Below are 144,179 nucleotides of genomic sequence, written 5' to 3'. Positions count from 1 at the left end.
TAAAACTGCCATTGTAAACCTCTGCTGAAGAAACCAGCACTAGACCATAACGATTTAAAGAACTACCGCCCAGTTTCTAATCTTCCATTCATTTAAAAAATCTTAGAAAAGGTTTTTCTATCCCAGCTTGTATCTCATCTAAATTCAAACAGTCTTTTTAGCAATGTACAATTTGCATATCGCCTTTGCCACAGTACTGAAACTACTCTTCTAAAAGTAGTTAATGACATTCTCTCTGCGTTGGATAGCGGAAAGATTACAATCCTCACCCTCCTTGATTTTTCTGCAGCATTTGACACAATAGACCATGATATATTACTTCACCGTCTCCATCATGTATTTGGCATTCATGATACATCCTTACTGTGGTTCAAGTCCTACTTGGTCAACAGGACACAAATTATATCTGCAAATGGAATACACTCCAGCCCAGTTGATCTATGTTGTGGTGTTCTACAGGGGTCTGTTCTTGGACCTGTTCTCTTCATTCTGTACACTCAGTCTCTCTCCAGTGTCATAGATCATCATCCAGTGTCTCACCAATTGTACGCTGATGACACCCAAATATACAAATCTAGCCACCCAACTGAAGTTGATGCTACCATCCAAGGTGTAGAGAGGTGCATTTCTGATGTGAAATCATGGATGACTTGTAACAAGCTGCAGATGAATGATGATGAAACTGAGACCATTCTGATAACAACACAAAGACTTTCTCATTCACATCCTTTACCTCAAACAATAAATATCAGCAACGCCAACATTAAGTTCACACAATCAGTATGAAACCTAGATGTTACTCTGGACAGTACTCTCACATTGCACCAACATGTCATGAACATATGCAAGGCTGCATATCTTGAGCTGAGATGCATCAGCTCAATTCGCAAATATCTTTCAGTTGATGCCACTAAAACACGTGTGTTCATTAGTACTTTCAAGACTGGACTATTTTAACTTAATTCTGTCTGGTTCATCTCAATATCTACTCAAGAAACTTCAAAAAGTTCAAAACACAGCTGCTCGGATCATACTTAGAGTACCACGATCAGAGCACACCTCCCTGCTGCTCTGTACCCTACACTGGCTATCCATTCGATCCAGAATCAAACACAAAATTTGTTCTCTGTGCTACATTTCACTGTCGGACTCTAGTCCAACATACCTATCTGACCTCACCCATGTGTACACACCAGCAAGATACTTACGCTCGTCTTCTGACAATCGTATGCTCATTATTCCCACTATAAAAACAAAGCCATATGGACAACGTTCTTTTGCATACTAGGGCCCAGCAACGTGGAATGAATTGCCCACTGAAGTTAGACACAAAGACACAGTGATCACATTCAAGAGGGCTCTCAAAACTCACTTATTTCGACTGCAAGAACAAACTTAAAGACCTGATAATGTTTCCTACCTGAAATATTCTCAGCATGTTTTTTTAAAATGTTTTTCTAATTTCATGTTGTTTGTTTTTGTAATACTATTATTATGATTTTTTATCTTATAGGTATTGTCTAATGTTGTAAAGCGCTTAGAGCTTCTAAAGATTAGGCGCTATACAAAGTCCTCATTATTATTATTGTTATTATTATTATTATTATTATTATAAGTGTACCTGGTTGTTTGGTACATCATTTGCATAAAAGTGCACCAGGTTGTTGGTACATCGTTTGCATAGAAGTGCACTAGGTTGTTGGTACATCATTTTCATAGAAGTGCACGAGGTTGTTGGTACATCATTTATATAGAAGTGCACCAGGTTGCTGGTACATCATCTGCATAGAAGTGCACCAGGTTGTTGGTACATCATTTGCATAGAAGTAACAAACGCGTGGTCATTGGATATTTGACAAACCAGGAGTTAGTGAAGTTTCTTTACGGATATAAGGACATCAAGAACCAGCTGAGGATATATTGTTAAATGTTGATCAAAATCACGTAGCGCGTGCATACCATCGGTTGATGATATTTATGGGATGTGATCAAAACATAGACACGGGGTTGCAAATATCTCAATTAGATTTTACAACGTTGTACCCGATTTATTGCGTTTCGTTGGAGCATCTTGTTTTATCCAGACAATCTGTCGTTGATATTCACTTTCGAGCTCAAGTAATACAACCTTCTGTTGCTGTAGCTTGTCCACCAATTATTCATGGTGCTTACAGAGCAGTCGCGGTTATGTTCAGCGACAAATCGATGTTACTTGAAGGTGCTGGTGGACGAATGAGAGTCGTTGATACCCCGTAGAAAACATGTAATTAAATCTCACGATATTTATAATGTCATAGCATCATGTTAGTGTTAGTCTGACTCCTGGTCAGATTCAAAAACTTCAGTCAAGTTCAGCAAAGACACGTGGAATGAAAATATCACTAAAGCGAGATCAGATCACTGGTGGTCAAAATATATTATCACTGACTGAACGTCAACTCTAACATTTCATTAGCGCCAAACACTATAAAAAGGCGTTAAACTCAATCTTACCGCGGATGCGATGAAAGACTGAATTAAAACATAGCATCACGACATGTATTTGTTGCCTTTCAAGATTTTGCGCGAATAAATTCACAAACACGTTGTCATATGATATTTGACAAACTTGGAGTTAATGAAGTTTCCTTACGGATAAACGGGCATCAAGAACCAGCTGAGGATATATTGCTAAATTTTTATCACAATCATGTAGCTCGTGCATATCATCGTTTGATGACATTATGGGATGTGATCAAAACATAGCCACAAGGTTGCAAATATCACAATTTCAATTTTACTACGCTGTATCTGATTTATTACTTTTCGCTGGAGCATCTTGATTTATCTAGTCAATATGTCGCTGATATTCATTTTCTAGCTCAAGTAACACAACCTCCTGTTGCTGTAGTTGGTCCAGCAATTATTCATGGTACTTACAGAGCAATTGCAGTTATTCTTTCAGACAAAGCAATGTTACTTGAAGGTGCTGGTGGAAGAATGCGAGCTATTGACGCTCCAGTAGAAAACATGTAATTAAATCACTCATCATATTATAGAAATGTCGTATAGTCACGTTAGAGTCGATCTGACTTGCGGCCAGGTGAAAAAATTACAATCAAAACTTGCAAGTAAATGCGGAATAAAAATATCACTAAAAAAGATCAAATTTCTAGTGGTGGACCAAACAAATTATCATTAATCAAGACTCATCTTAAACATTTTAATAAGGATTTGGAATAAAAAAACCGGAGTTCAACTTCATCTTTCTCAGAGCTCTGTTAAAGATTCTTTTAAAACAGGCGGTATATTTACACGTCTCGCAGCAATACCAGCAATAATAGCCGCTGTAGCCGCAGCTGTATCAAAAGCAGATGCATTTGGTGCTGTTGGATATGCTGGTCATAAGTTAGCAGAAAAAGTAAAAGGAAAAAGGAATAAAAAATAGGCAGTGGTCTAAGATTACCCGGAACTCCTTATCGATACGGACGCGGTCTGAGACTTCCAGGAACAATTCGTTGATCTTTCCAATGTCTAACTTTGATTTACTTGATGCTGCTACGCTGTTAAATATCAAACATTTTAGAGGTGTTTTTATGCGCGATCAATTACCAGAACGACCAAACCGCCTTGAAACAGGTATAGACACCTGACACGTTCGACAATTTCGACAGATCATGGATTGTAGATGATGATGAAAACCACACAGCTGGATTTAATGACCATCGTGACAAAATCTAACAAAGTCACAGTTTAGAAGTGATTGATCACATGCATTTTGATAGGTGCTTGCACGGGACGTATCTGCTAAACGGAAACGTTGTACGCATGAGAGAGAAGCGAAATAGCACCGTTTTCCATATGTGAAGGCCACTGCAAAATAGAACAAAACTATCATATAAGAATCCAAACTCCACTTGCGCCATGTAGAAGTTCTACCTAAAGTGGGAAACGACATCAGTCAAAATATGAGCAGCTAGGTACCAACAAGAACCACTGCATTTGGTACGAGTATTATACAGTATATTATGCTGTTTTAATTTCACTCCATCAAGGCAGCGACGAGTGAAATTTCAACCTTTTAAAATCAGGCCAACTTCGTGTGAAACGTTGGTTTGTAACAGCTCTGACCAACACAGTGAACTTCATCTTGTTCGCATTATTTGACATTTCTTTGGAAATCAGCAGTTTGAGAGAAGGAGATTAATGACTTGGAAAATAAAGATGGAATACGAACAGTTAATGGAGATTATGGTTTTGAGCAAGAAAAACTGGAAGTTGAAAATCTACAGAAAAAAAAAAAAAAAACAACAACCCACAATTAAACAGTCATGATGTCGAGATGGCCCGAACAAGAACAATATTTAGTCTCCTGTTATTCAACTGACATGGCTGAACGAATTACAGGACTGACCCAAGAAAATTGATTTCAATCAGATATAAAACCAAACAAATTTATGATCGTGAGCAATCAAGAAGAAAAGTTGGAAGAATATCTGGTCGATGACTGAAGTTTCATCCCCGGAAAGAAACATTCGAGAAAGTGGTATAAAGACTTGCGTGACCAGTCCATCCCCCCCACTGACTTCTCTAGAGATCAGACGGCATCGACGGTTACTTACAACATAGTAAGGAGACGAATCGCAGTTCATCGGCTTACTTGACATACATTTTCAAGGACAATGTCAACTGAGAATTGATGACCGATTTCTCGTGATGTCAACAGTACGAAGACTGATATGCATCGAGCAATGACGCTTTCTATATTAATTACAGTGGGGCACGTTCATTTTTTTTTAAAGCTTTTGTTATGCAAATGATCCTTTGTGACGAAGTATTTTTTTGTCGAAACTTGTTCGTTACTTGGCTATATACATTTGACGTATTTAATCTAATGTTGTGCGAAATTCGTGGAATTAAATTTTAAAAACACAAGCCATAGAAGGTAATAATTCTAGTTAGGGAGACAACATATCTGCTGCGGGTGAGGATCGAACTCATAACCTTCAGATTGCTCTTTAGGATTGATAATGAGACTGACGCGCTACCTACAGAGCTACCGAGGCTGTACACTTTTTTTTTAAACAGACACCAAATTCATTCTCTCCAGAAAGCATGCGCCCCAGCATACGTCAAAAGAGCAATGATTTGTCGCGTGTTGTTCATAAAATAATTTGATACTGTACTCAAGTATCACGTGCATGTATCTTTTCTGTCTTTGCAGAAGAGAGAGAGAGAGAGAGAGAGAGATATTATGTAACATTTGTGTTCAATTTGTTTTCAAGTTGGAACTGTTTGAATCTGTAATGATAGTTTCTCATCACTTTGAGACACACCATCCTTCAAACTTCTTCGTTACATTGCTAGGCGGTTTGAAAATGTATCATCTATTGGCAAATGTGACTTCTATTAAAGCACGATAATGGTCGCTGGCAGACTAAGAAACTGATGAATGTACAATCGTTTTCAAAGTGGGTTATAAACCTATATTCCTTGCTCTATGCTAACAGTTTTTCAGGATATCGATGCCATGATACCGTTTGATGATTAAATTACTCCAAATCATAAGTCTTTGTCTTTGAGAATTTAGGTAGCGAGCACACATATTCAAACTGAAGTAACGAATAGATATGTTTTAACAAATATTATTTGCAAATGATATATCTGACACCAGACAGAGAATATATTTATTAATGTAAGAGCAGAAAGTTGGCGGGATCGAGACCGACAGATTTTTGTCCTAATATACGCATGGGAAGAAGATTATATTTATGTAACAAACGTGTAATTGTATTATATCCTTTGGTCCCCGTTTCATGTTTATGAATATAGACTTCCACAGATCAATACAGACTTCAATAGAACATTACCAAATGCAAAAGTGTCATATTCCCTGTAACTTATGCTCGACGGATATAACAATTTTTGCGTTTCTTTGTTGCAAGTTGTTTTTAAAATAGTCAAGTTTGATACTGTACTCAAGTATCACGTGCATGTACCTTTTCTGTCTTTACAGTAGAGAGAGAGAGAGAGTGTTTTTGTTTGATTTGGATTTTTAACGTAGCTTTAACAATTTTTCAATCATATCGGTACGTTTTCTGTAGTGTGGCAGTTTATAGTGATGCCTAGCACTGGAGCATCATGTCGCAGACACGTAGCATGATGTCCCACCCAGTCCCATTATCCTGAGACCAGGCCAACCAGTTCTATCACTAACTTCTTAATGCTGAGCACCTAGCGAGGCAGTTGTCAGTATCATTTTTGCAAGTCTCTGATAGGACTAGGCTGGGGATCAAACCCCCGACCTCCCGCATCCACAACGGACGCTCTAAACATTAGCCCACCGAAGCGGTGCAGAGTGTCCATTGTGCTTTCAAGTGGGATCTGTTTGAATAGGTAATGATAGTTTCCCATCAGTTTGAGACACACCATCCTTCAAACTTGGTCAGTAGTGAAAGGGGTTAGTTTAGCCTCAATGGGAATTAGCATTACAGACCCGCCCCCCCCCCCCGGGCAAGTTTAGCCTCAATGGAAATTTAACATTAACCACCCTGGGCAAGTTTAGCCTCAATGGAAATTTAACATGGGCAAAAAACCCTGGGCAAGTTTACCCTCTTTGGAATTTAACATTGGAAGAAAAAGACGTTTGGGCCTGTTGAGCCTCAAGGGGAAATGGAATAGGGTTGGGACCCTATTTTTTTAAAGAAAAAAATGGGTAGGCAATGGAAAGTCATTCTGTTTTCGAGACCTATGAGTGGCCCTGAAAAGAGCCTTTGGGTTTATGTTAATGTATCCATTAACATAAGGGTCACCGCATTGGTCTTCTTCTTGTCCTTAGGCTGCGCCTCACTGTAGGACCGTAAATCAGCACTTTTGAGGCATCCTTGTCTTTCTACGTAGATCATACGTATCCACAGACTGGTGTCTGTCCTGTGGACAACGGTCCACTTGGATCGGACCTACATTAGCATGTCCGTCCTAAACATCATTGAAGACACAAGGGTGGATGATTCAACTGTGGTCCACATCTTGAGGCGACGAGAACAGGTGAATCAATGCAGTGAACTGCGCTTATTTATAGGTAGAGGAAGGATTGAAACGGATTGAGTTCATTCACCAATCCGAACACGCGTTACAAAATTCAGTCAGCCCGCATCCAATCCGAAGAGAGCAGTCTGTGACGTCACGTGGTCTATATAGATTCGCTAGCGCTTGTGTGCAGTCAATCTATGCGACAGTGATTCAACATGACGGAAATTCAGAAAACGATCCATTGGGGTGCACCAGCAGTGGAGACCGCCCAAGGGAACCCGGACTTACTTTCAGAAGAGGTAAATTGGGATTTTGTGGATTTTCTTACCTCGCAAGAATTTGTTCCGGAACCTTCGTCACCTTCTTCATTACCGCAAGTGGAGAATTTTAGACAGAGACAGAAAGAAGAATTGGAGAAATTTATACAACGACAAAAGGAAGCGGAACAAGCTTTTCTCCTACAGCAACAGCAGCAAGAAGAAGAGGTAAGAAAAAAAAACAACAAGAAGAAGTAGCAGCAAAGAAACAAGAGGGTGAAAATCAAACGGTCACGGTACTGTTAGACATTTTAGCGGAGTTAAGAAGTCTGAAACAAATGTATCAGACTTCTTTATCACGACCGAAGAGAATACGACCTTCCCGAGCTAAACACGTCAACCCTGTGACTAAGCCTGTCGTACCACCCTTAGTGATTTCAACCAAATCATCATCATCATCATCAACATTACGCATTCCAGAAGTAGGCCTTGGCCGTGGCAAAGGCGTAAGGCAGTTAAAGTTGATTGCTTAAACTCACCCCTTCACCAAAAAAGTGCCCTTTTCAGTGCCACCCACGTCTCTTGAAGAGATACACTTTCAATTGCCAATAACTAAAAAAAATCCCCATTTTACCCTATAGTATGAGTGCGTGAGTGTAGCTTCTTATTTTAAAATCAAAACTCAAAGACACTTACCTTATATAATTAATGTATTCTTTTCTCAATAGTTACAATACAATTCACAATTCACAACAGAACACTTTAAAAAGTTCATTGACTTCTTCTGTCTCATTGTTTACTCTCTCTGTTTTTCAATTTCTTCACCGTCACAGTCTTTTCCTCCTCTTCCTCCTCACTTTCTTTCCTTCTTCTTTTCTTCTCCTGTTTCTTTTTCTTTGCCTCTTGTAAATAGAATTGTCTTCTTTCTTCCTCTTCTTCCTCTGAAGAATCCCTCTCTTCTTCTGACTCCTTTTGTTTCTTTTTTGGGCAATCTGGAGACCAATGTCCTTTTTCTTGACAATAATAACAGGTATCTTGACTTTTGTCTTTTCTAGCCCCTTTTTTTCTTTTTTGATGGTCTGGACACTCTGAAGACCAATGCCCTTTCTTATGACAGATATAGCAAGTATCTTGACTTTTATCTCGAAAGGAAGGAGAGTAGTCCGTCGGCTGGTCTGAAGAGAATTTTCTAATGACCCCTCGCAAAGCTCTGATGAAACGTTCGATTTGGCTAGTCTCTTCCATCGTTGTGCTCGGTTAGAGAGTGAAATGAATAGTGAAAGGACAAGACACACACCCTTTTATATACGCTGGTCTGCCATGACTATAAATTAGCCCATGGTGTTTAAACTTTAGTCATTTGACGTTTTTCACTCAAGATGAAACGATCCTATTCATTCGAGAAGAAAGAAGAAGAAAGTAAGAGGCAGAAACGTGATCTATCGCCTCGTACCAGGGCTGAAGTCTTGGCACAAATTCATGCCAGTGATTTTGAAGAGGACATGAGTGAACCAGAATCCGAACCCTCTAAACAAAGTTCGCCACCCTTATTCAACCCTGAAAAGTACTATTCCATTCGAGAGACGGAAAAGCGCTCCTCTAGAAAATTTAGAACCACGGCTTACAAATACACAGTGAAGTTTAAAGATTTCAAGTCCGAAGTACCGTTAGAGAAAGCAGAAGGGTTCATCACTGGGGTGTGGGATTCTTTGCTCACTGCACTCAAGCGACAATGTCAACCCAAAGAAGACGATCGCTTGAGACTTTCCATACAGCACGACGGTTTGAAATCCCCTGTTTGGATCGAGTTTAGCAGACCCGCAGAACTAACTGCTTCCAAAGTCATGGACAAGATTCAACACGTGCAACAATCCAATGACCAGTTTGACATCACCGATGGAAAAGCCACACTGGACTTACCCACGTCTCTCCTCCTCAAGGGACCGGACAACGCAATAAGGTGTTACTGGTGAACGACCTTCGCAGCACCAAAAAGAGTCTCGTCCAAATTCACAACCCTCAAGACCAGATGTGTTTAGCCCGAGCCATCGTGGTGGGACGAACCTATGCCAACAAGAACGACACGACAGAATGGAAAAGAGCCTGGAAAACTATTCGACAATCGGACCGAGCCAAACAACGAAACGAAGCAGAACTCATGTTACAACAAGCCGACTTGCCCAAAGACACACCCTGTGGCATTCCTGAGATGCAAAAATTGCAAGATGTCCTAGCTCCACGCTACACCTTGAAAGTGCACCCTCAAGAAGTGCGCGGACCTCTGTTGTTTCGAGGGAAAGACTTTAAGGACGGAAAATACATTCATGTCTATTATCACGATGAACATTTCGATACCATTACCAGTATCACTGCATTCCTGGGATACAGTTATTACTGTGAGGAATGTGACTATGCCTATAACAATCGAGAGCAACACAAACATTGTGGATGGAAATGCTCAGGATGTTTGGCCTCTCCACCCTGTCTGAGCGAAGGACAAGAAAGAGTACATTGTCCTGCTTGTCTGCGTACGTTTGTCAACCCTGCCTGTTACCAACAACATCTGAAGACGCAAGGTTCATAGCAGAAATGTGTTTGTCAACTCCTGAGATTGTGCCCCGCGTGTGGACAAGGTCTACGTACCAATAATGCCAAGGCACACGTATGTTCAGGAAAAAAAAATGTCACATTTGTCATCACATCGTGGACTTGGAACACCAATGCTACGTGCAAAAATACCAACCCCCACCAGAGAAAGAGGACGGTCACAAGAAGAAAGGCAATTTCATCTTTTTCGATTTCGAATGCATGCAAGAGACCGGCATTCACATTCCTAATTTCTGCGTGGCTCATCGAGCGTGCGAGAAGTGCATTCAAGAACCTATCTTCAGTCATTGCCCTCACTGCAGCAAGATTCCCGGAGGGCGTGAAAAAATCTTTCCAGGACCGAACACGTTAGCCGATTTTGCCCAATGGGTCTTAGACCCCATCGACAAGACGTGGAGCCAAGAGGACATCGAACGTTACGGAGATTGTCATCGTCATGCCACGGTGATGGCTCACAATTTCTCCGGATACGATGGACAGTTTCTTCTCAGATACTATACGGAACAAGGCACCGAGCGTCCTAAAGTCACTTTGAACGGAGCCAAAATCATTTTCATGCAAGTGGGACAAGTGCAGTTTAAAGATTCGATGAGCTATTTGGCCATGCCTTTGAGTCGAATGCCTAAAATGTTTGGAATGACAGAAATGGCTAAAGGGTACTTTCCACACTTTTTCAATACGGAAGCCAATCAACACGCCGTTCTGTCCCATTTACCTGAGGCTCACTATTACGACCCCGACAACATGCGTACCGAACAACGAGAAGCTTTCTACGCTTGGTACCAGGTTCACGCCTCGGACCCTTTCGACTTTCAGGAAGAAATGCTAAAGTATTGTCGTTCCGACGTGGACATTTTACGACGTTGCTGTGGAAAATTTCGAGAACTGTTCATGGAACACGGAGGAGTCGATCCTTTGAAAGAAGCTTGCACCATTGCCAAAGCGTGTTCCTTAGTGTATCGACAATGATTCATGCCTGAAAACACCGTGGCTGTCATCAGCCCTCAAACGACCAACTTTGTCAAACGTCAATACTCGGTCAAAGCCCTACGCTGGTTACATTACTTGTGCGACAAGGAAGACAAATGGATTCAGCATGCCCGCAACGGAGGGGGCAAAAAGACCATCGGAACGCATTCGGTCGATGGCTGGGACTTAGAAAACCCCAAGATCGTGTACGAGTTTAACGGTTGTTTATTTCACGGAAGTCCCGTCTGTTACCCTGATCGTAGCACTAAAAATCAGTTTTTACAACGAACCATGGAAGACTTGTTCCAGGCCACTTGTCAGCGACGCCTAAAGTTAGAAGAGGAAGGATACCAAGTTGTGGAAATGTGGGAACACGAGTACGATCACCGTTTGAAAACCGATCCCGAATTTAAACGCCTCGTGGACCCGCTGAACCCGAGGGATAGTTTGTACGGAGGAAGAACCAATGCCACCTGTTTGCTGTACCAAGCCGACGAAGAGAAAGGAGAAGAAATCAAATACTTGGACGTGTGCTCGCTGTATCCCTACGTGTGCAAATATTGTCGCTTTCCTGTAGGGCACCCGCAATTGTTAACGGAACACATCGACCTGAAAAACATTCGACAATACGAAGGCTTGATCAAGTGTAAAGTTTTGCCTCCCACGAACCTATACCATCCCGTCTTACCTCACCATTGTCAAGGCAAACTGATGTTTCCTTTGTGCCGTACTTGTGCCGAAACGTGCAACCAAGATCAGCCTTGTCAGCACACCCAGGAAGAATGGGCCTTGACGGGAACCTGGGTCAGCGTAGAATTGTTCAAAGCTATGGACATGGGATACCAACTGTTAGAAGTGTACGAAATTTGTCACCTTCCCAAGACACAACAATACCACAAGGGTGACTCCACGCAAAAAGGCATTTTCGCCGACTACGTGGATGCCTTTTTGAAACTGAAACAAGAAGCCAGCGGCTATCCTTCCTGGTGTCACACTTCCGAAGACCAAATAAAATTCAAAGAGAAATACTATGAACAAGAAGTCATCACTTTAGACCACATCGAGAAAAACGAAGGCAGGCGATCGTTTGCCAAAGTGATGTTAAATTGCTTGTGGGGTAAAATGGCACAACGTCCGTGACTACCCAAGACGGAATATTTGACCGAACCTTCCCGCTACTTCCAGATGATTCACGACAAAACCAAATACATGAAACACGTGGACGTCGTTCGCGAGGATTTGATCTTGGTCAATTACGAAGAAGATCTGGACTTTGTACAAGACGACCTTTTTGGAAATGTCATCATTGCGGCTTACGTGACAGCCCATGCTCGCTTAAAATTGTACGAAGCTTTAGAACTGTTAGGGGAACGCGTCCTGTACTTTGACACGGACAGCTGCATTTACATCCATCACCCGAGTCAACAGTACCCTGACATCGAAGGAGACCGTTTAAGGAACGCGTCCTGTACTTTGACACGGACAGCTGCATTTACATCCATCACCCGAGTCAACAGTACCCTGACATCGAAGGAGACCGTTTAGGAGCCTGGACAGACGAGCATCCCGACGACAAGATTCTAAGTTTCGTCAGTGGCGGTCCAAAAAATTACTGGAAAGGACTGACTCTGAATTATCGTACCAGTCGTGTGGTCAACTTTGGGGTATTGAAAGGAGCCTTGCAATCCGGAGAGGATGAACACTTTAAAATGACCACCTATCAACCGAACAAGATTGTACGTTTACCCACTCACCACATCGTCAGTCGACCCTTGGAAAAAGTCTATCAAATCGTGTACCAGAAGCGAGTGCGACTTCCCAATCATTTCACTTTGCCGTATGGACATGTTGGTATAAAACTTTGGTTGTAAGCGGATAGCCACCCACTAGAAGGATGACTTCGCCACAGCAAGAATCGAGTGAGAAACCCGATGAGAACTCCAAGTTCAAACCCTACCATTTTCCAGTCTTCTTACCTGACTATTGTGATTGTGCCCGTCGATTGGACACGTTTCAAGCATGGCCTACGGATAGGAAAGGATTACCTTCTTCGCATATTTTAGCTAGAACAGGATTTGTCTACTTGGGCCCTGAGTCAGGATTGGGATATGAAGTACAGTGTTTCGCTTGTGGCCTCAAGTTACGAATGGATCTATGTATCTATAAAGATTCAGCTATTCTGGAACATACTCAATGGTCTCCGCACTGCCTTTATCTTTCTATGGCCTTTCCACCCATGACATTACGGTACAATGATGACGGTACCTTAGAGACGGTACCTTCCAAAACAAGACATAAAAAACATAAAAAAGAACGATGTACAAGCTTGAGACTGCATTGCGACTAGTATAAAAAGGGGCTATGGTCAAGATCGATAGTTCATTGGGACTACCAAGACCGAGCGAACAGGATGAATACTTTCAGAGAAACACAAAACAAGTTTAGACAGGCACAGTTCAAGTGTGGGGCTTCGGAAGTGGAATGCGATTGTGAGCCTTGCGATGGGTACAATGCTGTACGTTGTGACCTTAGCGATGCCGTAAAGCATCATGGGAACTTTAGTGTCACTACCCCTATCATAGAAAGTGATGCTGTGCGTGTCAAACCTGAGGGATGCGAAGGCGATGCCGCTCGTCCTCTTGGACATTTTACTGGGTTTCGTTTTAAAGGGGGATGTTCACCTTCACGTTTACCCCCCTACGTATGTCATCCAGCTCTGAGCAAACTCCTGTCCATGTCACCCAACCCTCATCGAAACGAACCTGTGAAAGACGAATATTCGTTTCCTATGCGTTTGTCGGAATACTGCGACTTTGAAAATCGTCTTCAATCGTTCAAAGGAAAATGGCCTAAGCATCTGGGAGGCCCGACCCCCGAAGAATTAGCCAGAGCCGGATTTTTCTACTTGGGTGAAGGAGATAAAGTCAAGTGCTTCAGTTGCGGTGTGTCACTTCACCACTGGGAACCGCAAGATTCGGCCTACGTAGAACATGCTCGATGGTCACCGAATTGTCATTACTTACCCTTAGTGGGACCGAGACAATAAAGTAACTTACCATGTCGTTGACGAAGAAGAAACTAGTTTGGCTAGGAGTCAAATGTTGAACATCAACGAGACCAGTATTTAAACTTCATTTCAAAAACGATATTGAATCATTACCTAAAGAACTGCAAGAGAAGATTTACAAGGAAGTTTGGCAGGGACTTGCCAGAGTGAAATCTCAATGGGTGACTATAGAACTTTTGTGCCGAGAAATTCACAAGAGGAAAGTGAAAAAAGTCAACCACTGTGTTAGATTTCTTTGGGTCAAGTGTGCATTCGTCCTATTGTATTACTCTAGACCGTTTACATCAAAAGAGTTCAGTGACATTCTTGGACGTTACCCTGAATGGCAGTGGCCAGAAATTACTCACTATGTGGATTACTTTTGCTCTAGGAGAATATTGTGAATTGTACGGACTGACCTATTCATGGATACTTTACAAGAGAACATTCGTGCTTTGCCTGTGGAGTTGAGAGAACGCATTTACCGAGAGCTGGTCAAAATACAAGTCAAACGTAAAGAACAGTTGCATCCGTTACGTCACCAGATCTTTAACCACTGGTACCTGAATGGTATAAGAGAACTGATTCGTCAGAAATTGTTTCAGTGGTCAGACCTTGTTCAATACTTCCAAGCACCCTATGATCCACGTGTTGATCATTTTGGTTACTTCGAGATTCACCTAGTACAACACATTGAGAAAGACAAGGGAAAGGATTACCGACATATTTTACGTGGAATCTACTTAGCGGAAGAGGAAACTTCTAAACGAACTCTGACGTTTCGGTTACAGTATGCAACATTTAAATTCCCCACTGGAGAACGAAGATCTCTGGCTAGAAAGTACGTCTATTGTTTCCGAAACAAAGAGACTATAAAAACAGGCTGCCCATGCCACGACTTTTATCGCATGTAATCCAACAGATTCCGTGGAAGGAACTCAATGACCATATTCAAACCGTGGATCATTACCATCGATTATTACAAGAACTGTATCCATTCAATTTGGGTCGACAAGTGGTGTGTGTCTTAGTGACTTGTTTTCTGGGATTTCGTTTACCAGCCGATTCCTTGTGGACTCTTTACGAACAGTACTTACCACCTCAATGGCCTTAAATGTTCACGAGAGACTCCTTTTGCTCAAAGCCTTACGTTTTCATCTGGATACTTCTCGACCTCTACGGGAAAAAAAGATTCGTCAACTTTTAGCTACCCAAGACGTGTATGACGATGTGTGTGTAGCTTGTGACTTACACCCCCATTGGACAGATGTCCGTGCCTGGAAAGAATGGGATTTTGAGGCTTGGACCCAAGAAGTGGCCCAGCATGGACGAGAGTTGTTCAAGGAAAAAAGTTACATTTCAACCTGTGTTAGTGACGGTGCCAGAAGAACCCGTCACCCAGGACAGGACTGTCGTGGACAGGCCTGAAGACCCTTTCGGGAGGACACTTGTGTGACCTTACCCCCTATAGAACTGGTCAGAACTTTACCCAAAACATGTTGTACAGAGACTTGTTTCTATTCCACGTTAATGATTTTCATGTGCCTTTTATCCTTGTACTTAAGCCTTTGGCTTTTATGTATTTTTGTCTTTCGTATTCATGTTTAAAACATTCAATAAACGTGTTCTGAAAAAAAGTATATAAACTCTCGTCTTGTTTGTTTTCGTGTCACAAGTGACATTCCTGACACTATGGCTACTTCTGCTGTCTCTGCTCCCTCTTCCTCTACTGTCAAAGTCATCGACGAACACTTAGATCGTGCCAGTTGGGAGGCTTTGTATCTTCGCCATCCCTTTAACATGCTCATTGCTGCACCTAGCGGTTCAGGCAAAACCGAATTCGTCAAACGTTTGATCGAACATAAACATCATTTGATCGATCGGCCACCTCAGCGGATCGTGTGGTGTTACAAAGAGTGGCAATCGGCGTACAGCCTCTTGCGAGAAAGTCAAGGCGATTCCATCGTGTTTGTGGAAGGCATTCCTAAAGAAGACGACGGCATCGTCTCTGACTCCCGTCAAACCCATTTGGTCATTTTTGACGACATGTTAATAGAAGACGAAGAAGAAATTAAACTGTGGTTCACGCGCAAAGGGCATCACCGTAATGCCAGTGTCGTTTACATCACCCAAAATTTGTTTCAACAAAGTAAAGCCCATCGCACCATCAGTCTCAATGCGCATTACGTGGTCTTGTTTAAAAGCCCTCGAGATAAATCGCAAGTGCAAGTCTTAGCCAAACAGTTAGGAACGCCTTGGCTGACTCAGGCGTACGACGATGCCACTCAAACTCCACACGCCTATTTACTCGTCGATTTGAAACCTACGACCCCCGATGATTTGCGATTTCGTACCCACTTGTTTCACCACTGGGGCCAAGACGGAGGGCCTGTCCTGTACACGTCTCCGTCCTCGACTTAATTTCACTCCACAAAAAATCTATAAAAACCTCAGACCCTTTTCGTCTGTCTCACACACATTTTGAACATGACGTCCCTTCAGTCACATCTTCCCGTCAAATTGATTCGTGCCTTGTATAGCATCAGTCGAGAATAAAATCCACAAATACGAGCTCGTGTCTTAGAAGCTAGTCTCAAAGAAGTCTTACGATGGTTCACGGTGACGGCACGTCAATTACTCCAAGGGATCATTCAGATTCCTCATCAAACGAAACACTTTTTTGATCGAAACAAAGTCGCTTTGACCCAACTGGCCGATCCCCACATCGACACTCAAACCAAAAAACAAATCATTTTGAAACCTGGAGGGAGCGGTACTCTAGGAGGGGTCATCATTCGCTCTCTCTTAAGATGGGATCCTAATGCCCCCAAACTTCTCCACAAGAAAAAAGTCAAACGAAGCCCCAAGAAGAAGAAAAAGAAAAAGACCAGGTCCCCAAGGAGAACTTCTCCAGTGGCGGGACCCTCCTGTTACCAGACACCACCCCGGAAAAAGAAAAGAAGCCCACAGAAAAAGAAACAGAGAAAAAGTCCCCAGAAAAAGAAAAGTCCACAAAAAACTAATCGCAAGAGAGGCACTTCGGGCAGGACGCAACCTTTCACTCGCAAACCACGACCTACCACGGCGGTGACTGCGTCTCCGGCAGCCTCACGTTCATCCACTTCTCCGTTGATGACACCAAGAACTGAAGAGTACTTGGAGACGTTGATCACACCAAGAACATCTCCGTTGATGACCCCAAAAAGAACTTCCCCAGTGGCAGGACCCTCCAATTTAGGGGCAGTGGCTGCTGCTCACAAAGTACCTGCTCCCAAAATCAAAGTTCAAGAAAGATCGGGCATGTTACAAAGTTTACTGGATTTGTCCAAGCAATAACTGGCTCGATTTAGTCTGTTGCGTACCCCTGCACGACGTGTCATGCCTGTCCTGAAGTTTATACGACGTAAAGACAATCAGTGGCGACGCGTTCCAGTATAAAAAAGGCCTGTGACCAAGTCGGGGTATCAGTGTTTTTGGTGCTCCTGAAGACTCAAAGATGTCACCCTCCAGAAAACATCCCTCTTCTAAACAACCCCAAGGAAAGAAAAGAAAAGGACTGCCTCCTCGTTTAGTCAAACATGGGGACATGTTATCTGTCCTGTCCAAAGCTTCTCCACCTCTACGAAAAAAAACTCATTCAATCAGCCTCCAAAGAGGTCATCGATACCGTGTGCGAATGTTGTTTTAACGTCTTGAAAGGGACGATCCCTTTGTCCAAACACCAGAAACAATGCTTAGGCAAACATCGTCACGTTCTTCGCCAAATGGTTCAAAAGAAAATTCCCATTCGTCAAAAGAAGAAGATGTTGGTCCAACGTGGAGGCATTTTACCCCTCTTGTTAGGCCCCTTACTGAAAGGAGTCTTGGGAACCATGTTGGGAGGACTGGTGGGAGCAAGATAAAAAGGCCCTCGGAAGTCCCAAGATCTCAGAATCGACCCCTGACAACCCCATGGAAGGAAGAAAACTAGCTTTAGTGCCTTACAAACGATGGATGGAATACCATCGGTGGCAAGAACAACGTACCCCGCATTTACCTCCCAATCCCAATTTGAGCGAGATATCCCAGTTACAACACGAATTGCAATCCTTGATGGATCGCCAAGATTTGTCCGAAACAGAAAAATCGCAAAAGTACGGTCAACTCTTGCAACGACTGCAACTCTTTCACCAGAAAGCTTTAGACGAAACAGCTCTACCCACTCTGAAAGATTTTAAGACCTTGATGAAAAGTCCAGCACCATCATTACCACCACCACCACCACCACCACCACCACCACCACCACCATTGCCATCCCCACGGGTCACCAGAGATGCTACCCCACGAAGACCTGAGGAAGAAGAGATGCGAGAAGTGTTTCAAACACCGTCAGCAGCACCCATTTCAAATAAGATTGCAGCATCCTTGTTGACCCCGTCCCCCACACCCCAACGAGAAGAAATGAAAGCTTGGGTTAAAAAGATGATGTCCACTCCTCCTTCGACAGAAGTGAAAAAGAAAGAAGGGAAACCAGAAGTGAAAAAAGAAAAGAAGACCAAAGCCATTCCATTGCCACCTCCACCACCATTACCTTCGACTTCTACTCCCGTAGCCCATCGGACACGTAAATCCGTTTCTAAACCACCCTTTCGTCCCACCCAAAGTAGCATCACCGAAGAGTGGGTGAATTATTAACACACAAACAAACACAAAAAATGGAAAAAGTCTTAGCCAGCATTTACTACGATCCCTCGCATCCTGCAGGTTACGCAGGAGTTCAAAAATTGTATCGTGCTGCCAAAATTCGACTGAAAAGTCTCCGTTTACCTCAAGTGCAACGATGGTTACAAGAACAAGCTACCTACACTTTACACAAACCCATTCGACGCAAGTTTGCCAGAAGTCGCACCCGAGTGGAAGGCATCGATCATCAATGGCAAGCCGATTTAGCTGATGTCTCTCATTTGGCCAGCTACAATCGTGGCTACAAATATTTGTTTTGTGTCATCGACGTCTTTTCCAAATTTGCCTGGGTCGTGCCCTTGACTTCCAAATCCAGCAGCGAGTTAGTGCGAGCCCTGCAACGAGTGTTGAAACAAAGCGGTCGTCACCCTCTTCGATGGCAAACGGACAAAGGCACCGAATTTCTGAACCAAGCTTTCCAAAAAGAATTAAAGAAACGTGACATTCATTTTTTTACCACCGAGAATCCCGAAACCAAAGCCAGCATCGTGGAACGTTTTCAACGCACTTTGAAAGAACGCATGTGGAAATATTTTACGCATCACCACACTCTGAAGTACATCGACATCTTACCGCACCTGGTGCAAGCGTACAACCAATCTTACCATCGAAGCATCGGACGTGACCCGCAAGAAGTGACTCCCGAGAACGAAGTGTTGGTGTTTGAGCGCCTGTTTGGTACGTCCCCGACGAGGGCTGTCCCCAAGAAAAGTGGAGAGTTGACCGTAGGAGATTGGGTGCGCATTGGCAAAACCAAACGCACTTTCGACAAAGGTTACTTACCTAACTGGACTACCGAATTGTTTCGTGTCACTGGACGAGTACGTGGCCGTCATCCTGCCGTCTATAAATTGGAAGACATGAACGGAGAAGTGCTCAAAGGAACGTTTTATTTGCCCGAGTTACAACGTGTGACCAAAAAAGAAGACGACGTGTACGACATCGAAAGCATTCTCGAACGCAGAACCCGTAAAGTGGGCAAACGACGTGTCAAAGAAGTCAAAGTACGTTGGAAAGGATATCCACCCAGGTTTGATTCTTGGATCGACGCTTCGCAAGTCATCGACTATAAAATGAAGGGACCATCATGCCCTTTCACACAGACGCAGCTACGTCGACCACTCCTTCACCCAGTTCTTCTGTGCAAGATTTACAAAAACAATCCTTGTGGGTGTGGTGTGGAGAACGTGTGCCTAAAATGCAAATCGTCTTTTTCTGCCAAATCTTCGTGGTGTATTGTGTCATCGGGGCAGCCATCGCCAATTTGAGTTTGCAACAAGGAGACAAACAATTGTGGACCATTTTATTGAGCAGTTGCATCGGTTACCTGCTTCCCAATCCCTCCCTGAAATTCTCCTCGAACGGGAACCACGGGAACCTTGTGTCCAGTGCCAGTGCCAGTCACCACTCCAACAACAATAACAACCCCATTTTAGGCGGAGACACGCCTCTGACGTCCAGTAACCCCTCGGACAGCCACAGAACTCTGGAATTATGAGTCACCAAAACCAATGTTACTTAACCTTACCCAGTGACAGTTCCATGGAGGTGTTTCTCAAGAACACGTTGTGCTGTTACACGGCCAAATTACCTCAGACGATCCCATTAGATCACGAAGCCCATTGGGAAGTGGCTTTAGTAGAAATCATTCACCCGACCCAAGTCCTCAATGTCCTTCCCAATCAAAATCTTTTTGATGTAGAAGTTCATGACGATTCATCGCAACAGTACTTAGATACCTATGGCAAATATGACAAGAAAACCCCTGGCACAAAAAATCAAAAGTACACCACCTATCACTTGTTCATTCCTCCAGGCTGTTATTTTAGTGGTCAACATTTGGTGAGCACCATAGCCTCCAGATTTAATGTCGTGTTTCTGAAAGCTATGGAGAGTGTCATAAAAAGTGTCACCATGGAATACCACAAAGCAGCTCGTCGCTTCTTGTTGAAATTTGCCGGAAGTAAAATCCTGTCCATTTTATTTTGTCCTGAATTGTTTGACATGTTGGGCGGAGACATGGACATGAGAATGGCCATGATCAAGAAAAAGGAATTACCAATCATTTACGATAACGAGTCTTTTAGCAAGTTATTTCGTGCCCCAGTAGAACTGAACCAAGGACTGAATTTGATGTTTGTGTACTCCGATGTGGTGGAGTATAACGTGGTGGGACACACCTCTGTGCCGTTACTGCGTGTCATTCCTTTCAAAGTGGATTCTGCCACGAACGCTGACGAGGAAGGTGGAAACACTTACCACGTCCACCGCGAATTTGTACATCCTCACTATTTGCCTGTCAGCAAGTCGTATTTGGACACGGTCAAGATTGCTATAAAAGGAGATCTGGGACAAAATATTCCATTCACCAAAGGAAAAGTCACGGTGAAACTCCATTTTCGAAAACGGTTCTCTCACGACTCGTATGTCATGTATCCAGTGTACCGAGTGGTTGCTCGACAGCGAGGACACGGTTTAGGAGATATGTTAAAATCGGCCTTTCGTTCGGTGGCCCCGGTGTTGAAACCGATGGTGACACGCGGATTGCACGCCTTGAAAGATGCGGCACTGACACAAGGCAAAGAATTTCTCCAAAATGTCATCATCGACAAACAAAACCCTAAAAAAGCCGTCATGAGGGCAGGCAAAAATGCCTTGCTGCAAACGGGCAAAGACCTTTTGGGCCGACGCGAAACACCTATAAATGCCCTGCACGCTACCGAGTCAAGCATTCAGCAAGGACAAGGCAGAAAGAGACGACGAAGAAAACACCCTTTCACCAGACTTCACACGTCTAAAGCTAGAAAGACAAAGAAAAGAAGAACCGTTCGAGACTTAGACGTTTTCGATTATTGAGAAAGAGAAAAAATGATGCAACGAGAGTCTTGCGCCTGTTCCAAGTCGGAACTGGATCTGTTTGCCATGCCCCCCACCATGATGACGATGCAAGAATCCCAGTGGGTGGAATTTCATCCCGTCTCCTCTTTGACGGATTCCGCTCCCATCGAGTTTGAAATCAAAGGACAACCCGAAGATTAGATCGATCTGAATAGCAGTTACCTGCATTTGAAAGTGAAAGTGATCGAACCACCCAACGCTAACATAGACAATGATGATGTAGTAGCTCCCGTCAATAATTTCATGCATTCCTTGTTTAGCGAAGTGGACTTGTACGTGAATAACAAACTGGTCAGCAGCAGCATGGATACTTACCCTTACCGAGCGTACCTGGAAAATCTCTTGACGTACGGAAAAGAAGCCAAGAACACTCATCTGGATGCCTGCGTGGTATGGAAACCTTACAAAGCGACTAAGTTCAACAGCGTTACAGTTGCTGAGGATGCTCAAAATACAACGGGATTTGTAGAACGACGAACGAAAATTCATCTAAGTCGTAGTTTAGAACTGATGGATCGCTTGCATCTAGACATGTGGTTACAAGAAAAGTGTTTGCTGAACGGGGTGGATATCCGCTTGAGACTGATTCGCAGCAGTGCCGCTTTCCATTTGATGGCTGCTGATGGTTCCACTTACAAAACCGTCATCGAAGAAGCCAGACTCTACGTGCGTCGTGGGGTTGTGTTACCTAAAGTGGGAAACGACGTCAGTCAGACGTTGAGCAGAACGACCGCCATGTATCCGATACGAAGAGTCGAAGTGAAAACGTTCACCATTCCTGCTGGACAGCGATGCATGATCCAAGATCATCTATTCCAAGGACAGTTACCCAACCGTTTAATCCTTGGTATCGTCACGAATTCAGCCTTCAACGGACTCTACCAGGAAAATCCTTTTGAGTTTCATCATTACAATGTGTCCAAGATCGAAGTTAGTCGCGACGGCAAGACCTTGTGTACCCGACCTTTTGAGCCTAAGTTCGGTGACAGGAATTATTTGAGATCGTACTTGTCCCTGTACGAAGCTACCGGACAGTTAGGAACCAACACCAGTCACGGTATTACGTACGAGGATTATGTAGGAGGCTACGCTTTGTGGGCTTTCGATTTCACTCCAGACCAAGGCAGCGACGAGGGGCATTTCCACCCTATAAAATCCGGCCAGATTCGTGTGGAACTTCAGTTTACTAATCCTCTACCTAACACGGTGAACGTCCTCCTGTATGCAGAATTTGACAATACCATAGAAATCAACAGTTTGAGAGAAGTCATTCTAGATTATTAGAAGCTATGGAAGACTGTTATCCCTCTTTACCTAGTGTAGAAACTTTAGACATGGAATGTGAGGAGACTGTGGAAGAAGAAGAAGAATCCCAAGACAAAGACGAAGACGTTATCATGATGAAGTCGAGATGGCCAGAACAAGAAGCCCATTTAGTCTCCTGTTTTGCTACTTTCCTGACAGATGTCATGAAAGAATTGATCAAGGAAGAGTGCTATGGATGTCACAACGATCATCCCAGTCAAATTCAACACGACAAATGTCTGATGTTGAGTCAAGAAGAAAAATTGGACGAATATCTGGACAAAGCTTGGGGTGTCATCGAGATAGAATTCGTGTTGAACGAGTGGTATAAAGGCTTGGATAAACATTCTTCTCCTCCATTAACATCTCTGGAGCGCCGTCGCATCGAATCTCTCTTTGACCAGAATAAGAAGTCGGAACCAAACGCCTTTTACTTGTCAGACATTTTCAAGCAAAAAGTCAGGATCGAATTGATCACTTATCATTACCTGTGAAGAAAAAAAAACAACACACAAATGGATACCTGGGAGCTTTATTACCTTTTCAATCACAGTTCGTTCACGGCTTCTTGGAATCCTGTCGTCTGTGCTAAAGATGAACTCCCTCATCGCAAACCTCAAGACCATCTAGCTTATGTGATCAACACTGACGACAGTCATCTCCCAGGAACCCACTGGGTAGTCGTCTCCTTTCCTCAAGAAGGATGTGTGGAATATTTTGATTCGTACGGATTGCCCCCTTTGGAAGACGATATCATTGACTTTATGAGAAGAAATGCTCAGACCACCCGATTCAATAATGTGAAATTACAAGGCACAGATTCCTTGGTGTGTGGACAGTACTGTGTGTATTTTCTGCATCATCGCAGCCTGGGCTATTCCTTAGAACATTTAGTGACTCATTTTGATCCTCGTTCTTCTTCTAGAAACGATGTGAAAGTAGATCAATGGTTTTGTGACCATTATGCTTATCTTTTGTCTCAAGCTAGGAAACAAAGTGTCTATCAATGGCCTAATGACTTCCAACAATGGAAATCACAATTTCATTCACAACGTTGCCAACCCTGTCCAAAATAATGTGTAAATTGAAAAAAATGTTTGATGTTATATTGTTGGATTATTGTTAAAAATGTTAGAGTTGTTTGTTAGTGTTAAGTAATTTTGAATAAAAAATGTTGTGTTTTGAAAAAAATGCCTTTATCTTTTGTTTGGCTATAAGAATGTTGATTCATGCTCTTTGATTTCTTACTATCCCTCTCATGACACTCATTGAACGTTGCGGCTCGAAAACCGTAGAGGGATGTTTTCCTTCACGTCCGCGCTTTGACTTTAAGAACCGGGGTAGTTTCCAGTCTAACCATCCATTGTCGACTCATCCTCCTACGAAGATGTGCTCCAAACTAGCTAAGCTAAACGAAGCCTACGTGAATTTGCATAGGGTCAGACACAGTCTGATACCGAAGCCAGAAGAGATAGAGAATGTGAGAATGTTAAAAGTCACTGAAGACCTGATAGAAGAGCTCTTCAGAGAAGAAGTGAACAGGGAGAAAGAAGAATGGACAGAGAAGTACAGACTTCAGAGACAGCAGCAACAGCAACAACAACAACAGCATCAGCAGCAGCAGCAGCAACCTGAACCTGACAGAGGCTTTGTCGATTGTCGTATCGACACCAAAGAGTTATTCTTCTCTTTCCGAAGAAGCAGACCTATCGTCAGAAAGTCTATCCTCAGAGGACGTCGCATTCTTAGAAACTAAAAGATTGCCATAGCAAACAAAAAAACAAAAAACAAACAGCCATTTTCAGGGCTACCCAATACTCTAGAAGAGAAATAACAATCCATTCGTCAATATGTGTAGGTAGAGTAGTGTGAATATAAACACTGACTCTTTTGTGATGTGAGTGTATGTGTTTGTGTATAGGACTGTGTGTTTGTAAGTGCTCACGTACGTTGGTGTGGATAGTAGATTAAGATCATGTTTTTTTTGTTGTTTTTTTTGCTGTTTGAGGTGTGGGGAGAGTAGATTTGGGGATGGATTGGATTGCTTTGCGTATGTGAATAGTATATTATTTGTTTAATAAAAATGAAAACTTTTAGAATAGTGATGGGTAGTATAAAAAAGTGAGTGAGTGTTTCTTTTAGGTCCGCGCGTTGTTTGGTCATGATCTAGGTAAGATCAATTTTGTTCTAGGGGATGTTTTCCTTCACGTCCGCGCTTTTAGTATAAATTGAAACTCACTGGGCAGTCTAGCTACCCTGTTCATTCGTTGACAAGACAATGAATACCAGAATTGTGAAACTGCTAGAACTCCAGATGCACCTGGAATATGCCAGGCGCATACTAAATGAACTGGCCGCGGAGGCCATTGTCGAAGAGGCAAGGATGAAAGAGGAGGAGGAAAGAAGAAAAAAAGAAGAGGAGGAAAAGGAGAGAGGAAATTTCAGAATCCCAGAGACAGAAAATTGGGATTCTGAAGCCACTTATCCCGCCTCTGCACTCCCAAGAAGAAAGGTAAAAGGAGACTGGGGAAGAAGATGTGTGTGTGGTGCCAGGCCTGGAAGGTGCCATCATTAACCAGGTGTCACTGGAGTTCAAAAACAAACTACCCTTTTCAGGGCTACCCAAACCTTTAGAAAAGAAATAACAATCGATTTGCCAATGTGTGTATGGAGAGTAGTGTGAATATAAACACTGACTCTTTTTTTTATAGTGTTTGTGTTTGAGTTTGTAAGCGCTGATGTAGGTTGGTGTGGATAGTAAATTTGGGTTTCATTTTAATGCTTTGTGTGTGTAAATAGTAGATTAGGGGTTTGTTTATTGATGTTTCACGTATGTGGATAGTAGATCATATGAAATGAGAAAAGTAGGGGATGTTTTCCATCACGTCCGCGCGTTTTAAGTGATGATCTAGGTAATATCAATTTTGTTCTAGGGGGGTGTTTTCCATCACGTCCGCGCTTTTCGTATAAGAACCCACAGTATTCGTCGTTCAAACCATTCTACAGAGAAGATGGCTTCAAACCACCTCGATAAAATGCAAACATTGCAAGACGTCCTGGACAATTTGGGCATGATGGAACAAATGCTAGTGAGGCTAAACGAAGATCACTATTCTTATAGTCCCCATCGAGTGAAGATGGAGATTAACAACTTACGAAAAGTAAAGGATATGATAAGTGATGTGATGAAAGAAGTAAAGGAGGAGAAGGAGGATGAAGAGGAAAGGATAAAAATTAAAGCATGGAATGAAAAAATTGAAAAAGAAGAAGAAAATGAGAAGAGGAAGAAAGAAGAGGAGGAGAAGAAGAAGAAAGAAGAGATAAAAAGGAAGAAAAGAAAGAAAAGAAGAGAAAGAGTTGCGGACGGAAAATAAGAAGTTGGTGGAGAAATAGAAGAAATTAGAAGAAGAAGAAACCCAAAGGCCCTTTTCAGGGCCACTCATACGTCTGGAAAAGAGAATCACTTTCCATTGCCTACCCTTTTTTTTCTTTAAAAAAATAGGGTCCCAACCCTATTCCATTTCTCCCTGAGGTGCAACAGGCCCAAACGTCTTCTTCTTCCAATGTTAAATTCCATTGAGGCTAAACTTGCCCAGGTTTTTTTTGCCCATGTTAAATTTCCATTGAGGCTAAACCTGCCCAGGGTGGTTAATGTTAAATTTCCATTGAGGCTAAACTTGCCCAGGGAGGGTCTGTAATGCTAATTCCCATTGAGGCCAAACTAAGCCCTTTCACCACTTTGGTCGTTACATTTGATATATACCTTTGCGGTTTTCACTCTAATGTGAGTATAATTGGTGGAATTAAATAGAATAACCACAAAGGATAAAAGGTAATAATTCGAGCTAAGGAGACAAAATATCTGCCCCGGGTGAGGATCGAACTCACGACCTTCAGATTGCTCTCTACGATTGATTATGAGACTGACGCGCTACCTGCTGCGCTACCGAGGCTATATACCTTTTCCGTGAGAGATTATATCTTCAGGAGAAACTAAAATCATTCTCCAGAAAGCATGCGCACCAGAATATGTCAAAAGAGCAAATGATTTACCCCGAGGCGTAGATGTAGAACATGGTAGAAAACACTATAACTAGTCATAAAACGTGTTCTAAACATCCATGATGGTCAACTACATTAACTTATAGGTAAGTTCATCTTATCGGTATTCTTATGCCTCTATCAATTCTAAATGGATGGCAATAGTAGTTATTACAAGAAAACAGCCTCTCATTGTTGAGGCGTGGGTGATATTATTTAAATTTAGTGTTTACGATTGTATAAATTCATTATTGTCGCGAAGGTTATAATGTCATTGCGAGCGTAAGTTTCTACTTTATAAACATTAAGACTTATCAAACACGGTTCACTGTGAGTTTTCATTTTCAACTCGTAGGTGAGGAATTTAAACTACATAAAAATATATTTTAATTTACTAAATGTTCAAAGGCAGGAACTGTGACTGAACTAGCTGCGTTTCATTTTAGCGCTTTCCGGATGGAGACGTTAACTGTGTTGAAGGACTGCCATGCAAATGAGCATATTCCAAGAAAAGTTGAAAGAGAATCATCTATCATGTGGTCTGAACATAGGACAAGTAAGAAGTCTTTCTATAGAAAGGCGATTGTGAGATTGGCCCTTATGTGTATTGAATCAATGTTCATACTGGAGGATTGTCAACTCTGATTGAGGCTAGGCAACATTGATGCAATTTGCGAAACTGTGCAAGTGAAGGTCACCAATAATCAGTCGAATAATAAATCTGGCTCTCAAGGACAATACATGAGTATAACAAGAAATAACAGTTGACCCATGAACCGTCCTTGTGAGATGATGAATACATATTGATGCTTACATTCAATCAATGAAAACAATATCAAACAAATATTTTGGAGTTAAATATTATATAGGTCTCCCCAATCAATGTTCGAAAGATATCGTTAGAACATTGATCATATCATGTATTAAACCCTATCTATTCACGGATCGGTAACTGAAAGCGACAAATATGCATTATAATTTTCTCTGTAGAAAATAAACCACAAAATGCTTTCATTACATGATGGCATGGAGTTTGTTGAATTGTATGTGATTGGAAAGAGAAAACCATTCCTCGTGTAACATTAACTCATACAAATACCATTAATACTAGTACTACTACTACCACTAACACTACTACTGCTACTCCTACTACTACTACTAACACATGTATAATGTTCGGAACACTTTCTCTGGATTCCTGTTGAAGACAGAACTCCTTCTTTAGAAAGGACATATAGACGTCGTCAAATCAGCGTAATTTAGGTGAATCAGGTTCTTACTTTAATATTGTGATAGTGAATCCTATTCCGATTGATGAAACAATGGATCTTGCCCATGAGGAAATGTTTTCCAAAATATACTCGTTTGGAAATCTAGATATTGTTACGCGTTATTATGTTTATGACCTCGGGCCCTGATGGGCGCCCTCCAATTGGAAGTAGGTCAAACCTAATTGAGTGTGCTAACACCAATGGCTGATTTATCGTGACGTCACCAGTAGGAAGACTGATATGCACCGAGGTACGACGCTTTCTATATTGATTACAGTGCGGCACGTTCGTTTTTTAGCCTTTGCTATGCAAACGGTATTTTGTTGCGAATTATATTTATTGAAATTGTATTTGAATCGAATTAGTTAACGTATATTATAGTAGTTATTATTTCTTCCCCGGTTGTTTTCAAATGATGGCTACATTGTTGTATATATCTTTTAGGGTCGGGTGCATTGAGCTGCTTGACTTGACCCTAATATGTATGTATTAATGCAGTTGATAAGAATGATGATATTATAAATTGGAAAAATGTTGGTTTGGGTTATAACTTGCTTTCATCCACTCCGGGCCAAATACATTCCACATAGTCCTACTCGCAGATGAACCATTTCCATTGAATGACGACACGTTCCCTACTTAGGCGTATCCGAAAGGTTTCCTTTTGATGGGTAGCAGCACGTCGACGACACACAAATCCACCATATTTGCTGTGTGTGAGTGAACTGGCTTGGATGGGGTTCCTGATGGCCCTCAAAGATGACAGACAAAAGTTCGAAGCGTTGTTCAAACTATGTCAATGAACGTAGAGTTTTGCTAGGCGGTTTGAAAATGTATCATCTATCGGCAAATGTGTCTTCTATTAAAGCACGATAATGGTCGCTGGCAGACTAAGAAACTGATGAATGTACAATCGTTTTCAAAGTGGGTTATAAACCTATACTCCCTGTTCTATGCTTACAGTTTTTCAAGAGATCGATGTCATGATACAGTATGATGATTAAATTACTCCAGATCATAAGTCTTTGTCTTTGAGAATTTAGGTAGCGAGCACACATATTCAAACTGAAGTAACGAATAGATATGTTTTAACAAATATTATTTGCAAATGTTATATCTGACACCAGACAGTGAATATATTTATTAATGTAAGAGCAGAAAGTTGGCGGGATCGAGACCGACAGATTTTTGTCCTAATATACGCATGGGAAGAAGATTATATTTATGTAACAAACGTGTAATTGTATTATATCCTTTGGTCCCCGTTTCATGTTTATGAATACAGACTTCCACAGATCAATACAGACTTCAATTGACCATTACCAAATGCAAAAGTGTCATCTTCCCTGTAACTTATGCTCGACGGATAGAACAATATTTGCCTTTCTTTGTTGCAAGTTGTTTTTAAAATAGTCAAGTTTGATACTGTACTCAAGTATCACGTGCATGTACCTTTTCTGTCTTTACAGGAGAGAGAGAGAGAGAGAGTGAGAGAGAGAGAGAGAGAGAGAGTGTTTTTGTTTGATTTGGATTTTTAACGTAGCTTTAACAATTTTTCAATCATATAGGTACGTTGTCTGCAGTGTGGCAGTTTATAGTGATGCCTAGCACTGGGGCATCATGTCGCAGACACGTAGCATGATGTCCCACCCAGTCCCATTATCCTGAGACCAGGCCAACCAGTTCTATCACTAACTTCTTAATGCTGAGCACCTAGAGAGGCAGTTGTCAGTATCAATTTTGTAAGTCTCTGATAGGACTAGGCTGGGGATCAAACCCATGACCTCCCGCATCCACAACGGACGCCCTAAACATTAGGCCACTGGAACGGTGTAGAGTGTCCATTGTGCTTTCAAGTGGGATCTGTTTGAATAGGTAATGATAGTTTCCCATCAGTTTGAGGCACACCATCCTTCAAACTTGGTCGTTACATTTGATATATACATTTGGCGTTTTCACTCTAATGTGAGTATAATTGGTGGAATTAAATAGAATAACCACAAAGGATAAAAGGTAATAATTCGAGCTAAGGAGACAAAATATCTGCCCCGGGTGAGGATCGAACTCACGACCTTCAGATTGCTCTCTACGATTGATTATGAGACTGACGCGCTACCTGCTGCGCTACCGAGGCTATATACATTTTCCATGAGAGATTATATCTTCAGGAGAAACTAAAAGCATTCTTCAGAAAGCATGCGCACCAGCATATGTCAAAAGAGCAAATGATTTACCCCGAGGCGCAGATGTAGAACATGGTAGAAAACACTATAACTAGTCATAAAACGTGTTCTAAACATCCATGATGGTCAACTACATTAACTTATAGGTAAGTTCATCTTATCGGTATTCTGATACCTCTATAAATTTTAAATGGATGGCAATACTAGTTGTTACAAGAAAATAGCCTCCCACTGTTGAGGGGTGGGTGATATTATTTAAATTTAGTGTTTATGATTGTACAAAATTATCATTATCGCGAAGGTTATAATGCCATTGGGAGCGTACGTTTCTACTTTATAAACATTAAGACTTATCAAACACGATTCACTGTGAGTTTTCATTTTCAACTCGTAGGTGAGGAATTTAAGCTACATAAAAATATTTTTTAATTTACTAAATGTTCAAAGGCAGGAACTGTGACTGAACTAGCTGCGTTTCATTTTAGCGCTTTCCGGATGGAGACGTTAACTGTGTTGAAGGACTGCCATGCAAACGAGCATATTCCAAGAAAAGTTGAAAGAGAATCATCTATCATGTGGTCTGAACATAGGACAAGTAAGAAGTCTTTCTATAGAAAGGCGATTGTGAGATTGGCCCTCATGTGTATTGAATCAATGGTCACATTGGAGGATTGTCAACTCTGATTGAGGCTATGCAACATTGATGCAATTTGCGAAACTGTGCTAGCGAAGGTCACCAATAATCAGTCGAATAATAAATCTGGCTCTCAAGGACAATACATGAGTATAACAAGAAATAACAGTTGACCCATGAACCGTCCTTGTGGGCTGATGAATACATATCGATACATCCATTCAGTCAATGAAAACAATTTCAAACAAATATTTTGGAGTTAAATATTATACAGGTCTCCCCAGTCAATGTTCGAAAAATATCGTTAGAACACTGATCATATCATGTGTTAAAACTTTTCTATTCACGGATCGGTAACTGAAAGCGACAAATATGCATTATAATTTTCTCTGTAGAAAATAAACCACAAAATGCTTTCATTACATGATGGCATGGAGTTTGTTGAATTGTATGTGATTGGAAAGAGAAAACCATTCCTCGTGTAACATTAACTCATACAAATACCATTAATACTAGTACTACTACTACCACTAACACTACTACTGCTACTCCTACTACTACTACTAACACATGTATAATGTTCGGAACACTTTCTCTGGATTCCTGTTGAAGACAGAACTCCTTCTTTAGAAAGGACATATAGACGTCGTCAAATCAGCGTAATTTAGGTGAATCAGGTTCTTACTTTAATATTGTGATAGTGAATCCTATTCCGATTGATGAAACAATGGATCTTGCCCATGAGGAAATGTTTTCCAAAATATACTCGTTTGGAAATCTAGATATTGTTACGCGTTATTATGTTTATGACCTCGGGCCCTGATGGGCGCCCTCCAATTGGAAGTAGGTCAAACCTAATTGAGTGTGCTAACACCAATGGCTGATTTATCGTGACGTCACCAGTAGGAAGACTGATATGTACCGAGGTACGACGCTTTCTATATTGATTACAGTGCGGCACGTTCGTTTTTTAGCCTTTGCTATGCAAACGGTATTTTGTTGCGAATTATATTTATTGAAATTGTATTTGAATCGAATTAGTTAACGTATATTATAGTAGTTATTATTTCTTTCCCGGTTGTTTTCAAATGATGGCTACATTGTTGTATATATCTTTTAGGGTCGGGTGCATTGAGCTGCTTGACTTGACCCTAATATGTATGTATTAATGCAGTTGATAAGAATGATGATATTATAAACTGGAAAAATGTTGGTTTGGGTTATAACTTGCTTTCATCCACTCCGGGCCAAATACATTCCACATAGTCCTACTCGCAGATGAACCATTTCCATTGAATGACGACACGTTCCCTACTTAGGCGTATCCGAAAGGTTTCCTTTTGATGGGTAGCAGCACGTCGACGACACACAAATCCACCATATTTGCTGTGTGTGAGTGAACTGGCTTAGATGGGGTTCCTGATGGCCCTCAAAGATGACAGACAAAAGTTCGAAGCGTTGTTCAAACTATGTCAATGAACGTAGAGTTTTGCTAGGCGGTTTGAAAATGTATCATCTATCGGCAAATGTGTCTTCTATTAAAGCACGATAATGGTCGCTGGCAGACTAAGAAACTGATGAATGTACAATCGTTTTCAAAGTGGGTTATAAACCTATACTCCCTGTTCTATGCTTACAGTTTTTCAGGAGATCGATGTCATGATACGGTATGATGATTAAATTACTCCAGATCATAAGTCTTTGTCTTTGAGAATTTAGGTAGCGAGCACACATATTCAAACTGAAGTAACGAATAGATATGTTTTAACAAATATTATTTGCAAATGTTATATCTGACACCAGACAGTGAATATATTTATTAATGTAAGAGCAGAAAGTTGGCGGGATCGAGACCGACAGATTTTTGTCCTAATATACGCATGGGAAGAAGATTATATTTATGTAACAAACGTGTAATTGTATTATATCCTTTGGTCCCCGTTTCATGTTTATGAATACAGACTTCCACAGATCAATACAGACTTCAATTGACCATTACCAAATGCAAAAGTGTCATCTTCCCTGTAACTTATGCTCGACGGATAGAACAATATTTGCCTTTCTTTGTTGCAAGTTGTTTTTAAAATAGTCAAGTTTGATACTGTACTCAAGTATCACGTGCATGTACCTTTTCTGTCTTTACAGGAGAGAGAGAGAGAGAGAGAGAGAGAGAGAGAGAGAGAGAGAGAGAGAGAGAGAGAGTGTTTTTGTTTGATTTGGATTTTTAACGTAGCTTTAACAATTTTTCAATCATATAGGTACGTTGTCTGCAGTGTGGCAGTTTATAGTGATGCCTAGCACTGGGGCATCATGTCGCAGACACGTAGCATGATGTCCCACCCAGTCCCATTATCCTGAGACCAGGCCAACCAGTTCTATCACTAACTTCTTAATGCTGAGCACCTAGAGAGGCAGTTGTCAGTATCAATTTTGTAAGTCTCTGATAGGACTAGGCTGGGGATCAAACCCATGACCTCCCGCATCCACAACGGACGCCCTAAACATTAGGCCACTGGAACGGTGTAGAGTGTCCATTGTGCTTTCAAGTGGGATCTGTTTGAATAGGTAATGATAGTTTCCCATCAGTTTGAGGCACACCATCCTTCAAACTTGGTCGTTACATTTGATATATACATTTGGCGTTTTCACTCTAATGTGAGTATAATTGGTGGAATTAAATAGAATAACCACAAAGGATAAAAGGTAATAATTCGAGCTAAGGAGACAAAATATCTGCCCCGGGTGAGGATCGAACTCACGACCTTCAGATTGCTCTCTACGATTGATTATGAGACTGACGCGCTACCTGCTGCGCTACCGAGGCTATATACATTTTCCATGAGAGATTATATCTTCAGGAGAAACTAAAAGCATTCTTCAGAAAGCATGCGCACCAGCATATGTCAAAAGAGCAAATGATTTACCCCGAGGCGCAGATGTAGAACATGGTAGAAAACACTATAACTAGTCATAAAACGTGTTCTAAACATCCATGATGGTCAACTACATTAACTTATAGGTAAGTTCATCTTATCGGTATTCTGATACCTCTATAAATTCTAAATGGATGGCAATACTAGTTGTTACAAGAAAATAGCCTCCCACTGTTGAGGGGTGGGTGATATTATTTAAATTTAGTGTTTATGATTGTACAAAATTATCATTATCGCGAAGGTTATAATGCCATTGGGAGCGTACGTTTCTACTTTATAAACATTAAGACTTATCAAACACGATTCACTGTGAGTTTTCATTTTCAACTCGTAGGTGAGGAATTTAAGCTACATAAAAATATTTTTTAATTTACTAAATGTTCAAAGGCAGGAACTGTGACTGAACTAGCTGCGTTTCATTTTAGCGCTTTCCGGATGGAGACGTTAACTGTGTTGAAGGACTGCCATGCAAACGAGCATATTCCAAGAAAAGTTGAAAGAGAATCATCTATCATGTGGTCTGAACATAGGACAAGTAAGAAGTCTTTCTATAGAAAGGCGATTGTGAGATTGGCCCTCATGTGTATTGAATCAATGGTCACATTGGAGGATTGTCAACTCTGATTGAGGCTATGCAACATTGATGCAATTTGCGAAACTGTGCTAGCGAAGGTCACCAATAATCAGTCGAATAATAAATCTGGCTCTCAAGGACAATACATGAGTATAACAAGAAATAACAGTTGACCCATGAACCGTCCTTGTGGGCTGATGAATACATATCGATACATCCATTCAGTCAATGAAAACAATTTCAAACAAATATTTTGGAGTTAAATATTATACAGGTCTCCCCAGTCAATGTTCGAAAAATATCGTTAGAACACTGATCATATCATGTGTTAAAACTTTTCTATTCACGGATCGGTAACTGAAAGCGACAAATATGCATTATAATTTTCTCTGTAGAAAATAAACCACAAAATGCTTTCATTACATGATGGCATGGAGTTTGTTGAATTGTATGTGATTGGAAAGAGAAAACCATTCCTCGTGTAACATTAACTCATACAAATACCATTAATACTAGTACTACTACTACCACTAACACTACTACTGCTACTCCTACTACTACTACTAACACATGTATAATGTTCGGAACACTTTCTCTGGATTCCTGTTGAAGACAGAACTCCTTCTTTAGAAAGGACATATAGACGTCGTCAAATCAGCGTAATTTAGGTGAATCAGGTTCTTACTTTAATATTGTGATAGTGAATCCTATTCCGATTGATGAAACAATGGATCTTGCCCATGAGGAAATGTTTTCCAAAATATACTCGTTTGGAAATCTAGATATTGTTACGCGTTATTATGTTTATGACCTCGGGCCCTGATGGGCGCCCTCCAATTGGAAGTAGGTCAAACCTAATTGAGTGTGCTAACACCAATGGCTGATTTATCGTGACGTCACCAGTAGGAAGACTGATATGCACCGAGGTACGACGCTTTCTATATTGATTACAGTGCGGCACGTTCGTTTTTTAGCCTTTGCTATGCAAACGGTATTTTGTTGCGAATTATATTTATTGAAATTGTATTTGAATCGAATTAGTTAACGTATATTATAGTAGTTATTATTTCTTTCCCGGTTGTTTTCAAATGATGGCTACATTGTTGTATATATCTTTTAGGGTCGGGTGCATTGAGCTGCTTGACTTGACCCTAATATGTATGTATTAATGCAGTTGATAAGAATGATGATATTATAAACTGGAAAAATGTTGGTTTGGGTTATAACTTGCTTTCATCCACTCCGGGCCAAATACATTCCACATAGTCCTACTCGCAGATGAACCATTTCCATTGAATGACGACACGTTCCCTACTTAGGCGTATCCGAAAGGTTTCCTTTTGATGGGTAGCAGCACGTCGACGACACACAAATCCACCATATTTGCTGTGTGTGAGTGAACTGGCTTAGATGGGGTTCCTGATGGCCCTCAAAGATGACAGACAAAAGTTCGAAGCGTTGTTCAAACTATGTCAATGAACGTAGAGTTTTGCTAGGCGGTTTGAAAATGTATCATCTATCGGCAAATGTGTCTTCTATTAAAGCACGATAATGGTCGCTGGCAGACTAAGAAACTGATGAATGTACAATCGTTTTCAAAGTGGGTTATAAACCTATACTCCCTGTTCTATGCTTACAGTTTTTCAGGAGATCGATGTCATGATACGGTATGATGATTAAATTACTCCAGATCATAAGTCTTTGTCTTTGAGAATTTAGGTAGCGAGCACACATATTCAAACTGAAGTAACGAATAGATATGTTTTAACAAATATTATTTGCAAATGTTATATCTGACACCAGACAGTGAATATATTTATTAATGTAAGAGCAGAAAGTTGGCGGGATCGAGACCGACAGATTTTTGTCCTAATATACGCATGGGAAGAAGATTATATTTATGTAACAAACGTGTAATTGTATTATATCCTTTGGTCCCCGTTTCATGTTTATGAATACAGACTTCCACAGATCAATACAGACTTCAATTGACCATTACCAAATGCAAAAGTGTCATCTTCCCTGTAACTTATGCTCGACGGATAGAACAATATTTGCCTTTCTTTGTTGCAAGTTGTTTTTAAAATAGTCAAGTTTGATACTGTACTCAAGTATCACGTGCATGTACCTTTTCTGTCTTTACAGGAGAGAGAGAGAGAGAGAGAGAGAGAGAGAGAGAGAGAGAGAGAGAGAGTGTTTTTGTTTGATTTGGATTTTTAACGTAGCTTTAACAATTTTTCAATCATATAGGTACGTTGTCTGCAGTGTGGCAGTTTATAGTGATGCCTAGCACTGGGGCATCATGTCGCAGACACGTAGCATGATGTCCCACCCAGTCCCATTATCCTGAGACCAGGCCAACCAGTTCTATCACTAACTTCTTAATGCTGAGCACCTAGAGAGGCAGTTGTCAGTATCAATTTTGTAAGTCTCTGATAGGACTAGGCTGGGGATCAAACCCATGACCTCCCGCATCCACAACGGACGCCCTAAACATTAGGCCACTGGAACGGTGTAGAGTGTCCATTGTGCTTTCAAGTGGGATCTGTTTGAATAGGTAATGATAGTTTCCCATCAGTTTGAGGCACACCATCCTTCAAACTTGGTCGTTACATTTGATATATACATTTGGCGTTTTCACTCTAATGTGAGTATAATTGGTGGAATTAAATAGAATAACCACAAAGGATAAAAGGTAATAATTCGAGCTAAGGAGACAAAATATCTGCCCCGGGTGAGGATCGAACTCACGACCTTCAGATTGCTCTCTACGATTGATTATGAGACTGACGCGCTACCTGCTGCGCTACCGAGGCTATATACATTTTCCATGAGAGATTATATCTTCAGGAGAAACTAAAAGCATTCTTCAGAAAGCATGCGCACCAGCATATGTCAAAAGAGCAAATGATTTACCCCGAGGCGCAGATGTAGAACATGGTAGAAAACACTATAACTAGTCATAAAACGTGTTCTAAACATCCATGATGGTCAACTACATTAACTTATAGGTAAGTTCATCTTATCGGTATTCTGATACCTCTATAAATTCTAAATGGATGGCAATACTAGTTGTTACAAGAAAATAGCCTCCCACTGTTGAGGGGTGGGTGATATTATTTAAATTTAGTGTTTATGATTGTACAAAATTATCATTATCGCGAAGGTTATAATGCCATTGGGAGCGTACGTTTCTACTTTATAAACATTAAGACTTATCAAACACGATTCACTGTGAGTTTTCATTTTCAACTCGTAGGTGAGGAATTTAAGCTACATAAAAATATTTTTTAATTTACTAAATGTTCAAAGGCAGGAACTGTGACTGAACTAGCTGCGTTTCATTTTAGCGCTTTCCGGATGGAGACGTTAACTGTGTTGAAGGACTGCCATGCAAACGAGCATATTCCAAGAAAAGTTGAAAGAGAATCATCTATCATGTGGTCTGAACATAGGACAAGTAAGAAGTCTTTCTATAGAAAGGCGATTGTGAGATTGGCCCTCATGTGTATTGAATCAATGGTCACATTGGAGGATTGTCAACTCTGATTGAGGCTATGCAACATTGATGCAATTTGCGAAACTGTGCTAGCGAAGGTCACCAATAATCAGTCGAATAATAAATCTGGCTCTCAAGGACAATACATGAGTATAACAAGAAATAACAGTTGACCCATGAACCGTCCTTGTGGGCTGATGAATACATATCGATACATCCATTCAGTCAATGAAAACAATTTCAAACAAATATTTTGGAGTTAAATATTATACAGGTCTCCCCAGTCAATGTTCGAAAAATATCGTTAGAACACTGATCATATCATGTGTTAAAACTTTTCTATTCACGGATCGGTAACTGAAAGCGACAAATATGCATTATAATTTTCTCTGTAGAAAATAAACCACAAAATGCTTTCATTACATGATGGCATGGAGTTTGTTGAATTGTATGTGATTGGAAAGAGAAAACCATTCCTCGTGTAACATTAACTCATACAAATACCATTAATACTAGTACTACTACTACCACTAACACTACTACTGCTACTCCTACTACTACTACTAACACATGTATAATGTTCGGAACACTTTCTCTGGATTCCTGTTGAAGACAGAACTCCTTCTTTAGAAAGGACATATAGACGTCGTCAAATCAGCGTAATTTAGGTGAATCAGGTTCTTACTTTAATATTGTGATAGTGAATCCTATTCCGATTGATGAAACAATGGATCTTGCCCATGAGGAAATGTTTTCCAAAATATACTCGTTTGGAAATCTAGATATTGTTACGCGTTATTATGTTTATGACCTCGGGCCCTGATGGGCGCCCTCCAATTGGAAGTAGGTCAAACCTAATTGAGTGTGCTAACACCAATGGCTGATTTATCGTGACGTCACCAGTAGGAAGACTGATATGCACCGAGGTACGACGCTTTCTATATTGATTACAGTGCGGCACGTTCGTTTTTTAGCCTTTGCTATGCAAACGGTATTTTGTTGCGAATTATATTTATTGAAATTGTATTTGAATCGAATTAGTTAACGTATATTATAGTAGTTATTATTTCTTTCCCGGTTGTTTTCAAATGATGGCTACATTGTTGTATATATCTTTTAGGGTCGGGTGCATTGAGCTGCTTGACTTGACCCTAATATGTATGTATTAATGCAGTTGATAAGAATGATGATATTATAAACTGGAAAAATGTTGGTTTGGGTTATAACTTGCTTTCATCCACTCCGGGCCAAATACATTCCACATAGTCCTACTCGCAGATGAACCATTTCCATTGAATGACGACACGTTCCCTACTTAGGCGTATCCGAAAGGTTTCCTTTTGATGGGTAGCAGCACGTCGACGACACACAAATCCACCATATTTGCTGTGTGTGAGTGAACTGGCTTAGATGGGGTTCCTGATGGCCCTCAAAGATGACAGACAAAAGTTCGAAGCGTTGTTCAAACTATGTCAATGAACGTAGAGTTTTGCTAGGCGGTTTGAAAATGTATCATCTATCGGCAAATGTGTCTTCTATTAAAGCACGATAATGGTCGCTGGCAGACTAAGAAACTGATGAATGTACAATCGTTTTCAAAGTGGGTTATAAACCTATACTCCCTGTTCTATGCTTACAGTTTTTCAGGAGATCGATGTCATGATACGGTATGATGATTAAATTACTCCAGATCATAAGTCTTTGTCTTTGAGAATTTAGGTAGCGAGCACACATATTCAAACTGAAGTAACGAATAGATATGTTTTAACAAATATTATTTGCAAATGTTATATCTGACACCAGACAGTGAATATATTTATTAATGTAAGAGCAGAAAGTTGGCGGGATCGAGACCGACAGATTTTTGTCCTAATATACGCATGGGAAGAAGATTATATTTATGTAACAAACGTGTAATTGTATTATATCCTTTGGTCCCCGTTTCATGTTTATGAATACAGACTTCCACAGATCAATACAGACTTCAATTGACCATTACCAAATGCAAAAGTGTCATCTTCCCTGTAACTTATGCTCGACGGATAGAACAATATTTGCCTTTCTTTGTTGCAAGTTGTTTTTAAAATAGTCAAGTTTGATACTGTACTCAAGTATCACGTGCATGTACCTTTTCTGTCTTTACAGGAGAGAGAGAGAGAGAGAGAGAGAGAGAGAGAGAGAGAGAGAGAGAGAGAGAGTGTTTTTGTTTGATTTGGATTTTTAACGTAGCTTTAACAATTTTTCAATCATATAGGTACGTTGTCTGCAGTGTGGCAGTTTATAGTGATGCCTAGCACTGGGGCATCATGTCGCAGACACGTAGCATGATGTCCCACCCAGTCCCATTATCCTGAGACCAGGCCAACCAGTTCTATCACTAACTTCTTAATGCTGAGCACCTAGAGAGGCAGTTGTCAGTATCAATTTTGTAAGTCTCTGATAGGACTAGGCTGGGGATCAAACCCATGACCTCCCGCATCCACAACGGACGCCCTAAACATTAGGCCACTGGAACGGTGTAGAGTGTCCATTGTGCTTTCAAGTGGGATCTGTTTGAATAGGTAATGATAGTTTCCCATCAGTTTGAGGCACACCATCCTTCAAACTTGGTCGTTACATTTGATATATACATTTGGCGTTTTCACTCTAATGTGAGTATAATTGGTGGAATTAAATAGAATAACCACAAAGGATAAAAGGTAATAATTCGAGCTAAGGAGACAAAATATCTGCCCCGGGTGAGGATCGAACTCACGACCTTCAGATTGCTCTCTACGATTGATTATGAGACTGACGCGCTACCTGCTGCGCTACCGAGGCTATATACATTTTCCATGAGAGATTATATCTTCAGGAGAAACTAAAAGCATTCTTCAGAAAGCATGCGCACCAGCATATGTCAAAAGAGCAAATGATTTACCCCGAGGCGCAGATGTAGAACATGGTAGAAAACACTATAACTAGTCATAAAACGTGTTCTAAACATCCATGATGGTCAACTACATTAACTTATAGGTAAGTTCATCTTATCGGTATTCTGATACCTCTATAAATTCTAAATGGATGGCAATACTAGTTGTTACAAGAAAATAGCCTCCCACTGTTGAGGGGTGGGTGATATTATTTAAATTTAGTGTTTATGATTGTACAAAATTATCATTATCGCGAAGGTTATAATGCCATTGGGAGCGTACGTTTCTACTTTATAAACATTAAGACTTATCAAACACGATTCACTGTGAGTTTTCATTTTCAACTCGTAGGTGAGGAATTTAAGCTACATAAAAATATTTTTTAATTTACTAAATGTTCAAAGGCAGGAACTGTGACTGAACTAGCTGCGTTTCATTTTAGCGCTTTCCGGATGGAGACGTTAACTGTGTTGAAGGACTGCCATGCAAACGAGCATATTCCAAGAAAAGTTGAAAGAGAATCATCTATCATGTGGTCTGAACATAGGACAAGTAAGAAGTCTTTCTATAGAAAGGCGATTGTGAGATTGGCCCTCATGTGTATTGAATCAATGGTCACATTGGAGGATTGTCAACTCTGATTGAGGCTATGCAACATTGATGCAATTTGCGAAACTGTGCTAGCGAAGGTCACCAATAATCAGTCGAATAATAAATCTGGCTCTCAAGGACAATACATGAGTATAACAAGAAATAACAGTTGACCCATGAACCGTCCTTGTGGGCTGATGAATACATATCGATACATCCATTCAGTCAATGAAAACAATTTCAAACAAATATTTTGGAGTTAAATATTATACAGGTCTCCCCAGTCAATGTTCGAAAAATATCGTTAGAACACTGATCATATCATGTGTTAAAACTTTTCTATTCACGGATCGGTAACTGAAAGCGACAAATATGCATTATAATTTTCTCTGTAGAAAATAAACCACAAAATGCTTTCATTACATGATGGCATGGAGTTTGTTGAATTGTATGTGATTGGAAAGAGAAAACCATTCCTCGTGTAACATTAACTCATACAAATACCATTAATACTAGTACTACTACTACCACTAACACTACTACTGCTACTCCTACTACTACTACTAACACATGTATAATGTTCGCAACACTTTCTCTGGATTCCTGTTGAAGACAGAACTCCTTCTTTAGAAAGGACATATAGACGTCGTCAAATCAGCGTAATTTAGGTGAATCAGGTTCTTACTTTAATATTGTGATAGTGAATCCTATTCCGATTGATGAAACAATGGATCTTGCCCATGAGGAAATGTTTTCCAAAATATACTCGTTTGGAAATCTAGATATTGTTACGCGTTATTATGTTTATGACCTCGGGCCCTGATGGGCGCCCTCCAATTGGAAGTAGGTCAAACCTAATTGAGTGTGCTAACACCAATGGCTGATTTATCGTGACGTCACCAGTAGGAAGACTGATATGTACCGAGGTACGACGCTTTCTATATTGATTACAGTGCGGCACGTTCGTTTTTTAGCCTTTCCTATGCAAACGGTATTTTGTTGCGAATTATATTTATTGAAATTGTATTTGAATCGAATTAGTTAACGTATATTATAGTAGTTATTATTTCTTTCCCGGTTGTTTTCAAATGATGGCTACATTGTTGTATATATCTTTTAGGGTCGGGTGCATTGAGCTGCTTGACTTGACCCTAATATGTATGTATTAATGCAGTTGATAAGAATGATGATATTATAAACTGGAAAAATGTTGGTTTGGGTTATAACTTGCTTTCATCCACTCCGGGCCAAATACATTCCACATAGTCCTACTCGCAGATGAACCATTTCCATTGAATGACGACACGTTCCCTACTTAGGCGTATCCGAAAGGTTTCCTTTTGATGGGTAGCAGCACGTCGACGACACACAAATCCACCATATTTGCTGTGTGTGAGTGAACTGGCTTAGATGGGGTTCCTGATGGCCCTCAAAGATGACAGACAAAAGTTCGAAGCGTTGTTCAAACTATGTCAATGAACGTAGAGTTTTGCTAGGCGGTTTGAAAATGTATCATCTATCGGCAAATGTGTCTTCTATTAAAGCACGATAATGGTCGCTGGCAGACTAAGAAACTGATGAATGTACAATCGTTTTCAAAGTGGGTTATAAACCTATACTCCCTGTTCTATGCTTACAGTTTTTCAGGAGATCGATGTCATGATACGGTATGATGATTAAATTACTCCAGATCATAAGTCTTTGTCTTTGAGAATTTAGGTAGCGAGCACACATATTCAAACTGAAGTAACGAATAGATATGTTTTAACAAATATTATTTGCAAATGTTATATCTGACACCAGACAGTGAATATATTTATTAATGTAAGAGCAGAAAGTTGGCGGGATCGAGACCGACAGATTTTTGTCCTAATATACGCATGGGAAGAAGATTATATTTATGTAACAAACGTGTAATTGTATTATATCCTTTGGTCCCCGTTTCATGTTTATGAATACAGACTTCCACAGATCAATACAGACTTCAATTGACCATTACCAAATGCAAAAGTGTCATCTTCCCTGTAACTTATGCTCGACGGATAGAACAATATTTGCCTTTCTTTGTTGCAAGTTGTTTTTAAAATAGTCAAGTTTGATACTGTACTCAAGTATCACGTGCATGTACCTTCTCTGTCTTTACAGGAGAGAGAGAGAGAGAGAGAGAGAGAGAGAGAGAGAGAGAGAGAGAGAGAGAGAGAGTGTTTTTGTTTGATTTGGATTTTTAACGTAGCTTTAACAATTTTTCAATCATATAGGTACGTTGTCTGCAGTGTGGCAGTTTATAGTGATGCCTAGCACTGGGGCATCATGTCGCAGACACGTAGCATGATGTCCCACCCAGTCCCATTATCCTGAGACCAGGCCAACCAGTTCTATCACTAACTTCTTAATGCTGAGCACCTAGAGAGGCAGTTGTCAGTATCAATTTTGTAAGTCTCTGATAGGACTAGGCTGGGGATCAAACCCATGACCTCCCGCATCCACAACGGACGCCCTAAACATTAGGCCACTGGAACGGTGTAGAGTGTCCATTGTGCTTTCAAGTGGGATCTGTTTGAATAGGTAATGATAGTTTCCCATCAGTTTGAGGCACACCATCCTTCAAACTTGGTCGTTACATTTGATATATACATTTGGCGTTTTCACTCTAATGTGAGTATAATTGGTGGAATTAAATAGAATAACCACAAAGGATAAAAGGTAATAATTCGAGCTAAGGAGACAAAATATCTGCCCCGGGTGAGGATCGAACTCACGACCTTCAGATTGCTCTCTACGATTGATTATGAGACTGACGCGCTACCTGCTGCGCTACCGAGGCTATATACATTTTCCATGAGAGATTATATCTTCAGGAGAAACTAAAAGCATTCTTCAGAAAGCATGCGCACCAGCATATGTCAAAAGAGCAAATGATTTACCCCGAGGCGCAGATGTAGAACATGGTAGAAAACACTATAACTAGTCATAAAACGTGTTCTAAACATCCATGATGGTCAACTACATTAACTTATAGGTAAGTTCATCTTATCGGTATTCTGATACCTCTATAAATTCTAAATGGATGGCAATACTAGTTGTTACAAGAAAATAGCCTCCCACTGTTGAGGGGTGGGTGATATTATTTAAATTTAGTGTTTATGATTGTACAAAATTATCATTATCGCGAAGGTTATAATGCCATTGGGAGCGTACGTTTCTACTTTATAAACATTAAGACTTATCAAACACGATTCACTGTGAGTTTTCATTTTCAACTCGTAGGTGAGGAATTTAAGCTACATAAAAATATTTTTTAATTTACTAAATGTTCAAAGGCAGGAACTGTGACTGAACTAGCTGCGTTTCATTTTAGCGCTTTCCGGATGGAGACGTTAACTGTGTTGAAGGACTGCCATGCAAACGAGCATATTCCAAGAAAAGTTGAAAGAGAATCATCTATCATGTGGTCTGAACATAGGACAAGTAAGAAGTCTTTCTATAGAAAGGCGATTGTGAGATTGGCCCTCATGTGTATTGAATCAATGGTCACATTGGAGGATTGTCAACTCTGATTGAGGCTATGCAACATTGATGCAATTTGCGAAACTGTGCTAGCGAAGGTCACCAATAATCAGTCGAATAATAAATCTGGCTCTCAAGGACAATACATGAGTATAACAAGAAATAACAGTTGACCCATGAACCGTCCTTGTGGGCTGATGAATACATATCGATACATCCATTCAGTCAATGAAAACAATTTCAAACAAATATTTTGGAGTTAAATATTATACAGGTCTCCCCAGTCAATGTTCGAAAAATATCGTTAGAACACTGATCATATCATGTGTTAAAACTTTTCTATTCACGGATCGGTAACTGAAAGCGACAAATATGCATTATAATTTTCTCTGTAGAAAATAAACCACAAAATGCTTTCATTACATGATGGCATGGAGTTTGTTGAATTGTATGTGATTGGAAAGAGAAAACCATTCCTCGTGTAACATTAACTCATACAAATACCATTAATACTAGTACTACTACTACCACTAACACTACTACTGCTACTCCTACTACTACTACTAACACATGTATAATGTTCGGAACACTTTCTCTGGATTCCTGTTGAAGACAGAACTCCTTCTTTAGAAAGGACATATAGACGTCGTCAAATCAGCGTAATTTAGGTGAATCAGGTTCTTACTTTAATATTGTGATAGTGAATCCTATTCCGATTGATGAAACAATGGATCTTGCCCATGAGGAAATGTTTTCCAAAATATACTCGTTTGGAAATCTAGATATTGTTACGCGTTATTATGTTTATGACCTCGGGCCCTGATGGGCGCCCTCCAATTGGAAGTAGGTCAAACCTAATTGAGTGTGCTAACACCAATGGCTGATTTATCGTGACGTCACCAGTAGGAAGACTGATATGCACCGAGGTACGACGCTTTCTATATTGATTACAGTGCGGCACGTTCGTTTTTTAGCCTTTGCTATGCAAACGGTATTTTGTTGCGAATTATATTTATTGAAATTGTATTTGAATCGAATTAGTTAACGTATATTATAGTAGTTATTATTTCTTTCCCGGTTGTTTTCAAATGATGGCTACATTGTTGTATATATCTTTTAGGGTCGGGTGCATTGAGCTGCTTGACTTGACCCTAATATGTATGTATTAATGCAGTTGATAAGAATGATGATATTATAAACTGGAAAAATGTTGGTTTGGGTTATAACTTGCTTTCATCCACTCCGGGCCAAATACATTCCACATAGTCCTACTCGCAGATGAACCATTTCCATTGAATGACGACACGTTCCCTACTTAGGCGTATCCGAAAGGTTTCCTTTTGATGGGTAGCAGCACGTCGACGACACACAAATCCACCATATTTGCTGTGTGTGAGTGAACTGGCTTAGATGGGGTTCCTGATGGCCCTCAAAGATGACAGACAAAAGTTCGAAGCGTTGTTCAAACTATGTCAATGAACGTAGAGTTTTGCTAGGCGGTTTGAAAATGTATCATCTATCGGCAAATGTGTCTTCTATTAAAGCACGATAATGGTCGCTGGCAGACTAAGAAACTGATGAATGTACAATCGTTTTCAAAGTGGGTTATAAACCTATACTCCCTGTTCTATGCTTACAGTTTTTCAGGAGATCGATGTCATGATACGGTATGATGATTAAATTACTCCAGATCATAAGTCTTTGTCTTTGAGAATTTAGGTAGCGAGCACACATATTCAAACTGAAGTAACGAATAGATATGTTTTAACAAATATTATTTGCAAATGTTATATCTGACACCAGACAGTGAATATATTTATTAATGTAAGAGCAGAAAGTTGGCGGGATCGAGACCGACAGATTTTTGTCCTAATATACGCATGGGAAGAAGATTATATTTATGTAACAAACGTGTAATTGTATTATATCCTTTGGTCCCCGTTTCATGTTTATGAATACAGACTTCCACAGATCAATACAGACTTCAATTGACCATTACCAAATGCAAAAGTGTCATCTTCCCTGTAACTTATGCTCGACGGATAGAACAATATTTGCCTTTCTTTGTTGCAAGTTGTTTTTAAAATAGTCAAGTTTGATACTTTACTCAAGTATCACGTGCATGTACCTTTTCTGTCTTTACAGGAGAGAGAGAGAGAGAGAGAGAGAGAGAGAGAGAGAGTGTTTTTGTTTGATTTGGATTTTTAACGTAGCTTTAACAATTTTTCAATCATATAGGTACGTTGTCTGCAGTGTGGCAGTTTATAGTGATGCCTAGCACTGGGGCATCATGTCGCAGACACGTAGCATGATGTCCCACCCAGTCCCATTATCCTGAGACCAGGCCAACCAGTTCTATCACTAACTTCTTAATGCTGAGCACCTAGAGAGGCAGTTGTCAGTATCAATTTTGTAAGTCTCTGATAGGACTAGGCTGGGGATCAAACCCATGACCTCCCGCATCCACAACGGACGCCCTAAACATTAGGCCACTGGAACGGTGTAGAGTGTCCATTGTGCTTTCAAGTGGGATCTGTTTGAATAGGTAATGATAGTTTCCCATCAGTTTGAGGCACACCATCCTTCAAACTTGGTCGTTACATTTGATATATACATTTGGCGTTTTCACTCTAATGTGAGTATAATTGGTGGAATTAAATAGAATAACCACAAAGGATAAAAGGTAATAATTCGAGCTAAGGAGACAAAATATCTGCCCCGGGTGAGGATCGAACTCACGACCTTCAGATTGCTCTCTACGATTGATTATGAGACTGACGCGCTACCTGCTGCGCTACCGAGGCTATATACATTTTCCATGAGAGATTATATCTTCAGGAGAAACTAAAAGCATTCTTCAGAAAGCATGCGCACCAGCATATGTCAAAAGAGCAAATGATTTACCCCGAGGCGCAGATGTAGAACATGGTAGAAAACACTATAACTAGTCATAAAACGTGTTCTAAACATCCATGATGGTCAACTACATTAACTTATAGGTAAGTTCATCTTATCGGTATTCTGATACCTCTATAAATTCTAAATGGATGGCAATACTAGTTGTTACAAGAAAATAGCCTCCCACTGTTGAGGGGTGGGTGATATTATTTAAATTTAGTGTTTATGATTGTACAAAATTATCATTATCGCGAAGGTTATAATGCCATTGGGAGCGTACGTTTCTACTTTATAAACATTAAGACTTATCAAACACGATTCACTGTGAGTTTTCATTTTCAACTCGTAGGTGAGGAATTTAAGCTACATAAAAATATTTTTTAATTTACTAAATGTTCAAAGGCAGGAACTGTGACTGAACTAGCTGCGTTTCATTTTAGCGCTTTCCGGATGGAGACGTTAACTGTGTTGAAGGACTGCCATGCAAACGAGCATATTCCAAGAAAAGTTGAAAGAGAATCATCTATCATGTGGTCTGAACATAGGACAAGTAAGAAGTCTTTCTATAGAAAGGCGATTGTGAGATTGGCCCTCATGTGTATTGAATCAATGGTCACATTGGAGGATTGTCAACTCTGATTGAGGCTATGCAACATTGATGCAATTTGCGAAACTGTGCTAGCGAAGGTCACCAATAATCAGTCGAATAATAAATCTGGCTCTCAAGGACAATACATGAGTATAACAAGAAATAACAGTTGACCCATGAACCGTCCTTGTGGGCTGATGAATACATATCGATACATCCATTCAGTCAATGAAAACAATTTCAAACAAATATTTTGGAGTTAAATATTATACAGGTCTCCCCAGTCAATGTTCGAAAAATATCGTTAGAACACTGATCATATCATGTGTTAAAACTTTTCTATTCACGGATCGGTAACTGAAAGCGACAAATATGCATTATAATTTTCTCTGTAGAAAATAAACCACAAAATGCTTTCATTACATGATGGCATGGAGTTTGTTGAATTGTATGTGATTGGAAAGAGAAAACCATTCCTCGTGTAACATTAACTCATACAAATACCATTAATACTAGTACTACTACTACCACTAACACTACTACTGCTACTCCTACTACTACTACTAACACATGTATAATGTTCGGAACACTTTCTCTGGATTCCTGTTGAAGACAGAACTCCTTCTTTAGAAAGGACATATAGACGTCGTCAAATCAGCGTAATTTAGGTGAATCAGGTTCTTACTTTAATATTGTGATAGTGAATCCTATTCCGATTGATGAAACAATGGATCTTGCCCATGAGGAAATGTTTTCCAAAATATACTCGTTTGGAAATCTAGATATTGTTACGCGTTATTATGTTTATGACCTCGGGCCCTGATGGGCGCCCTCCAATTGGAAGTAGGTCAAACCTAATTGAGTGTGCTAACACCAATGGCTGATTTATCGTGACGTCACCAGTAGGAAGACTGATATGCACCGAGGTACGACGCTTTCTATATTGATTACAGTGCGGCACGTTCGTTTTTTAGCCTTTGCTATGCAAACGGTATTTTGTTGCGAATTATATTTATTGAAATTGTATTTGAATCGAATTAGTTAACGTATATTATAGTAGTTATTATTTCTTCCCCGGTTGTTTTCAAATGATGGCTACATTGTTGTATATATCTTTTAGGGTCGGGTGCATTGAGCTGCTTGACTTGACCCTAATATGTATGTATTAATGCAGTTGATAAGAATGATGATATTATAAATTGGAAAAATGTTGGTTTGGGTTATAACTTGCTTTCATCCACTCCGGGCCAAATACATTCCACATAGTCCTACTCGCAGATGAACCATTTCCATTGAATGACGACACGTTCCCTACTTAGGCGTATCCGAAAGGTTTCCTTTTGATGGGTAGCAGCACGTCGACGACACACAAATCCACCATATTTGCTGTGTGTGAGTGAACTGGCTTGGATGGGGTTCCTGATGGCCCTCAAAGATGACAGACAAAAGTTCGAAGCGTTGTTCAAACTATGTCAATGAACGTAGAGTTTTGCTAGGCGGTTTGAAAATGTATCATCTATCGGCAAATGTGTCTTCTATTAAAGCACGATAATGGTCGCTGGCAGACTAAGAAACTGATGAATGTACAATCGTTTTCAAAGTGGGTTATAAACCTATACTCCCTGTTCTATGCTTACAGTTTTTCAAGAGATCGATGTCATGATACGGTATGATGATTAAATTACTCCAGATCATAAGTCTTTGTCTTTGAGAATTTAGGTAGCGAGCACACATATTCAAACTGAAGTAACGAATAGATATGTTTTAACAAATATTATTTGCAAATGTTATATCTGACACCAGACAGTGAATATATTTATTAATGTAAGAGCAGAAAGTTGGCGGGATCGAGACCGACAGATTTTTGTCCTAATATACGCATGGGAAGAAGATTATATTTATGTAACAAACGTGTAATTGTATTATATCCTTTGGTCCCCGTTTCATGTTTATGAATACAGACTTCCACAGATCAATACAGACTTCAATTGACCATTACCAAATGCAAAAGTGTCATCTTCCCTGTAACTTATGCTCGACGGATAGAACAATATTTGCCTTTCTTTGTTGCAAGTTGTTTTTAAAATAGTCAAGTTTGATACTGTACTCAAGTATCACGTGCATGTACCTTTTCTGTCTTTACAGGAGAGAGAGAGAGAGAGAGAGAGAGAGAGAGAGAGAGAGAGTGTGTGTTTTTGTTTGATTTGGATTTTTAACGTAGCTTTAACAATTTTTCAATCATATAGGTACGTTGTCTGCAGTGTGGCAGTTTATAGTGATGCCTAGCACTGGGGCATCATGTCGCAGACACGTAGCATGATGTCCCACCCAGTCCCATTATCCTGAGACCAGGCCAACCAGTTCTATCACTAACTTCTTAATGCTGAGCACCTAGAGAGGCAGTTGTCAGTATCAATTTTGTAAGTCTCTGATAGGACTAGGCTGGGGATCAAACCCATGACCTCCCGCATCCACAACGGACGCCCTAAACATTAGGCTACTGGAACGGTGTAGAGTGTCCATTGTGCTTTCAAGTGGGATCTGTTTGAATAGGTAATGATAGTTTCCCATCAGTTTGAGGCACACCATCCTTCAAACTTGGTCGTTACATTTGATATATACATTTGGCGTTTTCACTCTAATGTGAGTATAATTGGTGGAATTAAATAGAATAACCACAAAGGATAAAAGGTAATAATTCGAGCTAAGGAGACAAAATATCTGCCCCGGGTGAGGATCGAACTCACGACCTTCAGATTGCTCTCTACGATTGATTATGAGACTGACGCGCTACCTGCTGCGCTACCGAGGCTATATACATTTTCCATGAGAGATTATATCTTCAGGAGAAACTAAAAGCATTCTTCAGAAAGCATGCGCACCAGCATATGTCAAAAGAGCAAATGATTTACCCCGAGGCGCAGATGTAGAACATGGTAGAAAACACTATAACTAGTCATAAAACGTGTTCTAAACATCCATGATGGTCAACTACATTAACTTATAGGTAAGTTCATCTTATCGGTATTCTGATACCTCTATAAATTCTAAATGGATGGCAATACTAGTTGTTACAAGAAAATAGCCTCCCACTGTTGAGGGGTGGGTGATATTATTTAAATTTAGTGTTTATGATTGTACAAAATTATCATTATCGCGAAGGTTATAATGCCATTGGGAGCGTACGTTTCTACTTTATAAACATTAAGACTTATCAAACACGATTCACTGTGAGTTTTCATTTTCAACTCGTAGGTGAGGAATTTAAGCTACATAAAAATATTTTTTAATTTACTAAATGTTCAAAGGCAGGAACTGTGACTGAACTAGCTGCGTTTCATTTTAGCGCTTTCCGGATGGAGACGTTAACTGTGTTGAAGGACTGCCATGCAAACGAGCATATTCCAAGAAAAGTTGAAAGAGAATCATCTATCATGTGGTCTGAACATAGGACAAGTAAGAAGTCTTTCTATAGAAAGGCGATTGTGAGATTGGCCCTCATGTGTATTGAATCAATGGTCACATTGGAGGATTGTCAACTCTGATTGAGGCTATGCAACATTGATGCAATTTGCGAAACTGTGCTAGCGAAGGTCACCAATAATCAGTCGAATAATAAATCTGGCTCTCAAGGACAATACATGAGTATAACAAGAAATAACAGTTGACCCATGAACCGTCCTTGTGGGCTGATGAATACATATCGATACATCCATTCAGTCAATGAAAACAATTTCAAACAAATATTTTGGAGTTAAATATTATACAGGTCTCCCCAGTCAATGTTCGAAAAATATCGTTAGAACACTGATCATATCATGTGTTAAAACTTTTCTATTCACGGATCGGTAACTGAAAGCGACAAATATGCATTATAATTTTCTCTGTAGAAAATAAACCACAAAATGCTTTCATTACATGATGGCATGGAGTTTGTTGAATTGTATGTGATTGGAAAGAGAAAACCATTCCTCGTGTAACATTAACTCATACAAATACCATTAATACTAGTACTACTACTACCACTAACACTACTACTGCTACTCCTACTACTACTACTAACACATGTATAATGTTCGGAACACTTTCTCTGGATTCCTGTTGAAGACAGAACTCCTTCTTTAGAAAGGACATATAGACGTCGTCAAATCAGCGTAATTTAGGTGAATCAGGTTCTTACTTTAATATTGTGATAGTGAATCCTATTCCGATTGATGAAACAATGGATCTTGCCCATGAGGAAATGTTTTCCAAAATATACTCGTTTGGAAATCTAGATATTGTTACGCGTTATTATGTTTATGACCTCGGGCCCTGATGGGCGCCCTCCAATTGGAAGTAGGTCAAACCTAATTGAGTGTGCTAACACCAATGGCTGATTTATCGTGACGTCACCAGTAGGAAGACTGATATGCACCGAGGTACGACGCTTTCTATATTGATTACAGTGCGGCACGTTCGTTTTTTAGCCTTTGCTATGCAAACGGTATTTTGTTGCGAATTATATTTATTGAAATTGTATTTGAATCGAATTAGTTAACGTATATTATAGTAGTTATTATTTCTTCCCCGGTTGTTTTCAAATGATGGCTACATTGTTGTATATATCTTTTAGGGTCGGGTGCATTGAGCTGCTTGACTTGACCCTAATATGTATGTATTAATGCAGTTGATAAGAATGATGATATTATAAATTGGAAAAATGTTGGTTTGGGTTATAACTTGCTTTCATCCACTCCGGGCCAAATACATTCCACATAGTCCTACTCGCAGATGAACCATTTCCATTGAATGACGACACGTTCCCTACTTAGGCGTATCCGAAAGGTTTCCTTTTGATGGGTAGCAGCACGTCGACGACACACAAATCCACCATATTTGCTGTGTGTGAGTGAACTGGCTTGGATGGGGTTCCTGATGGCCCTCAAAGATGACAGACAAAAGTTCGAAGCGTTGTTCAAACTATGTCAATGAACGTAGAGTTTTGCTAGGCGGTTTGAAAATGTATCATCTATCGGCAAATGTGTCTTCTATTAAAGCACGATAATGGTCGCTGGCAGACTAAGAAACTGATGAATGTACAATCGTTTTCAAAGTGGGTTATAAACCTATACTCCCTGTTCTATGCTTACAGTTTTTCAAGAGATCGATGTCATGATACGGTATGATGATTAAATTACTCCAGATCATAAGTCTTTGTCTTTGAGAATTTAGGTAGCGAGCACACATATTCAAACTGAAGTAACGAATAGATATGTTTTAACAAATATTATTTGCAAATGTTATATCTGACACCAGACAGTGAATATATTTATTAATGTAAGAGCAGAAAGTTGGCGGGATCGAGACCGACAGATTTTTGTCCTAATATACGCATGGGAAGAAGATTATATTTATGTAACAAACGTGTAATTGTATTATATCCTTTGGTCCCCGTTTCATGTTTATGAATACAGACTTCCACAGATCAATACAGACTTCAATTGACCATTACCAAATGCAAAAGTGTCATCTTCCCTGTAACTTATGCTCGACGGATAGAACAATATTTGCCTTTCTTTGTTGCAAGTTGTTTTTAAAATAGTCAAGTTTGATACTGTACTCAAGTATCACGTGCATGTACCTTTTCTGTCTTTACAGGAGAGAGAGAGAGAGAGAGAGAGAGTGTGTGTGTTTTTGTTTGATTTGGATTTTTAACGTAGCTTTAACAATTTTTCAATCATATAGGTACGTTGTCTGCAGTGTGGCAGTTTATAGTGATGCCTAGCACTGGGGCATCATGTCGCAGACACGTAGCATGATGTCCCACCCAGTCCCATTATCCTGAGACCAGGCCAACCAGTTCTATCACTAACTTCTTAATGCTGAGCACCTAGAGAGGCAGTTGTCAGTATCAATTTTGTAAGTCTCTGATAGGACTAGGCTGGGGATCAAACCCATGACCTCCCGCATCCACAACGGACGCCCTAAACATTAGGCCACTGGAACGGTGTAGAGTGTCCATTGTGCTTTCAAGTGGGATCTGTTTGAATAGGTAATGATAGTTTCCCATCAGTTTGAGGCACACCATCCTTCAAACTTGGTCGTTACATTTGATATATACATTTGGCGTTTTCACTCTAATGTGAGTATAATTGGTGGAATTAAATAGAATAACCACAAAGGATAAAAGGTAATAATTCGAGCTAAGGAGACAAAATATCTGCCCCGGGTGAGGATCGAACTCACGACCTTCAGATTGCTCTCTACGATTGATTATGAGACTGACGCGCTACCTGCTGCGCTACCGAGGCTATATACATTTTCCATGAGAGATTATATCTTCAGGAGAAACTAAAAGCATTCTTCAGAAAGCATGCGCACCAGCATATGTCAAAAGAGCAAATGATTTACCCCGAGGCGCAGATGTAGAACATGGTAGAAAACACTATAACTAGTCATAAAACGTGTTCTAAACATCCATGATGGTCAACTACATTAACTTATAGGTAAGTTCATCTTATCGGTATTCTGATACCTCTATAAATTCTAAATGGATGGCAATACTAGTTGTTACAAGAAAATAGCCTCCCACTGTTGAGGGGTGGGTGATATTATTTAAATTTAGTGTTTATGATTGTACAAAATTATCATTATCGCGAAGGTTATAATGCCATTGGGAGCGTACGTTTCTACTTTATAAACATTAAGACTTATCAAACACGATTCACTGTGAGTTTTCATTTTCAACTCGTAGGTGAGGAATTTAAGCTACATAAAAATATTTTTTAATTTACTAAATGTTCAAAGGCAGGAACTGTGACTGAACTAGCTGCGTTTCATTTTAGCGCTTTCCGGATGGAGACGTTAACTGTGTTGAAGGACTGCCATGCAAACGAGCATATTCCAAGAAAAGTTGAAAGAGAATCATCTATCATGTGGTCTGAACATAGGACAAGTAAGAAGTCTTTCTATAGAAAGGCGATTGTGAGATTGGCCCTCATGTGTATTGAATCAATGGTCACATTGGAGGATTGTCAACTCTGATTGAGGCTATGCAACATTGATGCAATTTGCGAAACTGTGCTAGCGAAGGTCACCAATAATCAGTCGAATAATAAATCTGGCTCTCAAGGACAATACATGAGTATAACAAGAAATAACAGTTGACCCATGAACCGTCCTTGTGGGCTGATGAATACATATCGATACATCCATTCAGTCAATGAAAACAATTTCAAACAAATATTTTGGAGTTAAATATTATACAGGTCTCCCCAGTCAATGTTCGAAAAATATCGTTAGAACACTGATCATATCATGTGTTAAAACTTTTCTATTCACGGATCGGTAACTGAAAGCGACAAATATGCATTATAATTTTCTCTGTAGAAAATAAACCACAAAATGCTTTCATTACATGATGGCATGGAGTTTGTTGAATTGTATGTGATTGGAAAGAGAAAACCATTCCTCGTGTAACATTAACTCATACAAATACCATTAATACTAGTACTACTACTACCACTAACACTACTACTGCTACTCCTACTACTACTACTAACACATGTATAATGTTCGGAACACTTTCTCTGGATTCCTGTTGAAGACAGAACTCCTTCTTTAGAAAGGACATATAGACGTCGTCAAATCAGCGTAATTTAGGTGAATCAGGTTCTTACTTTAATATTGTGATAGTGAATCCTATTCCGATTGATGAAACAATGGATCTTGCCCATGAGGAAATGTTTTCCAAAATATACTCGTTTGGAAATCTAGATATTGTTACGCGTTATTATGTTTATGACCTCGGGCCCTGATGGGCGCCCTCCAATTGGAAGTAGGTCAAACCTAATTGAGTGTGCTAACACCAATGGCTGATTTATCGTGACGTCACCAGTAGGAAGACTGATATGCACCGAGGTACGACGCTTTCTATATTGATTACAGTGCGGCACGTTCGTTTTTTAGCCTTTGCTATGCAAACGGTATTTTGTTGCGAATTATATTTATTGAAATTGTATTTGAATCGAATTAGTTAACGTATATTATAGTAGTTATTATTTCTTTCCCGGTTGTTTTCAAATGATGGCTACATTGTTGTATATATCTTTTAGGGTCGGGTGCATTGAGCTGCTTGACTTGACCCTAATATGTATGTATTAATGCAGTTGATAAGAATGATGATATTATAAACTGGAAAAATGTTGGTTTGGGTTATAACTTGCTTTCATCCACTCCGGGCCAAATACATTCCACATAGTCCTACTCGCAGATGAACCATTTCCATTGAATGACGACACGTTCCCTACTTAGGCGTATCCGAAAGGTTTCCTTTTGATGGGTAGCAGCACGTCGACGACACACAAATCCACCATATTTGCTGTGTGTGAGTGAACTGGCTTAGATGGGGTTCCTGATGGCCCTCAAAGATGACAGACAAAAGTTCGAAGCGTTGTTCAAACTATGTCAATGAACGTAGAGTTTTGCTAGGCGGTTTGAAAATGTATCATCTATCGGCAAATGTGTCTTCTATTAAAGCACGATAATGGTCGCTGGCAGACTAAGAAACTGATGAATGTACAATCGTTTTCAAAGTGGGTTATAAACCTATACTCCCTGTTCTATGCTTACAGTTTTTCAGGAGATCGATGTCATGATACGGTATGATGATTAAATTACTCCAGATCATAAGTCTTTGTCTTTGAGAATTTAGGTAGCGAGCACACATATTCAAACTGAAGTAACGAATAGATATGTTTTAACAAATATTATTTGCAAATGTTATATCTGACACCAGACAGTGAATATATTTATTAATGTAAGAGCAGAAAGTTGGCGGGATCGAGACCGACAGATTTTTGTCCTAATATACGCATGGGAAGAAGATTATATTTATGTAACAAACGTGTAATTGTATTATATCCTTTGGTCCCCGTTTCATGTTTATGAATACAGACTTCCACAGATCAATACAGACTTCAATTGACCATTACCAAATGCAAAAGTGTCATCTTCCCTGTAACTTATGCTCGACGGATAGAACAATATTTGCCTTTCTTTGTTGCAAGTTGTTTTTAAAATAGTCAAGTTTGATACTGTACTCAAGTATCACGTGCATGTACCTTTTCTGTCTTTACAGGAGAGAGAGAGAGAGAGAGAGAGAGAGAGAGAGAGAGAGAGAGAGAGAGAGAGAGAGAGAGTGTTTTTGTTTGATTTGGATTTTTAACGTAGCTTTAACAATTTTTCAATCATATACGTACGTTGTCTGCAGTGTGGCAGTTTATAGTGATGCCTAGCACTGGGGCATCATGTCGCAGACACGTAGCATGATGTCCCACCCAGTCCCATTATCCTGAGACCAGGCCAACCAGTTCTATCACTAACTTCTTAATGCTGAGCACCTAGAGAGGCAGTTGTCAGTATCAATTTTGTAAGTCTCTGATAGGACTAGGCTGGGGATCAAACCCATGACCTCCCGCATCCACAACGGACGCCCTAAACATTAGGCCACTGGAACGGTGTAGAGTGTCCATTGTGCTTTCAAGTGGGATCTGTTTGAATAGGTAATGATAGTTTCCCATCAGTTTGAGGCACACCATCCTTCAAACTTGGTCGTTACATTTGATATATACATTTGGCGTTTTCACTCTAATGTGAGTATAATTGGTGGAATTAAATAGAATAACCACAAAGGATAAAAGGTAATAATTCGAGCTAAGGAGACAAAATATCTGCCCCGGGTGAGGATCGAACTCACGACCTTCAGATTGCTCTCTACGATTGATTATGAGACTGACGCGCTACCTGCTGCGCTACCGAGGCTATATACATTTTCCATGAGAGATTATATCTTCAGGAGAAACTAAAAGCATTCTTCAGAAAGCATGCGCACCAGCATATGTCAAAAGAGCAAATGATTTACCCCGAGGCGCAGATGTAGAACATGGTAGAAAACACTATAACTAGTCATAAAACGTGTTCTAAACATCCATGATGGTCAACTACATTAACTTATAGGTAAGTTCATCTTATCGGTATTCTGATACCTCTATAAATTCTAAATGGATGGCAATACTAGTTGTTACAAGAAAATAGCCTCCCACTGTTGAGGGGTGGGTGATATTATTTAAATTTAGTGTTTATGATTGTACAAAATTATCATTATCGCGAAGGTTATAATGCCATTGGGAGCGTACGTTTCTACTTTATAAACATTAAGACTTATCAAACACGATTCACTGTGAGTTTTCATTTTCAACTCGTAGGTGAGGAATTTAAGCTACATAAAAATATTTTTTAATTTACTAAATGTTCAAAGGCAGGAACTGTGACTGAACTAGCTGCGTTTCATTTTAGCGCTTTCCGGATGGAGACGTTAACTGTGTTGAAGGACTGCCATGCAAACGAGCATATTCCAAGAAAAGTTGAAAGAGAATCATCTATCATGTGGTCTGAACATAGGACAAGTAAGAAGTCTTTCTATAGAAAGGCGATTGTGAGATTGGCCCTCATGTGTATTGAATCAATGGTCACATTGGAGGATTGTCAACTCTGATTGAGGCTATGCAACATTGATGCAATTTGCGAAACTGTGCTAGCGAAGGTCACCAATAATCAGTCGAATAATAAATCTGGCTCTCAAGGACAATACATGAGTATAACAAGAAATAACAGTTGACCCATGAACCGTCCTTGTGGGCTGATGAATACATATCGATACATCCATTCAGTCAATGAAAACAATTTCAAACAAATATTTTGGAGTTAAATATTATACAGGTCTCCCCAGTCAATGTTCGAAAAATATCGTTAGAACACTGATCATATCATGTGTTAAAACTTTTCTATTCACGGATCGGTAACTGAAAGCGACAAATATGCATTATAATTTTCTCTGTAGAAAATAAACCACAAAATGCTTTCATTACATGATGGCATGGAGTTTGTTGAATTGTATGTGATTGGAAAGAGAAAACCATTCCTCGTGTAACATTAACTCATACAAATACCATTAATACTAGTACTACTACTACCACTAACACTACTACTGCTACTCCTACTACTACTACTAACACATGTATAATGTTCGGAACACTTTCTCTGGATTCCTGTTGAAGACAGAACTCCTTCTTTAGAAAGGACATATAGACGTCGTCAAATCAGCGTAATTTAGGTGAATCAGGTTCTTACTTTAATATTGTGATAGTGAATCCTATTCCGATTGATGAAACAATGGATCTTGCCCATGAGGAAATGTTTTCCAAAATATACTCGTTTGGAAATCTAGATATTGTTACGCGTTATTATGTTTATGACCTCGGGCCCTGATGGGCGCCCTCCAATTGGAAGTAGGTCAAACCTAATTGAGTGTGCTAACACCAATGGCTGATTTATCGTGACGTCACCAGTAGGAAGACTGATATGCACCGAGGTACGACGCTTTCTATATTGATTACAGTGCGGCACGTTCGTTTTTTAGCCTTTGCTATGCAAACGGTATTTTGTTGCGAATTATATTTATTGAAATTGTATTTGAATCGAATTAGTTAACGTATATTATAGTAGTTATTATTTCTTCCCCGGTTGTTTTCAAATGATGGCTACATTGTTGTATATATCTTTTAGGGTCGGGTGCATTGAGCTGCTTGACTTGACCCTAATATGTATGTATTAATGCAGTTGATAAGAATGATGATATTATAAACTGGAAAAATGTTGGTTTGGGTTATAACTTGCTTTCATCCACTCCGGGCCAAATACATTCCACATAGTCCTACTCGCAGATGAACCATTTCCATTGAATGACGACACGTTCCCTACTTAGGCGTATCCGAAAGGTTTCCTTTTGATGGGTAGCAGCACGTCGACGACACACAAATCCACCATATTTGCTGTGTGTGAGTGAACTGGCTTAGATGGGGTTCCTGATGGCCCTCAAAGATGACAGACAAAAGTTCGAAGCGTTGTTCAAACTATGTCAATGAACGTAGAGTTTTGCTAGGCGGTTTGAAAATGTATCATCTATCGGCAAATGTGTCTTCTATTAAAGCACGATAATGGTCGCTGGCAGACTAAGAAACTGATGAATGTACAATCGTTTTCAAAGTGGGTTATAAACCTATACTCCCTGTTCTATGCTTACAGTTTTTCAGGAGATCGATGTCATGATACGGTATGATGATTAAATTACTCCAGATCATAAGTCTTTGTCTTTGAGAATTTAGGTAGCGAGCACACATATTCAAACTGAAGTAACGAATAGATATGTTTTAACAAATATTATTTGCAAATGTTATATCTGACACCAGACAGTGAATATATTTATTAATGTAAGAGCAGAAAGTTGGCGGGATCGAGACCGACAGATTTTTGTCCTAATATACGCATGGGAAGAAGATTATATTTATGTAACAAACGTGTAATTGTATTATATCCTTTGGTCCCCGTTTCATGTTTATGAATACAGACTTCCACAGATCAATACAGACTTCAATTGACCATTACCAAATGCAAAAGTGTCATCTTCCCTGTAACTTATGCTCGACGGATAGAACAATATTTGCCTTTCTTTGTTGCAAGTTGTTTTTAAAATAGTCAAGTTTGATACTGTACTCAAGTATCACGTGCATGTACCTTTTCTGTCTTTACAGGAGAGAGAGAGAGAGAGAGAGAGAGAGAGAGAGAGAGAGTGTGTTTTTGTTTGATTTGGATTTTTAACGTAGCTTTAACAATTTTTCAATCATATAGGTACGTTGTCTGCAGTGTGGCAGTTTATAGTGATGCCTAGCACTGGGGCATCATGTCGCAGACACGTAGCATGATGTCCCACCCAGTCCCATTATCCTGAGACCAGGCCAACCAGTTCTATCACTAACTTCTTAATGCTGAGCACCTAGAGAGGCAGTTGTCAGTATCAATTTTGTAAGTCTCTGATAGGACTAGGCTGGGGATCAAACCCATGACCTCCCGCATCCACAACGGACGCCCTAAACATTAGGCTACTGGAACGGTGTAGAGTGTCCATTGTGCTTTCAAGTGGGATCTGTTTGAATAGGTAATGATAGTTTCCCATCAGTTTGAGGCACACCATCCTTCAAACTTGGTCGTTACATTTGATATATACATTTGGCGTTTTCACTCTAATGTGAGTATAATTGGTGGAATTAAATAGAATAACCACAAAGGATAAAAGGTAATAATTCGAGCTAAGGAGACAAAATATCTGCCCCGGGTGAGGATCGAACTCACGACCTTCAGATTGCTCTCTACGATTGATTATGAGACTGACGCGCTACCTGCTGCGCTACCGAGGCTATATACATTTTCCATGAGAGATTATATCTTCAGGAGAAACTAAAAGCATTCTTCAGAAAGCATGCGCACCAGCATATGTCAAAAGAGCAAATGATTTACCCCGAGGCGCAGATGTAGAACATGGTAGAAAACACTATAACTAGTCATAAAACGTGTTCTAAACATCCATGATGGTCAACTACATTAACTTATAGGTAAGTTCATCTTATCGGTATTCTGATACCTCTATAAATTCTAAATGGATGGCAATACTAGTTGTTACAAGAAAATAGCCTCCCACTGTTGAGGGGTGGGTGATATTATTTAAATTTAGTGTTTATGATTGTACAAAATTATCATTATCGCGAAGGTTATAATGCCATTGGGAGCGTACGTTTCTACTTTATAAACATTAAGACTTATCAAACACGATTCACTGTGAGTTTTCATTTTCAACTCGTAGGTGAGGAATTTAAGCTACATAAAAATATTTTTTAATTTACTAAATGTTCAAAGGCAGGAACTGTGACTGAACTAGCTGCGTTTCATTTTAGCGCTTTCCGGATGGAGACGTTAACTGTGTTGAAGGACTGCCATGCAAACGAGCATATTCCAAGAAAAGTTGAAAGAGAATCATCTATCATGTGGTCTGAACATAGGACAAGTAAGAAGTCTTTCTATAGAAAGGCGATTGTGAGATTGGCCCTCATGTGTATTGAATCAATGGTCACATTGGAGGATTGTCAACTCTGATTGAGGCTATGCAACATTGATGCAATTTGCGAAACTGTGCTAGCGAAGGTCACCAATAATCAGTCGAATAATAAATCTGGCTCTCAAGGACAATACATGAGTATAACAAGAAATAACAGTTGACCCATGAACCGTCCTTGTGGGCTGATGAATACATATCGATACATCCATTCAGTCAATGAAAACAATTTCAAACAAATATTTTGGAGTTAAATATTATACAGGTCTCCCCAGTCAATGTTCGAAAAATATCGTTAGAACACTGATCATATCATGTGTTAAAACTTTTCTATTCACGGATCGGTAACTGAAAGCGACAAATATGCATTATAATTTTCTCTGTAGAAAATAAACCACAAAATGCTTTCATTACATGATGGCATGGAGTTTGTTGAATTGTATGTGATTGGAAAGAGAAAACCATTCCTCGTGTAACATTAACTCATACAAATACCATTAATACTAGTACTACTACTACCACTAACACTACTACTGCTACTCCTACTACTACTACTAACACATGTATAATGTTCGGAACACTTTCTCTGGATTCCTGTTGAAGACAGAACTCCTTCTTTAGAAAGGACATATAGACGTCGTCAAATCAGCGTAATTTAGGTGAATCAGGTTCTTACTTTAATATTGTGATAGTGAATCCTATTCCGATTGATGAAACAATGGATCTTGCCCATGAGGAAATGTTTTCCAAAATATACTCGTTTGGAAATCTAGATATTGTTACGCGTTATTATGTTTATGACCTCGGGCCCTGATGGGCGCCCTCCAATTGGAAGTAGGTCAAACCTAATTGAGTGTGCTAACACCAATGGCTGATTTATCGTGACGTCACCAGTAGGAAGACTGATATGCACCGAGGTACGACGCTTTCTATATTGATTACAGTGCGGCACGTTCGTTTTTTAGCCTTTGCTATGCAAACGGTATTTTGTTGCGAATTATATTTATTGAAATTGTATTTGAATCGAATTAGTTAACGTATATTATAGTAGTTATTATTTCTTCCCCGGTTGTTTTCAAATGATGGCTACATTGTTGTATATATCTTTTAGGGTCGGGTGCATTGAGCTGCTTGACTTGACCCTAATATGTATGTATTAATGCAGTTGATAAGAATGATGATATTATAAACTGGAAAAATGTTGGTTTGGGTTATAACTTGCTTTCATCCACTCCGGGCCAAATACATTCCACATAGTCCTACTCGCAGATGAACCATTTCCATTGAATGACGACACGTTCCCTACTTAGGCGTATCCGAAAGGTTTCCTTTTGATGGGTAGCAGCACGTCGACGACACACAAATCCACCATATTTGCTGTGTGTGAGTGAACTGGCTTAGATGGGGTTCCTGATGGCCCTCAAAGATGACAGACAAAAGTTCGAAGCGTTGTTCAAACTATGTCAATGAACGTAGAGTTTTGCTAGGCGGTTTGAAAATGTATCATCTATCGGCAAATGTGTCTTCTATTAAAGCACGATAATGGTCGCTGGCAGACTAAGAAACTGATGAATGTACAATCGTTTTCAAAGTGGGTTATAAACCTATACTCCCTGTTCTATGCTTACAGTTTTTCAGGAGATCGATGTCATGATACGGTATGATGATTAAATTACTCCAGATCATAAGTCTTTGTCTTTGAGAATTTAGGTAGCGAGCACACATATTCAAACTGAAGTAACGAATAGATATGTTTTAACAAATATTATTTGCAAATGTTATATCTGACACCAGACAGTGAATATATTTATTAATGTAAGAGCAGAAAGTTGGCGGGATCGAGACCGACAGATTTTTGTCCTAATATACGCATGGGAAGAAGATTATATTTATGTAACAAACGTGTAATTGTATTATATCCTTTGGTCCCCGTTTCATGTTTATGAATACAGACTTCCACAGATCAATACAGACTTCAATTGACCATTACCAAATGCAAAAGTGTCATCTTCCCTGTAACTTATGCTCGACGGATAGAACAATATTTGCCTTTCTTTGTTGCAAGTTGTTTTTAAAATAGTCAAGTTTGATACTGTACTCAAGTATCACGTGCATGTACCTTTTCTGTCTTTACAGGAGAGAGAGAGAGAGAGAGAGAGAGAGAGAGAGAGAGAGAGAGAGAGAGAGAGAGAGAGTGTGTTTTTGTTTGATTTGGATTTTTAACGTAGCTTTAACAATTTTTCAATCATATAGGTACGTTGTCTGCAGTGTGGCAGTTTATAGTGATGCCTAGCACTGGGGCATCATGTCGCAGACACGTAGCATGATGTCCCACCCAGTCCCATTATCCTGAGACCAGGCCAACCAGTTCTATCACTAACTTCTTAATGCTGAGCACCTAGAGAGGCAGTTGTCAGTATCAATTTTGTAAGTCTCTGATAGGACTAGGCTGGGGATCAAACCCATGACCTCCCGCATCCACAACGGACGCCCTAAACATTAGGCTACTGGAACGGTGTAGAGTGTCCATTGTGCTTTCAAGTGGGATCTGTTTGAATAGGTAATGATAGTTTCCCATCAGTTTGAGGCACACCATCCTTCAAACTTGGTCGTTACATTTGATATATACATTTGGCGTTTTCACTCTAATGTGAGTATAATTGGTGGAATTAAATAGAATAACCACAAAGGATAAAAGGTAATAATTCGAGCTAAGGAGACAAAATATCTGCCCCGGGTGAGGATCGAACTCACGACCTTCAGATTGCTCTCTACGATTGATTATGAGACTGACGCGCTACCTGCTGCGCTACCGAGGCTATATACATTTTCCATGAGAGATTATATCTTCAGGAGAAACTAAAAGCATTCTTCAGAAAGCATGCGCACCAGCATATGTCAAAAGAGCAAATGATTTACCCCGAGGCGCAGATGTAGAACATGGTAGAAAACACTATAACTAGTCATAAAACGTGTTCTAAACATCCATGATGGTCAACTACATTAACTTATAGGTAAGTTCATCTTATCGGTATTCTGATACCTCTATAAATTCTAAATGGATGGCAATACTAGTTGTTACAAGAAAATAGCCTCCCACTGTTGAGGGGTGGGTGATATTATTTAAATTTAGTGTTTATGATTGTACAAAATTATCATTATCGCGAAGGTTATAATGCCATTGGGAGCGTACGTTTCTACTTTATAAACATTAAGACTTATCAAACACGATTCACTGTGAGTTTTCATTTTCAACTCGTAGGTGAGGAATTTAAGCTACATAAAAATATTTTTTAATTTACTAAATGTTCAAAGGCAGGAACTGTGACTGAACTAGCTGCGTTTCATTTTAGCGCTTTCCGGATGGAGACGTTAACTGTGTTGAAGGACTGCCATGCAAACGAGCATATTCCAAGAAAAGTTGAAAGAGAATCATCTATCATGTGGTCTGAACATAGGACAAGTAAGAAGTCTTTCTATAGAAAGGCGATTGTGAGATTGGCCCTCATGTGTATTGAATCAATGGTCACATTGGAGGATTGTCAACTCTGATTGAGGCTATGCAACATTGATGCAATTTGCGAAACTGTGCTAGCGAAGGTCACCAATAATCAGTCGAATAATAAATCTGGCTCTCAAGGACAATACATGAGTATAACAAGAAATAACAGTTGACCCATGAACCGTCCTTGTGGGCTGATGAATACATATCGATACATCCATTCAGTCAATGAAAACAATTTCAAACAAATATTTTGGAGTTAAATATTATACAGGTCTCCCCAGTCAATGTTCGAAAAATATCGTTAGAACACTGATCATATCATGTGTTAAAACTTTTCTATTCACGGATCGGTAACTGAAAGCGACAAATATGCATTATAATTTTCTCTGTAGAAAATAAACCACAAAATGCTTTCATTACATGATGGCATGGAGTTTGTTGAATTGTATGTGATTGGAAAGAGAAAACCATTCCTCGTGTAACATTAACTCATACAAATACCATTAATACTAGTACTACTACTACCACTAACACTACTACTGCTACTCCTACTACTACTACTAACACATGTATAATGTTCGGAACACTTTCTCTGGATTCCTGTTGAAGACAGAACTCCTTCTTTAGAAAGGACATATAGACGTCGTCAAATCAGCGTAATTTAGGTGAATCAGGTTCTTACTTTAATATTGTGATAGTGAATCCTATTCCGATTGATGAAACAATGGATCTTGCCCATGAGGAAATGTTTTCCAAAATATACTCGTTTGGAAATCTAGATATTGTTACGCGTTATTATGTTTATGACCTCGGGCCCTGATGGGCGCCCTCCAATTGGAAGTAGGTCAAACCTAATTGAGTGTGCTAACACCAATGGCTGATTTATCGTGACGTCACCAGTAGGAAGACTGATATGCACCGAGGTACGACGCTTTCTATATTGATTACAGTGCGGCACGTTCGTTTTTTAGCCTTTGCTATGCAAACGGTATTTTGTTGCGAATTATATTTATTGAAATTGTATTTGAATCGAATTAGTTAACGTATATTATAGTAGTTATTATTTCTTCCCCGGTTGTTTTCAAATGATGGCTACATTGTTGTATATATCTTTTAGGGTCGGGTGCATTGAGCTGCTTGACTTGACCCTAATATGTATGTATTAATGCAGTTGATAAGAATGATGATATTATAAATTGGAAAAATGTTGGTTTGGGTTATAACTTGCTTTCATCCACTCCGGGCCAAATACATTCCACATAGTCCTACTCGCAGATGAACCATTTCCATTGAATGACGACACGTTCCCTACTTAGGCGTATCCGAAAGGTTTCCTTTTGATGGGTAGCAGCACGTCGACGACACACAAATCCACCATATTTGCTGTGTGTGAGTGAACTGGCTTGGATGGGGTTCCTGATGGCCCTCAAAGATGACAGACAAAAGTTCGAAGCGTTGTTCAAACTATGTCAATGAACGTAGAGTTTTGCTAGGCGGTTTGAAAATGTATCATCTATCGGCAAATGTGTCTTCTATTAAAGCACGATAATGGTCGCTGGCAGACTAAGAAACTGATGAATGTACAATCGTTTTCAAAGTGGGTTATAAACCTATACTCCCTGTTCTATGCTTACAGTTTTTCAAGAGATCGATGTCATGATACGGTATGATGATTAAATTACTCCAGATCATAAGTCTTTGTCTTTGAGAATTTAGGTAGCGAGCACACATATTCAAACTGAAGTAACGAATAGATATGTTTTAACAAATATTATTTGCAAATGTTATATCTGACACCAGACAGTGAATATATTTATTAATGTAAGAGCAGAAAGTTGGCGGGATCGAGACCGACAGATTTTTGTCCTAATATACGCATGGGAAGAAGATTATATTTATGTAACAAACGTGTAATTGTATTATATCCTTTGGTCCCCGTTTCATGTTTATGAATACAGACTTCCACAGATCAATACAGACTTCAATTGACCATTACCAAATGCAAAAGTGTCATCTTCCCTGTAACTTATGCTCGACGGATAGAACAATATTTGCCTTTCTTTGTTGCAAGTTGTTTTTAAAATAGTCAAGTTTGATACTGTACTCAAGTATCACGTGCATGTACCTTTTCTGTCTTTACAGGAGAGAGAGAGAGAGAGAGAGAGAGAGTGTGTGTGTTTTTGTTTGATTTGGATTTTTAACGTAGCTTTAACAATTTTTCAATCATATAGGTACGTTGTCTGCAGTGTGGCAGTTTATAGTGATGCCTAGCACTGGGGCATCATGTCGCAGACACGTAGCATGATGTCCCACCCAGTCCCATTATCCTGAGACCAGGCCAACCAGTTCTATCACTAACTTCTTAATGCTGAGCACCTAGAGAGGCAGTTGTCAGTATCAATTTTGTAAGTCTCTGATAGGACTAGGCTGGGGATCAAACCCATGACCTCCCGCATCCACAACGGACGCCCTAAACATTAGGCCACTGGAACGGTGTAGAGTGTCCATTGTGCTTTCAAGTGGGATCTGTTTGAATAGGTAATGATAGTTTCCCATCAGTTTGAGGCACACCATCCTTCAAACTTGGTCGTTACATTTGATATATACATTTGGCGTTTTCACTCTAATGTGAGTATAATTGGTGGAATTAAATAGAATAACCACAAAGGATAAAAGGTAATAATTCGAGCTAAGGAGACAAAATATCTGCCCCGGGTGAGGATCGAACTCACGACCTTCAGATTGCTCTCTACGATTGATTATGAGACTGACGCGCTACCTGCTGCGCTACCGAGGCTATATACATTTTCCATGAGAGATTATATCTTCAGGAGAAACTAAAAGCATTCTTCAGAAAGCATGCGCACCAGCATATGTCAAAAGAGCAAATGATTTACCCCGAGGCGCAGATGTAGAACATGGTAGAAAACACTATAACTAGTCATAAAACGTGTTCTAAACATCCATGATGGTCAACTACATTAACTTATAGGTAAGTTCATCTTATCGGTATTCTGATACCTCTATAAATTCTAAATGGATGGCAATACTAGTTGTTACAAGAAAATAGCCTCCCACTGTTGAGGGGTGGGTGATATTATTTAAATTTAGTGTTTATGATTGTACAAAATTATCATTATCGCGAAGGTTATAATGCCATTGGGAGCGTACGTTTCTACTTTATAAACATTAAGACTTATCAAACACGATTCACTGTGAGTTTTCATTTTCAACTCGTAGGTGAGGAATTTAAGCTACATAAAAATATTTTTTAATTTACTAAATGTTCAAAGGCAGGAACTGTGACTGAACTAGCTGCGTTTCATTTTAGCGCTTTCCGGATGGAGACGTTAACTGTGTTGAAGGACTGCCATGCAAACGAGCATATTCCAAGAAAAGTTGAAAGAGAATCATCTATCATGTGGTCTGAACATAGGACAAGTAAGAAGTCTTTCTATAGAAAGGCGATTGTGAGATTGGCCCTCATGTGTATTGAATCAATGGTCACATTGGAGGATTGTCAACTCTGATTGAGGCTATGCAACATTGATGCAATTTGCGAAACTGTGCTAGCGAAGGTCACCAATAATCAGTCGAATAATAAATCTGGCTCTCAAGGACAATACATGAGTATAACAAGAAATAACAGTTGACCCATGAACCGTCCTTGTGGGCTGATGAATACATATCGATACATCCATTCAGTCAATGAAAACAATTTCAAACAAATATTTTGGAGTTAAATATTATACAGGTCTCCCCAGTCAATGTTCGAAAAATATCGTTAGAACACTGATCATATCATGTGTTAAAACTTTTCTATTCACGGATCGGTAACTGAAAGCGACAAATATGCATTATAATTTTCTCTGTAGAAAATAAACCACAAAATGCTTTCATTACATGATGGCATGGAGTTTGTTGAATTGTATGTGATTGGAAAGAGAAAACCATTCCTCGTGTAACATTAACTCATACAAATACCATTAATACTAGTACTACTACTACCACTAACACTACTATTGCTACTCCTACTACTACTACTAACACATGTATAATGTTCGGAACACTTTCTCTGGATTCCTGTTGAAGACAGAACTCCTTCTTTAGAAAGGACATATAGACGTCGTCAAATCAGCGTAATTTAGGTGAATCAGGTTCTTACTTTAATATTGTGATAGTGAATCCTATTCCGATTGATGAAACAATGGATCTTGCCCATGAGGAAATGTTTTCCAAAATATACTCGTTTGGAAATCTAGATATTGTTACGCGTTATTATGTTTATGACCTCGGGCCCTGATGGGCGCCCTCCAATTGGAAGTAGGTCAAACCTAATTGAGTGTGCTAACACCAATGGCTGATTTATCGTGACGTCACCAGTAGGAAGACTGATATGCACCGAGGTACGACGCTTTCTATATTGATTACAGTGCGGCACGTTCGTTTTTTAGCCTTTGCTATGCAAACGGTATTTTGTTGCGAATTATATTTATTGAAATTGTATTTGAATCGAATTAGTTAACGTATATTATAGTAGTTATTATTTCTTCCCCGGTTGTTTTCAAATGATGGCTACATTGTTGTATATATCTTTTAGGGTCGGGTGCATTGAGCTGCTTGACTTGACCCTAATATGTATGTATTAATGCAGTTGATAAGAATGATGATATTATAAATTGGAAAAATGTTGGTTTGGGTTATAACTTGCTTTCATCCACTCCGGGCCAAATACATTCCACATAGTCCTACTCGCAGATGAACCATTTCCATTGAATGACGACACGTTCCCTACTTAGGCGTATCCGAAAGGTTTCCTTTTGATGGGTAGCAGCACGTCGACGACACACAAATCCACCATATTTGCTGTGTGTGAGTGAACTGGCTTGGATGGGGTTCCTGATGGCCCTCAAAGATGACAGACAAAAGTTCGAAGCGTTGTTCAAACTATGTCAATGAACGTAGAGTTTTGCTAGGCGGTTTGAAAATGTATCATCTATCGGCAAATGTGTCTTCTATTAAAGCACGATAATGGTCGCTGGCAGACTAAGAAACTGATGAATGTACAATCGTTTTCAAAGTGGGTTATAAACCTATACTCCCTGTTCTATGCTTACAGTTTTTCAAGAGATCGATGTCATGATACGGTATGATGATTAAATTACTCCAGATCATAAGTCTTTGTCTTTGAGAATTTAGGTAGCGAGCACACATATTCAAACTGAAGTAACGAATAGATATGTTTTAACAAATATTATTTGCAAATGTTATATCTGACACCAGACAGTGAATATATTTATTAATGTAAGAGCAGAAAGTTGGCGGGATCGAGACCGACAGATTTTTGTCCTAATATACGCATGGGAAGAAGATTATATTTATGTAACAAACGTGTAATTGTATTATATCCTTTGGTCCCCGTTTCATGTTTATGAATACAGACTTCCACAGATCAATACAGACTTCAATTGACCATTACCAAATGCAAAAGTGTCATCTTCCCTGTAACTTATGCTCGACGGATAGAACAATATTTGCCTTTCTTTGTTGCAAGTTGTTTTTAAAATAGTCAAGTTTGATACTGTACTCAAGTATCACGTGCATGTACCTTTTCTGTCTTTACAGGAGAGAGAGAGAGAGAGAGAGAGAGAGTGTGTGTGTTTTTGTTTGATTTGGATTTTTAACGTAGCTTTAACAATTTTTCAATCATATAGGTACGTTGTCTGCAGTGTGGCAGTTTATAGTGATGCCTAGCACTGGGGCATCATGTCGCAGACACGTAGCATGATGTCCCACCCAGTCCCATTATCCTGAGACCAGGCCAACCAGTTCTATCACTAACTTCTTAATGCTGAGCACCTAGAGAGGCAGTTGTCAGTATCAATTTTGTAAGTCTCTGATAGGACTAGGCTGGGGATCAAACCCATGACCTCCCGCATCCACAACGGACGCCCTAAACATTAGGCCACTGGAACGGTGTAGAGTGTCCATTGTGCTTTCAAGTGGGATCTGTTTGAATAGGTAATGATAGTTTCCCATCAGTTTGAGGCACACCATCCTTCAAACTTGGTCGTTACATTTGATATATACATTTGGCGTTTTCACTCTAATGTGAGTATAATTGGTGGAATTAAATAGAATAACCACAAAGGATAAAAGGTAATAATTCGAGCTAAGGAGACAAAATATCTGCCCCGGGTGAGGATCGAACTCACGACCTTCAGATTGCTCTCTACGATTGATTATGAGACTGACGCGCTACCTGCTGCGCTACCGAGGCTATATACATTTTCCATGAGAGATTATATCTTCAGGAGAAACTAAAAGCATTCTTCAGAAAGCATGCGCACCAGCATATGTCAAAAGAGCAAATGATTTACCCCGAGGCGCAGATGTAGAACATGGTAGAAAACACTATAACTAGTCATAAAACGTGTTCTAAACATCCATGATGGTCAACTACATTAACTTATAGGTAAGTTCATCTTATCGGTATTCTGATACCTCTATAAATTCTAAATGGATGGCAATACTAGTTGTTACAAGAAAATAGCCTCCCACTGTTGAGGGGTGGGTGATATTATTTAAATTTAGTGTTTATGATTGTACAAAATTATCATTATCGCGAAGGTTATAATGCCATTGGGAGCGTACGTTTCTACTTTATAAACATTAAGACTTATCAAACACGATTCACTGTGAGTTTTCATTTTCAACTCGTAGGTGAGGAATTTAAGCTACATAAAAATATTTTTTAATTTACTAAATGTTCAAAGGCAGGAACTGTGACTGAACTAGCTGCGTTTCATTTTAGCGCTTTCCGGATGGAGACGTTAACTGTGTTGAAGGACTGCCATGCAAACGAGCATATTCCAAGAAAAGTTGAAAGAGAATCATCTATCATGTGGTCTGAACATAGGACAAGTAAGAAGTCTTTCTATAGAAAGGCGATTGTGAGATTGGCCCTCATGTGTATTGAATCAATGGTCACATTGGAGGATTGTCAACTCTGATTGAGGCTATGCAACATTGATGCAATTTGCGAAACTGTGCTAGCGAAGGTCACCAATAATCAGTCGAATAATAAATCTGGCTCTCAAGGACAATACATGAGTATAACAAGAAATAACAGTTGACCCATGAACCGTCCTTGTGGGCTGATGAATACATATCGATACATCCATTCAGTCAATGAAAACAATTTCAAACAAATATTTTGGAGTTAAATATTATACAGGTCTCCCCAGTCAATGTTCGAAAAATATCGTTAGAACACTGATCATATCATGTGTTAAAACTTTTCTATTCACGGATCGGTAACTGAAAGCGACAAATATGCATTATAATTTTCTCTGTAGAAAATAAACCACAAAATGCTTTCATTACATGATGGCATGGAGTTTGTTGAATTGTATGTGATTGGAAAGAGAAAACCATTCCTCGTGTAACATTAACTCATACAAATACCATTAATACTAGTACTACTACTACCACTAACACTACTACTGCTACTCCTACTACTACTACTAACACATGTATAATGTTCGGAACACTTTCTCTGGATTCCTGTTGAAGACAGAACTCCTTCTTTAGAAAGGACATATAGACGTCGTCAAATCAGCGTAATTTAGGTGAATCAGGTTCTTACTTTAATATTGTGATAGTGAATCCTATTCCGATTGATGAAACAATGGATCTTGCCCATGAGGAAATGTTTTCCAAAATATACTCGTTTGGAAATCTAGATATTGTTACGCGTTATTATGTTTATGACCTCGGGCCCTGATGGGCGCCCTCCAATTGGAAGTAGGTCAAACCTAATTGAGTGTGCTAACACCAATGGCTGATTTATCGTGACGTCACCAGTAGGAAGACTGATATGCACCGAGGTACGACGCTTTCTATATTGATTACAGTGCGGCACGTTCGTTTTTTAGCCTTTGCTATGCAAACGGTATTTTGTTGCGAATTATATTTATTGAAATTGTATTTGAATCGAATTAGTTAACGTATATTATAGTAGTTATTATTTCTTCCCCGGTTGTTTTCAAATGATGGCTACATTGTTGTATATATCTTTTAGGGTCGGGTGCATTGAGCTGCTTGACTTGACCCTAATATGTATGTATTAATGCAGTTGATAAGAATGATGATATTATAAACTGGAAAAATGTTGGTTTGGGTTATAACTTGCTTTCATCCACTCCGGGCCAAATACATTCCACATAGTCCTACTCGCAGATGAACCATTTCCATTGAATGACGACACGTTCCCTACTTAGGCGTATCCGAAAGGTTTCCTTTTGATGGGTAGCAGCACGTCGACGACACACAAATCCACCATATTTGCTGTGTGTGAGTGAACTGGCTTAGATGGGGTTCCTGATGGCCCTCAAAGATGACAGACAAAAGTTCGAAGCGTTGTTCAAACTATGTCAATGAACGTAGAGTTTTGCTAGGCGGTTTGAAAATGTATCATCTATCGGCAAATGTGTCTTCTATTAAAGCACGATAATGGTCGCTGGCAGACTAAGAAACTGATGAATGTACAATCGTTTTCAAAGTGGGTTATAAACCTATACTCCCTGTTCTATGCTTACAGTTTTTCAGGAGATCGATGTCATGATACGGTATGATGATTAAATTACTCCAGATCATAAGTCTTTGTCTTTGAGAATTTAGGTAGCGAGCACACATATTCAAACTGAAGTAACGAATAGATATGTTTTAACAAATATTATTTGCAAATGTTATATCTGACACCAGACAGTGAATATATTTATTAATGTAAGAGCAGAAAGTTGGCGGGATCGAGACCGACAGATTTTTGTCCTAATATACGCATGGGAAGAAGATTATATTTATGTAACAAACGTGTAATTGTATTATATCCTTTGGTCCCCGTTTCATGTTTATGAATACAGACTTCCACAGATCAATACAGACTTCAATTGACCATTACCAAATGCAAAAGTGTCATCTTCCCTGTAACTTATGCTCGACGGATAGAACAATATTTGCCTTTCTTTGTTGCAAGTTGTTTTTAAAATAGTCAAGTTTGATACTGTACTCAAGTATCACGTGCATGTACCTTTTCTGTCTTTACAGGAGAGAGAGAGAGAGAGAGAGAGAGAGAGAGAGAGAGAGAGAGAGTGTGTTTTTGTTTGATTTGGATTTTTAACGTAGCTTTAACAATTTTTCAATCATATAGGTACGTTGTCTGCAGTGTGGCAGTTTATAGTGATGCCTAGCACTGGGGCATCATGTCGCAGACACGTAGCATGATGTCCCACCCAGTCCCATTATCCTGAGACCAGGCCAACCAGTTCTATCACTAACTTCTTAATGCTGAGCACCTAGAGAGGCAGTTGTCAGTATCAATTTTGTAAGTCTCTGATAGGACTAGGCTGGGGATCAAACCCATGACCTCCCGCATCCACAACGGACGCCCTAAACATTAGGCTACTGGAACGGTGTAGAGTGTCCATTGTGCTTTCAAGTGGGATCTGTTTGAATAGGTAATGATAGTTTCCCATCAGTTTGAGGCACACCATCCTTCAAACTTGGTCGTTACATTTGATATATACATTTGGCGTTTTCACTCTAATGTGAGTATAATTGGTGGAATTAAATAGAATAACCACAAAGGATAAAAGGTAATAATTCGAGCTAAGGAGACAAAATATCTGCCCCGGGTGAGGATCGAACTCACGACCTTCAGATTGCTCTCTACGATTGATTATGAGACTGACGCGCTACCTGCTGCGCTACCGAGGCTATATACATTTTCCATGAGAGATTATATCTTCAGGAGAAACTAAAAGCATTCTTCAGAAAGCATGCGCACCAGCATATGTCAAAAGAGCAAATGATTTACCCCGAGGCGCAGATGTAGAACATGGTAGAAAACACTATAACTAGTCATAAAACGTGTTCTAAACATCCATGATGGTCAACTACATTAACTTATAGGTAAGTTCATCTTATCGGTATTCTGATACCTCTATAAATTCTAAATGGATGGCAATACTAGTTGTTACAAGAAAATAGCCTCCCACTGTTGAGGGGTGGGTGATATTATTTAAATTTAGTGTTTATGATTGTACAAAATTATCATTATCGCGAAGGTTATAATGCCATTGGGAGCGTACGTTTCTACTTTATAAACATTAAGACTTATCAAACACGATTCACTGTGAGTTTTCATTTTCAACTCGTAGGTGAGGAATTTAAGCTACATAAAAATATTTTTTAATTTACTAAATGTTCAAAGGCAGGAACTGTGACTGAACTAGCTGCGTTTCATTTTAGCGCTTTCCGGATGGAGACGTTAACTGTGTTGAAGGACTGCCATGCAAACGAGCATATTCCAAGAAAAGTTGAAAGAGAATCATCTATCATGTGGTCTGAACATAGGACAAGTAAGAAGTCTTTCTATAGAAAGGCGATTGTGAGATTGGCCCTCATGTGTATTGAATCAATGGTCACATTGGAGGATTGTCAACTCTGATTGAGGCTATGCAACATTGATGCAATTTGCGAAACTGTGCTAGCGAAGGTCACCAATAATCAGTCGAATAATAAATCTGGCTCTCAAGGACAATACATGAGTATAACAAGAAATAACAGTTGACCCATGAACCGTCCTTGTGGGCTGATGAATACATATCGATACATCCATTCAGTCAATGAAAACAATTTCAAACAAATATTTTGGAGTTAAATATTATACAGGTCTCCCCAGTCAATGTTCGAAAAATATCGTTAGAACACTGATCATATCATGTGTTAAAACTTTTCTATTCACGGATCGGTAACTGAAAGCGACAAATATGCATTATAATTTTCTCTGTAGAAAATAAACCACAAAATGCTTTCATTACATGATGGCATGGAGTTTGTTGAATTGTATGTGATTGGAAAGAGAAAACCATTCCTCGTGTAACATTAACTCATACAAATACCATTAATACTAGTACTACTACTACCACTAACACTACTACTGCTACTCCTACTACTACTACTAACACATGTATAATGTTCGGAACACTTTCTCTGGATTCCTGTTGAAGACAGAACTCCTTCTTTAGAAAGGACATATAGACGTCGTCAAATCAGCGTAATTTAGGTGAATCAGGTTCTTACTTTAATATTGTGATAGTGAATCCTATTCCGATTGATGAAACAATGGATCTTGCCCATGAGGAAATGTTTTCCAAAATATACTCGTTTGGAAATCTAGATATTGTTACGCGTTATTATGTTTATGACCTCGGGCCCTGATGGGCGCCCTCCAATTGGAAGTAGGTCAAACCTAATTGAGTGTGCTAACACCAATGGCTGATTTATCGTGACGTCACCAGTAGGAAGACTGATATGCACCGAGGTACGACGCTTTCTATATTGATTACAGTGCGGCACGTTCGTTTTTTAGCCTTTGCTATGCAAACGGTATTTTGTTGCGAATTATATTTATTGAAATTGTATTTGAATCGAATTAGTTAACGTATATTATAGTAGTTATTATTTCTTCCCCGGTTGTTTTCAAATGATGGCTACATTGTTGTATATATCTTTTAGGGTCGGGTGCATTGAGCTGCTTGACTTGACCCTAATATGTATGTATTAATGCAGTTGATAAGAATGATGATATTATAAATTGGAAAAATGTTGGTTTGGGTTATAACTTGCTTTCATCCACTCCGGGCCAAATACATTCCACATAGTCCTACTCGCAGATGAACCATTTCCATTGAATGACGACACGTTCCCTACTTAGGCGTATCCGAAAGGTTTCCTTTTGATGGGTAGCAGCACGTCGACGACACACAAATCCACCATATTTGCTGTGTGTGAGTGAACTGGCTTGGATGGGGTTCCTGATGGCCCTCAAAGATGACAGACAAAAGTTCGAAGCGTTGTTCAAACTATGTCAATGAACGTAGAGTTTTGCTAGGCGGTTTGAAAATGTATCATCTATCGGCAAATGTGTCTTCTATTAAAGCACGATAATGGTCGCTGGCAGACTAAGAAACTGATGAATGTACAATCGTTTTCAAAGTGGGTTATAAACCTATACTCCCTGTTCTATGCTTACAGTTTTTCAAGAGATCGATGTCATGATACGGTATGATGATTAAATTACTCCAGATCATAAGTCTTTGTCTTTGAGAATTTAGGTAGCGAGCACACATATTCAAACTGAAGTAACGAATAGATATGTTTTAACAAATATTATTTGCAAATGTTATATCTGACACCAGACAGTGAATATATTTATTAATGTAAGAGCAGAAAGTTGGCGGGATCGAGACCGACAGATTTTTGTCCTAATATACGCATGGGAAGAAGATTATATTTATGTAACAAACGTGTAATTGTATTATATCCTTTGGTCCCCGTTTCATGTTTATGAATACAGACTTCCACAGATCAATACAGACTTCAATTGACCATTACCAAATGCAAAAGTGTCATCTTCCCTGTAACTTATGCTCGACGGATAGAACAATATTTGCCTTTCTTTGTTGCAAGTTGTTTTTAAAATAGTCAAGTTTGATACTGTACTCAAGTATCACGTGCATGTACCTTTTCTGTCTTTACAGGAGAGAGAGAGAGAGAGAGAGAGAGAGTGTGTGTGTTTTTGTTTGATTTGGATTTTTAACGTAGCTTTAACAATTTTTCAATCATATAGGTACGTTGTCTGCAGTGTGGCAGTTTATAGTGATGCCTAGCACTGGGGCATCATGTCGCAGACACGTAGCATGATGTCCCACCCAGTCCCATTATCCTGAGACCAGGCCAACCAGTTCTATCACTAACTTCTTAATGCTGAGCACCTAGAGAGGCAGTTGTCAGTATCAATTTTGTAAGTCTCTGATAGGACTAGGCTGGGGATCAAACCCATGACCTCCCGCATCCACAACGGACGCCCTAAACATTAGGCCACTGGAACGGTGTAGAGTGTCCATTGTGCTTTCAAGTGGGATCTGTTTGAATAGGTAATGATAGTTTCCCATCAGTTTGAGGCACACCATCCTTCAAACTTGGTCGTTACATTTGATATATACATTTGGCGTTTTCACTCTAATGTGAGTATAATTGGTGGAATTAAATAGAATAACCACAAAGGATAAAAGGTAATAATTCGAGCTAAGGAGACAAAATATCTGCCCCGGGTGAGGATCGAACTCACGACCTTCAGATTGCTCTCTACGATTGATTATGAGACTGACGCGCTACCTGCTGCGCTACCGAGGCTATATACATTTTCCATGAGAGATTATATCTTCAGGAGAAACTAAAAGCATTCTTCAGAAAGCATGCGCACCAGCATATGTCAAAAGAGCAAATGATTTACCCCGAGGCGCAGATGTAGAACATGGTAGAAAACACTATAACTAGTCATAAAACGTGTTCTAAACATCCATGATGGTCAACTACATTAACTTATAGGTAAGTTCATCTTATCGGTATTCTGATACCTCTATAAATTCTAAATGGATGGCAATACTAGTTGTTACAAGAAAATAGCCTCCCACTGTTGAGGGGTGGGTGATATTATTTAAATTTAGTGTTTATGATTGTACAAAATTATCATTATCGCGAAGGTTATAATGCCATTGGGAGCGTACGTTTCTACTTTATAAACATTAAGACTTATCAAACACGATTCACTGTGAGTTTTCATTTTCAACTCGTAGGTGAGGAATTTAAGCTACATAAAAATATTTTTTAATTTACTAAATGTTCAAAGGCAGGAACTGTGACTGAACTAGCTGCGTTTCATTTTAGCGCTTTCCGGATGGAGACGTTAACTGTGTTGAAGGACTGCCATGCAAACGAGCATATTCCAAGAAAAGTTGAAAGAGAATCATCTATCATGTGGTCTGAACATAGGACAAGTAAGAAGTCTTTCTATAGAAAGGCGATTGTGAGATTGGCCCTCATGTGTATTGAATCAATGGTCACATTGGAGGATTGTCAACTCTGATTGAGGCTATGCAACATTGATGCAATTTGCGAAACTGTGCTAGCGAAGGTCACCAATAATCAGTCGAATAATAAATCTGGCTCTCAAGGACAATACATGAGTATAACAAGAAATAACAGTTGACCCATGAACCGTCCTTGTGGGCTGATGAATACATATCGATACATCCATTCAGTCAATGAAAACAATTTCAAACAAATATTTTGGAGTTAAATATTATACAGGTCTCCCCAGTCAATGTTCGAAAAATATCGTTAGAACACTGATCATATCATGTGTTAAAACTTTTCTATTCACGGATCGGTAACTGAAAGCGACAAATATGCATTATAATTTTCTCTGTAGAAAATAAACCACAAAATGCTTTCATTACATGATGGCATGGAGTTTGTTGAATTGTATGTGATTGGAAAGAGAAAACCATTCCTCGTGTAACATTAACTCATACAAATACCATTAATACTAGTACTACTACTACCACTAACACTACTACTGCTACTCCTACTACTACTACTAACACATGTATAATGTTCGGAACACTTTCTCTGGATTCCTGTTGAAGACAGAACTCCTTCTTTAGAAAGGACATATAGACGTCGTCAAATCAGCGTAATTTAGGTGAATCAGGTTCTTACTTTAATATTGTGATAGTGAATCCTATTCCGATTGATGAAACAATGGATCTTGCCCATGAGGAAATGTTTTCCAAAATATACTCGTTTGGAAATCTAGATATTGTTACGCGTTATTATGTTTATGACCTCGGGCCCTGATGGGCGCCCTCCAATTGGAAGTAGGTCAAACCTAATTGAGTGTGCTAACACCAATGGCTGATTTATCGTGACGTCACCAGTAGGAAGACTGATATGCACCGAGGTACGACGCTTTCTATATTGATTACAGTGCGGCACGTTCGTTTTTTAGCCTTTGCTATGCAAACGGTATTTTGTTGCGAATTATATTTATTGAAATTGTATTTGAATCGAATTAGTTAACGTATATTATAGTAGTTATTATTTCTTCCCCGGTTGTTTTCAAATGATGGCTACATTGTTGTATATATCTTTTAGGGTCGGGTGCATTGAGCTGCTTGACTTGACCCTAATATGTATGTATTAATGCAGTTGATAAGAATGATGATATTATAAACTGGAAAAATGTTGGTTTGGGTTATAACTTGCTTTCATCCACTCCGGGCCAAATACATTCCACATAGTCCTACTCGCAGATGAACCATTTCCATTGAATGACGACACGTTCCCTACTTAGGCGTATCCGAAAGGTTTCCTTTTGATGGGTAGCAGCACGTCGACGACACACAAATCCACCATATTTGCTGTGTGTGAGTGAACTGGCTTAGATGGGGTTCCTGATGGCCCTCAAAGATGACAGACAAAAGTTCGAAGCGTTGTTCAAACTATGTCAATGAACGTAGAGTTTTGCTAGGCGGTTTGAAAATGTATCATCTATCGGCAAATGTGTCTTCTATTAAAGCACGATAATGGTCGCTGGCAGACTAAGAAACTGATGAATGTACAATCGTTTTCAAAGTGGGTTATAAACCTATACTCCCTGTTCTATGCTTACAGTTTTTCAGGAGATCGATGTCATGATACGGTATGATGATTAAATTACTCCAAATCATAAGTCTTTGTCTTTGAGAATTTAGGTAGCGAGCACACATATTCAAACTGAAGTAACGAATAGATATGTTTTAACAAATATTATTTGCAAATGTTATATCTGACACCAGACAGTGAATATATTTATTAATGTAAGAGCAGAAAGTTGGCGGGATCGAGACCGACAGATTTTTGTCCTAATATACGCATGGGAAGAAGATTATATTTATGTAACAAACGTGTAATTGTATTATATCCTTTGGTCCCCGTTTCATGTTTATGAATACAGACTTCCACAGATCAATACAGACTTCAATTGACCATTACCAAATGCAAAAGTGTCATCTTCCCTGTAACTTATGCTCGACGGATAGAACAATATTTGCCTTTCTTTGTTGCAAGTTGTTTTTAAAATAGTCAAGTTTGATACTGTACTCAAGTATCACGTGCATGTACCTTTTCTGTCTTTACAGGAGAGAGAGAGAGAGAGAGAGAGAGAGAGAGAGAGACAGAGAGAGTGTGTTTTTGTTTGATTTGGATTTTTAACGTAGCTTTAACAATTTTTCAATCATATAGGTACGTTGTCTGCAGTGTGGCAGTTTATAGTGATGCCTAGCACTGGGGCATCATGTCGCAGACACGTAGCATGATGTCCCACCCAGTCCCATTATCCTGAGACCAGGCCAACCAGTTCTATCACTAACTTCTTAATGCTGAGCACCTAGAGAGGCAGTTGTCAGTATCAATTTTGTAAGTCTCTGATAGGACTAGGCTGGGGATCAAACCCATGACCTCCCGCATCCACAACGGACGCCCTAAACATTAGGCTACTGGAACGGTGTAGAGTGTCCATTGTGCTTTCAAGTGGGATCTGTTTGAATAGGTAATGATAGTTTCCCATCAGTTTGAGGCACACCATCCTTCAAACTTGGTCGTTACATTTGATATATACATTTGGCGTTTTCACTCTAATGTGAGTATAATTGGTGGAATTAAATAGAATAACCACAAAGGATAAAAGGTAATAATTCGAGCTAAGGAGACAAAATATCTGCCCCGGGTGAGGATCGAACTCACGACCTTCAGATTGCTCTCTACGATTGATTATGAGACTGACGCGCTACCTGCTGCGCTACCGAGGCTATATACATTTTCCATGAGAGATTATATCTTCAGGAGAAACTAAAAGCATTCTTCAGAAAGCATGCGCACCAGCATATGTCAAAAGAGCAAATGATTTACCCCGAGGCGCAGATGTAGAACATGGTAGAAAACACTATAACTAGTCATAAAACGTGTTCTAAACATCCATGATGGTCAACTACATTAACTTATAGGTAAGTTCATCTTATCGGTATTCTGATACCTCTATAAATTCTAAATGGATGGCAATACTAGTTGTTACAAGAAAATAGCCTCCCACTGTTGAGGGGTGGGTGATATTATTTAAATTTAGTGTTTATGATTGTACAAAATTATCATTATCGCGAAGGTTATAATGCCATTGGGAGCGTACGTTTCTACTTTATAAACATTAAGACTTATCAAACACGATTCACTGTGAGTTTTCATTTTCAACTCGTAGGTGAGGAATTTAAGCTACATAAGAATATTTTTTAATTTACTAAATGTTCAAAGGCAGGAACTGTGACTGAACTAGCTGCGTTTCATTTTAGCGCTTTCCGGATGGAGACGTTAACTGTGTTGAAGGACTGCCATGCAAACGAGCATATTCCAAGAAAAGTTGAAAGAGAATCATCTATCATGTGGTCTGAACATAGGACAAGTAAGAAGTCTTTCTATAGAAAGGCGATTGTGAGATTGGCCCTCATGTGTATTGAATCAATGGTCACATTGGAGGATTGTCAACTCTGATTGAGGCTATGCAACATTGATGCAATTTGCGAAACTGTGCTAGCGAAGGTCACCAATAATCAGTCGAATAATAAATCTGGCTCTCAAGGACAATACATGAGTATAACAAGAAATAACAGTTGACCCATGAACCGTCCTTGTGGGCTGATGAATACATATCGATACATCCATTCAGTCAATGAAAACAATTTCAAACAAATATTTTGGAGTTAAATATTATACAGGTCTCCCCAGTCAATGTTCGAAAAATATCGTTAGAACACTGATCATATCATGTGTTAAAACTTTTCTATTCACGGATCGGTAACTGAAAGCGACAAATATGCATTATAATTTTCTCTGTAGAAAATAAACCACAAAATGCTTTCATTACATGATGGCATGGAGTTTGTTGAATTGTATGTGATTGGAAAGAGAAAACCATTCCTCGTGTAACATTAACTCATACAAATACCATTAATACTAGTACTACTACTACCACTAACACTACTACTGCTACTCCTACTACTACTACTAACACATGTATAATGTTCGGAACACTTTCTCTGGATTCCTGTTGAAGACAGAACTCCTTCTTTAGAAAGGACATATAGACGTCGTCAAATCAGCGTAATTTAGGTGAATCAGGTTCTTACTTTAATATTGTGATAGTGAATCCTATTCCGATTGATGAAACAATGGATCTTGCCCATGAGGAAATGTTTTCCAAAATATACTCGTTTGGAAATCTAGATATTGTTACGCGTTATTATGTTTATGACCTCGGGCCCTGATGGGCGCCCTCCAATTGGAAGTAGGTCAAACCTAATTGAGTGTGCTAACACCAATGGCTGATTTATCGTGACGTCACCAGTAGGAAGACTGATATGCACCGAGGTACGACGCTTTCTATATTGATTACAGTGCGGCACGTTCGTTTTTTAGCCTTTGCTATGCAAACGGTATTTTGTTGCGAATTATATTTATTGAAATTGTATTTGAATCGAATTAGTTAACGTATATTATAGTAGTTATTATTTCTTCCCCGGTTGTTTTCAAATGATGGCTACATTGTTGTATATATCTTTTAGGGTCGGGTGCATTGAGCTGCTTGACTTGACCCTAATATGTATGTATTAATGCAGTTGATAAGAATGATGATATTATAAATTGGAAAAATGTTGGTTTGGGTTATAACTTGCTTTCATCCACTCCGGGCCAAATACATTCCACATAGTCCTACTCGCAGATGAACCATTTCCATTGAATGACGACACGTTCCCTACTTAGGCGTATCCGAAAGGTTTCCTTTTGATGGGTAGCAGCACGTCGACGACACACAAATCCACCATATTTGCTGTGTGTGAGTGAACTGGCTTGGATGGGGTTCCTGATGGCCCTCAAAGATGACAGACAAAAGTTCGAAGCGTTGTTCAAACTATGTCAATGAACGTAGAGTTTTGCTAGGCGGTTTGAAAATGTATCATCTATCGGCAAATGTGTCTTCTATTAAAGCACGATAATGGTCGCTGGCAGACTAAGAAACTGATGAATGTACAATCGTTTTCAAAGTGGGTTATAAACCTATACTCCCTGTTCTATGCTTACAGTTTTTCAAGAGATCGATGTCATGATACGGTATGATGATTAAATTACTCCAGATCATAAGTCTTTGTCTTTGAGAATTTAGGTAGCGAGCACACATATTCAAACTGAAGTAACGAATAGATATGTTTTAACAAATATTATTTGCAAATGTTATATCTGACACCAGACAGTGAATATATTTATTAATGTAAGAGCAGAAAGTTGGCGGGATCGAGACCGACAGATTTTTGTCCTAATATACGCATGGGAAGAAGATTATATTTATGTAACAAACGTGTAATTGTATTATATCCTTTGGTCCCCGTTTCATGTTTATGAATACAGACTTCCACAGATCAATACAGACTTCAATTGACCATTACCAAATGCAAAAGTGTCATCTTCCCTGTAACTTATGCTCGACGGATAGAACAATATTTGCCTTTCTTTGTTGCAAGTTGTTTTTAAAATAGTCAAGTTTGATACTGTACTCAAGTATCACGTGCATGTACCTTTTCTGTCTTTACAGGAGAGAGAGAGAGAGAGAGAGAGAGAGAGAGAGAGAGAGAGAGAGAGAGAGAGAGAGAGAGAGAGAGAGAGAGTGTGTTTTTGTTTGATTTGGATTTTTAACGTAGCTTTAACAATTTTTCAATCATATAGGTACGTTGTCTGCAGTGTGGCAGTTTATAGTGATGCCTAGCACTGGGGCATCATGTCGCAGACACGTAGCATGATGTCCCACCCAGTCCCATTATCCTGAGACCAGGCCAACCAGTTCTATCACTAACTTCTTAATGCTGAGCACCTAGAGAGGCAGTTGTCAGTATCAATTTTGTAAGTCTCTGATAGGACTAGGCTGGGGATCAAACCCATGACCTCCCGCATCCACAACGGACGCCCTAAACATTAGGCTACTGGAACGGTGTAGAGTGTCCATTGTGCTTTCAAGTGGGATCTGTTTGAATAGGTAATGATAGTTTTCCATCAGTTTGAGGCACACCATCCTTCAAACTTGGTCGTTACATTTGATATATACATTTGGCGTTTTCACTCTAATGTGAGTATAATTGGTGGAATTAAATAGAATAACCACAAAGGATAAAAGGTAATAATTCGAGCTAAGGAGACAAAATATCTGCCCCGGGTGAGGATCGAACTCACGACCTTCAGATTGCTCTCTACGATTGATTATGAGACTGACGCGCTACCTGCTGCGCTACCGAGGCTATATACATTTTCCATGAGAGATTATATCTTCAGGAGAAACTAAAAGCATTCTTCAGAAAGCATGCGCACCAGCATATGTCAAAAGAGCAAATGATTTACCCCGAGGCGCAGATGTAGAACATGGTAGAAAACACTATAACTAGTCATAAAACGTGTTCTAAACATCCATGATGGTCAACTACATTAACTTATAGGTAAGTTCATCTTATCGGTATTCTGATACCTCTATAAATTCTAAATGGATGGCAATACTAGTTGTTACAAGAAAATAGCCTCCCACTGTTGAGGGGTGGGTGATATTATTTAAATTTAGTGTTTATGATTGTACAAAATTATCATTATCGCGAAGGTTATAATGCCATTGGGAGCGTACGTTTCTACTTTATAAACATTAAGACTTATCAAACACGATTCACTGTGAGTTTTCATTTTCAACTCGTAGGTGAGGAATTTAAGCTACATAAAAATATTTTTTAATTTACTAAATGTTCAAAGGCAGGAACTGTGACTGAACTAGCTGCGTTTCATTTTAGCGCTTTCCGGATGGAGACGTTAACTGTGTTGAAGGACTGCCATGCAAACGAGCATATTCCAAGAAAAGTTGAAAGAGAATCATCTATCATGTGGTCTGAACATAGGACAAGTAAGAAGTCTTTCTATAGAAAGGCGATTGTGAGATTGGCCCTCATGTGTATTGAATCAATGGTCACATTGGAGGATTGTCAACTCTGATTGAGGCTATGCAACATTGATGCAATTTGCGAAACTGTGCTAGCGAAGGTCACCAATAATCAGTCGAATAATAAATCTGGCTCTCAAGGACAATACATGAGTATAACAAGAAATAACAGTTGACCCATGAACCGTCCTTGTGGGCTGATGAATACATATCGATACATCCATTCAGTCAATGAAAACAATTTCAAACAAATATTTTGGAGTTAAATATTATACAGGTCTCCCCAGTCAATGTTCGAAAAATATCGTTAGAACACTGATCATATCATGTGTTAAAACTTTTCTATTCACGGATCGGTAACTGAAAGCGACAAATATGCATTATAATTTTCTCTGTAGAAAATAAACCACAAAATGCTTTCATTACATGATGGCATGGAGTTTGTTGAATTGTATGTGATTGGAAAGAGAAAACCATTCCTCGTGTAACATTAACTCATACAAATACCATTAATACTAGTACTACTACTACCACTAACACTACTACTGCTACTCCTACTACTACTACTAACACATGTATAATGTTCGGAACACTTTCTCTGGATTCCTGTTGAAGACAGAACTCCTTCTTTAGAAAGGACATATAGACGTCGTCAAATCAGCGTAATTTAGGTGAATCAGGTTCTTACTTTAATATTGTGATAGTGAATCCTATTCCGATTGATGAAACAATGGATCTTGCCCATGAGGAAATGTTTTCCAAAATATACTCGTTTGGAAATCTAGATATTGTTACGCGTTATTATGTTTATGACCTCGGGCCCTGATGGGCGCCCTCCAATTGGAAGTAGGTCAAACCTAATTGAGTGTGCTAACACCAATGGCTGATTTATCGTGACGTCACCAGTAGGAAGACTGATATGCACCGAGGTACGACGCTTTCTATATTGATTACAGTGCGGCACGTTCGTTTTTTAGCCTTTGCTATGCAAACGGTATTTTGTTGCGAATTATATTTATTGAAATTGTATTTGAATCGAATTAGTTAACGTATATTATAGTAGTTATTATTTCTTCCCCGGTTGTTTTCAAATGATGGCTACATTGTTGTATATATCTTTTAGGGTCGGGTGCATTGAGCTGCTTGACTTGACCCTAATATGTATGTATTAATGCAGTTGATAAGAATGATGATATTATAAATTGGAAAAATGTTGGTTTGGGTTATAACTTGCTTTCATCCACTCCGGGCCAAATACATTCCACATAGTCCTACTCGCAGATGAACCATTTCCATTGAATGACGACACGTTCCCTACTTAGGCGTATCCGAAAGGTTTCCTTTTGATGGGTAGCAGCACGTCGACGACACACAAATCCACCATATTTGCTGTGTGTGAGTGAACTGGCTTGGATGGGGTTCCTGATGGCCCTCAAAGATGACAGACAAAAGTTCGAAGCGTTGTTCAAACTATGTCAATGAACGTAGAGTTTTGCTAGGCGGTTTGAAAATGTATCATCTATCGGCAAATGTGTCTTCTATTAAAGCACGATAATGGTCGCTGGCAGACTAAGAAACTGATGAATGTACAATCGTTTTCAAAGTGGGTTATAAACCTATACTCCCTGTTCTATGCTTACAGTTTTTCAAGAGATCGATGTCATGATACGGTATGATGATTAAATTACTCCAGATCATAAGTCTTTGTCTTTGAGAATTTAGGTAGCGAGCACACATATTCAAACTGAAGTAACGAATAGATATGTTTTAACAAATATTATTTGCAAATGTTATATCTGACACCAGACAGTGAATATATTTATTAATGTAAGAGCAGAAAGTTGGCGGGATCGAGACCGACAGATTTTTGTCCTAATATACGCATGGGAAGAAGATTATATTTATGTAACAAACGTGTAATTGTATTATATCCTTTGGTCCCCGTTTCATGTTTATGAATACAGACTTCCACAGATCAATACAGACTTCAATTGACCATTACCAAATGCAAAAGTGTCATCTTCCCTGTAACTTATGCTCGACGGATAGAACAATATTTGCCTTTCTTTGTTGCAAGTTGTTTTTAAAATAGTCAAGTTTGATACTGTACTCAAGTATCACGTGCATGTACCTTTTCTGTCTTTACAGGAGAGAGAGAGAGAGAGAGAGAGAGAGTGTGTGTGTTTTTGTTTGATTTGGATTTTTAACGTAGCTTTAACAATTTTTCAATCATATAGGTACGTTGTCTGCAGTGTGGCAGTTTATAGTGATGCCTAGCACTGGGGCATCATGTCGCAGACACGTAGCATGATGTCCCACCCAGTCCCATTATCCTGAGACCAGGCCAACCAGTTCTATCACTAACTTCTTAATGCTGAGCACCTAGAGAGGCAGTTGTCAGTATCAATTTTGTAAGTCTCTGATAGGACTAGGCTGGGGATCAAACCCATGACCTCCCGCATCCACAACGGACGCCCTAAACATTAGGCCACTGGAACGGTGTAGAGTGTCCATTGTGCTTTCAAGTGGGATCTGTTTGAATAGGTAATGATAGTTTCCCATCAGTTTGAGGCACACCATCCTTCAAACTTGGTCGTTACATTTGATATATACATTTGGCGTTTTCACTCTAATGTGAGTATAATTGGTGGAATTAAATAGAATAACCACAAAGGATAAAAGGTAATAATTCGAGCTAAGGAGACAAAATATCTGCCCCGGGTGAGGATCGAACTCACGACCTTCAGATTGCTCTCTACGATTGATTATGAGACTGACGCGCTACCTGCTGCGCTACCGAGGCTATATACATTTTCCATGAGAGATTATATCTTCAGGAGAAACTAAAAGCATTCTTCAGAAAGCATGCGCACCAGCATATGTCAAAAGAGCAAATGATTTACCCCGAGGCGCAGATGTAGAACATGGTAGAAAACACTATAACTAGTCATAAAACGTGTTCTAAACATCCATGATGGTCAACTACATTAACTTATAGGTAAGTTCATCTTATCGGTATTCTGATACCTCTATAAATTCTAAATGGATGGCAATACTAGTTGTTACAAGAAAATAGCCTCCCACTGTTGAGGGGTGGGTGATATTATTTAAATTTAGTGTTTATGATTGTACAAAATTATCATTATCGCGAAGGTTATAATGCCATTGGGAGCGTACGTTTCTACTTTATAAACATTAAGACTTATCAAACACGATTCACTGTGAGTTTTCATTTTCAACTCGTAGGTGAGGAATTTAAGCTACATAAAAATATTTTTTAATTTACTAAATGTTCAAAGGCAGGAACTGTGACTGAACTAGCTGCGTTTCATTTTAGCGCTTTCCGGATGGAGACGTTAACTGTGTTGAAGGACTGCCATGCAAACGAGCATATTCCAAGAAAAGTTGAAAGAGAATCATCTATCATGTGGTCTGAACATAGGACAAGTAAGAAGTCTTTCTATAGAAAGGCGATTGTGAGATTGGCCCTCATGTGTATTGAATCAATGGTCACATTGGAGGATTGTCAACTCTGATTGAGGCTATGCAACATTGATGCAATTTGCGAAACTGTGCTAGCGAAGGTCACCAATAATCAGTCGAATAATAAATCTGGCTCTCAAGGACAATACATGAGTATAACAAGAAATAACAGTTGACCCATGAACCGTCCTTGTGGGCTGATGAATACATATCGATACATCCATTCAGTCAATGAAAACAATTTCAAACAAATATTTTGGAGTTAAATATTATACAGGTCTCCCCAGTCAATGTTCGAAAAATATCGTTAGAACACTGATCATATCATGTGTTAAAACTTTTCTATTCACGGATCGGTAACTGAAAGCGACAAATATGCATTATAATTTTCTCTGTAGAAAATAAACCACAAAATGCTTTCATTACATGATGGCATGGAGTTTGTTGAATTGTATGTGATTGGAAAGAGAAAACCATTCCTCGTGTAACATTAACTCATACAAATACCATTAATACTAGTACTACTACTACCACTAACACTACTACTGCTACTCCTACTACTACTACTAACACATGTATAATGTTCGGAACACTTTCTCTGGATTCCTGTTGAAGACAGAACTCCTTCTTTAGAAAGGACATATAGACGTCGTCAAATCAGCGTAATTTAGGTGAATCAGGTTCTTACTTTAATATTGTGATAGTGAATCCTATTCCGATTGATGAAACAATGGATCTTGCCCATGAGGAAATGTTTTCCAAAATATACTCGTTTGGAAATCTAGATATTGTTACGCGTTATTATGTTTATGACCTCGGGCCCTGATGGGCGCCCTCCAATTGGAAGTAGGTCAAACCTAATTGAGTGTGCTAACACCAATGGCTGATTTATCGTGACGTCACCAGTAGGAAGACTGATATGCACCGAGGTACGACGCTTTCTATATTGATTACAGTGCGGCACGTTCGTTTTTTAGCCTTTGCTATGCAAACGGTATTTTGTTGCGAATTATATTTATTGAAATTGTATTTGAATCGAATTAGTTAACGTATATTATAGTAGTTATTATTTCTTTCCCGGTTGTTTTCAAATGATGGCTACATTGTTGTATATATCTTTTAGGGTCGGGTGCATTGAGCTGCTTGACTTGACCCTAATATGTATGTATTAATGCAGTTGATAAGAATGATGATATTATAAACTGGAAAAATGTTGGTTTGGGTTATAACTTGCTTTCATCCACTCCGGGCCAAATACATTCCACATAGTCCTACTCGCAGATGAACCATTTCCATTGAATGACGACACGTTCCCTACTTAGGCGTATCCGAAAGGTTTCCTTTTGATGGGTAGCAGCACGTCGACGACACACAAATCCACCATATTTGCTGTGTGTGAGTGAACTGGCTTAGATGGGGTTCCTGATGGCCCTCAAAGATGACAGACAAAAGTTCGAAGCGTTGTTCAAACTATGTCAATGAACGTAGAGTTTTGCTAGGCGGTTTGAAAATGTATCATCTATCGGCAAATGTGTCTTCTATTAAAGCACGATAATGGTCGCTGGCAGACTAAGAAACTGATGAATGTACAATCGTTTTCAAAGTGGGTTATAAACCTATACTCCCTGTTCTATGCTTACAGTTTTTCAGGAGATCGATGTCATGATACGGTATGATGATTAAATTACTCCAGATCATAAGTCTTTGTCTTTGAGAATTTAGGTAGCGAGCACACATATTCAAACTGAAGTAACGAATAGATATGTTTTAACAAATATTATTTGCAAATGTTATATCTGACACCAGACAGTGAATATATTTATTAATGTAAGAGCAGAAAGTTGGCGGGATCGAGACCGACAGATTTTTGTCCTAATATACGCATGGGAAGAAGATTATATTTATGTAACAAACGTGTAATTGTATTATATCCTTTGGTCCCCGTTTCATGTTTATGAATACAGACTTCCACAGATCAATACAGACTTCAATTGACCATTACCAAATGCAAAAGTGTCATCTTCCCTGTAACTTATGCTCGACGGATAGAACAATATTTGCCTTTCTTTGTTGCAAGTTGTTTTTAAAATAGTCAAGTTTGATACTGTACTCAAGTATCACGTGCATGTACCTTTTCTGTCTTTACAGGAGAGAGAGAGAGAGAGAGAGAGAGAGAGAGAGAGAGAGAGTGTGTGTGTTTTTGTTTGATTTGGATTTTTAACGTAGCTTTAACAATTTTTCAATCATATAGGTACGTTGTCTGCAGTGTGGCAGTTTATAGTGATGCCTAGCACTGGGGCATCATGTCGCAGACACGTAGCATGATGTCCCACCCAGTCCCATTATCCTGAGACCAGGCCAACCAGTTCTATCACTAACTTCTTAATGCTGAGCACCTAGAGAGGCAGTTGTCAGTATCAATTTTGTAAGTCTCTGATAGGACTAGGCTGGGGATCAAACCCATGACCTCCCGCATCCACAACGGACGCCCTAAACATTAGGCCACTGGAACGGTGTAGAGTGTCCATTGTGCTTTCAAGTGGGATCTGTTTGAATAGGTAATGATAGTTTCCCATCAGTTTGAGGCACACCATCCTTCAAACTTGGTCGTTACATTTGATATATACATTTGGCGTTTTCACTCTAATGTGAGTATAATTGGTGGAATTAAATAGAATAACCACAAAGGATAAAAGGTAATAATTCGAGCTAAGGAGACAAAATATCTGCCCCGGGTGAGGATCGAACTCACGACCTTCAGATTGCTCTCTACGATTGATTATGAGACTGACGCGCTACCTGCTGCGCTACCGAGGCTATATACATTTTCCATGAGAGATTATATCTTCAGGAGAAACTAAAAGCATTCTTCAGAAAGCATGCGCACCAGCATATGTCAAAAGAGCAAATGATTTACCCCGAGGCGCAGATGTAGAACATGGTAGAAAACACTATAACTAGTCATAAAACGTGTTCTAAACATCCATGATGGTCAACTACATTAACTTATAGGTAAGTTCATCTTATCGGTATTCTGATACCTCTATAAATTCTAAATGGATGGCAATACTAGTTGTTACAAGAAAATAGCCTCCCACTGTTGAGGGGTGGGTGATATTATTTAAATTTAGTGTTTATGATTGTACAAAATTATCATTATCGCGAAGGTTATAATGCCATTGGGAGCGTACGTTTCTACTTTATAAACATTAAGACTTATCAAACACGATTCACTGTGAGTTTTCATTTTCAACTCGTAGGTGAGGAATTTAAGCTACATAAAAATATTTTTTAATTTACTAAATGTTCAAAGGCAGGAACTGTGACTGAACTAGCTGCGTTTCATTTTAGCGCTTTCCGGATGGAGACGTTAACTGTGTTGAAGGACTGCCATGCAAACGAGCATATTCCAAGAAAAGTTGAAAGAGAATCATCTATCATGTGGTCTGAACATAGGACAAGTAAGAAGTCTTTCTATAGAAAGGCGATTGTGAGATTGGCCCTCATGTGTATTGAATCAATGGTCACATTGGAGGATTGTCAACTCTGATTGAGGCTATGCAACATTGATGCAATTTGCGAAACTGTGCTAGCGAAGGTCACCAATAATCAGTCGAATAATAAATCTGGCTCTCAAGGACAATACATGAGTATAACAAGAAATAACAGTTGACCCATGAACCGTCCTTGTGGGCTGATGAATACATATCGATACATCCATTCAGTCAATGAAAACAATTTCAAACAAATATTTTGGAGTTAAATATTATACAGGTCTCCCCAGTCAATGTTCGAAAAATATCGTTAGAACACTGATCATATCATGTGTTAAAACTTTTCTATTCACGGATCGGTAACTGAAAGCGACAAATATGCATTATAATTTTCTCTGTAGAAAATAAACCACAAAATGCTTTCATTACATGATGGCATGGAGTTTGTTGAATTGTATGTGATTGGAAAGAGAAAACCATTCCTCGTGTAACATTAACTCATACAAATACCATTAATACTAGTACTACTACTACCACTAACACTACTACTGCTACTCCTACTACTACTACTAACACATGTATAATGTTCGGAACACTTTCTCTGGATTCCTGTTGAAGACAGAACTCCTTCTTTAGAAAGGACATATAGACGTCGTCAAATCAGCGTAATTTAGGTGAATCAGGTTCTTACTTTAATATTGTGATAGTGAATCCTATTCCGATTGATGAAACAATGGATCTTGCCCATGAGGAAATGTTTTCCAAAATATACTCGTTTGGAAATCTAGATATTGTTACGCGTTATTATGTTTATGACCTCGGGCCCTGATGGGCGCCCTCCAATTGGAAGTAGGTCAAACCTAATTGAGTGTGCTAACACCAATGGCTGATTTATCGTGACGTCACCAGTAGGAAGACTGATATGCACCGAGGTACGACGCTTTCTATATTGATTACAGTGCGGCACGTTCGTTTTTTAGCCTTTGCTATGCAAACGGTATTTTGTTGCGAATTATATTTATTGAAATTGTATTTGAATCGAATTAGTTAACGTATATTATAGTAGTTATTATTTCTTTCCCGGTTGTTTTCAAATTATGGCTACATTGTTGTATATATCTTTTAGGGTCGGGTGCATTGAGCTGCTTGACTTGACCCTAATATGTATGTATTAATGCAGTTGATAAGAATGATGATATTATAAACTGGAAAAATGTTGGTTTGGGTTATAACTTGCTTTCATCCACTCCGGGCCAAATACATTCCACATAGTCCTACTCGCAGATGAACCATTTCCATTGAATGACGACACGTTCCCTACTTAGGCGTATCCGAAAGGTTTCCTTTTGATGGGTAGCAGCACGTCGACGACACACAAATCCACCATATTTGCTGTGTGTGAGTGAACTGGCTTAGATGGGGTTCCTGATGGCCCTCAAAGATGACAGACAAAAGTTCGAAGCGTTGTTCAAACTATGTCAATGAACGTAGAGTTTTGCTAGGCGGTTTGAAAATGTATCATCTATCGGCAAATGTGTCTTCTATTAAAGCACGATAATGGTCGCTGGCAGACTAAGAAACTGATGAATGTACAATCGTTTTCAAAGTGGGTTATAAACCTATACTCCCTGTTCTATGCTTACAGTTTTTCAGGAGATCGATGTCATGATACGGTATGATGATTAAATTACTCCAGATCATAAGTCTTTGTCTTTGAGAATTTAGGTAGCGAGCACACATATTCAAACTGAAGTAACGAATAGATATGTTTTAACAAATATTATTTGCAAATGTTATATCTGACACCAGACAGTGAATATATTTATTAATGTAAGAGCAGAAAGTTGGCGGGATCGAGACCGACAGATTTTTGTCCTAATATACGCATGGGAAGAAGATTATATTTATGTAACAAACGTGTAATTGTATTATATCCTTTGGTCCCCGTTTCATGTTTATGAATACAGACTTCCACAGATCAATACAGACTTCAATTGACCATTACCAAATGCAAAAGTGTCATCTTCCCTGTAACTTATGCTCGACGGATAGAACAATATTTGCCTTTCTTTGTTGCAAGTTGTTTTTAAAATAGTCAAGTTTGATACTGTACTCAAGTATCACGTGCATGTACCTTTTCTGTCTTTACAGGAGAGAGAGAGAGAGAGAGAGAGAGAGAGAGAGAGAGAGAGAGAGAGAGAGAGAGAGAGAGTGTTTTCGTTTGATTTGGATTTTTAACGTAGCTTTAACAATTTTTCAATCATATAGGTACGTTGTCTGCAGTGTGGCAGTTTATAGTGATGCCTAGCACTGGGGCATCATGTCGCAGACACGTAGCATGATGTCCCACCCAGTCCCATTATCCTGAGACCAGGCCAACCAGTTCTATCACTAACTTCTTAATGCTGAGCACCTAGAGAGGCAGTTGTCAGTATCAATTTTGTAAGTCTCTGATAGGACTAGGCTGGGGATCAAACCCATGACCTCCCGCATCCACAACGGACGCCCTAAACATTAGGCCACTGGAACGGTGTAGAGTGTCCATTGTGCTTTCAAGTGGGATCTGTTTGAATAGGTAATGATAGTTTCCCATCAGTTTGAGGCACACCATCCTTCAAACTTGGTCGTTACATTTGATATATACATTTGGCGTTTTCACTCTAATGTGAGTATAATTGGTGGAATTAAATAGAATAACCACAAAGGATAAAAGGTAATAATTCGAGCTAAGGAGACAAAATATCTGCCCCGGGTGAGGATCGAACTCACGACCTTCAGATTGCTCTCTACGATTGATTATGAGACTGACGCGCTACCTGCTGCGCTACCGAGGCTATATACATTTTCCATGAGAGATTATATCTTCAGGAGAAACTAAAAGCATTCTTCAGAAAGCATGCGCACCAGCATATGTCAAAAGAGCAAATGATTTACCCCGAGGCGCAGATGTAGAACATGGTAGAAAACACTATAACTAGTCATAAAACGTGTTCTAAACATCCATGATGGTCAACTACATTAACTTATAGGTAAGTTCATCTTATCGGTATTCTGATACCTCTATAAATTCTAAATGGATGGCAATACTAGTTGTTACAAGAAAATAGCCTCCCACTGTTGAGGGGTGGGTGATATTATTTAAATTTAGTGTTTATGATTGTACAAAATTATCATTATCGCGAAGGTTATAATGCCATTGGGAGCGTACGTTTCTACTTTATAAACATTAAGACTTATCAAACACGATTCACTGTGAGTTTTCATTTTCAACTCGTAGGTGAGGAATTTAAGCTACATAAAAATATTTTTTAATTTACTAAATGTTCAAAGGCAGGAACTGTGACTGAACTAGCTGCGTTTCATTTTAGCGCTTTCCGGATGGAGACGTTAACTGTGTTGAAGGACTGCCATGCAAACGAGCATATTCCAAGAAAAGTTGAAAGAGAATCATCTATCATGTGGTCTGAACATAGGACAAGTAAGAAGTCTTTCTATAGAAAGGCGATTGTGAGATTGGCCCTCATGTGTATTGAATCAATGGTCACATTGGAGGATTGTCAACTCTGATTGAGGCTATGCAACATTGATGCAATTTGCGAAACTGTGCTAGCGAAGGTCACCAATAATCAGTCGAATAATAAATCTGGCTCTCAAGGACAATACATGAGTATAACAAGAAATAACAGTTGACCCATGAACCGTCCTTGTGGGCTGATGAATACATATCGATACATCCATTCAGTCAATGAAAACAATTTCAAACAAATATTTTGGAGTTAAATATTATACAGGTCTCCCCAGTCAATGTTCGAAAAATATCGTTAGAACACTGATCATATCATGTGTTAAAACTTTTCTATTCACGGATCGGTAACTGAAAGCGACAAATATGCATTATAATTTTCTCTGTAGAAAATAAACCACAAAATGCTTTCATTACATGATGGCATGGAGTTTGTTGAATTGTATGTGATTGGAAAGAGAAAACCATTCCTCGTGTAACATTAACTCATACAAATACCATTAATACTAGTACTACTACTACCACTAACACTACTACTGCTACTCCTACTACTACTACTAACACATGTATAATGTTCGGAACACTTTCTCTGGATTCCTGTTGAAGACAGAACTCCTTCTTTAGAAAGGACATATAGACGTCGTCAAATCAGCGTAATTTAGGTGAATCAGGTTCTTACTTTAATATTGTGATAGTGAATCCTATTCCGATTGATGAAACAATGGATCTTGCCCATGAGGAAATGTTTTCCAAAATATACTCGTTTGGAAATCTAGATATTGTTACGCGTTATTATGTTTATGACCTCGGGCCCTGATGGGCGCCCTCCAATTGGAAGTAGGTCAAACCTAATTGAGTGTGCTAACACCAATGGCTGATTTATCGTGACGTCACCAGTAGGAAGACTGATATGCACCGAGGTACGACGCTTTCTATATTGATTACAGTGCGGCACGTTCGTTTTTTAGCCTTTGCTATGCAAACGGTATTTTGTTGCGAATTATATTTATTGAAATTGTATTTGAATCGAATTAGTTAACGTATATTATAGTAGTTATTATTTCTTCCCCGGTTGTTTTCAAATGATGGCTACATTGTTGTATATATCTTTTAGGGTCGGGTGCATTGAGCTGCTTGACTTGACCCTAATATGTATGTATTAATGCAGTTGATAAGAATGATGATATTATAAACTGGAAAAATGTTGGTTTGGGTTATAACTTGCTTTCATCCACTCCGGGCCAAATACATTCCACATAGTCCTACTCGCAGATGAACCATTTCCATTGAATGACGACACGTTCCCTACTTAGGCGTATCCGAAAGGTTTCCTTTTGATGGGTAGCAGCACGTCGACGACACACAAATCCACCATATTTGCTGTGTGTGAGTGAACTGGCTTAGATGGGGTTCCTGATGGCCCTCAAAGATGACAGACAAAAGTTCGAAGCGTTGTTCAAACTATGTCAATGAACGTAGAGTTTTGCTAGGCGGTTTGAAAATGTATCATCTATCGGCAAATGTGTCTTCTATTAAAGCACGATAATGGTCGCTGGCAGACTAAGAAACTGATGAATGTACAATCGTTTTCAAAGTGGGTTATAAACCTATACTCCCTGTTCTATGCTTACAGTTTTTCAGGAGATCGATGTCATGATACGGTATGATGATTAAATTACTCCAGATCATAAGTCTTTGTCTTTGAGAATTTAGGTAGCGAGCACACATATTCAAACTGAAGTAACGAATAGATATGTTTTAACAAATATTATTTGCAAATGTTATATCTGACACCAGACAGTGAATATATTTATTAATGTAAGAGCAGAAAGTTGGCGGGATCGAGACCGACAGATTTTTGTCCTAATATACGCATGGGAAGAAGATTATATTTATGTAACAAACGTGTAATTGTATTATATCCTTTGGTCCCCGTTTCATGTTTATGAATACAGACTTCCACAGATCAATACAGACTTCAATTGACCATTACCAAATGCAAAAGTGTCATCTTCCCTGTAACTTATGCTCGACGGATAGAACAATATTTGCCTTTCTTTGTTGCAAGTTGTTTTTAAAATAGTCAAGTTTGATACTGTACTCAAGTATCACGTGCATGTACCTTTTCTGTCTTTACAGGAGAGAGAGAGAGAGAGAGAGAGAGAGAGAGAGAGTGTTTTTGTTTGATTTGGATTTTTAACGTAGCTTTAACAATTTTTCAATCATATAGGTACGTTGTCTGCAGTGTGACAGTTTATAGTGATGCCTAGCACTGGGGCATCATGTCGCAGACACGTAGCATGATGTCCCACCCAGTCCCATTATCCTGAGACCAGGCCAACCAGTTCTATCACTAACTTCTTAATGCTGAGCACCTAGAGAGGCAGTTGTCAGTATCAATTTTGTAAGTCTCTGATAGGACTAGGCTGGGGATCAAACCCATGACCTCCCGCATCCACAACGGACGCCCTAAACATTAGGCCACTGGAACGGTGTAGAGTGTCCATTGTGCTTTCAAGTGGGATCTGTTTGAATAGGTAATGATAGTTTCCCATCAGTTTGAGGCACACCATCCTTCAAACTTGGTCGTTACATTTGATATATACATTTGGCGTTTTCACTCTAATGTGAGTATAATTGGTGGAATTAAATAGAATAACCACAAAGGATAAAAGGTAATAATTCGAGCTAAGGAGACAAAATATCTGCCCCGGGTGAGGATCGAACTCACGACCTTCAGATTGCTCTCTACGATTGATTATGAGACTGACGCGCTACCTGCTGCGCTACCGAGGCTATATACATTTTCCATGAGAGATTATATCTTCAGGAGAAACTAAAAGCATTCTTCAGAAAGCATGCGCACCAGCATATGTCAAAAGAGCAAATGATTTACCCCGAGGCGCAGATGTAGAACATGGTAGAAAACACTATAACTAGTCATAAAACGTGTTCTAAACATCCATGATGGTCAACTACATTAACTTATAGGTAAGTTCATCTTATCGGTATTCTGATACCTCTATAAATTCTAAATGGATGGCAATACTAGTTGTTACAAGAAAATAGCCTCCCACTGTTGAGGGGTGGGTGATATTATTTAAATTTAGTGTTTATGATTGTACAAAATTATCATTATCGCGAAGGTTATAATGCCATTGGGAGCGTACGTTTCTACTTTATAAACATTAAGACTTATCAAACACGATTCACTGTGAGTTTTCATTTTCAACTCGTAGGTGAGGAATTTAAGCTACATAAAAATATTTTTTAATTTACTAAATGTTCAAAGGCAGGAACTGTGACTGAACTAGCTGCGTTTCATTTTAGCGCTTTCCGGATGGAGACGTTAACTGTGTTGAAGGACTGCCATGCAAACGAGCATATTCCAAGAAAAGTTGAAAGAGAATCATCTATCATGTGGTCTGAACATAGGACAAGTAAGAAGTCTTTCTATAGAAAGGCGATTGTGAGATTGGCCCTCATGTGTATTGAATCAATGGTCACATTGGAGGATTGTCAACTCTGATTGAGGCTATGCAACATTGATGCAATTTGCGAAACTGTGCTAGCGAAGGTCACCAATAATCAGTCGAATAATAAATCTGGCTCTCAAGGACAATACATGAGTATAACAAGAAATAACAGTTGACCCATGAACCGTCCTTGTGGGCTGATGAATACATATCGATACATCCATTCAGTCAATGAAAACAATTTCAAACAAATATTTTGGAGTTAAATATTATACAGGTCTCCCCAGTCAATGTTCGAAAAATATCGTTAGAACACTGATCATATCATGTGTTAAAACTTTTCTATTCACGGATCGGTAACTGAAAGCGACAAATATGCATTATAATTTTCTCTGTAGAAAATAAACCACAAAATGCTTTCATTACATGATGGCATGGAGTTTGTTGAATTGTATGTGATTGGAAAGAGAAAACCATTCCTCGTGTAACATTAACTCATACAAATACCATTAATACTAGTACTACTACTACCACTAACACTACTACTGCTACTCCTACTACTACTACTAACACATGTATAATGTTCGGAACACTTTCTCTGGATTCCTGTTGAAGACAGAACTCCTTCTTTAGAAAGGACATATAGACGTCGTCAAATCAGCGTAATTTAGGTGAATCAGGTTCTTACTTTAATATTGTGATAGTGAATCCTATTCCGATTGATGAAACAATGGATCTTGCCCATGAGGAAATGTTTTCCAAAATATACTCGTTTGGAAATCTAGATATTGTTACGCGTTATTATGTTTATGACCTCGGGCCCTGATGGGCGCCCTCCAATTGGAAGTAGGTCAAACCTAATTGAGTGTGCTAACACCAATGGCTGATTTATCGTGACGTCACCAGTAGGAAGACTGATATGCACCGAGGTACGACGCTTTCTATATTGATTACAGTGCGGCACGTTCGTTTTTTAGCCTTTGCTATGCAAACGGTATTTTGTTGCGAATTATATTTATTGAAATTGTATTTGAATCGAATTAGTTAACGTATATTATAGTAGTTATTATTTCTTCCCCGGTTGTTTTCAAATGATGGCTACATTGTTGTATATATCTTTTAGGGTCGGGTGCATTGAGCTGCTTGACTTGACCCTAATATGTATGTATTAATGCAGTTGATAAGAATGATGATATTATAAACTGGAAAAATGTTGGTTTGGGTTATAACTTGCTTTCATCCACTCCGGGCCAAATACATTCCACATAGTCCTACTCGCAGATGAACCATTTCCATTGAATGACGACACGTTCCCTACTTAGGCGTATCCGAAAGGTTTCCTTTTGATGGGTAGCAGCACGTCGACGACACACAAATCCACCATATTTGCTGTGTGTGAGTGAACTGGCTTAGATGGGGTTCCTGATGGCCCTCAAAGATGACAGACAAAAGTTCGAAGCGTTGTTCAAACTATGTCAATGAACGTAGAGTTTTGCTAGGCGGTTTGAAAATGTATCATCTATCGGCAAATGTGTCTTCTATTAAAGCACGATAATGGTCGCTGGCAGACTAAGAAACTGATGAATGTACAATCGTTTTCAAAGTGGGTTATAAACCTATACTCCCTGTTCTATGCTTACAGTTTTTCAGGAGATCGATGTCATGATACGGTATGATGATTAAATTACTCCAGATCATAAGTCTTTGTCTTTGAGAATTTAGGTAGCGAGCACACATATTCAAACTGAAGTAACGAATAGATATGTTTTAACAAATATTATTTGCAAATGTTATATCTGACACCAGACAGTGAATATATTTATTAATGTAAGAGCAGAAAGTTGGCGGGATCGAGACCGACAGATTTTTGTCCTAATATACGCATGGGAAGAAGATTATATTTATGTAACAAACGTGTAATTGTATTATATCCTTTGGTCCCCGTTTCATGTTTATGAATACAGACTTCCACAGATCAATACAGACTTCAATTGACCATTACCAAATGCAAAAGTGTCATCTTCCCTGTAACTTATGCTCGACGGATAGAACAATATTTGCCTTTCTTTGTTGCAAGTTGTTTTTAAAATAGTCAAGTTTGATACTGTACTCAAGTATCACGTGCATGTACCTTTTCTGTCTTTACAGGAGAGAGAGAGAGAGAGAGAGAGAGAGAGAGAGAGAGAGAGAGAGAGAGAGAGAGAGAGTGTTTTTGTTTGATTTGGATTTTTAACGTAGCTTTAACAATTTTTCAATCATATAGGTACGTTGTCTGCAGTGTGGCAGTTTATAGTGATGCCTAGCACTGGGGCATCATGTCGCAGACACGTAGCATGATGTCCCACCCAGTCCCATTATCCTGAGACCAGGCCAACCAGTTCTATCACTAACTTCTTAATGCTGAGCACCTAGAGAGGCAGTTGTCAGTATCAATTTTGTAAGTCTCTGATAGGACTAGGCTGGGGATCAAACCCATGACCTCCCGCATCCACAACGGACGCCCTAAACATTAGGCCACTGGAACGGTGTAGAGTGTCCATTGTGCTTTCAAGTGGGATCTGTTTGAATAGGTAATGATAGTTTCCCATCAGTTTGAGGCACACCATCCTTCAAACTTGGTCGTTACATTTGATATATACATTTGGCGTTTTCACTCTAATGTGAGTATAATTGGTGGAATTAAATAGAATAACCACAAAGGATAAAAGGTAATAATTCGAGCTAAGGAGACAAAATATCTGCCCCGGGTGAGGATCGAACTCACGACCTTCAGATTGCTCTCTACGATTGATTATGAGACTGACGCGCTACCTGCTGCGCTACCGAGGCTATATACATTTTCCATGAGAGATTATATCTTCAGGAGAAACTAAAAGCATTCTTCAGAAAGCATGCGCACCAGCATATGTCAAAAGAGCAAATGATTTACCCCGAGGCGCAGATGTAGAACATGGTAGAAAACACTATAACTAGTCATAAAACGTGTTCTAAACATCCATGATGGTCAACTACATTAACTTATAGGTAAGTTCATCTTATCGGTATTCTGATACCTCTATAAATTCTAAATGGATGGCAATACTAGTTGTTACAAGAAAATAGCCTCCCACTGTTGAGGGGTGGGTGATATTATTTAAATTTAGTGTTTATGATTGTACAAAATTATCATTATCGCGAAGGTTATAATGCCATTGGGAGCGTACGTTTCTACTTTATAAACATTAAGACTTATCAAACACGATTCACTGTGAGTTTTCATTTTCAACTCGTAGGTGAGGAATTTAAGCTACATAAAAATATTTTTTAATTTACTAAATGTTCAAAGGCAGGAACTGTGACTGAACTAGCTGCGTTTCATTTTAGCGCTTTCCGGATGGAGACGTTAACTGTGTTGAAGGACTGCCATGCAAACGAGCATATTCCAAGAAAAGTTGAAAGAGAATCATCTATCATGTGGTCTGAACATAGGACAAGTAAGAAGTCTTTCTATAGAAAGGCGATTGTGAGATTGGCCCTCATGTGTATTGAATCAATGGTCACATTGGAGGATTGTCAACTCTGATTGAGGCTATGCAACATTGATGCAATTTGCGAAACTGTGCTAGCGAAGGTCACCAATAATCAGTCGAATAATAAATCTGGCTCTCAAGGACAATACATGAGTATAACAAGAAATAACAGTTGACCCATGAACCGTCCTTGTGGGCTGATGAATACATATCGATACATCCATTCAGTCAATGAAAACAATTTCAAACAAATATTTTGGAGTTAAATATTATACAGGTCTCCCCAGTCAATGTTCGAAAAATATCGTTAGAACACTGATCATATCATGTGTTAAAACTTTTCTATTCACGGATCGGTAACTGAAAGCGACAAATATGCATTATAATTTTCTCTGTAGAAAATAAACCACAAAATGCTTTCATTACATGATGGCATGGAGTTTGTTGAATTGTATGTGATTGGAAAGAGAAAACCATTCCTCGTGTAACATTAACTCATACAAATACCATTAATACTAGTACTACTACTACCACTAACACTACTACTGCTACTCCTACTACTACTACTAACACATGTATAATGTTCGGAACACTTTCTCTGGATTCCTGTTGAAGACAGAACTCCTTCTTTAGAAAGGACATATAGACGTCGTCAAATCAGCGTAATTTAGGTGAATCAGGTTCTTACTTTAATATTGTGATAGTGAATCCTATTCCGATTGATGAAACAATGGATCTTGCCCATGAGGAAATGTTTTCCAAAATATACTCGTTTGGAAATCTAGATATTGTTACGCGTTATTATGTTTATGACCTCGGGCCCTGATGGGCGCCCTCCAATTGGAAGTAGGTCAAACCTAATTGAGTGTGCTAACACCAATGGCTGATTTATCGTGACGTCACCAGTAGGAAGACTGATATGCACCGAGGTACGACGCTTTCTATATTGATTACAGTGCGGCACGTTCGTTTTTTAGCCTTTGCTATGCAAACGGTATTTTGTTGCGAATTATATTTATTGAAATTGTATTTGAATCGAATTAGTTAACGTATATTATAGTAGTTATTATTTCTTTCCCGGTTGTTTTCAAATGATGGCTACATTGTTGTATATATCTTTTAGGGTCGGGTGCATTGAGCTGCTTGACTTGACCCTAATATGTATGTATTAATGCAGTTGATAAGAATGATGATATTATAAACTGGAAAAATGTTGGTTTGGGTTATAACTTGCTTTCATCCACTCCGGGCCAAATACATTCCACATAGTCCTACTCGCAGATGAACCATTTCCATTGAATGACGACACGTTCCCTACTTAGGCGTATCCGAAAGGTTTCCTTTTGATGGGTAGCAGCACGTCGACGACACACAAATCCACCATATTTGCTGTGTGTGAGTGAACTGGCTTAGATGGGGTTCCTGATGGCCCTCAAAGATGACAGACAAAAGTTCGAAGCGTTGTTCAAACTATGTCAATGAACGTAGAGTTTTGCTAGGCGGTTTGAAAATGTATCATCTATCGGCAAATGTGTCTTCTATTAAAGCACGATAATGGTCGCTGGCAGACTAAGAAACTGATGAATGTACAATCGTTTTCAAAGTGGGTTATAAACCTATACTCCCTGTTCTATGCTTACAGTTTTTCAGGAGATCGATGTCATGATACGGTATGATGATTAAATTACTCCAGATCATAAGTCTTTGTCTTTGAGAATTTAGGTAGCGAGCACACATATTCAAACTGAAGTAACGAATAGATATGTTTTAACAAATATTATTTGCAAATGTTATATCTGACACCAGACAGTGAATATATTTATTAATGTAAGAGCAGAAAGTTGGCGGGATCGAGACCGACAGATTTTTGTCCTAATATACGCATGGGAAGAAGATTATATTTATGTAACAAACGTGTAATTGTATTATATCCTTTGGTCCCCGTTTCATGTTTATGAATACAGACTTCCACAGATCAATACAGACTTCAATTGACCATTACCAAATGCAAAAGTGTCATCTTCCCTGTAACTTATGCTCGACGGATAGAACAATATTTGCCTTTCTTTGTTGCAAGTTGTTTTTAAAATAGTCAAGTTTGATACTGTACTCAAGTATCACGTGCATGTACCTTTTCTGTCTTTACAGGAGAGAGAGAGAGAGAGAGAGAGAGAGAGAGAGAGAGAGAGAGTGTTTTTGTTTGATTTGGATTTTTAACGTAGCTTTAACAATTTTTCAATCATATAGGTACGTTGTCTGCAGTGTGGCAGTTTATAGTGATGCCTAGCACTGGGGCATCATGTCGCAGACACGTAGCATGATGTCCCACCCAGTCCCATTATCCTGAGACCAGGCCAACCAGTTCTATCACTAACTTCTTAATGCTGAGCACCTAGAGAGGCAGTTGTCAGTATCAATTTTGTAAGTCTCTGATAGGACTAGGCTGGGGATCAAACCCATGACCTCCCGCATCCACAACGGACGCCCTAAACATTAGGCCACTGGAACGGTGTAGAGTGTCCATTGTGCTTTCAAGTGGGATCTGTTTGAATAGGTAATGATAGTTTCCCATCAGTTTGAGGCACACCATCCTTCAAACTTGGTCGTTACATTTGATATATACATTTGGCGTTTTCACTCTAATGTGAGTATAATTGGTGGAATTAAATAGAATAACCACAAAGGATAAAAGGTAATAATTCGAGCTAAGGAGACAAAATATCTGCCCCGGGTGAGGATCGAACTCACGACCTTCAGATTGCTCTCTACGATTGATTATGAGACTGACGCGCTACCTGCTGCGCTACCGAGGCTATATACATTTTCCATGAGAGATTATATCTTCAGGAGAAACTAAAAGCATTCTTCAGAAAGCATGCGCACCAGCATATGTCAAAAGAGCAAATGATTTACCCCGAGGCGCAGATGTAGAACATGGTAGAAAACACTATAACTAGTCATAAAACGTGTTCTAAACATCCATGATGGTCAACTACATTAACTTATAGGTAAGTTCATCTTATCGGTATTCTGATACCTCTATAAATTCTAAATGGATGGCAATACTAGTTGTTACAAGAAAATAGCCTCCCACTGTTGAGGGGTGGGTGATATTATTTAAATTTAGTGTTTATGATTGTACAAAATTATCATTATCGCGAAGGTTATAATGCCATTGGGAGCGTACGTTTCTACTTTATAAACATTAAGACTTATCAAACACGATTCACTGTGAGTTTTCATTTTCAACTCGTAGGTGAGGAATTTAAGCTACATAAAAATATTTTTTAATTTACTAAATGTTCAAAGGCAGGAACTGTGACTGAACTAGCTGCGTTTCATTTTAGCGCTTTCCGGATGGAGACGTTAACTGTGTTGAAGGACTGCCATGCAAACGAGCATATTCCAAGAAAAGTTGAAAGAGAATCATCTATCATGTGGTCTGAACATAGGACAAGTAAGAAGTCTTTCTATAGAAAGGCGATTGTGAGATTGGCCCTCATGTGTATTGAATCAATGGTCACATTGGAGGATTGTCAACTCTGATTGAGGCTATGCAACATTGATGCAATTTGCGAAACTGTGCTAGCGAAGGTCACCAATAATCAGTCGAATAATAAATCTGGCTCTCAAGGACAATACATGAGTATAACAAGAAATAACAGTTGACCCATGAACCGTCCTTGTGGGCTGATGAATACATATCGATACATCCATTCAGTCAATGAAAACAATTTCAAACAAATATTTTGGAGTTAAATATTATACAGGTCTCCCCAGTCAATGTTCGAAAAATATCGTTAGAACACTGATCATATCATGTGTTAAAACTTTTCTATTCACGGATCGGTAACTGAAAGCGACAAATATGCATTATAATTTTCTCTGTAGAAAATAAACCACAAAATGCTTTCATTACATGATGGCATGGAGTTTGTTGAATTGTATGTGATTGGAAAGAGAAAACCATTCCTCGTGTAACATTAACTCATACAAATACCATTAATACTAGTACTACTACTACCACTAACACTACTACTGCTACTCCTACTACTACTACTAACACATGTATAATGTTCGGAACACTTTCTCTGGATTCCTGTTGAAGACAGAACTCCTTCTTTAGAAAGGACATATAGACGTCGTCAAATCAGCGTAATTTAGGTGAATCAGGTTCTTACTTTAATATTGTGATAGTGAATCCTATTCCGATTGATGAAACAATGGATCTTGCCCATGAGGAAATGTTTTCCAAAATATACTCGTTTGGAAATCTAGATATTGTTACGCGTTATTATGTTTATGACCTCGGGCCCTGATGGGCGCCCTCCAATTGGAAGTAGGTCAAACCTAATTGAGTGTGCTAACACCAATGGCTGATTTATCGTGACGTCACCAGTAGGAAGACTGATATGCACCGAGGTACGACGCTTTCTATATTGATTACAGTGCGGCACGTTCGTTTTTTAGCCTTTGCTATGCAAACGGTATTTTGTTGCGAATTATATTTATTGAAATTGTATTTGAATCGAATTAGTTAACGTATATTATAGTAGTTATTATTTCTTCCCCGGTTGTTTTCAAATGATGGCTACATTGTTGTATATATCTTTTAGGGTCGGGTGCATTGAGCTGCTTGACTTGACCCTAATATGTATGTATTAATGCAGTTGATAAGAATGATGATATTATAAACTGGAAAAATGTTGGTTTGGGTTATAACTTGCTTTCATCCACTCCGGGCCAAATACATTCCACATAGTCCTACTCGCAGATGAACCATTTCCATTGAATGACGACACGTTCCCTACTTAGGCGTATCCGAAAGGTTTCCTTTTGATGGGTAGCAGCACGTCGACGACACACAAATCCACCATATTTGCTGTGTGTGAGTGAACTGGCTTAGATGGGGTTCCTGATGGCCCTCAAAGATGACAGACAAAAGTTCGAAGCGTTGTTCAAACTATGTCAATGAACGTAGAGTTTTGCTAGGCGGTTTGAAAATGTATCATCTATCGGCAAATGTGTCTTCTATTAAAGCACGATAATGGTCGCTGGCAGACTAAGAAACTGATGAATGTACAATCGTTTTCAAAGTGGGTTATAAACCTATACTCCCTGTTCTATGCTTACAGTTTTTCAGGAGATCGATGTCATGATACGGTATGATGATTAAATTACTCCAGATCATAAGTCTTTGTCTTTGAGAATTTAGGTAGCGAGCACACATATTCAAACTGAAGTAACGAATAGATATGTTTTAACAAATATTATTTGCAAATGTTATATCTGACACCAGACAGTGAATATATTTATTAATGTAAGAGCAGAAAGTTGGCGGGATCGAGACCGACAGATTTTTGTCCTAATATACGCATGGGAAGAAGATTATATTTATGTAACAAACGTGTAATTGTATTATATCCTTTGGTCCCCGTTTCATGTTTATGAATACAGACTTCCACAGATCAATACAGACTTCAATTGACCATTACCAAATGCAAAAGTGTCATCTTCCCTGTAACTTATGCTCGACGGATAGAACAATATTTGCCTTTCTTTGTTGCAAGTTGTTTTTAAAATAGTCAAGTTTGATACTGTACTCAAGTATCACGTGCATGTACCTTTTCTGTCTTTACAGGAGAGAGAGAGAGAGAGAGAGAGAGAGAGAGAGTGTTTTTGTTTGATTTGGATTTTTAACGTAGCTTTAACAATTTTTCAATCATATAGGTACGTTGTCTGCAGTGTGGCAGTTTATAGTGATGCCTAGCACTGGGGCATCATGTCGCAGACACGTAGCATGATGTCCCACCCAGTCCCATTATCCTGAGACCAGGCCAACCAGTTCTATCACTAACTTCTTAATGCTGAGCACCTAGAGAGGCAGTTGTCAGTATCAATTTTGTAAGTCTCTGATAGGACTAGGCTGGGGATCAAACCCATGACCTCCCGCATCCACAACGGACGCCCTAAACATTAGGCCACTGGAACGGTGTAGAGTGTCCATTGTGCTTTCAAGTGGGATCTGTTTGAATAGGTAATGATAGTTTCCCATCAGTTTGAGGCACACCATCCTTCAAACTTGGTCGTTACATTTGATATATACATTTGGCGTTTTCACTCTAATGTGAGTATAATTGGTGGAATTAAATAGAATAACCACAAAGGATAAAAGGTAATAATTCGAGCTAAGGAGACAAAATATCTGCCCCGGGTGAGGATCGAACTCACGACCTTCAGATTGCTCTCTACGATTGATTATGAGACTGACGCGCTACCTGCTGCGCTACCGAGGCTATATACATTTTCCATGAGAGATTATATCTTCAGGAGAAACTAAAAGCATTCTTCAGAAAGCATGCGCACCAGCATATGTCAAAAGAGCAAATGATTTACCCCGAGGCGCAGATGTAGAACATGGTAGAAAACACTATAACTAGTCATAAAACGTGTTCTAAACATCCATGATGGTCAACTACATTAACTTATAGGTAAGTTCATCTTATCGGTATTCTGATACCTCTATAAATTCTAAATGGATGGCAATACTAGTTGTTACAAGAAAATAGCCTCCCACTGTTGAGGGGTGGGTGATATTATTTAAATTTAGTGTTTATGATTGTACAAAATTATCATTATCGCGAAGGTTATAATGCCATTGGGAGCGTACGTTTCTACTTTATAAACATTAAGACTTATCAAACACGATTCACTGTGAGTTTTCATTTTCAACTCGTAGGTGAGGAATTTAAGCTACATAAAAATATTTTTTAATTTACTAAATGTTCAAAGGCAGGAACTGTGACTGAACTAGCTGCGTTTCATTTTAGCGCTTTCCGGATGGAGACGTTAACTGTGTTGAAGGACTGCCATGCAAACGAGCATATTCCAAGAAAAGTTGAAAGAGAATCATCTATCATGTGGTCTGAACATAGGACAAGTAAGAAGTCTTTCTATAGAAAGGCGATTGTGAGATTGGCCCTCATGTGTATTGAATCAATGGTCACATTGGAGGATTGTCAACTCTGATTGAGGCTATGCAACATTGATGCAATTTGCGAAACTGTGCTAGCGAAGGTCACCAATAATCAGTCGAATAATAAATCTGGCTCTCAAGGACAATACATGAGTATAACAAGAAATAACAGTTGACCCATGAACCGTCCTTGTGGGCTGATGAATACATATCGATACATCCATTCAGTCAATGAAAACAATTTCAAACAAATATTTTGGAGTTAAATATTATACAGGTCTCCCCAGTCAATGTTCGAAAAATATCGTTAGAACACTGATCATATCATGTGTTAAAACTTTTCTATTCACGGATCGGTAACTGAAAGCGACAAATATGCATTATAATTTTCTCTGTAGAAAATAAACCACAAAATGCTTTCATTACATGATGGCATGGAGTTTGTTGAATTGTATGTGATTGGAAAGAGAAAACCATTCCTCGTGTAACATTAACTCATACAAATACCATTAATACTAGTACTACTACTACCACTAACACTACTACTGCTACTCCTACTACTACTACTAACACATGTATAATGTTCGGAACACTTTCTCTGGATTCCTGTTGAAGACAGAACTCCTTCTTTAGAAAGGACATATAGACGTCGTCAAATCAGCGTAATTTAGGTGAATCAGGTTCTTACTTTAATATTGTGATAGTGAATCCTATTCCGATTGATGAAACAATGGATCTTGCCCATGAGGAAATGTTTTCCAAAATATACTCGTTTGGAAATCTAGATATTGTTACGCGTTATTATGTTTATGACCTCGGGCCCTGATGGGCGCCCTCCAATTGGAAGTAGGTCAAACCTAATTGAGTGTGCTAACACCAATGGCTGATTTATCGTGACGTCACCAGTAGGAAGACTGATATGCACCGAGGTACGACGCTTTCTATATTGATTACAGTGCGGCACGTTCGTTTTTTAGCCTTTGCTATGCAAACGGTATTTTGTTGCGAATTATATTTATTGAAATTGTATTTGAATCGAATTAGTTAACGTATATTATAGTAGTTATTATTTCTTCCCCGGTTGTTTTCAAATGATGGCTACATTGTTGTATATATCTTTTAGGGTCGGGTGCATTGAGCTGCTTGACTTGACCCTAATATGTATGTATTAATGCAGTTGATAAGAATGATGATATTATAAACTGGAAAAATGTTGGTTTGGGTTATAACTTGCTTTCATCCACTCCGGGCCAAATACATTCCACATAGTCCTACTCGCAGATGAACCATTTCCATTGAATGACGACACGTTCCCTACTTAGGCGTATCCGAAAGGTTTCCTTTTGATGGGTAGCAGCACGTCGACGACACACAAATCCACCATATTTGCTGTGTGTGAGTGAACTGGCTTAGATGGGGTTCCTGATGGCCCTCAAAGATGACAGACAAAAGTTCGAAGCGTTGTTCAAACTATGTCAATGAACGTAGAGTTTTGCTAGGCGGTTTGAAAATGTATCATCTATCGGCAAATGTGTCTTCTATTAAAGCACGATAATGGTCGCTGGCAGACTAAGAAACTGATGAATGTACAATCGTTTTCAAAGTGGGTTATAAACCTATACTCCCTGTTCTATGCTTACAGTTTTTCAGGAGATCGATGTCATGATACGGTATGATGATTAAATTACTCCAGATCATAAGTCTTTGTCTTTGAGAATTTAGGTAGCGAGCACACATATTCAAACTGAAGTAACGAATAGATATGTTTTAACAAATATTATTTGCAAATGTTATATCTGACACCAGACAGTGAATATATTTATTAATGTAAGAGCAGAAAGTTGGCGGGATCGAGACCGACAGATTTTTGTCCTAATATACGCATGGGAAGAAGATTATATTTATGTAACAAACGTGTAATTGTATTATATCCTTTGGTCCCCGTTTCATGTTTATGAATACAGACTTCCACAGATCAATACAGACTTCAATTGACCATTACCAAATGCAAAAGTGTCATCTTCCCTGTAACTTATGCTCGACGGATAGAACAATATTTGCCTTTCTTTGTTGCAAGTTGTTTTTAAAATAGTCAAGTTTGATACTGTACTCAAGTATCACGTGCATGTACCTTTTCTGTCTTTACAGGAGAGAGAGAGAGAGAGAGAGAGAGAGAGAGAGAGAGAGAGAGAGAGAGAGAGAGAGAGAGAGAGAGAGTGTGTTTTTGTTTGATTTGGATTTTTAACGTAGCTTTAACAATTTTTCAATCATATAGGTACGTTGTCTGCAGTGTGGCAGTTTATAGTGATGCCTAGCACTGGGGCATCATGTCGCAGACACGTAGCATGATGTCCCACCCAGTCCCATTATCCTGAGACCAGGCCAACCAGTTCTATCACTAACTTCTTAATGCTGAGCACCTAGAGAGGCAGTTGTCAGTATCAATTTTGTAAGTCTCTGATAGGACTAGGCTGGGGATCAAACCCATGACCTCCCGCATCCACAACGGACGCCCTAAACATTAGGCTACTGGAACGGTGTAGAGTGTCCATTGTGCTTTCAAGTGGGATCTGTTTGAATAGGTAATGATAGTTTCCCATCAGTTTGAGGCACACCATCCTTCAAACTTGGTCGTTACATTTGATATATACATTTGGCGTTTTCACTCTAATGTGAGTATAATTGGTGGAATTAAATAGAATAACCACAAAGGATAAAAGGTAATAATTCGAGCTAAGGAGACAAAATATCTGCCCCGGGTGAGGATCGAACTCACGACCTTCAGATTGCTCTCTACGATTGATTATGAGACTGACGCGCTACCTGCTGCGCTACCGAGGCTATATACATTTTCCATGAGAGATTATATCTTCAGGAGAAACTAAAAGCATTCTTCAGAAAGCATGCGCACCAGCATATGTCAAAAGAGCAAATGATTTACCCCGAGGCGCAGATGTAGAACATGGTAGAAAACACTATAACTAGTCATAAAACGTGTTCTAAACATCCATGATGGTCAACTACATTAACTTATAGGTAAGTTCATCTTATCGGTATTCTGATACCTCTATAAATTCTAAATGGATGGCAATACTAGTTGTTACAAGAAAATAGCCTCCCACTGTTGAGGGGTGGGTGATATTATTTAAATTTAGTGTTTATGATTGTACAAAATTATCATTATCGCGAAGGTTATAATGCCATTGGGAGCGTACGTTTCTACTTTATAAACATTAAGACTTATCAAACACGATTCACTGTGAGTTTTCATTTTCAACTCGTAGGTGAGGAATTTAAGCTACATAAAAATATTTTTTAATTTACTAAATGTTCAAAGGCAGGAACTGTGACTGAACTAGCTGCGTTTCATTTTAGCGCTTTCCGGATGGAGACGTTAACTGTGTTGAAGGACTGCCATGCAAACGAGCATATTCCAAGAAAAGTTGAAAGAGAATCATCTATCATGTGGTCTGAACATAGGACAAGTAAGAAGTCTTTCTATAGAAAGGCGATTGTGAGATTGGCCCTCATGTGTATTGAATCAATGGTCACATTGGAGGATTGTCAACTCTGATTGAGGCTATGCAACATTGATGCAATTTGCGAAACTGTGCTAGCGAAGGTCACCAATAATCAGTCGAATAATAAATCTGGCTCTCAAGGACAATACATGAGTATAACAAGAAATAACAGTTGACCCATGAACCGTCCTTGTGGGCTGATGAATACATATCGATACATCCATTCAGTCAATGAAAACAATTTCAAACAAATATTTTGGAGTTAAATATTATACAGGTCTCCCCAGTCAATGTTCGAAAAATATCGTTAGAACACTGATCATATCATGTGTTAAAACTTTTCTATTCACGGATCGGTAACTGAAAGCGACAAATATGCATTATAATTTTCTCTGTAGAAAATAAACCACAAAATGCTTTCATTACATGATGGCATGGAGTTTGTTGAATTGTATGTGATTGGAAAGAGAAAACCATTCCTCGTGTAACATTAACTCATACAAATACCATTAATACTAGTACTACTACTACCACTAACACTACTACTGCTACTCCTACTACTACTACTAACACATGTATAATGTTCGGAACACTTTCTCTGGATTCCTGTTGAAGACAGAACTCCTTCTTTAGAAAGGACATATAGACGTCGTCAAATCAGCGTAATTTAGGTGAATCAGGTTCTTACTTTAATATTGTGATAGTGAATCCTATTCCGATTGATGAAACAATGGATCTTGCCCATGAGGAAATGTTTTCCAAAATATACTCGTTTGGAAATCTAGATATTGTTACGCGTTATTATGTTTATGACCTCGGGCCCTGATGGGCGCCCTCCAATTGGAAGTAGGTCAAACCTAATTGAGTGTGCTAACACCAATGGCTGATTTATCGTGACGTCACCAGTAGGAAGACTGATATGCACCGAGGTACGACGCTTTCTATATTGATTACAGTGCGGCACGTTCGTTTTTTAGCCTTTGCTATGCAAACGGTATTTTGTTGCGAATTATATTTATTGAAATTGTATTTGAATCGAATTAGTTAACGTATATTATAGTAGTTATTATTTCTTCCCCGGTTGTTTTCAAATGATGGCTACATTGTTGTATATATCTTTTAGGGTCGGGTGCATTGAGCTGCTTGACTTGACCCTAATATGTATGTATTAATGCAGTTGATAAGAATGATGATATTATAAATTGGAAAAATGTTGGTTTGGGTTATAACTTGCTTTCACCCACTCCGGGCCAAATACATTCCACATAGTCCTACTCGCAGATGAACCATTTCCATTGAATGACGACACGTTCCCTACTTAGGCGTATCCGAAAGGTTTCCTTTTGATGGGTAGCAGCACGTCGACGACACACAAATCCACCATATTTGCTGTGTGTGAGTGAACTGGCTTGGATGGGGTTCCTGATGGCCCTCAAAGATGACAGACAAAAGTTCGAAGCGTTGTTCAAACTATGTCAATGAACGTAGAGTTTTGCTAGGCGGTTTGAAAATGTATCATCTATCGGCAAATGTGTCTTCTATTAAAGCACGATAATGGTCGCTGGCAGACTAAGAAACTGATGAATGTACAATCGTTTTCAAAGTGGGTTATAAACCTATACTCCCTGTTCTATGCTTACAGTTTTTCAAGAGATCGATGTCATGATACGGTATGATGATTAAATTACTCCAGATCATAAGTCTTTGTCTTTGAGAATTTAGGTAGCGAGCACACATATTCAAACTGAAGTAACGAATAGATATGTTTTAACAAATATTATTTGCAAATGTTATATCTGACACCAGACAGTGAATATATTTATTAATGTAAGAGCAGAAAGTTGGCGGGATCGAGACCGACAGATTTTTGTCCTAATATACGCATGGGAAGAAGATTATATTTATGTAACAAACGTGTAATTGTATTATATCCTTTGGTCCCCGTTTCATGTTTATGAATACAGACTTCCACAGATCAATACAGACTTCAATTGACCATTACCAAATGCAAAAGTGTCATCTTCCCTGTAACTTATGCTCGACGGATAGAACAATATTTGCCTTTCTTTGTTGCAAGTTGTTTTTAAAATAGTCAAGTTTGATACTGTACTCAAGTATCACGTGCATGTACCTTTTCTGTCTTTACAGGAGAGAGAGAGAGAGAGAGAGAGAGAGAGAGAGAGAGAGAGAGAGAGAGAGAGAGAGTGTTTTTGTTTGATTTGGATTTTTAACGTAGCTTTAACAATTTTTCAATCATATAGGTACGTTGTCTGCAGTGTGGCAGTTTATAGTGATGCCTAGCACTGGGGCATCATGTCGCAGACACGTAGCATGATGTCCCACCCAGTCCCATTATCCTGAGACCAGGCCAACCAGTTCTATCACTAACTTCTTAATGCTGAGCACCTAGAGAGGCAGTTGTCAGTATCAATTTTGTAAGTCTCTGATAGGACTAGGCTGGGGATCAAACCCATGACCTCCCGCATCCACAACGGACGCCCTAAACATTAGGCCACTGGAACGGTGTAGAGTGTCCATTGTGCTTTCAAGTGGGATCTGTTTGAATAGGTAATGATAGTTTCCCATCAGTTTGAGGCACACCATCCTTCAAACTTGGTCGTTACATTTGATATATACATTTGGCGTTTTCACTCTAATGTGAGTATAATTGGTGGAATTAAATAGAATAACCACAAAGGATAAAAGGTAATAATTCGAGCTAAGGAGACAAAATATCTGCCCCGGGTGAGGATCGAACTCACGACCTTCAGATTGCTCTCTACGATTGATTATGAGACTGACGCGCTACCTGCTGCGCTACCGAGGCTATATACATTTTCCATGAGAGATTATATCTTCAGGAGAAACTAAAAGCATTCTTCAGAAAGCATGCGCACCAGCATATGTCAAAAGAGCAAATGATTTACCCCGAGGCGCAGATGTAGAACATGGTAGAAAACACTATAACTAGTCATAAAACGTGTTCTAAACATCCATGATGGTCAACTACATTAACTTATAGGTAAGTTCATCTTATCGGTATTCTGATACCTCTATAAATTCTAAATGGATGGCAATACTAGTTGTTACAAGAAAATAGCCTCCCACTGTTGAGGGGTGGGTGATATTATTTAAATTTAGTGTTTATGATTGTACAAAATTATCATTATCGCGAAGGTTATAATGCCATTGGGAGCGTACGTTTCTACTTTATAAACATTAAGACTTATCAAACACGATTCACTGTGAGTTTTCATTTTCAACTCGTAGGTGAGGAATTTAAGCTACATAAAAATATTTTTTAATTTACTAAATGTTCAAAGGCAGGAACTGTGACTGAACTAGCTGCGTTTCATTTTAGCGCTTTCCGGATGGAGACGTTAACTGTGTTGAAGGACTGCCATGCAAACGAGCATATTCCAAGAAAAGTTGAAAGAGAATCATCTATCATGTGGTCTGAACATAGGACAAGTAAGAAGTCTTTCTATAGAAAGGCGATTGTGAGATTGGCCCTCATGTGTATTGAATCAATGGTCACATTGGAGGATTGTCAACTCTGATTGAGGCTATGCAACATTGATGCAATTTGCGAAACTGTGCTAGCGAAGGTCACCAATAATCAGTCGAATAATAAATCTGGCTCTCAAGGACAATACATGAGTATAACAAGAAATAACAGTTGACCCATGAACCGTCCTTGTGGGCTGATGAATACATATCGATACATCCATTCAGTCAATGAAAACAATTTCAAACAAATATTTTGGAGTTAAATATTATACAGGTCTCCCCAGTCAATGTTCGAAAAATATCGTTAGAACACTGATCATATCATGTGTTAAAACTTTTCTATTCACGGATCGGTAACTGAAAGCGACAAATATGCATTATAATTTTCTCTGTAGAAAATAAACCACAAAATGCTTTCATTACATGATGGCATGGAGTTTGTTGAATTGTATGTGATTGGAAAGAGAAAACCATTCCTCGTGTAACATTAACTCATACAAATACCATTAATACTAGTACTACTACTACCACTAACACTACTACTGCTACTCCTACTACTACTACTAACACATGTATAATGTTCGGAACACTTTCTCTGGATTCCTGTTGAAGACAGAACTCCTTCTTTAGAAAGGACATATAGACGTCGTCAAATCAGCGTAATTTAGGTGAATCAGGTTCTTACTTTAATATTGTGATAGTGAATCCTATTCCGATTGATGAAACAATGGATCTTGCCCATGAGGAAATGTTTTCCAAAATATACTCGTTTGGAAATCTAGATATTGTTACGCGTTATTATGTTTATGACCTCGGGCCCTGATGGGCGCCCTCCAATTGGAAGTAGGTCAAACCTAATTGAGTGTGCTAACACCAATGGCTGATTTATCGTGACGTCACCAGTAGGAAGACTGATATGCACCGAGGTACGACGCTTTCTATATTGATTACAGTGCGGCACGTTCGTTTTTTAGCCTTTGCTATGCAAACGGTATTTTGTTGCGAATTATATTTATTGAAATTGTATTTGAATCGAATTAGTTAACGTATATTATAGTAGTTATTATTTCTTCCCCGGTTGTTTTCAAATGATGGCTACATTGTTGTATATATCTTTTAGGGTCGGGTGCATTGAGCTGCTTGACTTGACCCTAATATGTATGTATTAATGCAGTTGATAAGAATGATGATATTATAAACTGGAAAAATGTTGGTTTGGGTTATAACTTGCTTTCATCCACTCCGGGCCAAATACATTCCACATAGTCCTACTCGCAGATGAACCATTTCCATTGAATGACGACACGTTCCCTACTTAGGCGTATCCGAAAGGTTTCCTTTTGATGGGTAGCAGCACGTCGACGACACACAAATCCACCATATTTGCTGTGTGTGAGTGAACTGGCTTGGATGGGGTTCCTGATGGCCCTCAAAGATGACAGACAAAAGTTCGAAGCGTTGTTCAAACTATGTCAATGAACGTAGAGTTTTGCTAGGCGGTTTGAAAATGTATCATCTATCGGCAAATGTGTCTTCTATTAAAGCACGATAATGGTCGCTGGCAGACTAAGAAACTGATGAATGTACAATCGTTTTCAAAGTGGGTTATAAACCTATACTCCCTGTTCTATGCTTACAGTTTTTCAAGAGATCGATGTCATGATACGGTATGATGATTAAATTACTCCAGATCATAAGTCTTTGTCTTTGAGAATTTAGGTAGCGAGCACACATATTCAAACTGAAGTAACGAATAGATATGTTTTAACAAATATTATTTGCAAATGTTATATCTGACACCAGACAGTGAATATATTTATTAATGTAAGAGCAGAAAGTTGGCGGGATCGAGACCGACAGATTTTTGTCCTAATATACGCATGGGAAGAAGATTATATTTATGTAACAAACGTGTAATTGTATTATATCCTTTGGTCCCCGTTTCATGTTTATGAATACAGACTTCCACAGATCAATACAGACTTCAATTGACCATTACCAAATGCAAAAGTGTCATCTTCCCTGTAACTTATGCTCGACGGATAGAACAATATTTGCCTTTCTTTGTTGCAAGTTGTTTTTAAAATAGTCAAGTTTGATACTGTACTCAAGTATCACGTGCATGTACCTTTTCTGTCTTTACAGGAGAGAGAGAGAGAGAGAGAGTGCGTGTGTTTTTGTTTGATTTGGATTTTTAACGTAGCTTTAACAATTTTTCAATCATATAGGTACGTTGTCTGCAGTGTGGCAGTTTATAGTGATGCCTAGCACTGGGGCATCATGTCGCAGACACGTAGCATGATGTCCCACCCAGTCCCATTATCCTGAGACCAGGCCAACCAGTTCTATCACTAACTTCTTAATGCTGAGCACCTAGAGAGGCAGTTGTCAGTATCAATTTTGTAAGTCTCTGATAGGACTAGGCTGGGGATCAAACCCATGACCTCCCGCATCCACAACGGACGCCCTAAACATTAGGCCACTGGAACGGTGTAGAGTGTCCATTGTGCTTTCAAGTGGGATCTGTTTGAATAGGTAATGATAGTTTCCCATCAGTTTGAGGCACACCATCCTTCAAACTTGGTCGTTACATTTGATATATACATTTGGCGTTTTCACTCTAATGTGAGTATAATTGGTGGAATTAAATAGAATAACCACAAAGGATAAAAGGTAATAATTCGAGCTAAGGAGACAAAATATCTGCCCCGGGTGAGGATCGAACTCACGACCTTCAGATTGCTCTCTACGATTGATTATGAGACTGACGCGCTACCTGCTGCGCTACCGAGGCTATATACATTTTCCATGAGAGATTATATCTTCAGGAGAAACTAAAAGCATTCTTCAGAAAGCATGCGCACCAGCATATGTCAAAAGAGCAAATGATTTACCCCGAGGCGCAGATGTAGAACATGGTAGAAAACACTATAACTAGTCATAAAACGTGTTCTAAACATCCATGATGGTCAACTACATTAACTTATAGGTAAGTTCATCTTATCGGTATTCTGATACCTCTATAAATTCTAAATGGATGGCAATACTAGTTGTTACAAGAAAATAGCCTCCCACTGTTGAGGGGTGGGTGATATTATTTAAATTTAGTGTTTATGATTGTACAAAATTATCATTATCGCGAAGGTTATAATGCCATTGGGAGCGTACGTTTCTACTTTATAAACATTAAGACTTATCAAACACGATTCACTGTGAGTTTTCATTTTCAACTCGTAGGTGAGGAATTTAAGCTACATAAAAATATTTTTTAATTTACTAAATGTTCAAAGGCAGGAACTGTGACTGAACTAGCTGCGTTTCATTTTAGCGCTTTCCGGATGGAGACGTTAACTGTGTTGAAGGACTGCCATGCAAACGAGCATATTCCAAGAAAAGTTGAAAGAGAATCATCTATCATGTGGTCTGAACATAGGACAAGTAAGAAGTCTTTCTATAGAAAGGCGATTGTGAGATTGGCCCTCATGTGTATTGAATCAATGGTCACATTGGAGGATTGTCAACTCTGATTGAGGCTATGCAACATTGATGCAATTTGCGAAACTGTGCTAGCGAAGGTCACCAATAATCAGTCGAATAATAAATCTGGCTCTCAAGGACAATACATGAGTATAACAAGAAATAACAGTTGACCCATGAACCGTCCTTGTGGGCTGATGAATACATATCGATACATCCATTCAGTCAATGAAAACAATTTCAAACAAATATTTTGGAGTTAAATATTATACAGGTCTCCCCAGTCAATGTTCGAAAAATATCGTTAGAACACTGATCATATCATGTGTTAAAACTTTTCTATTCACGGATCGGTAACTGAAAGCGACAAATATGCATTATAATTTTCTCTGTAGAAAATAAACCACAAAATGCTTTCATTACATGATGGCATGGAGTTTGTTGAATTGTATGTGATTGGAAAGAGAAAACCATTCCTCGTGTAACATTAACTCATACAAATACCATTAATACTAGTACTACTACTACCACTAACACTACTACTGCTACTCCTACTACTACTACTAACACATGTATAATGTTCGGAACACTTTCTCTGGATTCCTGTTGAAGACAGAACTCCTTCTTTAGAAAGGACATATAGACGTCGTCAAATCAGCGTAATTTAGGTGAATCAGGTTCTTACTTTAATATTGTGATAGTGAATCCTATTCCGATTGATGAAACAATGGATCTTGCCCATGAGGAAATGTTTTCCAAAATATACTCGTTTGGAAATCTAGATATTGTTACGCGTTATTATGTTTATGACCTCGGGCCCTGATGGGCGCCCTCCAATTGGAAGTAGGTCAAACCTAATTGAGTATGCTAACACCAATGGCTGATTTATCGTGACGTCACCAGTAGGAAGACTGATATGCACCGAGGTACGACGCTTTCTATATTGATTACAGTGCGGCACGTTCGTTTTTTAGCCTTTGCTATGCAAACGGTATTTTGTTGCGAATTATATTTATTGAAATTGTATTTGAATCGAATTAGTTAACGTATATTATAGTAGTTATTATTTCTTCCCCGGTTGTTTTCAAATGATGGCTACATTGTTGTATATATCTTTTAGGGTCGGGTGCATTGAGCTGCTTGACTTGACCCTAATATGTATGTATTAATGCAGTTGATAAGAATGATGATATTATAAACTGGAAAAATGTTGGTTTGGGTTATAACTTGCTTTCATCCACTCCGGGCCAAATACATTCCACATAGTCCTACTCGCAGATGAACCATTTCCATTGAATGACGACACGTTCCCTACTTAGGCGTATCCGAAAGGTTTCCTTTTGATGGGTAGCAGCACGTCGACGACACACAAATCCACCATATTTGCTGTGTGTGAGTGAACTGGCTTAGATGGGGTTCCTGATGGCCCTCAAAGGTGACAGACAAAAGTTCGAAGCGTTGTTCAAACTATGTCAATGAACGTAGAGTTTTGCTAGGCGGTTTGAAAATGTATCATCTATCGGCAAATGTGTCTTCTATTAAAGCACGATAATGGTCGCTGGCAGACTAAGAAACTGATGAATGTACAATCGTTTTCAAAGTGGGTTATAAACCTATACTCCCTGTTCTATGCTTACAGTTTTTCAGGAGATCGATGTCATGATACGGTATGATGATTAAATTACTCCAGATCATAAGTCTTTGTCTTTGAGAATTTAGGTAGCGAGCACACATATTCAAACTGAAGTAACGAATAGATATGTTTTAACAAATATTATTTGCAAATGTTATATCTGACACCAGACAGTGAATATATTTATTAATGTAAGAGCAGAAAGTTGGCGGGATCGAGACCGACAGATTTTTGTCCTAATATACGCATGGGAAGAAGATTATATTTATGTAACAAACGTGTAATTGTATTATATCCTTTGGTCCCCGTTTCATGTTTATGAATACAGACTTCCACAGATCAATACAGACTTCAATTGACCATTACCAAATGCAAAAGTGTCATCTTCCCTGTAACTTATGCTCGACGGATAGAACAATATTTGCCTTTCTTTGTTGCAAGTTGTTTTTAAAATAGTCAAGTTTGATACTGTACTCAAGTATCACGTGCATGTACCTTTTCTGTCTTTACAGGAGAGAGAGAGAGAGAGAGAGAGAGAGAGAGAGAGAGAGAGAGAGAGAGAGTGTGTTTTTGTTTGATTTGGATTTTTAACGTAGCTTTAACAATTTTTCAATCATATAGGTACGTTGTCTGCAGTGTGGCAGTTTATAGTGATGCCTAGCACTGGGGCATCATGTCGCAGACACGTAGCATGATGTCCCACCCAGTCCCATTATCCTGAGACCAGGCCAACCAGTTCTATCACTAACTTCTTAATGCTGAGCACCTAGAGAGGCAGTTGTCAGTATCAATTTTGTAAGTCTCTGATAGGACTAGGCTGGGGATCAAACCCATGACCTCCCGCATCCACAACGGACGCCTTAAACATTAGGCTACTGGAACGGTGTAGAGTGTCCATTGTGCTTTCAAGTGGGATCTGTTTGAATAGGTAATGATAGTTTCCCATCAGTTTGAGGCACACCATCCTTCAAACTTGGTCGTTACATTTGATATATACATTTGGCGTTTTCACTCTAATGTGAGTATAATTGGTGGAATTAAATAGAATAACCACAAAGGATAAAAGGTAATAATTCGAGCTAAGGAGACAAAATATCTGCCCCGGGTGAGGATCGAACTCACGACCTTCAGATTGCTCTCTACGATTGATTATGAGACTGACGCGCTACCTGCTGCGCTACCGAGGCTATATACATTTTCCATGAGAGATTATATCTTCAGGAGAAACTAAAAGCATTCTTCAGAAAGCATGCGCACCAGCATATGTCAAAAGAGCAAATGATTTACCCCGAGGCGCAGATGTAGAACATGGTAGAAAACACTATAACTAGTCATAAAACGTGTTCTAAACATCCATGATGGTCAACTACATTAACTTATAGGTAAGTTCATCTTATCGGTATTCTGATACCTCTATAAATTCTAAATGGATGGCAATACTAGTTGTTACAAGAAAATAGCCTCCCACTGTTGAGGGGTGGGTGATATTATTTAAATTTAGTGTTTATGATTGTACAAAATTATCATTATCGCGAAGGTTATAATGCCATTGGGAGCGTACGTTTCTACTTTATAAACATTAAGACTTATCAAACACGATTCACTGTGAGTTTTCATTTTCAACTCGTAGGTGAGGAATTTAAGCTACATAAAAATATTTTTTAATTTACTAAATGTTCAAAGGCAGGAACTGTGACTGAACTAGCTGCGTTTCATTTTAGCGCTTTCCGGATGGAGACGTTAACTGTGTTGAAGGACTGCCATGCAAACGAGCATATTCCAAGAAAAGTTGAAAGAGAATCATCTATCATGTGGTCTGAACATAGGACAAGTAAGAAGTCTTTCTATAGAAAGGCGATTGTGAGATTGGCCCTCATGTGTATTGAATCAATGGTCACATTGGAGGATTGTCAACTCTGATTGAGGCTATGCAACATTGATGCAATTTGCGAAACTGTGCTAGCGAAGGTCACCAATAATCAGTCGAATAATAAATCTGGCTCTCAAGGACAATACATGAGTATAACAAGAAATAACAGTTGACCCATGAACCGTCCTTGTGGGCTGATGAATACATATCGATACATCCATTCAGTCAATGAAAACAATTTCAAACAAATATTTTGGAGTTAAATATTATACAGGTCTCCCCAGTCAATGTTCGAAAAATATCGTTAGAACACTGATCATATCATGTGTTAAAACTTTTCTATTCACGGATCGGTAACTGAAAGCGACAAATATGCATTATAATTTTCTCTGTAGAAAATAAACCACAAAATGCTTTCATTACATGATGGCATGGAGTTTGTTGAATTGTATGTGATTGGAAAGAGAAAACCATTCCTCGTGTAACATTAACTCATACAAATACCATTAATACTAGTACTACTACTACCACTAACACTACTACTGCTACTCCTACTACTACTACTAACACATGTATAATGTTCGGAACACTTTCTCTGGATTCCTGTTGAAGACAGAACTCCTTCTTTAGAAAGGACATATAGACGTCGTCAAATCAGCGTAATTTAGGTGAATCAGGTTCTTACTTTAATATTGTGATAGTGAATCCTATTCCGATTGATGAAACAATGGATCTTGCCCATGAGGAAATGTTTTCCAAAATATACTCGTTTGGAAATCTAGATATTGTTACGCGTTATTATGTTTATGACCTCGGGCCCTGATGGGCGCCCTCCAATTGGAAGTAGGTCAAACCTAATTGAGTGTGCTAACACCAATGGCTGATTTATCGTGACGTCACCAGTAGGAAGACTGATATGCACCGAGGTACGACGCTTTCTATATTGATTACAGTGCGGCACGTTCGTTTTTTAGCCTTTGCTATGCAAACGGTATTTTGTTGCGAATTATATTTATTGAAATTGTATTTGAATCGAATTAGTTAACGTATATTATAGTAGTTATTATTTCTTCCCCGGTTGTTTTCAAATGATGGCTACATTGTTGTATATATCTTTTAGGGTCGGGTGCATTGAGCTGCTTGACTTGACCCTAATATGTATGTATTAATGCAGTTGATAAGAATGATGATATTATAAATTGGAAAAATGTTGGTTTGGGTTATAACTTGCTTTCATCCACTCCGGGCCAAATACATTCCACATAGTCCTACTCGCAGATGAACCATTTCCATTGAATGACGACACGTTCCCTACTTAGGCGTATCCGAAAGGTTTCCTTTTGATGGGTAGCAGCACGTCGACGACACACAAATCCACCATATTTGCTGTGTGTGAGTGAACTGGCTTGGATGGGGTTCCTGATGGCCCTCAAAGATGACAGACAAAAGTTCGAAGCGTTGTTCAAACTATGTCAATGAACGTAGAGTTTTGCTAGGCGGTTTGAAAATGTATCATCTATCGGCAAATGTGTCTTCTATTAAAGCACGATAATGGTCGCTGGCAGACTAAGAAACTGATGAATGTACAATCGTTTTCAAAGTGGGTTATAAACCTATACTCCCTGTTCTATGCTTACAGTTTTTCAAGAGATCGATGTCATGATACGGTATGATGATTAAATTACTCCAGATCATAAGTCTTTGTCTTTGAGAATTTAGGTAGCGAGCACACATATTCAAACTGAAGTAACGAATAGATATGTTTTAACAAATATTATTTGCAAATGTTATATCTGACACCAGACAGTGAATATATTTATTAATGTAAGAGCAGAAAGTTGGCGGGATCGAGACCGACAGATTTTTGTCCTAATATACGCATGGGAAGAAGATTATATTTATGTAACAAACGTGTAATTGTATTATATCCTTTGGTCCCCGTTTCATGTTTATGAATACAGACTTCCACAGATCAATACAGACTTCAATTGACCATTACCAAATGCAAAAGTGTCATCTTCCCTGTAACTTATGCTCGACGGATAGAACAATATTTGCCTTTCTTTGTTGCAAGTTGTTTTTAAAATAGTCAAGTTTGATACTGTACTCAAGTATCACGTGCATGTACCTTTTCTGTCTTTACAGGAGAGAGAGAGAGAGAGAGAGAGAGAGAGAGAGAGAGAGAGAGAGAGAGAGAGAGAGAGAGAGTGTTTTTGTTTGATTTGGATTTTTAACGTAGCTTTAACAATTTTTCAATCATATAGGTACGTTGTCTGCAGTGTGGCAGTTTATAGTGATGCCTAGCACTGGGGCATCATGTCGCAGACACGTAGCATGATGTCCCACCCAGTCCCATTATCCTGAGACCAGGCCAACCAGTTCTATCACTAACTTCTTAATGCTGAGCACCTAGAGAGGCAGTTGTCAGTATCAATTTTGTAAGTCTCTGATAGGACTAGGCTGGGGATCAAACCCATGACCTCCCGCATCCACAACGGACGCCCTAAACATTAGGCCACTGGAACGGTGTAGAGTGTCCATTGTGCTTTCAAGTGGGATCTGTTTGAATAGGTAATGATAGTTTCCCATCAGTTTGAGGCACACCATCCTTCAAACTTGGTCGTTACATTTGATATATACATTTGGCGTTTTCACTCTAATGTGAGTATAATTGGTGGAATTAAATAGAATAACCACAAAGGATAAAAGGTAATAATTCGAGCTAAGGAGACAAAATATCTGCCCCGGGTGAGGATCGAACTCACGACCTTCAGATTGCTCTCTACGATTGATTATGAGACTGACGCGCTACCTGCTGCGCTACCGAGGCTATATACATTTTCCATGAGAGATTATATCTTCAGGAGAAACTAAAAGCATTCTTCAGAAAGCATGCGCACCAGCATATGTCAAAAGAGCAAATGATTTACCCCGAGGCGCAGATGTAGAACATGGTAGAAAACACTATAACTAGTCATAAAACGTGTTCTAAACATCCATGATGGTCAACTACATTAACTTATAGGTAAGTTCATCTTATCGGTATTCTGATACCTCTATAAATTCTAAATGGATGGCAATACTAGTTGTTACAAGAAAATAGCCTCCCACTGTTGAGGGGTGGGTGATATTATTTAAATTTAGTGTTTATGATTGTACAAAATTATCATTATCGCGAAGGTTATAATGCCATTGGGAGCGTACGTTTCTACTTTATAAACATTAAGACTTATCAAACACGATTCACTGTGAGTTTTCATTTTCAACTCGTAGGTGAGGAATTTAAGCTACATAAAAATATTTTTTAATTTACTAAATGTTCAAAGGCAGGAACTGTGACTGAACTAGCTGCGTTTCATTTTAGCGCTTTCCGGATGGAGACGTTAACTGTGTTGAAGGACTGCCATGCAAACGAGCATATTCCAAGAAAAGTTGAAAGAGAATCATCTATCATGTGGTCTGAACATAGGACAAGTAAGAAGTCTTTCTATAGAAAGGCGATTGTGAGATTGGCCCTCATGTGTATTGAATCAATGGTCACATTGGAGGATTGTCAACTCTGATTGAGGCTATGCAACATTGATGCAATTTGCGAAACTGTGCTAGCGAAGGTCACCAATAATCAGTCGAATAATAAATCTGGCTCTCAAGGACAATACATGAGTATAACAAGAAATAACAGTTGACCCATGAACCGTCCTTGTGGGCTGATGAATACATATCGATACATCCATTCAGTCAATGAAAACAATTTCAAACAAATATTTTGGAGTTAAATATTATACAGGTCTCCCCAGTCAATGTTCGAAAAATATCGTTAGAACACTGATCATATCATGTGTTAAAACTTTTCTATTCACGGATCGGTAACTGAAAGCGACAAATATGCATTATAATTTTCTCTGTAGAAAATAAACCACAAAATGCTTTCATTACATGATGGCATGGAGTTTGTTGAATTGTATGTGATTGGAAAGAGAAAACCATTCCTCGTGTAACATTAACTCATACAAATACCATTAATACTAGTACTACTACTACCACTAACACTACTACTGCTACTCCTACTACTACTACTAACACATGTATAATGTTCGGAACACTTTCTCTGGATTCCTGTTGAAGACAGAACTCCTTCTTTAGAAAGGACATATAGACGTCGTCAAATCAGCGTAATTTAGGTGAATCAGGTTCTTACTTTAATATTGTGATAGTGAATCCTATTCCGATTGATGAAACAATGGATCTTGCCCATGAGGAAATGTTTTCCAAAATATACTCGTTTGGAAATCTAGATATTGTTACGCGTTATTATGTTTATGACCTCGGGCCCTGATGGGCGCCCTCCAATTGGAAGTAGGTCAAACCTAATTGAGTGTGCTAACACCAATGGCTGATTTATCGTGACGTCACCAGTAGGAAGACTGATATGCACCGAGGTACGACGCTTTCTATATTGATTACAGTGCGGCACGTTCGTTTTTTAGCCTTTGCTATGCAAACGGTATTTTGTTGCGAATTATATTTATTGAAATTGTATTTGAATCGAATTAGTTAACGTATATTATAGTAGTTATTATTTCTTCCCCGGTTGTTTTCAAATGATGGCTACATTGTTGTATATATCTTTTAGGGTCGGGTGCATTGAGCTGCTTGACTTGACCCTAATATGTATGTATTAATGCAGTTGATAAGAATGATGATATTATAAACTGGAAAAATGTTGGTTTGGGTTATAACTTGCTTTCATCCACTCCGGGCCAAATACATTCCACATAGTCCTACTCGCAGATGAACCATTTCCATTGAATGACGACACGTTCCCTACTTAGGCGTATCCGAAAGGTTTCCTTTTGATGGGTAGCAGCACGTCGACGACACACAAATCCACCATATTTGCTGTGTGTGAGTGAACTGGCTTGGATGGGGTTCCTGATGGCCCTCAAAGATGACAGACAAAAGTTCGAAGCGTTGTTCAAACTATGTCAATGAACGTAGAGTTTTGCTAGGCGGTTTGAAAATGTATCATCTATCGGCAAATGTGTCTTCTATTAAAGCACGATAATGGTCGCTGGCAGACTAAGAAACTGATGAATGTACAATCGTTTTCAAAGTGGGTTATAAACCTATACTCCCTGTTCTATGCTTACAGTTTTTCAAGAGATCGATGTCATGATACGGTATGATGATTAAATTACTCCAGATCATAAGTCTTTGTCTTTGAGAATTTAGGTAGCGAGCACACATATTCAAACTGAAGTAACGAATAGATATGTTTTAACAAATATTATTTGCAAATGTTATATCTGACACCAGACAGTGAATATATTTATTAATGTAAGAGCAGAAAGTTGGCGGGATCGAGACCGACAGATTTTTGTCCTAATATACGCATGGGAAGAAGATTATATTTATGTAACAAACGTGTAATTGTATTATATCCTTTGGTCCCCGTTTCATGTTTATGAATACAGACTTCCACAGATCAATACAGACTTCAATTGACCATTACCAAATGCAAAAGTGTCATCTTCCCTGTAACTTATGCTCGACGGATAGAACAATATTTGCCTTTCTTTGTTGCAAGTTGTTTTTAAAATAGTCAAGTTTGATACTGTACTCAAGTATCACGTGCATGTACCTTTTCTGTCTTTACAGGAGAGAGAGAGAGAGAGAGAGTGTGTGTGTTTTTGTTTGATTTGGATTTTTAACGTAGCTTTAACAATTTTTCAATCATATAGGTACGTTGTCTGCAGTGTGGCAGTTTATAGTGATGCCTAGCACTGGGGCATCATGTCGCAGACACGTAGCATGATGTCCCACCCAGTCCCATTATCCTGAGACCAGGCCAACCAGTTCTATCACTAACTTCTTAATGCTGAGCACCTAGAGAGGCAGTTGTCAGTATCAATTTTGTAAGTCTCTGATAGGACTAGGCTGGGGATCAAACCCATGACCTCCCGCATCCACAACGGACGCCCTAAACATTAGGCCACTGGAACGGTGTAGAGTGTCCATTGTGCTTTCAAGTGGGATCTGTTTGAATAGGTAATGATAGTTTCCCATCAGTTTGAGGCACACCATCCTTCAAACTTGGTCGTTACATTTGATATATACATTTGGCGTTTTCACTCTAATGTGAGTATAATTGGTGGAATTAAATAGAATAACCACAAAGGATAAAAGGTAATAATTCGAGCTAAGGAGACAAAATATCTGCCCCGGGTGAGGATCGAACTCACGACCTTCAGATTGCTCTCTACGATTGATTATGAGACTGACGCGCTACCTGCTGCGCTACCGAGGCTATATACATTTTCCATGAGAGATTATATCTTCAGGAGAAACTAAAAGCATTCTTCAGAAAGCATGCGCACCAGCATATGTCAAAAGAGCAAATGATTTACCCCGAGGCGCAGATGTAGAACATGGTAGAAAACACTATAACTAGTCATAAAACGTGTTCTAAACATCCATGATGGTCAACTACATTAACTTATAGGTAAGTTCATCTTATCGGTATTCTGATACCTCTATAAATTCTAAATGGATGGCAATACTAGTTGTTACAAGAAAATAGCCTCCCACTGTTGAGGGGTGGGTGATATTATTTAAATTTAGTGTTTATGATTGTACAAAATTATCATTATCGCGAAGGTTATAATGCCATTGGGAGCGTACGTTTCTACTTTATAAACATTAAGACTTATCAAACACGATTCACTGTGAGTTTTCATTTTCAACTCGTAGGTGAGGAATTTAAGCTACATAAAAATATTTTTTAATTTACTAAATGTTCAAAGGCAGGAACTGTGACTGAACTAGCTGCGTTTCATTTTAGCGCTTTCCGGATGGAGACGTTAACTGTGTTGAAGGACTGCCATGCAAACGAGCATATTCCAAGAAAAGTTGAAAGAGAATCATCTATCATGTGGTCTGAACATAGGACAAGTAAGAAGTCTTTCTATAGAAAGGCGATTGTGAGATTGGCCCTCATGTGTATTGAATCAATGGTCACATTGGAGGATTGTCAACTCTGATTGAGGCTATGCAACATTGATGCAATTTGCGAAACTGTGCTAGCGAAGGTCACCAATAATCAGTCGAATAATAAATCTGGCTCTCAAGGACAATACATGAGTATAACAAGAAATAACAGTTGACCCATGAACCGTCCTTGTGGGCTGATGAATACATATCGATACATCCATTCAGTCAATGAAAACAATTTCAAACAAATATTTTGGAGTTAAATATTATACAGGTCTCCCCAGTCAATGTTCGAAAAATATCGTTAGAACACTGATCATATCATGTGTTAAAACTTTTCTATTCACGGATCGGTAACTGAAAGCGACAAATATGCATTATAATTTTCTCTGTAGAAAATAAACCACAAAATGCTTTCATTACATGATGGCATGGAGTTTGTTGAATTGTATGTGATTGGAAAGAGAAAACCATTCCTCGTGTAACATTAACTCATACAAATACCATTAATACTAGTACTACTACTACCACTAACACTACTACTGCTACTCCTACTACTACTACTAACACATGTATAATGTTCGGAACACTTTCTCTGGATTCCTGTTGAAGACAGAACTCCTTCTTTAGAAAGGACATATAGACGTCGTCAAATCAGCGTAATTTAGGTGAATCAGGTTCTTACTTTAATATTGTGATAGTGAATCCTATTCCGATTGATGAAACAATGGATCTTGCCCATGAGGAAATGTTTTCCAAAATATACTCGTTTGGAAATCTAGATATTGTTACGCGTTATTATGTTTATGACCTCGGGCCCTGATGGGCGCCCTCCAATTGGAAGTAGGTCAAACCTAATTGAGTGTGCTAACACCAATGGCTGATTTATCGTGACGTCACCAGTAGGAAGACTGATATGCACCGAGGTACGACGCTTTCTATATTGATTACAGTGCGGCACGTTCGTTTTTTAGCCTTTGCTATGCAAACGGTATTTTGTTGCGAATTATATTTATTGAAATTGTATTTGAATCGAATTAGTTAACGTATATTATAGTAGTTATTATTTCTTTCCCGGTTGTTTTCAAATGATGGCTACATTGTTGTATATATCTTTTAGGGTCGGGTGCATTGAGCTGCTTGACTTGACCCTAATATGTATGTATTAATGCAGTTGATAAGAATGATGATATTATAAACTGGAAAAATGTTGGTTTGGGTTATAACTTGCTTTCATCCACTCCGGGCCAAATACATTCCACATAGTCCTACTCGCAGATGAACCATTTCCATTGAATGACGACACGTTCCCTACTTAGGCGTATCCGAAAGGTTTCCTTTTGATGGGTAGCAGCACGTCGACGACACACAAATCCACCATATTTGCTGTGTGTGAGTGAACTGGCTTAGATGGGGTTCCTGATGGCCCTCAAAGATGACAGACAAAAGTTCGAAGCGTTGTTCAAACTATGTCAATGAACGTAGAGTTTTGCTAGGCGGTTTGAAAATGTATCATCTATCGGCAAATGTGTCTTCTATTAAAGCACGATAATGGTCGCTGGCAGACTAAGAAACTGATGAATGTACAATCGTTTTCAAAGTGGGTTATAAACCTATACTCCCTGTTCTATGCTTACAGTTTTTCAGGAGATCGATGTCATGATACGGTATGATGATTAAATTACTCCAGATCATAAGTCTTTGTCTTTGAGAATTTAGGTAGCGAGCACACATATTCAAACTGAAGTAACGAATAGATATGTTTTAACAAATATTATTTGCAAATGTTATATCTGACACCAGACAGTGAATATATTTATTAATGTAAGAGCAGAAAGTTGGCGGGATCGAGACCGACAGATTTTTGTCCTAATATACGCATGGGAAGAAGATTATATTTATGTAACAAACGTGTAATTGTATTATATCCTTTGGTCCCCGTTTCATGTTTATGAATACAGACTTCCACAGATCAATACAGACTTCAATTGACCATTACCAAATGCAAAAGTGTCATCTTCCCTGTAACTTATGCTCGACGGATAGAACAATATTTGCCTTTCTTTGTTGCAAGTTGTTTTTAAAATAGTCAAGTTTGATACTGTACTCAAGTATCACGTGCATGTACCTTTTCTGTCTTTACAGGAGAGAGAGAGAGAGAGAGAGAGAGAGAGAGAGAGAGAGAGAGAGAGAGAGAGAGAGTGTGTTTTTGTTTGATTTGGATTTTTAACGTAGCTTTAACAATTTTTCAATCATATAGGTACGTTGTCTGCAGTGTGGCAGTTTATAGTGATGCCTAGCACTGGGGCATCATGTCGCAGACACGTAGCATGATGTCCCACCCAGTCCCATTATCCTGAGACCAGGCCAACCAGTTCTATCACTAACTTCTTAATGCTGAGCACCTAGAGAGGCAGTTGTCAGTATCAATTTTGTAAGTCTCTGATAGGACTAGGCTGGGGATCAAACCCATGACCTCCCGCATCCACAACGGACGCCCTAAACATTAGGCCACTGGAACGGTGTAGAGTGTCCATTGTGCTTTCAAGTGGGATCTGTTTGAATAGGTAATGATAGTTTCCCATCAGTTTGAGGCACACCATCCTTCAAACTTGGTCGTTACATTTGATATATACATTTGGCGTTTTCACTCTAATGTGAGTATAATTGGTGGAATTAAATAGAATAACCACAAAGGATAAAAGGTAATAATTCGAGCTAAGGAGACAAAATATCTGCCCCGGGTGAGGATCGAACTCACGACCTTCAGATTGCTCTCTACGATTGATTATGAGACTGACGCGCTACCTGCTGCGCTACCGAGGCTATATACATTTTCCATGAGAGATTATATCTTCAGGAGAAACTAAAAGCATTCTTCAGAAAGCATGCGTACCAGCATATGTCAAAAGAGCAAATGATTTACCCCGAGGCGCAGATGTAGAACATGGTAGAAAACACTATAACTAGTCATAAAACGTGTTCTAAACATCCATGATGGTCAACTACATTAACTTATAGGTAAGTTCATCTTATCGGTATTCTGATACCTCTATAAATTCTAAATGGATGGCAATACTAGTTGTTACAAGAAAATAGCCTCCCACTGTTGAGGGGTGGGTGATATTATTTAAATTTAGTGTTTATGATTGTACAAAATTATCATTATCGCGAAGGTTATAATGCCATTGGGAGCGTACGTTTCTACTTTATAAACATTAAGACTTATCAAACACGATTCACTGTGAGTTTTCATTTTCAACTCGTAGGTGAGGAATTTAAGCTACATAAAAATATTTTTTAATTTACTAAATGTTCAAAGGCAGGAACTGTGACTGAACTAGCTGCGTTTCATTTTAGCGCTTTCCGGATGGAGACGTTAACTGTGTTGAAGGACTGCCATGCAAACGAGCATATTCCAAGAAAAGTTGAAAGAGAATCATCTATCATGTGGTCTGAACATAGGACAAGTAAGAAGTCTTTCTATAGAAAGGCGATTGTGAGATTGGCCCTCATGTGTATTGAATCAATGGTCACATTGGAGGATTGTCAACTCTGATTGAGGCTATGCAACATTGATGCAATTTGCGAAACTGTGCTAGCGAAGGTCACCAATAATCAGTCGAATAATAAATCTGGCTCTCAAGGACAATACATGAGTATAACAAGAAATAACAGTTGACCCATGAACCGTCCTTGTGGGCTGATGAATACATATCGATACATCCATTCAGTCAATGAAAACAATTTCAAACAAATATTTTGGAGTTAAATATTATACAGGTCTCCCCAGTCAATGTTCGAAAAATATCGTTAGAACACTGATCATATCATGTGTTAAAACTTTTCTATTCACGGATCGGTAACTGAAAGCGACAAATATGCATTATAATTTTCTCTGTAGAAAATAAACCACAAAATGCTTTCATTACATGATGGCATGGAGTTTGTTGAATTGTATGTGATTGGAAAGAGAAAACCATTCCTCGTGTAACATTAACTCATACAAATACCATTAATACTAGTACTACTACTACCACTAACACTACTACTGCTACTCCTACTACTACTACTAACACATGTATAATGTTCGGAACACTTTCTCTGGATTCCTGTTGAAGACAGAACTCCTTCTTTAGAAAGGACATATAGACGTCGTCAAATCAGCGTAATTTAGGTGAATCAGGTTCTTACTTTAATATTGTGATAGTGAATCCTATTCCGATTGATGAAACAATGGATCTTGCCCATGAGGAAATGTTTTCCAAAATATACTCGTTTGGAAATCTAGATATTGTTACGCGTTATTATGTTTATGACCTCGGGCCCTGATGGGCGCCCTCCAATTGGAAGTAGGTCAAACCTAATTGAGTGTGCTAACACCAATGGCTGATTTATCGTGACGTCACCAGTAGGAAGACTGATATGCACCGAGGTACGACGCTTTCTATATTGATTACAGTGCGGCACGTTCGTTTTTTAGCCTTTGCTATGCAAACGGTATTTTGCTGCGAATTATATTTATTGAAATTGTATTTGAATCGAATTAGTTAACGTATATTATAGTAGTTATTATTTCTTTCCCGGTTGTTTTCAAATGATGGCTACATTGTTGTATATATCTTTTAGGGTCGGGTGCATTGAGCTGCTTGACTTGACCCTAATATGTATGTATTAATGCAGTTGATAAGAATGATGATATTGTAAACTGGAAAAATGTTGGTTTGGGTTATAACTTGCTTTCATCCACTCCGGGCCAAATACATTCCACATAGTCCTACTCGCAGATGAACCATTTCCATTGAATGACGACACGTTCCCTACTTAGGCGTATCCGAAAGGTTTCCTTTTGATGGGTAGCAGCACGTCGACGACACACAAATCCACCATATTTGCTGTGTGTGAGTGAACTGGCTTAGATGGGGTTCCTGATGGCCCTCAAAGATGACAGACAAAAGTTCGAAGCGTTGTTCAAACTATGTCAATGAACGTAGAGTTTTGCTAGGCGGTTTGAAAATGTATCATCTATCGGCAAATGTGTCTTCTATTAAAGCACGATAATGGTCGCTGGCAGACTAAGAAACTGATGAATGTACAATCGTTTTCAAAGTGGGTTATAAACCTATACTCCCTGTTCTATGCTTACAGTTTTTCAGGAGATCGATGTCATGATACGGTATGATGATTAAATTACTCCAGATCATAAGTCTTTGTCTTTGAGAATTTAGGTAGCGAGCACACATATTCAAACTGAAGTAACGAATAGATATGTTTTAACAAATATTATTTGCAAATGTTATATCTGACACCAGACAGTGAATATATTTATTAATGTAAGAGCAGAAAGTTGGCGGGATCGAGACCGACAGATTTTTGTCCTAATATACGCATGGGAAGAAGATTATATTTATGTAACAAACGTGTAATTGTATTATATCCTTTGGTCCCCGTTTCATGTTTATGAATACAGACTTCCACAGATCAATACAGACTTCAATTGACCATTACCAAATGCAAAAGTGTCATCTTCCCTGTAACTTATGCTCGACGGATAGAACAATATTTGCCTTTCTTTGTTGCAAGTTGTTTTTAAAATAGTCAAGTTTGATACTGTACTCAAGTATCACGTGCATGTACCTTTTCTGTCTTTACAGGAGAGAGAGAGAGAGAGAGAGAGAGAGAGAGAGAGAGAGAGTGTGTTTTTGTTTGATTTGGATTTTTAACGTAGCTTTAACAATTTTTCAATCATATAGGTACGTTGTCTGCAGTGTGGCAGTTTATAGTGATGCCTAGCACTGGGGCATCATGTCGCAGACACGTAGCATGATGTCCCACCCAGTCCCATTATCCTGAGACCAGGCCAACCAGTTCTATCACTAACTTCTTAATGCTGAGCACCTAGAGAGGCAGTTGTCAGTATCAATTTTGTAAGTCTCTGATAGGACTAGGCTGGGGATCAAACCCATGACCTCCCGCATCCACAACGGACGCCCTAAACATTAGGCCACTGGAACGGTGTAGAGTGTCCATTGTGCTTTCAAGTGGGATCTGTTTGAATAGGTAATGATAGTTTCCCATCAGTTTGAGGCACACCATCCTTCAAACTTGGTCGTTACATTTGATATATACATTTGGCGTTTTCACTCTAATGTGAGTATAATTGGTGGAATTAAATAGAATAACCACAAAGGATAAAAGGTAATAATTCGAGCTAAGGAGACAAAATATCTGCCCCGGGTGAGGATCGAACTCACGACCTTCAGATTGCTCTCTACGATTGATTATGAGACTGACGCGCTACCTGCTGCGCTACCGAGGCTATATACATTTTCCATGAGAGATTATATCTTCAGGAGAAACTAAAAGCATTCTTCAGAAAGCATGCGCACCAGCATATGTCAAAAGAGCAAATGATTTACCCCGAGGCGCAGATGTAGAACATGGTAGAAAACACTATAACTAGTCATAAAACGTGTTCTAAACATCCATGATGGTCAACTACATTAACTTATAGGTAAGTTCATCTTATCGGTATTCTGATACCTCTATAAATTCTAAATGGATGGCAATACTAGTTGTTACAAGAAAATAGCCTCCCACTGTTGAGGGGTGGGTGATATTATTTAAATTTAGTGTTTATGATTGTACAAAATTATCATTATCGCGAAGGTTATAATGCCATTGGGAGCGTACGTTTCTACTTTATAAACATTAAGACTTATCAAACACGATTCACTGTGAGTTTTCATTTTCAACTCGTAGGTGAGGAATTTAAGCTACATAAAAATATTTTTTAATTTACTAAATGTTCAAAGGCAGGAACTGTGACTGAACTAGCTGCGTTTCATTTTAGCGCTTTCCGGATGGAGACGTTAACTGTGTTGAAGGACTGCCATGCAAACGAGCATATTCCAAGAAAAGTTGAAAGAGAATCATCTATCATGTGGTCTGAACATAGGACAAGTAAGAAGTCTTTCTATAGAAAGGCGATTGTGAGATTGGCCCTCATGTGTATTGAATCAATGGTCACATTGGAGGATTGTCAACTCTGATTGAGGCTATGCAACATTGATGCAATTTGCGAAACTGTGCTAGCGAAGGTCACCAATAATCAGTCGAATAATAAATCTGGCTCTCAAGGACAATACATGAGTATAACAAGAAATAACAGTTGACCCATGAACCGTCCTTGTGGGCTGATGAATACATATCGATACATCCATTCAGTCAATGAAAACAATTTCAAACAAATATTTTGGAGTTAAATATTATACAGGTCTCCCCAGTCAATGTTCGAAAAATATCGTTAGAACACTGATCATATCATGTGTTAAAACTTTTCTATTCACGGATCGGTAACTGAAAGCGACAAATATGCATTATAATTTTCTCTGTAGAAAATAAACCACAAAATGCTTTCATTACATGATGGCATGGAGTTTGTTGAATTGTATGTGATTGGAAAGAGAAAACCATTCCTCGTGTAACATTAACTCATACAAATACCATTAATACTAGTACTACTACTACCACTAACACTACTACTGCTACTCCTACTACTACTACTAACACATGTATAATGTTCGGAACACTTTCTCTGGATTCCTGTTGAAGACAGAACTCCTTCTTTAGAAAGGACATATAGACGTCGTCAAATCAGCGTAATTTAGGTGAATCAGGTTCTTACTTTAATATTGTGATAGTGAATCCTATTCCGATTGATGAAACAATGGATCTTGCCCATGAGGAAATGTTTTCCAAAATATACTCGTTTGGAAATCTAGATATTGTTACGCGTTATTATGTTTATGACCTCGGGCCCTGATGGGCGCCCTCCAATTGGAAGTAGGTCAAACCTAATTGAGTGTGCTAACACCAATGGCTGATTTATCGTGACGTCACCAGTAGGAAGACTGATATGCACCGAGGTACGACGCTTTCTATATTGATTACAGTGCGGCACGTTCGTTTTTTAGCCTTTGCTATGCAAACGGTATTTTGTTGCGAATTATATTTATTGAAATTGTATTTGAATCGAATTAGTTAACGTATATTATAGTAGTTATTATTTCTTTCCCGGTTGTTTTCAAATGATGGCTACATTGTTGTATATATCTTTTAGGGTCGGGTGCATTGAGCTGCTTGACTTGACCCTAATATGTATGTATTAATGCAGTTGATAAGAATGATGATATTATAAACTGGAAAAATGTTGGTTTGGGTTATAACTTGCTTTCATCCACTCCGGGCCAAATACATTCCACATAGTCCTACTCGCAGATGAACCATTTCCATTGAATGACGACACGTTCCCTACTTAGGCGTATCCGAAAGGTTTCCTTTTGATGGGTAGCAGCACGTCGACGACACACAAATCCACCATATTTGCTGTGTGTGAGTGAACTGGCTTAGATGGGGTTCCTGATGGCCCTCAAAGATGACAGACAAAAGTTCGAAGCGTTGTTCAAACTATGTCAATGAACGTAGAGTTTTGCTAGGCGGTTTGAAAATGTATCATCTATCGGCAAATGTGTCTTCTATTAAAGCACGATAATGGTCGCTGGCAGACTAAGAAACTGATGAATGTACAATCGTTTTCAAAGTGGGTTATAAACCTATACTCCCTGTTCTATGCTTACAGTTTTTCAGGAGATCGATGTCATGATACGGTATGATGATTAAATTACTCCAGATCATAAGTCTTTGTCTTTGAGAATTTAGGTAGCGAGCACACATATTCAAACTGAAGTAACGAATAGATATGTTTTAACAAATATTATTTGCAAATGTTATATCTGACACCAGACAGTGAATATATTTATTAATGTAAGAGCAGAAAGTTGGCGGGATCGAGACCGACAGATTTTTGTCCTAATATACGCATGGGAAGAAGATTATATTTATGTAACAAACGTGTAATTGTATTATATCCTTTGGTCCCCGTTTCATGTTTATGAATACAGACTTCCACAGATCAATACAGACTTCAATTGACCATTACCAAATGCAAAAGTGTCATCTTCCCTGTAACTTATGCTCGACGGATAGAACAATATTTGCCTTTCTTTGTTGCAAGTTGTTTTTAAAATAGTCAAGTTTGATACTGTACTCAAGTATCACGTGCATGTACCTTTTCTGTCTTTACAGGAGAGAGAGAGAGAGAGAGAGAGAGAGAGAGAGAGAGAGAGAGAGAGAGAGAGAGAGAGAGAGAGAGAGAGAGAGAGAGAGAGAGAGAGAGAGAGAGAGAGAGAGAGAGAGTGTGTTTTTGTTTGATTTGGATTTTTAACGTAGCTTTAACAATTTTTCAATCATATAGGTACGTTGTCTGCAGTGTGGCAGTTTATAGTGATGCCTAGCACTGGGGCATCATGTCGCAGACACGTAGCATGATGTCCCACCCAGTCCCATTATCCTGAGACCAGGCCAACCAGTTCTATCACTAACTTCTTAATGCTGAGCACCTAGAGAGGCAGTTGTCAGTATCAATTTTGTAAGTCTCTGATAGGACTAGGCTGGGGATCAAACCCATGACCTCCCGCATCCACAACGGACGCCCTAAACATTAGGCCACTGGAACGGTGTAGAGTGTCCATTGTGCTTTCAAGTGGGATCTGTTTGAATAGGTAATGATAGTTTCCCATCAGTTTGAGGCACACCATCCTTCAAACTTGGTCGTTACATTTGATATATACATTTGGCGTTTTCACTCTAATGTGAGTATAATTGGTGGAATTAAATAGAATAACCACAAAGGATAAAAGGTAATAATTCGAGCTAAGGAGACAAAATATCTGCCCCGGGTGAGGATCGAACTCACGACCTTCAGATTGCTCTCTACGATTGATTATGAGACTGACGCGCTACCTGCTGCGCTACCGAGGCTATATACATTTTCCATGAGAGATTATATCTTCAGGAGAAACTAAAAGCATTCTTCAGAAAGCATGCGTACCAGCATATGTCAAAAGAGCAAATGATTTACCCCGAGGCGCAGATGTAGAACATGGTAGAGAACACTATAACTAGTCATAAAACGTGTTCTAAACATCCATGATGGTCAACTACATTAACTTATAGGTAAGTTCATCTTATCGGTATTCTGATACCTCTATAAATTCTAAATGGATGGCAATACTAGTTGTTACAAGAAAATAGCCTCCCACTGTTGAGGGGTGGGTGATATTATTTAAATTTAGTGTTTATGATTGTACAAAATTATCATTATCGCGAAGGTTATAATGCCATTGGGAGCGTACGTTTCTACTTTATAAACATTAAGACTTATCAAACACGATTCACTGTGAGTTTTCATTTTCAACTCGTAGGTGAGGAATTTAAGCTACATAAAAATATTTTTTAATTTACTAAATGTTCAAAGGCAGGAACTGTGACTGAACTAGCTGCGTTTCATTTTAGCGCTTTCCGGATGGAGACGTTAACTGTGTTGAAGGACTGCCATGCAAACGAGCATATTCCAAGAAAAGTTGAAAGAGAATCATCTATCATGTGGTCTGAACATAGGACAAGTAAGAAGTCTTTCTATAGAAAGGCGATTGTGAGATTGGCCCTCATGTGTATTGAATCAATGGTCACATTGGAGGATTGTCAACTCTGATTGAGGCTATGCAACATTGATGCAATTTGCGAAACTGTGCTAGCGAAGGTCACCAATAATCAGTCGAATAATAAATCTGGCTCTCAAGGACAATACATGAGTATAACAAGAAATAACAGTTGACCCATGAACCGTCCTTGTGGGCTGATGAATACATATCGATACATCCATTCAGTCAATGAAAACAATTTCAAACAAATATTTTGGAGTTAAATATTATACAGGTCTCCCCAGTCAATGTTCGAAAAATATCGTTAGAACACTGATCATATCATGTGTTAAAACTTTTCTATTCACGGATCGGTAACTGAAAGCGACAAATATGCATTATAATTTTCTCTGTAGAAAATAAACCACAAAATGCTTTCATTACATGATGGCATGGAGTTTGTTGAATTGTATGTGATTGGAAAGAGAAAACCATTCCTCGTGTAACATTAACTCATACAAATACCATTAATACTAGTACTACTACTACCACTAACACTACTACTGCTACTCCTACTACTACTACTAACACATGTATAATGTTCGGAACACTTTCTCTGGATTCCTGTTGAAGACAGAACTCCTTCTTTAGAAAGGACATATAGACGTCGTCAAATCAGCGTAATTTAGGTGAATCAGGTTCTTACTTTAATATTGTGATAGTGAATCCTATTCCGATTGATGAAACAATGGATCTTGCCCATGAGGAAATGTTTTCCAAAATATACTCGTTTGGAAATCTAGATATTGTTACGCGTTATTATGTTTATGACCTCGGGCCCTGATGGGCGCCCTCCAATTGGAAGTAGGTCAAACCTAATTGAGTGTGCTAACACCAATGGCTGATTTATCGTGACGTCACCAGTAGGAAGACTGATATGCACCGAGGTACGACGCTTTCTATATTGATTACAGTGCGGCACGTTCGTTTTTTAGCCTTTGCTATGCAAACGGTATTTTGCTGCGAATTATATTTATTGAAATTGTATTTGAATCGAATTAGTTAACGTATATTATAGTAGTTATTATTTCTTTCCCGGTTGTTTTCAAATGATGGCTACATTGTTGTATATATCTTTTAGGGTCGGGTGCATTGAGCTGCTTGACTTGACCCTAATATGTATGTATTAATGCAGTTGATAAGAATGATGATATTGTAAACTGGAAAAATGTTGGTTTGGGTTATAACTTGCTTTCATCCACTCCGGGCCAA

General features: G+C 38.9%; 34 non-coding genes across 34 annotated transcripts; all 34 read right to left on the bottom strand.

Annotated features, from left to right (window-relative positions):
- Positions 1-26,678: 26,678 nt before the first annotated feature.
- Positions 26,679-26,768, bottom strand: Trnam-cau (transfer RNA methionine (anticodon CAU)). Its single transcript is given in 2 exon segments — positions 26,679-26,714; positions 26,732-26,768. It is a non-coding gene; the product is annotated as a tRNA-Met (tRNA).
- Positions 26,769-30,171: 3,403 nt separating this feature from the next.
- Trnam-cau (transfer RNA methionine (anticodon CAU)) lies at positions 30,172-30,261 on the bottom strand. Its single transcript is given in 2 exon segments — positions 30,172-30,207; positions 30,225-30,261. It is a non-coding gene; the product is annotated as a tRNA-Met (tRNA).
- Positions 30,262-33,678: 3,417 nt separating this feature from the next.
- Trnam-cau (transfer RNA methionine (anticodon CAU)) lies at positions 33,679-33,768 on the bottom strand. Its single transcript is given in 2 exon segments — positions 33,679-33,714; positions 33,732-33,768. It is a non-coding gene; the product is annotated as a tRNA-Met (tRNA).
- Positions 33,769-37,177: 3,409 nt separating this feature from the next.
- Trnam-cau (transfer RNA methionine (anticodon CAU)) lies at positions 37,178-37,267 on the bottom strand. The gene is given in 2 exon segments: positions 37,178-37,213; positions 37,231-37,267. It is a non-coding gene; the product is annotated as a tRNA-Met (tRNA).
- Positions 37,268-40,680: 3,413 nt separating this feature from the next.
- Trnam-cau (transfer RNA methionine (anticodon CAU)) lies at positions 40,681-40,770 on the bottom strand. The gene is given in 2 exon segments: positions 40,681-40,716; positions 40,734-40,770. It is a non-coding gene; the product is annotated as a tRNA-Met (tRNA).
- A 3,417-nt stretch (positions 40,771-44,187) lies between these two features.
- On the bottom strand, positions 44,188-44,277 carry Trnam-cau (transfer RNA methionine (anticodon CAU)). The gene is given in 2 exon segments: positions 44,188-44,223; positions 44,241-44,277. It is a non-coding gene; the product is annotated as a tRNA-Met (tRNA).
- Positions 44,278-47,674: 3,397 nt separating this feature from the next.
- On the bottom strand, positions 47,675-47,764 carry Trnam-cau (transfer RNA methionine (anticodon CAU)). Its single transcript is given in 2 exon segments — positions 47,675-47,710; positions 47,728-47,764. It is a non-coding gene; the product is annotated as a tRNA-Met (tRNA).
- Positions 47,765-51,169: 3,405 nt separating this feature from the next.
- Positions 51,170-51,259, bottom strand: Trnam-cau (transfer RNA methionine (anticodon CAU)). Its single transcript is given in 2 exon segments — positions 51,170-51,205; positions 51,223-51,259. It is a non-coding gene; the product is annotated as a tRNA-Met (tRNA).
- Positions 51,260-54,650: 3,391 nt separating this feature from the next.
- Positions 54,651-54,740, bottom strand: Trnam-cau (transfer RNA methionine (anticodon CAU)). The gene is given in 2 exon segments: positions 54,651-54,686; positions 54,704-54,740. It is a non-coding gene; the product is annotated as a tRNA-Met (tRNA).
- Positions 54,741-58,161: 3,421 nt separating this feature from the next.
- Positions 58,162-58,251, bottom strand: Trnam-cau (transfer RNA methionine (anticodon CAU)). The gene is given in 2 exon segments: positions 58,162-58,197; positions 58,215-58,251. It is a non-coding gene; the product is annotated as a tRNA-Met (tRNA).
- A 3,401-nt stretch (positions 58,252-61,652) lies between these two features.
- On the bottom strand, positions 61,653-61,742 carry Trnam-cau (transfer RNA methionine (anticodon CAU)). Its single transcript is given in 2 exon segments — positions 61,653-61,688; positions 61,706-61,742. It is a non-coding gene; the product is annotated as a tRNA-Met (tRNA).
- Positions 61,743-65,163: 3,421 nt separating this feature from the next.
- Positions 65,164-65,253, bottom strand: Trnam-cau (transfer RNA methionine (anticodon CAU)). The gene is given in 2 exon segments: positions 65,164-65,199; positions 65,217-65,253. It is a non-coding gene; the product is annotated as a tRNA-Met (tRNA).
- Positions 65,254-68,646: 3,393 nt separating this feature from the next.
- Trnam-cau (transfer RNA methionine (anticodon CAU)) lies at positions 68,647-68,736 on the bottom strand. The gene is given in 2 exon segments: positions 68,647-68,682; positions 68,700-68,736. It is a non-coding gene; the product is annotated as a tRNA-Met (tRNA).
- Positions 68,737-72,129: 3,393 nt separating this feature from the next.
- Positions 72,130-72,219, bottom strand: Trnam-cau (transfer RNA methionine (anticodon CAU)). Its single transcript is given in 2 exon segments — positions 72,130-72,165; positions 72,183-72,219. It is a non-coding gene; the product is annotated as a tRNA-Met (tRNA).
- Positions 72,220-75,626: 3,407 nt separating this feature from the next.
- On the bottom strand, positions 75,627-75,716 carry Trnam-cau (transfer RNA methionine (anticodon CAU)). The gene is given in 2 exon segments: positions 75,627-75,662; positions 75,680-75,716. It is a non-coding gene; the product is annotated as a tRNA-Met (tRNA).
- A 3,393-nt stretch (positions 75,717-79,109) lies between these two features.
- Trnam-cau (transfer RNA methionine (anticodon CAU)) lies at positions 79,110-79,199 on the bottom strand. The gene is given in 2 exon segments: positions 79,110-79,145; positions 79,163-79,199. It is a non-coding gene; the product is annotated as a tRNA-Met (tRNA).
- Positions 79,200-82,606: 3,407 nt separating this feature from the next.
- Trnam-cau (transfer RNA methionine (anticodon CAU)) lies at positions 82,607-82,696 on the bottom strand. Its single transcript is given in 2 exon segments — positions 82,607-82,642; positions 82,660-82,696. It is a non-coding gene; the product is annotated as a tRNA-Met (tRNA).
- A 3,435-nt stretch (positions 82,697-86,131) lies between these two features.
- Positions 86,132-86,221, bottom strand: Trnam-cau (transfer RNA methionine (anticodon CAU)). Its single transcript is given in 2 exon segments — positions 86,132-86,167; positions 86,185-86,221. It is a non-coding gene; the product is annotated as a tRNA-Met (tRNA).
- A 3,393-nt stretch (positions 86,222-89,614) lies between these two features.
- Trnam-cau (transfer RNA methionine (anticodon CAU)) lies at positions 89,615-89,704 on the bottom strand. The gene is given in 2 exon segments: positions 89,615-89,650; positions 89,668-89,704. It is a non-coding gene; the product is annotated as a tRNA-Met (tRNA).
- A 3,407-nt stretch (positions 89,705-93,111) lies between these two features.
- Trnam-cau (transfer RNA methionine (anticodon CAU)) lies at positions 93,112-93,201 on the bottom strand. The gene is given in 2 exon segments: positions 93,112-93,147; positions 93,165-93,201. It is a non-coding gene; the product is annotated as a tRNA-Met (tRNA).
- Positions 93,202-96,622: 3,421 nt separating this feature from the next.
- Positions 96,623-96,712, bottom strand: Trnam-cau (transfer RNA methionine (anticodon CAU)). The gene is given in 2 exon segments: positions 96,623-96,658; positions 96,676-96,712. It is a non-coding gene; the product is annotated as a tRNA-Met (tRNA).
- Positions 96,713-100,107: 3,395 nt separating this feature from the next.
- Trnam-cau (transfer RNA methionine (anticodon CAU)) lies at positions 100,108-100,197 on the bottom strand. The gene is given in 2 exon segments: positions 100,108-100,143; positions 100,161-100,197. It is a non-coding gene; the product is annotated as a tRNA-Met (tRNA).
- Positions 100,198-103,616: 3,419 nt separating this feature from the next.
- Positions 103,617-103,706, bottom strand: Trnam-cau (transfer RNA methionine (anticodon CAU)). Its single transcript is given in 2 exon segments — positions 103,617-103,652; positions 103,670-103,706. It is a non-coding gene; the product is annotated as a tRNA-Met (tRNA).
- Positions 103,707-107,109: 3,403 nt separating this feature from the next.
- Positions 107,110-107,199, bottom strand: Trnam-cau (transfer RNA methionine (anticodon CAU)). The gene is given in 2 exon segments: positions 107,110-107,145; positions 107,163-107,199. It is a non-coding gene; the product is annotated as a tRNA-Met (tRNA).
- Positions 107,200-110,592: 3,393 nt separating this feature from the next.
- Positions 110,593-110,682, bottom strand: Trnam-cau (transfer RNA methionine (anticodon CAU)). The gene is given in 2 exon segments: positions 110,593-110,628; positions 110,646-110,682. It is a non-coding gene; the product is annotated as a tRNA-Met (tRNA).
- A 3,431-nt stretch (positions 110,683-114,113) lies between these two features.
- Positions 114,114-114,203, bottom strand: Trnam-cau (transfer RNA methionine (anticodon CAU)). Its single transcript is given in 2 exon segments — positions 114,114-114,149; positions 114,167-114,203. It is a non-coding gene; the product is annotated as a tRNA-Met (tRNA).
- Positions 114,204-117,620: 3,417 nt separating this feature from the next.
- On the bottom strand, positions 117,621-117,710 carry Trnam-cau (transfer RNA methionine (anticodon CAU)). The gene is given in 2 exon segments: positions 117,621-117,656; positions 117,674-117,710. It is a non-coding gene; the product is annotated as a tRNA-Met (tRNA).
- A 3,387-nt stretch (positions 117,711-121,097) lies between these two features.
- Trnam-cau (transfer RNA methionine (anticodon CAU)) lies at positions 121,098-121,187 on the bottom strand. Its single transcript is given in 2 exon segments — positions 121,098-121,133; positions 121,151-121,187. It is a non-coding gene; the product is annotated as a tRNA-Met (tRNA).
- A 3,413-nt stretch (positions 121,188-124,600) lies between these two features.
- Positions 124,601-124,690, bottom strand: Trnam-cau (transfer RNA methionine (anticodon CAU)). Its single transcript is given in 2 exon segments — positions 124,601-124,636; positions 124,654-124,690. It is a non-coding gene; the product is annotated as a tRNA-Met (tRNA).
- Positions 124,691-128,113: 3,423 nt separating this feature from the next.
- On the bottom strand, positions 128,114-128,203 carry Trnam-cau (transfer RNA methionine (anticodon CAU)). The gene is given in 2 exon segments: positions 128,114-128,149; positions 128,167-128,203. It is a non-coding gene; the product is annotated as a tRNA-Met (tRNA).
- Positions 128,204-131,590: 3,387 nt separating this feature from the next.
- Trnam-cau (transfer RNA methionine (anticodon CAU)) lies at positions 131,591-131,680 on the bottom strand. Its single transcript is given in 2 exon segments — positions 131,591-131,626; positions 131,644-131,680. It is a non-coding gene; the product is annotated as a tRNA-Met (tRNA).
- Positions 131,681-135,099: 3,419 nt separating this feature from the next.
- Trnam-cau (transfer RNA methionine (anticodon CAU)) lies at positions 135,100-135,189 on the bottom strand. Its single transcript is given in 2 exon segments — positions 135,100-135,135; positions 135,153-135,189. It is a non-coding gene; the product is annotated as a tRNA-Met (tRNA).
- A 3,403-nt stretch (positions 135,190-138,592) lies between these two features.
- On the bottom strand, positions 138,593-138,682 carry Trnam-cau (transfer RNA methionine (anticodon CAU)). The gene is given in 2 exon segments: positions 138,593-138,628; positions 138,646-138,682. It is a non-coding gene; the product is annotated as a tRNA-Met (tRNA).
- A 3,473-nt stretch (positions 138,683-142,155) lies between these two features.
- Positions 142,156-142,245, bottom strand: Trnam-cau (transfer RNA methionine (anticodon CAU)). The gene is given in 2 exon segments: positions 142,156-142,191; positions 142,209-142,245. It is a non-coding gene; the product is annotated as a tRNA-Met (tRNA).
- Between the last annotated feature and the right edge of the window lie 1,934 nt (positions 142,246-144,179).

The sequence above is a fragment of the Sinohyriopsis cumingii genome, chromosome 15, assembly GCF_028554795.1.
Source record: "Sinohyriopsis cumingii isolate HCF-2022 chromosome 15, ASM2855479v2, whole genome shotgun sequence".
Taxonomy (NCBI): Eukaryota; Metazoa; Mollusca; class Bivalvia; order Unionida; family Unionidae; genus Sinohyriopsis; species Sinohyriopsis cumingii.
Note: the sequence above shows the minus strand (reverse complement) of the source record. Positions and strands in the feature narration are given on the sequence as shown.